This window comes from Aspergillus foveolatus, assembly GCF_047715535.1.
Source record: "Aspergillus foveolatus strain CBS 279.81 unplaced genomic scaffold BDW70scaffold_72, whole genome shotgun sequence".
Taxonomy (NCBI): domain Eukaryota; kingdom Fungi; phylum Ascomycota; class Eurotiomycetes; order Eurotiales; family Aspergillaceae; genus Aspergillus; species Aspergillus foveolatus.
This window is the reverse complement of record NW_027396136.1, coordinates 1-117,083: the sequence shown is the minus strand read 5'-3', so window position 1 is coordinate 117,083 and position 117,083 is coordinate 1. Positions and strand designations below refer to the sequence as shown.

Below are 117,083 nucleotides of genomic sequence, written 5' to 3'. Positions count from 1 at the left end.
GGCGTTGGTGGTGGTAAAGCTTCGAATAGTAATGATTGCGGTGAAAATCCGCCGCTCGATGGTATCCGCCGCTCGGTGGTTGATTACGTTATATTTCAAATCTAACACTAAGGAAGCGCTTTCCGTCTAACGAGCCCACAGTGCGCATTGGCATCATCGTTGTCTCGTCCACTAGAACTTTGAGGTCCATTGAAGAGATTGGTACTTTCTAGGGGATATATGATATGTGAGAACGCAGTATAAACATTTGGAGGACCCTTGACGGATACTCACAACTTCTGCCGGGAGACTGAACCCCCTTTGGACCGGGCTGGGAACTTCCCAATGTGCGGGCTTCTTTCCAAGGCTCATAGATATGAGAATAGATTCTCCGTTGTGGAGTGTGATGTGTCTAGACGCGCTTTTCCAAAAATCGGTGTCCGGGGGGGGGTCTGTTCAGAGTTAGGACCACGAAAGACAACGCGCGGGAAATATCTTACCTGAATCTTATTCTTGTTCTCGTAGTTCTGTTTCCATGAGAGTCCTCGAAAATATTAATGGAGCGAACGTTGCCCTCATTCTTGAACGCTCTCCAAAGATCCAGTGTCCTCACCTCTGCGGTGACGTTCGTGAGGTTGACAGCAACAGACTCCCAAGCTATTCATGGCGCTATTATCGTTTGCCGATGAGCCTGCTGGGGTACAGGAATCGAGCGGCTTTTTGATGAAGGCATCATTGGCAAATTTGACTTGCTGCGGTTTACCGAGGGGCCGGGGACATGTACAAGGAATTGGAGGCTTTCGCATCACCAATTACCAGAGGACTTGATTGGCACAGCAGGTGAGTGGCTGTCTGAAGGATGGAAGTGCAAAAACGAAGAAGTCAACCAGGAATTTGTTGGAGACTTGTCACTCACTCTCGTCGGTGATGATCGAAGGCGAGTTGAGGATAGAGGTCAAACAGATGGCTTTATGGTGGCAGGCTCAATGGAACAAGCTAGATTCTCAGAATACTATTCAGCTCCTGAATTGTGCTAGTTATTGTTGGTGTTATACCCTCCAAGGGGATGGTAAAAGAGTGAATAGGAGGAGGCTAAGAAAGTGAAAAGTGATTCGTCCTTCTTCGAGCCGTAGATACAGTCTCAGTGTCATGTGTTAGGTCAACGCCGAGACTTTTGCAGGCACCGGGTGGGCAAACACAATAACAGGCTTCAGAAACTAACAGGAGATTGGAGATAAATCTACTTCTAGTTGATAGCTGAAGTGCCACTGCATTCACGGAGGTGTCTACCGAAATATCCAACAAGCCCGGTGGAGTTACTGACCTTTTTCTAGAGCACGAATACAGTCAGACTCTTGGCCGTCATATGACCATGTTACTCCATATACTATTTGCAAGATGTCTAAAGCTGTTTGTCAAGATAAATAGCTCATCTCGAGAACAATAGCCGTCATGTGCGTGCAAGTCCGTCAAGCTCAGACGTAGACGTGCTGGTAAACACGAAATCTCTCGAGAACTCCATGTCCAGATCCAAGTCGATATTGCCAAGGTGATTCTGGTCCGGCGGGCAACTGAATTGACTGTCATTGAAGCTCTCTCGACGACTGCAAGTCATTATCTCGGTACCATGTGGATGCTGACTGTTCTGATCTACCTCTCCCAGAGGTTTTCGTTCTTGCAGCCTCTTACATGTGCTTTGAGATAAAGATTTCCTCTGTTTCTCACTACTCTCCTGTGAATGGGAAGGCGACGACAGGGCCGAAGGAAACGCGTGGTTGCGAGATCGTTTGGGGCTACAACTATTTGGCCGAGGCGTAGCAAATCCAATAGACGTGGCCAGAGGATCATCCTGGCGATTTTCAAAAGTTACAGCCCCCGAGTCCGTTTGCGTCTGCATCGTGTTGGGCTGGGTTTGCTCGGACGAAGGCTGAGAGCGCTGTTTGCTCGAAACTCGATTATCCAAAGGTCCAAGGGGTTTGAAGCCCATAACGCCCATTAGTCGGCTAATATGCTGCTGTGCTTCCGAGAATTCACGTGCTTTAGCTGCTCGTTCTTCTCGTAGAAGTTGCACCTATAGAAACATTAGCTCATGAAGGCAAAGCTTTCTTCTTTGCTCACCTTTCTTTCTAGATGCTGGACCCGCTTTTCTTTTGTTTGCAGCTCTTTCGCGGCATTTGACTTAGTTTCATGTATTATGTGTTGCAGAGACATGATCTCTGACTTTCGCTCCGCAGCCTAGAACTGTCAGTGACATGAGCTGGGTGGGACCCTGGATAATCTACCTCCTCAGCTATTTTTAAGCTTTGTGCCTCAGATTGCCGTTGCAACTCCTCCAATTCCGACTTGAATCTTTCAGTTGTCTCTTGGAGAGCAGCACCAAGGCTTTCGGCCTTGGATATCTCCTCGTGTAACTGTTTCCCTTTAGTTTATACACCCAAAACAAAGGAAAGCCACAGACCTTATCCTGCAGGTCTTTCGCCAACTCATCTGCTCTTCCCTTCTCTACCACCAGCTGTTTGATGCTTTCGCCCTTTTGCGTTAGAGAAACCTTGTTCTCTTCAAGTTTTGTTTGTAAGGATGAGATCTCAGCCTTAAATGCAGCTATCTCTCCGATAAGGGACTCTTTAACTTTGGAGGCCTCTGCCAAGTTCACCCTCAGTTCTCCGTTGGCTACCGTTTGACATTTGATCTCTTCTTGAAGTTCGTCCAGGCGCTCTTCTCTTTCCGTGAGGGACGCCACAAGGTCAAGTTCTCTAGTTTTAAACGATTCTCGCTGGATAGAGAGAGCATCCTGCGATGTACGCTGCAGCTCTTCGAGCTCATGCCGGGCTTGAGTCAGACTCGTGGACAGCTTGTTGACGCGATCAGTGGCCGAACCAGCGTGCTCTGCTAGACGAGACATCTCCTCTCGAAGCTTTGCGTTCGTGCTTGTCGCTTGTTGCAGCTGGGTCTGTAGTCTGCGGTTCTGCTCCTTTAGCTGTTCTGCTTCCAGGTAATACTTTGTACGTTCTTCCTCGGCGACTTTGAGCGGAGCTTCGATATTGCCACAGCGTTGCTCCAGATCGTAACAGATATCCTCGACTTTTTGCATAATGCTATCGTTCAACATCTTGGAGTTTGCCATAATCACATCTCTCATATCATTTCTCCAGTTATTCCTCGGAGTATCGGCTGTCTCGCGAATTTTGAGGATTGGGTTAGCAGACCGCGCTTCTAGAGGTTTAATTTGCGACGTGGCGCATTTTAACTCGGGTAGTAACAGCTTGCTTCTACTCAGGAAATCGATCAGCATGGAGGTTCCGGATGAAAATGATGGTTCTTCCGTGTTTCGTGGGAGCGCTGCTTCAGCCCAGAAGGCAAGTAAATCGCACAGCAAATCGTTCTCTAACCTCGAAGCTGAGGAGTAGCAAATGACAGCCCCATCACATTTTGATGCGAAAGGCTGCTGTCTTGGGAAATCTTTCATCAGGTCATTTATGGCATTGCAATGCTGCTCTGACACAATGCCGGCGGGTTGCAGATTCGGAAATCGCAGGCCCTGGAGCACTAATTTCGAGATCTGTAACTTGGCCAAGCTCGCCATTTCGGTCGTACTTGTGGACAACGAAGATATGACGTACTGTAGCGCGGTGTCTATTGCAGCTTGTCCTGTACAAACCTGAAGAGACTTAGCAGCGAATTCTCGTGAACTGAAAATCATACACTTACCGTATGCGCCTTCATTAATCGAGGTATAATCTGAGTAGGAAGAACCTGCAAAACAGTTGCAGCATCCTCCGACGTCAGCCACTTCATCGCGACTCTGGTCAAGTTAGGAGGTAATTGTGCAGGGGGAATGAGGGAGACGAGGAATGATACGCCCTAGGAAAGTTAGTGACTATGATACTAGTTCTGGGGGCTATCTTACCAACATTTGAACACCCTGATCGATACCATCCCTGGTAATTTTCTCGACAAGTTTGGCGAGCTTAACTGAATTTCCTTCAATCCAGCGCGTTCGCTGTTCCCCATCAACACTATCACATATGCTAATCGCCAGACGAACGCTCTCTGCTGACTCTTCTACGGTGAGGTTACCATAGCTAGAAGAGCAAGCAAGAATAACTCGCAGAACAACGAGGTCTAGCGTTTTTAGACCTCGCTTAGGGCCAAAGAAATGTCTGATGGTCTGCAACCATGTCGGCGTGTTAGCGCCATCCTCTGCGTCAACGCTGCCATCCTGGAATGATACCAGCCTAGCAAAAGTTGCTAGACACAGCAGATTGCCCATGTGGTCCTCCAGGTTGCGAAGCGTATTTGTGAGCTCTGTCTGGAAACATGACATGACTTCCAGCGGGAGTTCGGATATAATCCCGGTTGCTTGAAGACAGCTGGAGATTGAAAATAGTGGCCGAACAGTCTCTACACATGGATTTCTTCTCAGCCTCTCAATCAACTGCATTACAAAGACCGCAAGGTTGGCTGGTGGGACGATATTGCAAGGTAATGGTGAAGAGAGGAGCCGAATGCATAATGGAAGACACTGCGGGCAATGGTATCAGTAAGTAAAACCCTTTTAATATTGGCTGGTTACTTCTTCAGGGTTACTCACGCCAGGCCCATTGCCTTCAATAGTCTGCTGCAGAAACTGGTCGAGAAGATAGGGATATCGTTGGAGCAGGTTATCCCGAAATTCTTGTGCCAGTGCTATTTGATAGAACTTGTTACTAGAGCTGTATCTTGTGAAGTATATGCTCAAATAGACTTACCGAAGCTCGTAAGTAAGGGCAGGGCTGAGCGGGACCGTGACAGACCATCAACCAGGACGTCGACGAGAGCCGCAACCTGGCAAGGCTTTTGAGACGCCCAAGTAACCACAGCCAAAGGGGCTTGCTGTACCAGGCTATACAGATCCTGGAATCATTGATACCATCAGCTACTAGCACATTTGATTGACCCAGCTGATAATGGGGTTCACCTGGAGCGACGGCGCATAAGGCGCGTTCACCGATCGTTCCACCTCACGGCCCAGGAGAAAGAGTGTATCGGGCATGGCGGCGATATCTTGACTCTCCTAGAGAGTCCTCAAATTCGTGAGTTTGGCCGTTTACGCTACCGAAGCTGTCGTTGAGACCCTGTCTGAAGCTAAAGGTTTTGTTGATGTGAGCGAGATCTGCCGTCGGTTGCCCACCCAACGGGACTGGGACGGAACCCGGCACTAACGCCGTGGTCATTACTATCGCTACATTGTCTCCTTGTAATCCAGATATACTGTATATCCTCGCAAAGCTGGTCAGTAACTCTTGGAGTCTAGGTCGAGTATACTAAATATCTCCAGACTCGTCACTCGAGGCCTACAACTTCATGTAATTTACTCGAACGGTGTCGTTAAGAAAAACCATATTTTCAAGTAATTATATATGTTTGGAAAGTGATCAATTTCATTCAATCTCACTAACTGTTGTAATTGATGGAAAACTGGCATCTAAACCTAAAAATCATCTTTGGCTTGCCTGGAAGGGCACTGCACCCAACTCTCGCCTTCATACTAGAGGGTTAAATCTCCCATTCATATGGGTATCGTATATCGTGTGGGGAATTCAACCAATCATCGCAAGGCGGAGCTCAGGCCGACGATGAAACAACCGCAACCACAACCACCACCGCCCTTGTGGTTCCAGTCCGGGGAGAACAGCTTGGAGTTGATTAGCTTAGCGTGGGGGAACAACGGAATAAGGCCGGCAATGTTGCCATCCCACACTGTCATTCGTCATATCCTACTTCGGTGCTGTGCTTTCACCACTCGGCCGAATTCCGTGGTCGCTGTTGACGGCCGATGGAGTTTCTCCTCGCGCCGGCGCTTGACAATACTATTATTCCCCAGGATTGATTGAAAAGTGTCATCAGAGACGTTCGTAGCAGTCTCTCCCTTCTAAATCTACAATCCTTCATCCCTTCGTCTCTCCACGACCGGCGTCCTTCTATGACAGCAATGCGACCCTCGTCCCTGATATCTCGGGGATTCCCCGCAAATCCCCGCATGCTGTGTCGGGCAGGTTCTCGGCCCATCCCTTTTGCCAGCGCCGTTCGGTTGACAAGCTCAACAACCAGAGGTGGTGAGAATGATCAGAAGAGTAGTCACAACTCGAGCTCGAGCTCATCTGCCGGGAACTCGGCGAATTCCTGGTCCTTGGGCCGGACAGCTGTTGTCGCTTCGCTAGCTGCTGGAATCGGCTATGGAATTGGCAACTCAGACCAGTTGTTGCAGCCCAAGGACACTGGCCCCCCACGGTATGGAACCGCAAAAGATTTTGAAAAGGTACAAACAAGAACCCAGTACGGCTGTTTTAGTATGTCGCTAATGATCGCCTCTGTCGTTTAGGCCATCGCTGAGCTTCAGGCTAAATTGGGAGAAGATGCGATTAGCACGGATGAAGACGACCTACAACGACATGGCTTCTCGGAGTGGTCAAGTGTCAATGCGCAGCGCTTACCGGTCGCCATTGCCTACCCGTCCAGTACAGAAGACGTTTCGGAGATTGCAAAAATCTGCAACAAATACAAGATGCCAATGGTTCCGTACTCCGGTGGTTCTAGTCTGGAAGCAAACTTTTCAGCTGCCTACGGCGGTTTGACGATTGATTTCGCATACATGAACAAGATTCTGGACCTACATGAAGCAGACATGGACGTTGTGGTACAACCGTCTATCCAGTGGATGGATCTCAACGAGAAAATCAAAGACACTGGGCTCTTCTTTCCGGTCGATCCAGGTCCATCTGCTATGATTGGCGGTATGATTGGCACAAACTGCAGTGGTACAAATGCTGTGCGGTACGGTACTATGAAGGATTGGGTGATCAACCTCACGGTCGTTCTAGCGGATGGAACTGTTATGAAGACTCGAAGACGTCCTCGGAAAACGTCAGCTGGATACAACCTTACTGGTTTGTTTGTAGGGTCGGAAGGGACACTTGGTATTGTTACCGAAGCTACCCTTAAGCTGGCCCCGATTCCAGAGGAGACTCGAGTTGGAGTTGTTTCCTTCCCTACAATCCGCGATGCTGCATCCACCGCGATGCAGCTCGTAAGGAAAGGAATTCCTGTTCAGTGTATGGAAATTCTCGACGATGTCCAAATGGATGTTATTAACAAAGCGGGCGGGACGGGAAGAACTTGGAAGACGCTACCCACGCTCTTCTTCAAATTCTCTGGAACAAAGGCAGGCGTTGCTGACAGCATCAATTTGACGAAAAACCTAGCCAAAGCCAACAAGGCTGAAGCCTTTGAGTTTGCGAAGAACGACGCAGAAGCACATGACTTGTGGTCAGCGAGGAAACAGTCTCTTTGGAGTATGATGGCTCTGCGATCGGAGGGCTCAGAAGTGTGGTCTACTGATGTTGCCGTCCCCATCTCAAGGCTACCAGATATTATTGGTATGTTAGCTGCGGAAGCTTTGAACCTTGCTAACAGAATTAGAAATTTCCAAGAAGGAGCTTGACGATCTCGGCATCTTTGCTAGTATCCTAGGTCACATTGGCGATGGAAACTTCCATTCAAGCATTATGTACGATCCCAAAAATGCCGACGAAAGGCAACGCGTGGAGAAAGTGGTGTACGATATGGTCGACCGCGCACTGGAAATGGAGGGCTCTTGCACGGTAACAATCAGCGTATTTCCTACATTAGGGCACGAAAGGCTGACTCCGCTACAGGGCGAACATGGCGTCGGCTTAGGCAAAAAATCGTCCCTCAAGAAAGAGCTCGGCCCGAATACCATTGGGGCTATGCGCAACATCAAGAAGGCTTTCGACCCTCATTGGCTGTTGAACCCAGGGAAAATCTTCGATCCCCAAGACTAGGAGAGAGTGTCATATAGAGTAAATAGAAACAGACGTTCATTGATTCAATCTCACTGTATTCTCGGGGAAGTATGAAAACTCCGGAGAGGTGGAGCATCTGTCCAATTAAAGTGTCTGGGGCCCTGGCTGACTCACCGCGGGGCGGATGACTCCCCTCCAGAGCGATATCGCTCTGTCTTTATCCTGGATTGCCACACTCGTCCTCTTCAGAGCTTCAAGTCTCGAATTAGTGTGGTAAGTGTTGCGGTCACCTCTTTGCTGCATCTTATCCTCAGTCGCCTTATTGAGCCCAGTACGTGCGCGATTGGACCTTTCTTCCTGATTTTGCCTTTGCCAAAAGTTCTACGACTGCGGGGCTTGACCCTGAACGGGTTTACCGTTCAACCACTGTTCTAGTGTTGCCTCTGCCTTGCCTATCGGCAGGGCTCTGATTCAAAGTCTTCTTAAGGATTTGACTGACGTCTTGCAGCACAAGCTCCGCCTCAAATACTCAACCCAAGCAAAAATGGCGTCGTTTCCCAAAAAGAAGTGCGGTATGGACAATCTGCAGTGTATAGCAACATTGTAAGGTGCTTACACCCAATAGGTGTTCTTGGTGCCACCGGCTCGGTAGGCCAAAGATTCATTCTTTTGCTTGCGGAGCATCCTTTCCTGGAGCTACATGCCATCGGTGCCTCGGAGCGGTCTGCGGGCAAGAAATACAAGGACGCAGTACGATGGAAGCAGAGCACGCCAATGTCTGAGAAGCTCAGCAACCTAGTTCTACGGAACTGCAAGGCCGACAATTTCACTGATTGCGACCTCGTGTTCTCTGGCTTAAACAGTGATGTTGCCGGTGATCTTGGTAGGTTGGATTACGGACTTGTAGCTCGAACGAATGCTAACGAGGGCTGTTTGGTATCACAGAAATGGAATTCATCAAGGCTGATATCCCTGTCTTCTCGAACGCGAAGAACTACCGCAAACATCCCGTTGTCCCGCTCGTTGTTCCCACAGTTAACCCCAATCACCTCGACCTCATTCCTCACCAGCGCAAGCATTTCGGCCTGAAGAAGGGCTTTTTGGTCTGTAACTCTAACTGCGCTGTCATCGGAATCGTTATTCCATTTGCTGCCCTCCAGGCCAAGTTCGGCCCAGTTGAAGAGGTAGAGGTGTTCACAGAACAAGCCGTGTCTGGAGCTGGCTACCCGGGCGTTCCCAGTATGGATATCATGGACAACGTTATCCCCTTCATCAGCGGCGAGGAGGATAAACTTGAGAACGAAGCCCAGAAGATCCTTGGCTCATTGACAGCGGATGCCACCGCTTTCAACGAGCAGCAAGGACTCAGGATTGGAGCCACCTGCACAAGAGTCGGTGTCACCGACGGCCACATGGCGTTCGTTTCTCTGCGTTTCAAGAACCGCCCAGCTCCCAGCGCTGAACAAGTGGTGCAAGCCATGAGAGAATACCAGTCAGAAGCTCAGAAGCTTGGATGTCCATCTGCCCCGGCCGAGGCCATTAAAGTGTTCGATGAGCCCGACAGGCCGCAGCCAAGACTAGATCGAGACATCAACAGAGGTTACACAGTTAGCGTTGGACGAGTGCGCGAGGGTAACCAGGGTGGTTATTTCGATATCCGATTCGCAGCTCTCTCACACAACACTGTCATCGGGGCTGCTGGCTCTTCGATCCTCAACGCCGAAGTTGCAGTTATCAAGGGATACATCTAGATCTTAAATCATTATACAAAAGCGTTAGACATTATTTCAATCCAATTTCTACTATGTACTATCAAGTCCGGATTCGACTTAGTAATATTATCTGATTCATAAAATAAAGCTAAACTTAATATGGTATGGAGATGTGGGGTTGGTTTGGGTCTAGCGTTAGGGCAGGCTTACCCAATGATCCCACAAAAACCGACAAGCCCGCTAAGCGAAATTCGTGAGTGGACCGCATATCTAAGATTTGAGTCCCTGTTCTCACTACTTCTTTTCTTCGCGACACTTCCGACAACTTACCGTGTTCAAGTCGACAAAGCAGTCAAGATGCCTCGCGGACCGTACGTTTACCTCGCCACGACTGTTCTTTCCTGTCACCATGACACTGTCAGAAGATTGCTATTCGAGACAGGATGTCATTTGGGTGACTTGTTTGATCGTGAAGTTGGTTACTGACTGAATGTTTCTGTAGTAAGAAGCACCAAAAGCGCCTCAGTGCGCCTTCGCACTGGCTCCTGGACAAAATGTCCGGAACCTATGCTCCTAAGGCCTCCCCGGGTCCTCACAAGCTCCGTGACTGCTTGCCCCTGATCGTCTTCATCCGCAACCGGTACGAACATGAAAATTCCTCCGCGTGATATGCTCAATAAGAACTGAAGGCTGACTTTTCTGGTCGATTTTTAGTCTTAAGTACGCTCTTAACGGCCGCGAGACCAAGGCGATCATGATGCAGCGTCTCATCCAGGTCGACGGCAAGGTCCGCACTGACCCGACCTACCCTGCCGGTTTCATGGACGTCATCACCATCGAGAAGACTGGCGAGAACTTCCGTCTCATCTACGACACCAAGGGCCGCTTCACCGTCCACCGCATCCAGGCCGAGGAGGCCGAGTACAAGCTCTGCAAGGTCAAGAAGGTGCAGCTCGGCAAGGGCGGGATCCCATTCTTGGTTACGCACGATGCGCGAACGTGAGTGCATGCTCTCTACAAGTTCCGCGTCATTCAGTCGTTGGACCAAGCTTTGGTTGATCGGCGGAGGACACGAGAACTACCCCGAATGCGAAGCGTCCTTATGGGAGAATAGTAAGGGCTTCGACTATCAGGACATTATGTGCTAACTGGGTTATTGTAATATAGTATCCGCTACCCCGACCCTGCTATCAAGGTCAACGACACCGTGAAGGTTGAAATTGCTACTGGCAAGATCACCGACTTCTGCCGCTTTGACACCGGCGTTGTCTGCATGGTCACTGGTGGTCGTAACATGGGTCGTGTTGGTGTTGTCACCCACCGTGAGCGTCACGATGGTGGTTTCAACATTGTCCACGTTAAGGATGCCATTGACAATACCTTCGCCACCCGTGAGAGCAACGTCTTCGTCATTGGCCAGGACAAGCCCTGGATCTCTCTTCCCAAGGGCAAGGGTGTCAAGGTATGTTATGCAACAGCCATTTATATTGTTGGAACTAGTCGCTAACTCGCTATGTAGCTCTCCATTGCTGAGGAGCGTGACCGCCGCCGCGCCTACGCCCTTGCCCAGTAAATGTGGTCCGGTAAGTAATCGAGGCTACGGGCAAGTAAAAGGCTTTTATAATGTAAGAACAAGCCATCCCGCCGAGGGAGACAAACTCTTGTCTTGCTTTGTGGACTGTATGACGCGTGCTACTATGAATGAACAAAAGTTGTCCAAACATTCTTGCTTCCTCTGTAGGCATGCACCGTTACGGGCGAGCAACCCTGAGACCATGGGTGGTTGTCTGCATTTGATTTTATGATACCAATGAAGTCGACCTATTCATAATTATTTTCCCCATTCAAGTTTTGACTTGACTTCCGTAGATGACTTCTACTGAAAGCGCTTTCCAGCTCCACCATCTCTCTGGCAGTCGAAGAATTCTTGCATGCCCAGGTTTGTTTCACATATACAACTCCCAGTGCACTAGGAAATCATGTCGAGGCTAGACCGTGGGGATTCATCCTGTTAGCTGTGTGGAACTTGAGTCCGTCGCGCATCATTTGCGTGAAGATCGCAAGCGAGGCCATCCATTCGGGCCACCTCCCACCCTAGTTTCGAACTGCGGGCTCCTCCCGTCAGACTTTCCCGACAATTGGGATAAAGGAGCGAAACCTCGCAGATCGCCGGTGTCACTGCTACATCGCTAGTGAATGTACTCCGTATTATGGCAAGGGAAAGTCTTGGTTACTCCTGGTATACTCTGTACTTGCTTTTTAGTGCAAATAGCGTCGAGGAAACATTCTCCGGCACGAATTAGCTCGTGGAGCTTGGCGTGGACACACCCGATAGTGTGGATCGCAGGAACCGATATGCTTTGCTTTACAAATAAGAGTAAAACGCCCTGGGGGTCATGCCGGTGACCCGGCAGAGCTTTGGCCTCCCGCCCCGATATCATGGATGGGTGGGCTCCCGGAGTTTGCAGAGAACAAATGGCGTGGGACGAGGACAAATCATATTGCCAGTGTATGCTTCCCGTATAAGGGATCCGTTCTCACACGGGAGTTTGACTTGAGCGAGGACTGAGCGCCACGCAAGTTGCGAACAGAGTCTCATGAATCAATAGGCCAATGCACTGGTGACTATTTGGATGAGACACGAGCATGAGATAGATTGAGGAGAAACTGACGAGTCATCTTGCGCTCGGTTTCCCGCGGGTAAACGGGTTAAGTACGAGTGGCTAGAAAGCAGGACCGGGTCGTCGGAGGTTTCTCTCTGACAGGTATGGAATTTGCTGTTGCTGTCCCAGGAAGTGGTGCCTAACCGCCGCAGGCAAAATTTCTGATACCTAGGGCAACAAAAGCTGACTGCAAGAGTCGGCTTGGTCTCCGCTGACAGATAGTCTGAACTCCAGCAAAGTGAGCCGGGCGAGAGGACGAGGAGAGTCGGAGACAAGGGTCCTGGGCAACAGAATAGGTCAGTCGACACGTCGGATTCCACCTGGGATCAACCTGCCTATATGCGTTAAAAATCGGTTCGAGGCTAGGAGTGCAATGCTCTGTATTGGTGACGCGTGTTTTGAGGCTTTAAGCAAACTCAAATCACCAGACTTTTACATGCTCCAGGCTCATTTTGGATCCCGGCAGGAGGGGCGGGGGATCTTTTGTTTCATCAAGATCGGTATATTGGTTAACCTGCGGGAAACGCGCCCTGCTACTGACCTTATTGACGTTGCCGTTTCTCTAAGACCTTTTGTGTCCTTGAAGTATTCCTGCTTTCTTAGGTAGTCACGGTTATGACGTGCGATGTACCTAAGTATCTTTCTATGCAGTGGGCCCGGTAGCAGAAGCGCAATTGAGCAGCAGGCAAAAGAAGCAAGCACACCCACTTTTGTAAGTACTTCTGAGATTGGAGATCCGACCTCCGCAGATGACCCAAGCACTGTTCTGCAGTAAGCGGAGCTGCAAATACGTGCGTCCATGCATGCCCGGTGCCTGGCGCCCGGTGTCCAGATAGGTGTCAGTCAAAGAATGGCCGTCAACAGAGTGTCCGAGCCTCAGGCACCAAATACAGAGAGCGCCTTTCCTTCGGTAAGCAACACAGCAGCCACCTCTGCACTTGCACGGCCCCGTGACCATGCTCAGGTGCTGAGGGGACTCCATGAGCCTGCTCTTCTGGAATTGCTCTGGCTGTTGCACAATATGCAGCGAATTGAGCCTTCCTTGTCAACGTTTTGGGGGCTCTGGTTGCCCTCTCTCTCTTATACAAGCGATCGGCAAGGTGGGCCGGTAAATTGAAGCATGCTGCAAAGAGGCCCGAGCAGGACTCTGCGTCCAATCCTGGTCCTTTCTCTTTCTCTTACTATGTACAAATATATTTGCTATGCTACTGCGTACTCCCTGGTATGTTCTCGGCCTGCTTTCGGCCAACGCTGATGGTAAATGCTGGTGCAGTAGAATTTTTCCATGGTTTCATGCAGCAGCAATGTCTTCTGACCCCCCTTTTACCAAGACTGAGCCAAGGAGGCTGGACGGATCGCATAGACAATATTCTGCAGAAGCCTCGAGCTTTCAATTGACTCCCGCTTACACTCCGACGTGCTTAATCTCGATGGCCCAATGATCATGTACGATGGGATCGGTCGCCACCCTTCTCGCTGGGGAGTAAATACTAGAAACTCATTGAATGAGATGCGGGGACGGCCACCCCGTTGCAGCTTCAGTCTGGGCAATACCGCCTGCCCTCCGCCACTTCAAACACTCAGGAGGCGACTCAGGGACGCACCAAGGGTGGCTCCAATCAAGGCTCTGCTCCAGAGATCAGCTACGGCGCTTCCCTGGTGTAATCTGAATGGGGTCGAGGGTGCTCATTACAGCGATCGGCGTCAAACGTATCTACTCCGTAGAACGAGCATAGTATTTCCGATCATGCGAGGACAACGTTTGTTCGGTAGATCGTCCAGAGATTCTACTCAGTTCAGGTTGCTTGCCCTCCCAGTTTGCTTTCACTCCCGACGGCCGCCAACAGACATGAGCTCAAGTTCGTTTTCATATGATACCTACAGGGTCCTGGGTGCCCAACAGGTCGTTTGTCAGTGGGAAACCCTGGCGCCCAAATCAAAGACTGGCCATGAACTAAACTTCCAACTTGGGGAGTCGGACACATGTGGATCGACCGATATAGAGGCGGAGGGGAACGACACGAGATACAGTCCATTTGCGGGAAAGCCGCGCTGAACCCGTGCTGAATCCATGGTTGCATGCCAACGGATACCAGAGTCAAGGTAACTCGCCGAGATTCCACTGGATCGACGGGTTCAAGCCAATAACTACAGCATGGACCGCACCCTATACATACTTTCCGGATCGTCAACACGGACGTGTCTATCTATTGCGTATTAGGTAGAAGGATGAAAGGCCACTAATGTTTAGTCGCAGCTTGGGCTATCACTAGCGGTTTTCAGTCCTCGCTCCCGGCTACCAGGCCCCCGGATACTTTTTTTTTTTTCTTTTTTTCCTTTAGCATGACTGGTGTGAAGCAGGATTATTACTGCGCTCCTTCTGAGTCCGAGGGCCTTCTTGTGACTCAGCTTGGATGGGTCATCCTTTGGAAGTCACATCAACCCCTCGTCACTATTACTAATAATTTCACAATCTTTGGTCCTCATCCCGGGCAATAATACTTGCCGTATTGGAACGACATTGCGCTGATGCCGGCCTCATATGATAGGGGCTTTTTTTTCTCCTGAAAGATTCGTACTGTCCAGGAACCGAGTCCTGGCCGTCGAATTCGCCATGTACGACGTAGGACTCCGGGTGCTGCTATTCAGTTCGTATTTGATCGATTTCATACACAAAAGCTGGCACACCGCTAGAGCGAATAGCCAACATCATTTACATCATACCTCCTTTAAAGCGCAGTTTCCACATTTCGATGAGGCGCTGATCAGAAACCCAGTGGAATATTCTGGGTCCCTTGGCTATTATCGATTCCTTGTGGTTGCTGCTCAGCCATTCATCTCTGTCAGGATCGTTAGAGGCTTCCCAGCGGTACTGACCGCTTCTCCTTTTCATGCCCACCAAGTGAGGACAACTGATACAGTTGCGCAGACCTGTAGCTGCTCTCGACAAGCGGTCTCATTGTCAAATGGACTGGATGACGGTGATGTCAACTCATTCCAGAGGTCTACTCAACTAGCCTCTACGGAGTAGTTCCGGACGGCGTATCAAGAAAATGAAGACGCATCCTCCGCGACTAATGGCTGGTAGGAAATGAGGAGCGGGCTGCTTCACTTTGCTTTTTATCCATGTGGGTAATAATTACCATCATCAGTGGATTTCTTCGGCTGGCGTCTGCATTCCTGCGAGTCTGCGGACAGCACCGGGCAGTGGAGCCTGTGGTGCTGCCATCCATAATCCCAACACCAGAGGCCTCCCTCAGGCCCTCAGGCCCTCAACGGCTGGCCCCTCAGGGGCATTGATCTCGAGAGAACCGCGCTATGCGTTAACTGACGCAAGATTGATTGGTCTTGGGCAACTTCTAACTAGTAGTTGTCTGACTCTGGCTCGTTCATATTGCTGGTCTAGGGAGAGAGCATGGGTATTGGTTAGCCATCTGACTTGCTTTATTCCAAATTCACTATCGGCCTGGATCCTTTCAGCTCCGGGCGCTCAGCACATGGCTTCAGGGTTAACTCAGACACGGCAATGTCCGGACTCCGGTGGCTGTCCGGAAGACTCCAGAGGCCGATTAAACCTGGCTTCCGGGACCCAGAAGCTTGGAACTGGATCTTCTGCCAATCTACTAAGAGTGCGCCACTGAGCATACAAAGGAACCTACTTTCCGTCCGCAATCAGCGTCGAGGAAAGGAGGGCATCTCCATTGCGAGCCGTGGTCTCAGCTGCGACCCATGTTTAGCGTGGCGAGAGCTGGATTGAAAGGATTCGACGAGCATTAGATAGACTTGAGAGGCAAGTAAAAGCAGCATAATTGGAGACTATTGACAGTAAATCATGGCAATTCAATGCATCTTAGCACCGAGGCTGCCTGCCGGCTCCCCTTTCTCTCACTTTCTGCGGACACTTGCCGAGTACCTATAGAAAAGCCGCTTCGTGCCCATTTCCATTCTCCCAGCCCGCAACTCTGCCTGTATCAGATATCGTGGACTGACGTTTTCCCCTCCCTAGTGGCCGCCTGTGGCTCACTTCGTCTTGTTTTATTATTGGCACCCGCGTTGCTTTTTCATCCTTCGTCGCCGGCAGTCGAGGATTCGATACTTCGGTGCTGCCCAAGCAGGTCTCCTTCAGCATCCTTGTGTCCAGCGGTATAGCGATGCACCGTTCCTAGGTGCATGGTTCCGGGATCCTCGATCTCGTTCGCCTTTGGTTGCACAGAGCCGGACCACGAAGATTAAAAAGGTATCAGCTCGCGCTCTTCTTTTCATCAGTGGCTTTCTTATCTCTCCCTCTTTTGTTCTCTGTACTTTGTCTCCTCCCCATCATGATGATATCACTGTTGCTGAGATACTGAATTGCTTGGCTGCTAGCGGAGCAGGAGGACTTTGATCCATCATACCCTGACGTACTCGCTGGTTGCATCTGAAGACAGGATGACTCAGTACCTGGCATATCAGTTTGCCGGGGACTCGCCCGGTGTGGCATCGTACATGTTTGGTCAGTTACGCTATCGGTCTGTTTTCCGGCCGGGGGAAGAGCGCCCTCAGTTTAACATTGCGTACCGATGGTGGGAGGACGAGGCAACAACTATCCTTTGGACTTTTGACGTCGAGGTGATCAAGAGAGTTATACGCTTCAAGCTTTTCTCTGACGAACAGTTTCCACGGATGGCGCTTCATCGTCGACCAACTTCCACAGTGGATGATCTCCTCAAGGGACTTTTTGACTCTCAGGAAAGAGTATTCTATGCTAACCTACCGCACGCTCAAAAGGTGGACGCCATTCTACAGCGATGCAAGCCTACTGCTCCGCCCATGATTTCGTGGGGCTGGCTCCCAGCCCGGATGGAGATAGCCAGGACGGGCGATAACATGGAATCTCTAGCCGTCGCCAAGGCCATTGATGCCGAAAGTCATCTCCATTTCACCCGTATAACGTTTGAGGAGCTGGTCCGGTATTCGCTGGGCTACCCGTCTGGCCAGGTGGAATGGTTCTTGCGGCAGCATACATGTTTCTATGCCCACCTGTTGGATCACCTGTATGCATTTCCCGAGCAGGTAGAGAGATACGCGGAGGTTGAGAAGGTCTGTGGCTTTATGAGGTTATTGAGACATTCTTGTGCATACTGACTGAGCTTCCCACAGCACCTTCGGACTCGAAGCCCCTTTGCCCATCGCGCTGTGATTAGTGCTCTACAAGATGCAGGTTACGCGCTCGAACTGCCACGCACGACACCCGGGTTCGGATTCTTTGCTGGAGCAATTCAACGTCTTTTCAACGAACTTCTAAACTTGAAGTTGATTTTGAAGGTGCTCAGTGTCTTAGGAGTTCGATTTGCGCGGTGGTACTTGCACGCTCAGGAAATGGACTGGTCGCGGCCGTTCAGCATCGTCTTCTCTTTCCTTGAGGATATGGACAGCTCAGATTCGCCCATGAGTTTTGCTCGTAATCTGACCAGATCTGTCGAAAGGGATTTTGCCTTACTGATTGAAGGGGGTGCCTTGGACAAAAGCGTGGCTAATCGTCTATCGGAACGATGGCATCTTCTCTCTGTAGAGGTTTGGGAATGTTGCAAGGCGCTTCCAGAAACGATCTGGTTTATCCATGAATGTTTAGAGGTAAGTCATCGCCACCCAGGATGATTGTCTGGTTGGCTAACACCCTGCAGCCCCTATTGACTTTGCGGAACTACCATTCCCTGACGGCCATTCTCAGTGGGCTTCACAAGTACCGCGTTTCGGAATCTTCGCTCGTCCGCCTTGAAAACGGAACAACCGCCTTGAATCTGAACCAACTGCTTCCTCCTGAGATGCTATACCTTCTCAATCCGTCCCAGAACTACGCGCTATATCGGCAGCAATATCAACAGGCGCCCGGGATTCCCTTCCTCGTTCCTCACTTGTACGAGTATCATCAGCTTGGTGAGCCTATTCTTCAAAACCTTTATGAGCAATTGAGCGCTGTCATTCCTCAACTCTGATGCGATGCACTCGGATGTATGTTGGGACATATAATTGCGACGATATACGATAAAAATGTACGGCGCCGACGTAGATGGCTCTAACAGCAAAACGATCTGTCCCGGCCCGTCAATAGCGCAATACGGAATCCGTCGGTTTTTTTTGTTTTTCCCCTTTGCCGCTTTCCCCCGAAGGGCTTAATCACTTGGCTTTCGCGGGACTGTTTTGATTGATCGAATTGGCGTGTACTGTCGCTTATGGTGTCATGATGCTACTGATATGTACTCTTAGCGAATTAGACTACATCAGGTGCAGGTTGAGATTAAGGTGTATTCTCCGACCAAACGGTTGAAGGAATGGGCATTCCGGGCCGTCAGACCCGCTTCTTCAGCTCCTTCACGGAGCCACCTTCAGCATACCCAAAAACACCCAGGCAGTACAAAAGCCGATTCACAAACAGAAAAGCCGTAACCCCAACATTGCCCCAGGTGAGCGCATTCCACCCACCGACATCATAGAAAAGCTCTGGGCCCATGGCAAGGTAGGTCACGTAGATATGCCCTACATCACCAATGGCCAGGGCGACCAAGTAGTTGCGCAGCACCTTCGGCTCCGAGGTGGCGTAGAGCACGCCCGCGCCAAGGAGCGCCATAAGCCCGTAGACATTCGCCAGCTGATAGGCGAGGGCGAAGGAAGTTGCGTGGACTTCCAGCTCCTCCGGCGCAGGGGATAATGGTATCTGGCCGACGATGAATCCCTGCAGGTCGAGTATTGGAGCTAACCAGCCGCCGATCCTGGGTTTTGGTAAGCTGCGGAGCGTCGTGTGTCTATTTTTGTCCTGCGATGGAGCGGGATTTCATGATTACGCAGACGCAGTTGAATAGGGGTTGGGCACGTACAGGGTTATGGGCTCAAATATCGCAAAAACGATATGGGGCCAGGTTGGGAGGATTGTGGTTGGCATTGTTTTATTGTGCTTGTCGATCAGTGGCAAAGAGTGGTTTGAAATTGATTATCGTGTCCAATGTTGAATGATACGCCCAGCAGAGAATATTCCTCAGACCTGCAACTAGAGGATGTAGTGTGGTGCTCTGAAGCTGAAGCTGACTGAAAGACGGATGGCCCATTATGCGTGCTTTATACTGTTGCTGATTCAGCATTCTGAGCTCACATGATAAGGTTCGATCTCCGATTGTCTCGCTGAGCTTCTCTTCCCCAAGCACACAGCACATTATTATTATTATTATTCTCAAGCAATGAGATTCCCCACGCAAGATGACTGGGTCTGAGTCTCTCCAAAGCTTTTACAGTGCTAGCCATCTCTCCTGATTTGTGCCCTTCCGTGCCCAGGAGACGAATCCGACTATCGGCGATGGATCCCAACGGCATTTTCGCCCGCAACCACGACGAATCCCTGATCCGCGAACTTCCTCACCTCCGGATTGCTCCTCTCCGCGAGCCGGTCTCATCCCGCAACCTCAGGATCCCTCTGACCCTTGAGCCGAACGCCAGTGGAAGTCGGGAATCAAGCACTATATCGAAAGCTGGCGGATCCGCGGTGGGGATTCTGCCTGCCCGCAACAATGAACCCAACGGCATAGCAACGGAGGCTAGCATCGCGAATACAGCTCGTCTATTAGCGAAGAATGAGCTTTCCACCTCGGAATTGCTCGTAGAGCCTCAACCCCCTCCGCGGCCGATACTACCGGCATTCGTTAACCTCCGTGCTCTCGAGCGGTTCCCTTATTCTTCGTTTGACGATGACAGCCATCAGACGCGTAAACGGCGACGTCTAGGAGTTGGTGCTGACATTGATGTCCAACCTGATTCTTTCGGAGAGCTCCTGCAGTTGCCGATGCCACAGGCGCAGAAAGAACAAAGGCCTCCGCCATTTGGACCGTTTGCTATCCTTAACGGATTGAACGAGCCTCCACCCAATGCTGCCTTGCTTCCGCCTATTGAGGCGGGCTCGATTACGCAGCTACTCACCAAACCATCGCGAGACCATATCGACGTAGAGCCAGAGCCAGAACAAGTGGTACCAACTACGAGCTTAACTCCCGATGTTCAGAATGGTGAAAGGATTGAGGGAAGGATTGCGGATATCTTGGATTCTCCTATTGCTGAGAAGCCGGATCTTCGTGATGCTGTCATTAACAATGACGAGACTGATAAGACACAGCCCGAAAAGGAGCCAAGTCATGCGAAAGAACTACAACCCCCTCAGGGGACGGACTTGCCGCCTTCGCCCAAGACAAGAGGGCGTTCACGCAAAAACCTCCGGAAATGGACAGATGAAGAAACCGCTGCCTTACTACGTGGCGTCATGAAGTGCGGTATCGGGAATTGGAAAGAAGTCCTGGCGCAAGATGAGTCGAGCTTCAACAGGCGCACCGCGTCGAACTTGAAAGATAGGTATGAGTACCTTAACCATCGTAAGTGCTGAAACTAATTAGCCGTGTCTAGATTCCGCGTCTGCTGCCCCTCCGCCTATCGGTGAGATTACCAGTGGTCAATCACATCTACGTATTAGCTAACTCCAAGCCAGTGCCTCGGATCCCAATGAAGCCATACAGCACCTTCGCGATGCTCTCGCCAAAACGCTGGCACGGATCGAAGGTGACGCCCCGGCAACTTCAAGTCTCACTCACAGCGGATCGTCATCCAGCTTTTCTTCGCTGGACACAAGCCAAAATACCCCGGAACACCACTCTCAAAGCGATTCGATGCCGGAAACTAACCAAACACTACCCAATAAGTCCGAGCCTGCAACAGGGAATCTCTCTGTTATATCAGAGCCTTACACCCCGGCCAAAGCCAGGCGTCGCTCTCGGCGTCCCTTCACGGCGACAGAGGATGAGGCCTTACTAAAAGGATACGCCGTCCACGGGTTCCAGTGGACACTCATCCAGCAAGACAAGAAGCTCAATCTCGGCCATCGGAGAGCGACTGACCTGCGGGATCGATTCAGGACCAAGTTTCCCCATGCTTACCGTGACGGGAGCGCGATTCGGGATAGCACGCTGCAGGCTCAAATGGCGAAGGACACAATTGTGAAGGACGGGACCATCCCGGCAGTGAGAAGCAGACAGGGCCCTCAGGATAGCAAACCCGCCTCCACCAGCGATCGTTCCGGCAAGCCTATTAGTCTTAGTGGCGTGGGGTCAGTAGATCCTGTTCTTCCTTCGCTGGCACTTCCTCCAGTGGCTCGAGAAAGTTCGACAGGTGTTCCACTCTCAGGGCTCTCCTTTCTGCTGGAAGAGGGTTCCACAAACGAGGACAGCGTAGACCTTCCACCGCTGATTTGGGATGACCTTCCTTAATGAGAACTGGCCAGCCGATGCGGCTATGGTACATACAACTTGTCTACATCATGAACTGCAAAATACCGTCACCATGACAAATAGAATCAAGGTAATTTAATATCTTAGTACGATGAGGTAAGGTAGACAGGATTCGTGGTCTGGGCTTCCAGAACAGCAACTCTTCTGACAAGCTCTGCTATCACGGCGGCCTTTCCGATCTCCATTTCGCGGTTGATGATGACCAGCTGACGCGAGATCCAGAGTCTCTGCGCAGCATCCACACCTTCCCCGATCCCCGCCACATAAAGCGCCCAACTGATATGCAACGCTGATAGACGACGCGCGTATTTTTCGTCAGGGAAGGAGTCATTCGGGTAGCGCCGCCCAAATCCTGGTCCGGTCCTATAGCCTAGATGGTACGGCATTGACGCGCAAATGTCATTCGCCAGCGCACGAATCCCACTACGGGCCGTCGCTACACCCCGGGCGATCTCAGTTAGTTGCGTGTCTTCTAGTCCGAGACCATGAGCGTATAAGGGATTGACGAGGAGGCCATACGCTCGCAGACGCAGACTGTGAGCTAGGATTCGAAGCATGCGGTACCGTGACCAGTCATCCCCCGCTGAAAGTGTCGGATAAATATATGCACTCCTGCTCCAAAGATCTACGCTATCATCTGGCGATAGCTGTACAGTGATGTATCTAGATTCTGGGAGGAGTGTGCTTGGCCACTCCGCCATTTGACAATCAAGGGAGATTATAGCTTCGAGGAGGTCTTGGGCTTTTGTGGCAGCGTCGATGGCGACGGCGCCACTAGCAGGGAATGTTAACCAGGCATCTCTCTCAAGATGCCGGAGTTGCAAGTGGATAATGAGGAGGGTGGAGTTGTAGAGATTTAGAAAGTCGGTTTTCTTTTCCGCTATTAGGCCTGCGTGGAGGAGCTGGAGGTCGTTAAAGGTGAATATGAAGGGTGCGTCGCTTTTGATGTCGTCAAAACAGGTAAAGAGCTTTACCAAAATTGGTCAGTTCATGGTCTTTCATTATCCGTTTTATGGCGGATTCCTGACACTGGAAAGTGTGTCGGACGTACAGCTCTAGTCAGCAGTGCGCTGTATATCTTTCTAGTTGTGTCCTCGCCAAAGCTCCTACACTTCTGAGACCTAACAAAAGCCATTGCTCCTTCAAGATGAGAGTTGGAAGTGGGTCTGGTATGATCCTCGCTGTTCATGTCCTGCCAATAACCATCAGCATCCAACTCCAGCATAGAGTCGAACAAGGAACATTCTACCTCGTACATTGCGAGAACAAAAATAGTCATGATAAGCTCGCTTCTCCTCTCCTCATTCAGATGCTCCATCAATCGACGAGTGAGCTGAAGTGCTCTGCCGTAGCTTGCCATCGCCTCGGTGATGGCGCCCCGGTCCTTTTCATTGTGCCTGTCTGAGACGAGGGTCAAGAACAACGCCGACAATGCAGATGGGAGTGGCGACGATGCGATTATGGGCTGCCCCAAGCTAGCAAGAACGGGCGGAATGGCTGTTAGCAAGCCACCGTGCAGACCCTGTCCCTGCGGAAGACGGGCGATTTGCTCTATAAGTGAACACAGTTTGTCGCGTTCCTGGATGAGGGTATGGCCAGAGATTCTAGCAGGGGGTACTAAGGAATCCGCGAGCAACTTGGTCATTGAGAAGTCTCGAGACGTCTCCTGAATCTGCCCAGAACACTTGCTGGTCTTTTTTCTGTCATCAAGATTGCGATAACCACCACACACGCGATTTCCCTTGATGCATCGCTTGCAGATCGGTCTCGCCTCGTCGCACTGTTCTCGCCAATCAGTCATGCCTCCATTCATTAAAAGGAATCCGAACCTTGACTTTGCGGGCACGGCATGTGTAGCAGCCTTTGCTTGGTCCACCTGGGTAAACCATCCTTAGAACCAGACCTCGCAAGATTCTAACCCTAACTTGAGGGGCATTGACTTCTATCAGACGGTATAGATATTGAGTAATCCTCGAAGGCTGAGTCTTTTAAATCGACTGCTAGCCCCAGTTGCACTTGGACTTCTTTTCGATACCATGCGCTGATGAGTAAATGGAAACTGCAAGGCGATAAATAAGTACAGCCTAGAGACACTGAGCGAAGCGGTCTGATAACACTGAAAACTAAAACCAGTTCCTGAGACTGTAAGGCTGTCTGTGCACCGCACAGCTGGCCTGATTCTTGTGACTGAGAAACAAGACCAGCAACGATCGATTATCATCGGCCGATCTCCTCAGCGGGCTGGCCACTCTCCTCCGCAGGAACTTTCGGCATGGACGCCTAGTCAGAGTGGCTGAGTCGTTCAATCGACCTTACATTGACTTATAGGCACAGTTGCTCAATGGCGGTGTTTTGGGCCATTGGACGCCCCTGGGACCTGGTTTGGGGGCCGTTCAGTTCTAGCGGAACCTGAGGGGTTCGTCATGAATGTGCACGAGTACTAGATCAGAAAAGGCAAGGCTCAAGGCTTCCGACCTCTGAGCACAGGGCTAAGTCGCTGCGAGGAGGGATAGAGTCCGCCCAATATTGCTTGTTCTCTGTGGACTGTTCCCTCCGCATTTCGGAGAGTGGAGCCGGCTCCGGCCTAACGACCCTACCACTATACACCACTATTTTCACAGTGGTCTCTCTACCTCTCGTGTTCCCAGGTATGCCAACCTGGGCCGAAGCATGGACTTGAGCGAACGAGAAATGTCAATTTCTTGGGTCAGCCAATTGTTTATCTGCAGTCAAAATTCTCAGTCTCAACGTTCAATTAGCTTATCATGAACTAAATGTTGGTGACTAGAAATTGAGACAATCTTACGCCGAGGCCACATGTACAGCGACCAAAAAAGGTCGATATCTCGGTTCAGCCCTACAGGGACGGGCCCAGTGGCGCAAATGCTGGTCTTGCTAGTGCGTGAGTAAGAGGCTTTGTTAGTGAGAGCTGACGCAATGTGTCTGAGCTTAATTCAGAAGGTAAATGTGGGACTAAATGGTATTCGGACAACTCAAACGCACGATCCACAGACCGAACGCGTCTGACTCGAGTCATCAACATGGTATAAGGTGATCGACATAGAAAGAAGATGCGAAAATCAGAACGCAGTATACACAATCATGAACATAGCAGGAACCATTTGCCGGCATAATCAATTGAGGATATGAGGTATGGACACGCAGACAAACGCAACGCTCTTTGGACCTAAACAGTGAAGCAAATAATCAAGAATAACGGAACCAAGCTACCTGGCTCTACCAAGCATTGCGGTCCCAGTTCGGATCTATGCCAACGTCAGTCAACCTGCTCTTCTACCTGATGGCCCCGGAACGGAGTGGGATGCAACTAACCTTGTATAAAACTAGCAAGCACCTTGCTCCCTGTCTGCAGAAGCGGGTGTCCAGCGACAATCTGCAGAAACCGCTGCAGACCTTCTCGGCGGTGCTCAATCACGTCATCGCTGAACCGGTTTGTGAACACCTTTCCCGGGAGCGGGGGAATCGTGACTCTTGTGCTCTCGCGCTCGAGAATGTCGCGGAAGTATTCAAAGTCCGAGTAGCGGCGGCGCACGACCGAGTGTTTCAGCTTGAAGGCTGGGATGTTGGTGCGGCAGACGATTTCATACGAGGTGTACATGTTGCGCGATGTGCCATGGGTTTGGGGGTTCCGGACCTGTGGGTTTCCAGAGTGTTAGCTGAGTCTCTGTATAAAGTTCCCAAATCAATTGCGATATGGTGTCGTGATAGGTGTCGGTTTGAGGAGTAGAAGAGAGCATGAAGGGAGGGCACAAGGGGTAGAGTATGCAAGAATAAAGCTTTACCTCTATCTCAAGGAAATTCTCGGGAGGTCCATAGATCTCCTCGAAGGTTTGCTGTCGCGACTCAGGAACGGCCTGCATTTTGTGGAATGCCGTTTGCGAGGGCGGTCGTTGCAGAGCCGGGGAAGCCTGGGAGGTGAGGGGTATCGCGGGGAAGCCGGGCTTGTCTGTGCTCAGAAATGCAGTAGCGGAGGTGATATATAGTTGATGGAGCGCTGAAACGACTGTATGTGGACTAAACACGAATCACCGTAATACAGAGCTGGGACAGTTGAGAAAGCCGGATTGCTCGTAGGGACAAAGTCGCGGGCTTATGCGGGTAGGAGTTGCAGTGGGAAAGTGACGACTATCGACAGAAAGACACGTGATTGGTTACCATCTATACAGCGCATCCTTAGACTTCATCTTATCATTCAAGCTGCAACTTCTACAGCGCATCACATTTAATTCAGAGAACTCGTCCTCGACACTGTTTGTATTGCAGTTGCACTGGCTTCTTTCTTCCTTGAGAAGTGACGACCCCCAAAGCTGCAATTAAGCTGCTTCCTGCTATCGGAGACGTTTGAGTCGTTCGTTCAACATTCGCAACACCTAGGAATCTCATTTCTCCGCAGCAGTCCAGACTACATATGTGCAATGCTCCAGTGTACGGAGATAAGTCATCCACATATGCTCAAACATAAAGAAGACTCCTTCGCCGTCCGCGAGTTAGAATCCACTCCAGATGGTGCTCTTTCCCTAGCAAAAGATTATCCCTGAGTTATATGAATCGATCTCCCTAGAGTTGTTCTTGTAAGAGCCCACTAGTGAGGCACGAGTGCTACCTCTGAATCGGAAGCACAGGTTTGCTGCTATAGTTTCAATGTCAAGCCTGAGCCCGGGCCCGCTATTGCAGCCGCTCCAAGCCTTAGCAGAACGTCAAGCTCAAGGCACCATCTCAGGCCTCTCCAGGCACAGCATTCCGTCTGTGCGATACGCTAGCAGACTTCGTGTCCACTGGATCCGGCTTTGTAATGCTCGCATTCTCAATCTCTCCTTTCGTCCCACTCATTTTGCTGCTTACCCCCTCTTCAGGTCTCCCTCTAGCTTCTCCAGATGCTCAGGGACCGACAACACGCCGCAACGAAGCGCTTTCAACAGACACACCCCGCTGTCTCCTTGCTGTCCCTTGGACGCAACCCGTAATGCAGCAATTGCGCCGTATATCTGGGCGTAGGCTTATTCTTCAGAGCCTGAAATGGAGGTGGAGGTCTCATAGATCTGAGTGCATCATCGGTGGCAATGTAAAGGTGGAATCAGGATGTAGAGTGCGTTTTTGTGGTTTTCGAGGCCGTTTCGGAAAACTGGCTGTCTCGAATCCTTATTTGCCGACTGTGTCTGTGGACACCTGAGAGTGGCAAGATAGAAACGTTGGACATGTTAAAAAGGAGGGGGAACAGGGCTAAATCAGAGCGGAAGCAACGGTTCTAGATTCTGCCAGGCTGGGGACTCTGTTAACTCCTACTTAGTGGGATTCCAGAACATTCATGTCAAAAGGCGGATTTTGTACAGGAGGAAGCAAGACAGATCGATTTGTTTAATACACCCTGAGCAATGCCCGAAGTAAGAGAAAAGAAACAGATGAACAACCCATGCATATGAAGACGAGCCAACTTCTCTGAGACATCGTTTAACAAGTAAAAGAAAAGAAAAGAGAACACCGACGGACCCAAGTTAAATAAAAAAAAAAAAAAAAAAAAAGTACAGTTCAGAGATAAAGAGAAAGGATGAGATACATAACCCTGCCAGGAGCTGCACGAGCACACCCGTAACTTTAACAAAAAAGTGCAAGTAGTCGAAGCGGAACTGGAAGCGATCATTCCTGTCGACTGCGCTTAGTGCCGTGTGGATTCCACGAGCCGTCACCTACGCCTTGGTTCTGGGGAAAGAAGCCGGTGTTAAAACCCTGGTTGGGACCTTGGAAGCCACCTATAACTGGGAAAAATGAATGGTTAGATATCTAGGACAAACATATACCGGTGGTAGGTGTATGGGATGTACCTTGCATGCCCATGTTCCCTCCTATCCCGCCCATCATTGGATTCATACCTCCAGCCATCGGATTCATGCCCATGCCACCCATTGGACCCATGTTAGGCATACCCATCATGTTGGGTCCGCCAGCCATGCCGCCGCCACGGCCACGCATTCCGCCCGGTCCGCCGCGCATGTTTCCGCCCATCATACCGCCACGGCCACCGAATCCGTAGTTGCCCATTGCCATTTGATTACCCTGGAATCCGGCGCCGACCATAGGGTTGTTGAAACCGCCCATGGGGTTATTGAAATTGCGGTTGACGTAGCCGGGCATGTTCGACATCCCTCCGCGGTTGTTGAACCCTCCTCTACCTCCACGGAATCCTCCGGCCATGTTGCCCATGCCAAAGTTCGCGTTGTTTTGGTTTGGAGAATTGAATCCGCCGGTTCGCGTATTCTCCTTGCGCATGGGGTTGTCTTTAGGGAGTGTACGAAATGGATTCGGAATGGGGCTAGTATAGTTGACCAGGAACTTGCGTCCACTCTGTCCTGTAGTGGAAAGGGAGTCGATGTGGTGTTTAGTGGCCGTTGCGGCGGGGAGAGATGTGAACTCTAGGAATGCTTGACTGTAGAGAGCACACACACATGAGTACCAAATGTGACACACTAAAGCTCGACAACTTACCCTTTACTCTTTCCATTAACCTTGTGTTCGCTGAAAGTTACATCTTTCAGCTCGTCCTCGCATCCGGCTTCGCGTGCCCAGCCTCGGATATCATCATCTGTAGTCCACCAGTGTAACTCTGAGATGAGCAGCGCAGGCGTCGCGTCAGGATCAACCGGGCGTTCGTCGAGTTCTTTGCGTTTCACACCCTGTTGGGGAGTTGTGTCTTTCTGCATTTGTTGATTATTTGTGTCTGATTGTGTTACAGCCGCGCCATTTGTTGTGACGTTGGGTTGCTGCTGAATAGTGCCGGAGTCTGTGGAGTTGCCACTGTTTTGGGCGTTATCGGACGCATCGAGAATGAGATCTGTGTCTTCCTGCTTCATGTCATGGTCCTGTTTGAAGTCGCCTTGATCATTGGCGTTGTAGCCACTACCATCTCCATAGATGTCAATATCGAAGTTATCATCCTCAGTAGCCATCTTGACTAGGTAGAGCTCGGGGTTCCAAAAGCAAGAATTGAGTGCTTGATTTTCTTGTCAATATACAGTTCTTGTCTTCTTTCTTCTTTGTCCTCAAGTTCTCGGGAATCAGTGCAAGTACATGTCTGCAGGCGTAAGCCATAAATTAGCAAGACGATTGTCATTATCTTCGACCAGCAAAAAGTCGAGTAGTCGGGTAGTAACACCAGGTACCCTCGAACTGTGCTGAAACTGCTAAGACTCTCGGGAGCACAAAGACACAAAGGAAGAAAGAACTCGAATATACGTACAATCCGAAGCGAACAGGGCTTCAAAGAAAACAAAGTCTTCACCAATCCAATCCGGGGGTAAGATCACTCTGAAGGCAGAGCGCAGGATTCCTCTTTGTCTGCGGAGTTCAAATACAGGTAGAGAATGGGATGGACAGTGCGAAGAATATGAAACTTGGGAGGCAATTCCAGCGGAGTGGCTGGCCCAAGAACAGGTTCGATCAAAGCTCTTCACTGAGAGCACATGCGATAAAGGGGGAAGATAAAAACAGGACACAAGCCGTCTGCAGTATCAGTAGAATACCCGGATACCTGTTCCCAGGAGTTCCGTCTAACCGGTATTTCCTGAACGATGCGCGCCGTTGTTGAGCAAAGGGTAGTTACGAGGACCTGAAGGACTATTCACGGAGGATAGACCCTTGCAAGACGTGTCTGAAGGAGAAAGGTTGCGGTGGAGCGCGGCGCGAGGCGAGAAGGGACGATGATGAGCTTCAAGCGTGAAGGAGCTTCGGCGCCTTAGCCTCGACCAGCCACAGCTGACACCGGCATGCAAAAACAATAATCCGTTACCGCCCAATAGTTCAGTGTCCAATCAGGCGATCTACTGGAGGTCTGCATAACCTTCAGGTCTGCAAAAACAATCATTCCTAAATATTTTTCGGGATGATAAACGCAGCAATGACCCAAGATCTGGGTTATATTCCGTCTACATCGGTGCCCAGTATATATAGATTGGTACACTTTGACAATCACAGGGACGTCTCGTTGAGTGCATGCTCATACTCTCAAGCGCGCATGTCTAGTGCTTTCTCGCTCAGATTAGTGGCGTTTAGTTGAGCGTCGTAACTATCCCCATGCGAAAACTTCGGGCCGCACTCATCCTGATCAGCGCCATTGTTCCAAGAGTGTATCGTGCAAGTGCCCGTCGAGCTGCCCCAACCATTCCAAGACGTTGCTTTGTAAAGTCAGATCACGCCGTCGCATTATAGGAAGGGAAAAGGTGCTGATGGCTTACCGGCCACAACTGGAGCATTTGGATGCCAGCTGGCATCGCGCACGCATGTCTTCCATTGATTCCCGTCAGCTCTACTCATGTACATATGACCTTGAAGACGACGACTGCGAGGACGGGAAAAGTGTGTCGCTTTCTGAACATCAACTGTTCCCGCCAAGGTAGCGTCTAAATTCCACACGTATACCTTCCCGTCCTCGCTGCCACTATACACGTATCGAGAGTCAGAGCTCCCTGGTGGTGAAAAATGGCATCTGATCAAGGTTCGAAGGACCCTGTGCCCTCGGAATGTGACGACAGAGCAGTCGTGCGGGTGTGGATAATAGAAGTCAGACGGGAAAGGGTCAAACCGATAATCAAACCCCGTGCCGTAGCTGGTAGGTTCAAGTGTGTCGAACTTGGCTGTGGACATCATCTTTCGCAAGTCCCAGAGTTTCATGGTCTGATCCTTGCTGTTCGACAGAACATATCTACCGTCACCCTTGCTGTCCACATAGGTCAAGCCTTCAGTATGCCCTACAAATACCCCAGCTTCTCGTCCATCGGCCATAGATCTCCTATCCCAGACACGAACAGTGCTATCGTCGGACCCAGAATAGAGAATGTGAGGTGAAGACTTGTCCCCAAAGCAAACCGCATTCACATCGTCTTCATGATTCCGTATGCGAAGAACAGATTGACGTGTTTCAATGTCATAAACAATCACCGAGTGGTCACCAGTGCCAGCGACAATCTCGCGGCCATCTCCCGAGAATCGCACGGACCAGACCTGATGAAAAGTCAGACACCAACAACCAGTTGTCTGATCAGTATACTTACGGCAAAACCATCCCTCCCAAATATATCTCGTGCGACTCTTCGTTGGGTTGACGAAGCAAGGTCCAATACTATTGGGTCAGACGAGTCTGCCGGGTCTGTCGGTGCGAGGCAGACGAGCTGGCGAAGAGAGCTATATGCTAAGAATCGGTTGTCGGGACTAAGAGTGGCATCTGTGATTGTCCACGAAGCAAGAGGATAGTCCACCGTCTTATAGTACTTCCATTCGTAGGGGTTGGATGTGTCATACATCCTGACTTTAAAATCTTGGGCGCAGGAGAAGAAAAAATTACCATCATCAGAGAACTGACCCGAGTAACATTTTGCGTCGTAATGGATAATTTTATCCGCGGTAGTTCCAGGAATTAGCCCCTGTGCGTGCCCTGGGTAAGCTGACTATCTCGTGAACGGAATATTTGCACTTACTTGTGCTATCGACGAGACCCTGTTCCTTTGCAGTCCCTGTCCATCCACTCCCAATTCTCGCCACATTACCTTCTCCGCCAGTGATTTTTTGCGTTTCATGCGCTCATCAACGTAGCTGGGTTCCGTGCCGAATTTCCCGGATCTCATCAGCTTAATACCTTCGTCACTTGGTATCTTGGGATATTGAGGAGGGCCTCGCCGTCTTGGAACTCTCCTGCCTAGCCCCAGTATCCCGTATTCGTCTTCTTCGCCGTCGTCATTACCGTCGAAGCCAGCATGGCCCGGGGCGAAACCATGATACCGGAAAATTTGTTGCAGGCCACCAGATGCGAGCATATTTAGTAAGCGAGCAGGCGAGACTATTCATAGTCAGCACCTATAATATATAACCAACCAATCTTCTCCTGATGGAGAGTCTACCTTGAGTCGTCCGGTCCGTTTGATTACCTTCCCCAGTCTGATCATGTTCATCCATGGTGAACTCGATATGTATGTTGCCTAGATGCAACTCGGAATCTGAAATGATAATAATCAGCATCAAGCTTGCTGAAAAATAAATGGGTTTGATTCACAATACCGAACTGATCGACGTTAGGTTCGTCGTCGGAATACTCTTCTTCGTCGGCTCTACCATTGTGGTCGTCGGAATCAGGTTCATAATCCATATCATCCTCATCATCCCCTGTTTCATCTTCCTCGAGCCACACTCTCGCAGGGTGCCATGTACCGCCTGGGCCTACTTGTGGCGAACCGTCCCGTCGGTCACCGCCAGCGATCGGGGGAGAACTCATGGTCGTTCAAAGTAAGTCGAACAGAAAATAATCACGCAGAATACATGTCAGACAACTAAACAAGCCAAGATGAAGATGCAGTGACGACTGCACTTATCTCTCAATTGGTGGACTAGGGAAGGGCCATGAATTGAGTCTCACTTGAGTATCAGAACGCTTATCGATACCAGGAGTGGGTTATGTCATCTAGCCTCGGCCTTGGGAATTCTTAACTCCTAACCCCGCAACTTAAATGTCAGGAACCCCTCACCCCAAAACAGCGCAGACTATCATGATTCTAAAGTACTCCGTACGCCACGAACAATATTTAGCACAGTTGACATGGTGAGAGAAATAACGGGATCTATTGCATAAGCCGAAACCCAGACCAAAAGAACCTGAAACCAAGTGCCTGGATAGTTCAGTGCGGTCTAGGCGCTTCAAGAGTGCCGCATGCTAACATCACGTATACTCTGGGGTTCGGCGGCATATTCAGGAAGAACACTAGAACTTGCACTAACCAAGCCAGGACCTTGAACACGTCGTCCTGGGCTGGGTAAGGAATTCCTAACTCCCAGCCATCCCCCACCTCTGCATTATCCGTTGCAAGTGGTGCCTTAGTGACTGCTGCGCGCAAAGCAAGCACCCCTGCAATTGCTTTAACGCGGACTCTCAGATGTGCCCGTTTTTTAGGCGAAGCTCGTCTTGTTGCTTCAAGGTTTGCTTCAGATGAGCTGTGGTCCTTTTCCCTAGCCAGATAAAATAGACAATCGGCGGGGATTTTTGGCTGTCCCGCTACCCCGAACTCGACCGTCTCATGTAAGATCCCTGGATTCGACGCCAAGTCAGCAAATGTGTCAATGGATGGCCGGCCTTGTGTCTTCCTGGCATATACGTACTCTGCATTGAGGACTCAATGACCTGCTCGAAGTACCCATGTTGCGATACAACGAACGTTTCGTGGACATAGGTCAGGAGAGACCCTTGTTTCTGATTCTCAAGGACGCAGGTCTCAAAATACCTCAGCCTCTGAAGCTCCCGGGAGACTTCGTTGCTCACTGAAATTGACACTGCTTGCTTTCCGAAGCCGGCCTTCTCCTGCGGTTCTTTCATGCCTAGGTCGCTGCGGGTTTTACAAGTAGAGCTGCCAAGGCGGAGAGAGTCATCTACTCTGAAGGTCTCGCGACATAGGTTGTCGTTGCCGAACAACAATGCGGACGGCTTTTTGGTGTGTGGTTGCGAATCCTTGAGGCCTGTGAAGGTTGACTCTGATTGTGATATTCCAGCTCGACCTGGTCCTGTCGGGACGTCCTTCAAATCCAGCACCTGAGAGCCCCCCTGTTTGGAAGATACGCCGTTGGCTACGCCACGATACTGATGTGGATTGGTACCACTTTGTCCGCTCAAGTCACCAAATTGGTCGTAATTATAGTGACCATATGGGCCCCTGTTTGACGTGTTCCCATAATTCCCGTTTCCGGGCTGAGAGAAATAGCGGTTACCGCCACCGTTTCCGCCATCCCCATTGTTATCATCATCATCGCCATCATCTCCATCTGATCCATTGTCCTGGTCCCAATCGTCGGGTATCGCACAGTGTCGGCAAAGACAATTGATAAAGTCTTCCCAGGTACGAATAGGTTGTTTGCACTCGGCGATTGCACAGGTTTGAGGTGGGGGGAGGTGCTCAGTCACTTCTTCCATTGCCTCTCTGCTCATTCTTGGCTGGCCATGCTGCCTCATATGCAGTAGATGCTTATCTTTCCTGAGAAACGATGCCGGGTTCGAATTTTGGTTGCAAATGTGGCAGAAATAACGTTTGCTGGGGTAATGCGTCGTCGTTATATGACGCGTGAATGTTCCTTTGTTCTTGCACAACAACCGTTGTGGGCAGAGAATGCATCGGAACCTCTTGTCATCGTCATTTCCGTTTTGCTCGCGGCCTTGGTGTGGCGAAATTAATTCATTGACTAGGGACAATGCGCGTTGGAGCCGTTCTTGTACATCACGCAACTGCGAGATGTTTGGTGTTGAGTTACCATTTAATGTGACAAGAACAACGTGAACGTTCTGTGTCAGCCTACTCAGCAGGTCACGGAATGATACAGCATTCGTTGCCAGTGGTATATTCGGAGGCAGGGCGGGTCGATGCGTCCTGATGTTAACGTCCTGGCTGTTGAGAAGAGATGGATCCGGAGGGCTATATGGGGAGTTTGTGAGCTGTTGTTCGCCAGCCAACGCATGAGAAGGACTTCTTGGAGTCAAAGGTGTCTCGTGTCGGTGTCAGTATCAGGAAACTTCTGCAAATAACTTTATGAAGTAACCCACCTCGGAGCTATGGGTCATTGAGACATTGTTGGCATGTGCATGAACTCCACTAGGCCAAAATTGACCCGGGCTGGGGTCCACATATGTCTGTAATGTTTCATTCGGACGGTACAAGTTCGATTGAGGTTCGAGATATCCATTCGCCAATCCAACGCTGGATGTAAAGTCTGTGCCTGGGCCAATAATTGGAGGAATAACCCAAGCTTCTACCTCACCATGATCAGCGCCGTTATATCCAAATACTTGGACATTAAAATTGAAGTTCTCATCAGTCTGCGGGGTTTCCTGATCCATGGCTGCGGCGTTCAGGACCGGACAAGGTTGAATAGTATGATGGGAAGAAGAGAAAGGGAGGAAGAAAAAGTGGGTGGCACGGCTGTAGAAAAGAAAGGCTATAAGGTTGACGGTGTGAGCAACAACAATGAAGGCGCACCGCCGAGTGTCAAGGGTATTGTAGACAAGGCTGACTCTGTCCACGTAGGTCGCCCACTCTGCGGACAGAGAATTATACAGAGGATTATATATACAGGCTGGCCACTTTCTTCCACCCGGGCGATCTGAATGGTGGTAAATGAGTAAAACAATAATTTCTGGATAAGGGGAAGCAAAGAAATGAAAGCAAAGGAATGGAAGGTAAATGCTGACGAAAATTGATGGCCTACAGGAGTGCCCGGGTGAGATGCGCAGCAGCTGGCCACTTCTCCGTGAAAATAACAACAATCTTTAAGCTAGAGGAGACAGTCGACAAGATCCAGAGGGACAAATATATAGTCTCCTCAGGCAAGGCGAATGCTTTCATACATTGTACAGAAGCACCGGCCAAGGCGGATGGCAGTGTATGCAGCGTCCGCGACCAGTAATATTGCTTTAGAATAGTCAGTTAAATTTCAACAAATGCTCATACTTTGAGCTGGTTAAAAGAAGATTTCTTCCTGCGGCAAGTCGGAGGGTACCAAAGTACATGGTGAGGTTCAGGGCAAGCGAACCAGGTTGAAGCTCTCAACGTCCTGAACTTGGATTGCTCCCTTCCGCCTATAACCGGCATCACTTTACTGGCTTCGCCCCTTTCCAATCCTTTACGTATGTTCTAGCACCTTGATTGCACTGCTTTCATTGGCCTCGGCAAGTCTTTCCGACCCAGATAGCGCGGGTTTCTAAGGGTTCAACAGCAGAACCCATCACCACCGTGTTTTCCATCATTGGGCAGCCAGAGATAATCGGTCAGCATTCTTTCAATCTTATTCGATACGAAATGAAGATGATGGGCAGAGAACTATAACATGAGGCAAAGCTGCGAACTCAGCCACGCCGGAGAGAGGGCGCAACTAGTGGGAGCAGTCCATCTCAAGAGGTTAGGCTGCCAGGCTGCAACCTAGACAGATTCTATGAAATGTTAGCTTAGAGATTTTAGCTTCCATACAAGCTACAGAGTATTGGCCCAGACCACTAGTCACGGGTCAGCATCGCTAAGATCAGTGGTTGCTGCAGAGTAGGCATATTACCACGCATTAACCCAGTCGCTGCTATCAAACGTGTTAGAGATTCAAATTAAATTCCATTAAATATTTGCCACCGAGCTCTTGTTGTTTCTTTAATCAAGTCCATACAGGACTTTCGATCTTTGCTCCTGGGCTGCTTTTCCCATCAGACCGTTAGCCGCCGTCCCCAGATCTACACGGACGGCTAGGTAGGTACGTCATACTAACGCTCTCCGAGTCTGGGAATCAATCCGAACCGAGAGAAAATTCCGCCAGTCCCTGATGAGTATCGAGCAGAGTGCACAAGATGTTGAAATCGTAAACAAACCACTATACCGTATCGTTTGCGGTTGAGACCGCCGAGCGTCCCAAGGTTGATAGTGCGGCTGTTCCTGCGGACTGACATAATGTCATTTGCCACCCTTTATATACTTCAAAGACCCTGCAATACTAAGCCGATTCTTGAACATGATGATAATTTCTGCAACGCGATCAGAGTATATTACCCTAGTCACTACCCGGGATGCGCCAAGAACCATTTTTTGGTCGAGAAGCACCTAGACCTGTTGATGGGATTGGCGAGCAGACTTCATTCTGTGATGCCGCCATCATCCTCTTATTTTCAATATCGACCTCAGGATTCAAGACCCTGGGTCAGATACACCACCTGCCTCCACAATCCGTAGTTTCTGTTTATTGGCGTTTTAGCTGTGTTTGAGCAACGGCCCCGAGCACATCAAATTTGTTACATCCATCCTTTTCACCCTCGTGTATCGGTGATGAGACCAGCGTAATCTGAGATGCTCCTTTATGACAACTGGTCCAGCAAGGATGTTCGCTGCCTCACTGCTGTCAGGCGTTTTTGGGCGCGCCCATCAGCACCCCGTGCCTTGGGTGCACGGTTTTCTAAAAGTTAGAGTTATGCTCAAGAGCAATAGTATGGTCGCTTAACTCCGGTCTCTGTGGTAACAATCAAGGTAGGTGAACAATACGTATGAACGGAGGAATCAGTATGGCCGCTTAACACCGGTCTCTGAGCCAACAATCCAGTTAGGTGAGCAATATGTATGAACGGAGGAATCTTCCTGGTGATCGCAGGCAGCAAGGATTGATGCGGCTCAAGTGAAGACCAGCCGAGGTAGTTATATCAAGAGCCTGAAAATGGTGGCTCGGGCGCGCGAATCCCGCAGTTCTGCATTGCCGGCAATGGCGCAGCATAGTTCTTACGTTCCGAATGAATCCTGACTGTGAGAAGCCACCATTGGAGAGCTTTTTACTTGAACGTGAATATTCGGTCGAACTCGATCTTCTTGGAAGACTTTGACGTCTCACGTGGCCTAGCTACTTTTCTCCCGTTGGCTGCCTCGACTTAGAGTAAGTGGCTCCCTCATGGAGCTTAATTGTCTCTGTAAAAGGTACGAGGAACGCGTAACGTGCCCGTGCAGCGCCGCGGACTGAAACTGGCTGTGCTAAGCTGCTCAACCCCTCGTGTTGCTGAGGCAGTGAGCGACTCAGGCATGAATTAATTATGCCCGAACGATAGACGGTCGGTCGACCACATAGCCTCCTAATCTTGGCCGGGCTGTTGCTCTCTCTTACTTCATCGGCCGCAACGATACGTGATACGACTGCGCCCCGTTCAGGCTGTTTTTGACGTCTTGCAGCAATGGATGGGATTGGGTCATCCCAATGATGGTCTCAGAGCATCTCAGGATCTTACGGGTCTCGCGTTGAAGTAGATACTGCTACACTCTGTGGTACAAAAAGGACCCGTGGGGCGGTACGGAAATCACGAACGGGCACTGAGGTCAATGTCACATGAAGCGAACACTCAGCAGACACGACCAACAAGTGAATTTCATTCGTCCAAGTTTTGAGCGGTCCTTCGCCTCGCTTTATACGACCAAGGGAGGTGAAGAGCAAATCTCTTCCGGCTCTGATTGTACCTAAGTACACCAGTAGAAACCTCCATATCCAATGAAGTCACACATAACCACATGACAACAGTCTGCTAATCAGGAAACAGAGTGCTTTTTGAAGATCTTTTTCATTCAGGGGAATCTATGCACAGTATGGAAACGTGCCGGCTTCGAGAACCCTCAATTTTTCTCGTCACAAATGCAAACTCCACACTTGGAGACGTAAAACCCAGAAAACACCAAACAACCCACGCTCGCCATTGATCCGTTTAGATTTGGGTGTCGTAAGGCAGAGGAGTGATGGTTTCGGGAGTGGAGCCCTCGACGGTGTGAGCCTCACGAGGCTGGGCAGGCTGGCGCTTGAGGTGAAGGTGGATGCCCTGCTCCTTGGCCTGCTTCTTCTTCTCGGCGTTCTCCTTGACACGCTTGATGAAATCCTCACGGGAGCGAGAGTGCTTGACATGCTCGATGCGGACGTTGATACGCTTCTCGAGGTAGCGGTTGCCGACGACCTTGTAGAGGAGGACACCGACGGAGGACTTGGTGACGTTGTAGACGACACCGGTCTTACCGTTGTAGACCTTGTAGGGCATACTATTTTTATAATCTCAGCATTTTATCCAAAAGAAAAACCACAAGTTAGGTCGAAAACCGGTCATGCAGAACTCGTCGCGGTTGCGGTTTTTCGCCTTGGAAACGGAGATTTCACTAACCCCTTCTGAACGGCACCGTTGACCTTGATGTCCACAATGTCGCCAACCCTGTTGTCACAATCAGTCTCTGTTCCCTCGACTCTCCGTCTGGTATATATGAGAGATTTCGTCGTACCGGTAGGTCTTCAGGTAGGTCGAGACGCGGATCTGACCCTTCTCACGGAAGTTGCGAGAGAAGGCATACTGGTCTCTTCATTAGCGACCGTACAGGATGCGACTAAAAGCATGCTTGCGGTAACATACCCGGGTGCCGGAACGGAGACCGTGGGAGTGACCCATTTTGACGGTTTTTTGGCGTTGAGAGTTGAAACTTGTCGAAAACGAAGAAGTCCCTCGATCTGCCGCCCTCTACGATGGTGTCGCTTTTCGGGGTTCTTAGTGCGCCGTCCTCCGGCCACAAGGGCTAGCCCTACAGTCTATCCCCCATTTGGACCTGACCCACTTTTTTCGCTCCACGGGCTCGGCTATCTTCAAAAAGACTTCCTTCAATCTGTTGGACTTGGAGAAGTCGTTCAGCTGAGTTATTCGACAACCGTTGCGACAGCGCGAAATCTGCAGTCATGGCCCCCGTCCCGTGAGTATATTCGACACCACGAGATCATGATAATTTGAGCATGATTCTAATTACCGTCTCTTCAATGCAGGCGCGTCTACTCCAAGACCTACAAGGTCCCTCGTCGTCGTAAGTGAACCTCAGTTGAAGCGGAAACGCCTCATCGAAATTTACAAGAACGAGGCTAACAATGCGCAGCTTTCGAGTCGGCTCGTCTGTTAGTACTCTCCGGCCACTGATCAGAAGCGTGCTTCTGTTTATGTCGTGTGTTCTTGTTCCCTAACCTGGTTATGCTAGTGACTCGGAACTGAAGATTGTCGGCGAGTACGGCCTGCGCAACAAGCGTGAGGTGTGGCGTGTCCAGTTTACCCTGTCCAAGATTCGTCGTGCTGCTCGGTATGTCAATTGCATAGGGATGACAAGGGCGTGGAATCTAGGCTAACCAACGACCGAATCAGTGAGCTCCTCACCCTCGACGAGAAGGACCCCAAGCGTCTGTTCGAAGGTAACGCTTTGATCCGTCGTCTGGTCCGCATTGGTGTGCTCGATGAGTCCCGCATGAAGCTCGATTACGTCCTGGCCCTCCGTGTCGAGGACTTCCTTGAGCGCCGTCTTCAGACCTGCGTCTACAAGCTTGGCCTCGCCAAGTCCATCCACCACGCCCGTGTCCTGATCAAGCAGCGTCACATCCGTGTCGGCAAGCAGATTGTCAACGTTCCCTCCTACATGGTCCGTCTTGACTCTCAGAAGCACATCGACTTCGCTCTCACCTCTCCCTTCGGTGGTGGTCGCCCTGGTCGTGTCCAGCGCAAGAAGGCTGCTGCTGCTGCCGGTGGCGGTGATGACGAGGGCGAGGAGGACGAGGAGTAAATTATCTAAAATAGGAGTATTGGCGGGTTTCGTTACGGACAATATATCTACGGGGCTTCGATGTCACTGCAGCATCGCGTATAATGTTGTACGACCTTGCATTTCCACGAATCTAAAAAATATTATACAAGGTATAGCCTACGACCCAATTTCGAATCCGATTTTCTAGATATATTTTTTGTCGATTAGTAGTAAAGCCTGTTACTTCGTAGTTGAAACCCCAATATCGCCAGAAACGCCGCCCCGTACTTCGTACATCATAAAGAACCGCCCGTCATTGCTAACCTTCTACTCCCACCAGTTTCTTGAGTGCTTCTTCCGCGCTCCTATACCACCTTCCTGCTTCCTCAAGGCCGTCGCTTTCGCCCTCCTGCTTTTTTCTCTGGGCCTCTCGGGCTTGCATTATTGCTTCTGACTTGCGCCGCTCCAGTATACCTAACTCTCGCTCCATAGTTTCAGCCTCCCGGGTCTTGCGTGGTAGAGTATTTTGCGCAGCAGCGATTTGTCGGTTGAGCGCAGCGAGTTCAGCTTCACGTTTCGCGAGGAGAGACAATGTCGCAGGGAGCGGGAGGTTTTGTGATGACGAGGTTTCTGAATTGGCGATTTGTTTCGCCCGTAGCGCGGCGATGGTTGATTCAAGGTTTTCGATAGACTCAGGGAGTGTAGCGAGTTGAGTCATCTGCAGCTGGACATTGTTGTACCCTGAAAGTCGAGAATCGTTAGAGAACCTTTTTGTCCGGACCCTGGCCAATTTTGAGGATGATGGGTAGCTCTTCGGGTACTTACGAGTTGCTAGATCCCTAGCCATCTTCTCCATCTCCTCCACCATCAATCGGACCTCCTCTTTACGCGCCTTCAGCTCCGCTTTTACCTCTGCCAACTGCGCTTCCAGTTCCACATTCTCGTTATGACCAACAACCAGGGGTGGATCACCCACAATCGCGCGCAGAAATTTCTCTTTTGTCACTTGTTCGACGTACGAGAAGCGCAGCTTGGAGAATAATTCCTATACGGAGACGTTAGACCGCTGCGGCTAACGAGTTGTTCCACCATACCTTGTAGTGCGACAAGTCCGCCTCGAGTGATGCTGGTGATGGACTGTCTACCGTGGAGACATCTGAATTGCGCTTCGAAGGGGTCCTATCCGTGTCTGGGGAGAAGATCGGCTCGCTGATTCGGACGATGGCCAGTTGCGTCTTTAGCTCGCCATGTTCTTGCTCTAGCTGCTTAATCTGCTGACGTATCTGTGCGGCATTTGGTTCAGCCATCTCAGAAACGGATGATTTTTCACGGAGAACAATGTATTATGCAGTGGTTGTGGAAACTGCGCTTAAATGCTGAACTCCACCCCGCGGCAGAATGTGGAGGTAAACAAAACGCTATCTTCAGACTTGGCATTACATTAGTTCGGGCGGTGAACGTGCCCGTCAGTCACATCCGCCTCCATGCAAAACCACTCGTCCTTTCCAAACTCAAATTCCTGCTTCATTTGCATGTGGAGTTGCAGGGTTTTTGTCATGCTGAAGCCGAGGTGATGTAGCCAGAATTCAAACGCGGCATTGCCTTTTCCTTCATACGCCACTTCCAGGTGTTTCCATCATGCCTCTAAAACTAGGGAAGACAATAGGCGATCCAGATGACGATGACTACGTCGCGCAAGTACTCGCAATGGAGGCTCGCGATAGCTCCATGAAGTACTCTGCTCTTGGGATGGAAGCTTACATGCCTGCAAGGTACGTTTCTGCTGTAAGAAAAATCTCCTCAATTACTAATGGATAGTTGCCACAGACCTACAAGTTCCGCCCGCAGGCCCAACACGCGGTTTCTTCGCCATATCATCAAGGAAACGGACAACCACAATGCGGCTCTTAAGAGAAAGGAAGAGAGAGAGACCCGGGAAAGAATGCGACGGTTACGAGACCAGAGCTCGTCTTCGGCGCAAGCGAGCAGCGGGGATCATCGTCATCGTCGTTCACACAGATCCGATGATCGAGATTCGCGACGAGACAGGACGGATCAGGAGGAGAGACATCGCTCTCATCGGAGTTCGCGGAAGAGTCGTTCCGATTCTTTGGATAGAGACCGGCCGCGTGCGTCCCGTCGGGAGCGGGACCGGAATGATGACCGGCACAGGCGTTCTCGGAAGAGTCACCGGCACCATTCATATTCAAGATCGCGAAGTCGCTCCCCGCGTGGGAAGGACTCCGATTCTCACGTCCGTCGTCGACGCCGCCGAACTCGCTCTAGCTCGCGCTCACGGTCGCCAGAGGCTAAAAAGAATCTCAAGGATATAAATTCGACACGCGATCAGAGATCCGCGGCGGGGCTTCAGGATAGGAGATCTGACGATGAATCAGATCCTTTGGAGGAGCTTGTCGGTCCACTGCCCAAGGAAGAGGCGCCAGTTCGATCTCGCGGACGGGGCGCATACAGACCCAATAACAGCAGCATCGACGCTCATTTTGCCCCTGATTACGATCCGTCTCTTGATATACAGCCTGGAGAAGATGAGGTACAAACAAGCCGGCCTAGTCGCCGACCTGTGGCAGGACTTATGACTGGGGATGATGATTGGGAACTTGCCCTGGAAGCTCTACGTGACCGGGCGCGCTGGAAACAGAAGGGCGAGGACAGACTGCGGGAGGCGGGGTTTAATAGTGATATTGTCGAACGCTGGAAGAGCGGCACTCCTGTCGCAACAAGGAGCGATGAGGGCTTGGTGGAGAACGTCAAGTGGTCTACGAAAAGCGAAGGGAGGGAGTGGGATCGAGGGAAGTTTGTAGATGATGACGGGCAAATCAACGTCAAGGCTTCTTGGTAGTCAATGCTACCAATCTGGATTGTGGCAGGCTTCTCGCCTGTTTCTATTATAGAATGACTTGCATGACTTCATGGCTCTGGATTCCCTGCAAATCACCATAATATATATCCCGTAGCTCGTGTAAACCAGAATCGCGTGTTGCGGAAACTAACAACTGCATTAGACTAACCTGTATTCGAAGCAGGATTATGAACGCCTACACCAGAAGTTTCCGGCAGAATTACCTTATCTTTATTAATTCTTATGAAAATGGCACCAACTAATTCCGCACGTTTGTCAGACTGCGGAACAGTTTACTCGGCCCACTTCCCGTACCTATACAAAATATTCTAATCTGATCCATGCCCTAGAAAGTTACCACTTTCCAATCTCCTAGCAAATAATCCTGTATTCCCTTTATATCCCTTCAAAATGACAGACCAGTTCGCTTATACATATCCCTCTCCTCTGGTGGGCTACCAGAACCTTGAGCCACTTCCCGAGTAAGTATCCAGATGGTGTGATCGGACCGATGGATGGTTGAAGAATTACCCCTCACAAGTCACGATCAAGATCATGGTCATGGTATCTAACCCATCGATAAATGCAGGGAAAGGAACGACGACGGGAAGTCCTTGAAGAACCCGCAGCATGGAATTCTCAGTAAAGCCTACGAGGAGTTTCCTGATCCTCTGAACAAGGGTCGACGGGGAGGATTCGATATCCATATCTATCATTTCCAGGTCCGTTTTCCTCTTCGTTCTTCTCTCTACATTGGCAAGACGTTCTATTGACGTATACTGCACAGAATAACCCAGACCAGGTAGCCTATGCGAGGGCACTGTGGGAACGAATTAGACGGGAGTGTAAGGCCCTTGAGCTTTCCTCTTATCAAATATTTACCTCAGACCAACCTCGGTGCTGATCGAATAAAAGTCCCCGAACTCCGGATCTACACCTTCTGGGATAAACCTGTCGGCCCGCACCCAGTCGCCATGTTCGAGGTGAACCTCTTCACGCCCGCCCAGTTCGGCGCCTTCATACCCTGGCTTGTTATATACCGGGGCCCGCTGAGTGTCTTGGTCCATCCGAACACCGAGGCCCATGAGGATGAAAGGAATCACACGCAGAGGGCGATGTGGTTGGGAGATCGAATTCCGCTGGACTTAAGGGTATTCAAGATTATGAAGGAGAAGGAGAGGATAGAGAGGGAGAAGGATGAGAAGAAAGAGAAGTTATGAATCGAGTTTAGTGAGTTGGTATGTAGGGGTGATGTAGTAAATAGTGTGCTGGGGTCTGGTTAAAGATTGGCTTCAGGAGTCACTGGTGAGGACCCATATATATATCTGATTGAAGTTAGATAATGTCATGCGATGAACTAGGATGCGCTCAACAATATAGTAGTATTATGTGATCTGAGAAAGTTATGGTGGCAGCTCTTAAATTCCAGGGGATTGCAACTATGAAATGAATGATCCATTCATCTGACCAGCAGCCAGCCCGTCAGCCGGCCATGGCAAACTTAAGCAATCGCTCCTAATGACCTCGGGATCTCATTAATCTGCAGTATGCATACCCCTCGACCCCAGCACACAAGGGCACCAATCAGGCTCTGCTCACGAACATCCTAAGACTATGCCCCGTGCGTATTATGACCATTCCCCGCCCACGAGCCATCCCCCGGCGCAATAGTTGGCTGTCATTCAGCAGAATGCCTTTTTCTTCCCACCGCGCACGAGTGGATAGACAGGGGCTAACATTGACCGACTGCAATCCGCAGGTCAGTGATCACGGCAGCTGAGGTTCTAGTGTTGTGCAGGGCTGCGTTGTATGTAACAAACCCTGTTCGTGGTCGGGGTATATAGGGTATCGCAGCGCATACGAGGGGTCCTGCATTGAGACCGTGCCAAATTAGAGATTCGCATTTGGTGCTGAGAAGAGAAGACTTTGATCAATCGCGTCGCTAAGATGTCCATGTCCCTTCCTCGTTCTGTAGATGCCGCCCTGGCCGCGACGGCTATACCGGACTACGTGCTGGATTATGGCAAGTTGCTTTCTACATTTGGGTCTAGCGCTACAGAAGAACTGACGAGGCTAGCTCCCCTGGTATGGCTTCACAGTGAAGACCGATACAAGCCTTCCGGCATCGCTGAGCACCTGGATCATGTTTTGCCGAAGGTGAACTATGAACCAATCGAGGGCGCCCCGTCGCCGCTTACGCTAGATAACCTGGATCAGCTCAATGCGCTGGGTAATGAGAGCGTGTATCTGACGTCGCAAGAAGGCATTGACGCGAACCCGCAGCCTGGGTGGTTTTACGGCGCAGAGTTCGATGAGAACGGTCAAGCCAGCGATGTTTCGTCAATTATCGTCGTAAACGATCATGGCGATGGCGAGGTCGATGCGTTTTACTTCTATTTTTACTCGTGAGTTCTTCGTCCGGAACAGGGCGCTCTATCTGCCGGAAGTGCCGTTCTGATCGCGGATAGCTATAATCAAGGAAACACGGTCTTGGGAATGGAGTTTGGCAACCACGTTGGAGACTGGTGAGTAAAGTCGCTTGTGGCAGGGCTTCGAACTGACGGTCGCTGATGCAGGGAGCATAACATGATCCGATTCCAGGACGGGGCGCCGCAGGCCATCTGGTACAGCCAGCACTCTGGAGGGCAGGCATTCACATATGATGCGACAGAGAAGCAGGGAAAGCGGCCCGTAGCATACTCTGGGAACGGGACCCATGCCGTATACTCAACTCCAGGGTGAGATCCCGACGCGGCCGTCCCTTATAAACCCGCATTAACCAGTTCCCAGTGGCCATGATCACACAATCCCCGGCCTTAACCTTCCAGCTGGCTTTCTCGTTGATCAGACGAACCAGGGCGTTTTGTGGGACCCCGCCTTGGGCGCCTATGCGTATGCCTATGTGCCAGCCACGCAGACCTTCGAGCCCTATGACCCCAGCTTCCCAGTGAACTGGTTGGACTTCAACGGGAGATGGGGTGATGATGCGCTCCAGGGAGGCCCTGAATTGTTCGGACAAGCCAAGTACGTGGGAGGGCCCAATGGCCCGAAGTTTAAGAACATTCAGCGGGAGCAGGTGTGTCCAAGCAGCCCATGTATAGTTCTGCCATTCCGAATCTGGAGCGTCGCGTCGCTAGACGCTGCGTCTGCGTCGCCGACTGTTTCTGCGTGATAATATGGCCGACCAGAGTCCCCCCCCACCTTCCCGTTGCTACGAGCCTGGTGAGGCAGAAACCCTCTTCGCAGTTTGCAGGTGTTTTTAGACCTTAGAGAACATCGATCGATTTCTGCTATGTCGTGTATCATATTGTGACGATTTTTGGAATCGAAGATGCCACCGGATGATGATATATCTGTGTAAACATTTCCTAACACTTCCTGCGTACGGACTAGTTGTTCGAGAGGCGAAATCCGACTCGAGTCAGAGTCAGGGGTCGGGAATACCATTGAAAAACGACAGAACCATGAATCGGGGCAACAGTTTCCCTTGGTTAGCGGAGCAAAGGGAACTCGCCCTGGGACATAGTTCGATCGAACGGATGCTGCCTGGGTGGTTGTAGCAGCCAATCAAACACCACATTTCGTGTTTCGTCGGACGGTGTGGATAGCTGAAGGTCGTACGGTAATTTCACGCTTCAAGTCATGCCGGCGCGCAATTTTCTGCCACTAATTACACCGCTCCAATAGAGATCAGGAGAGTCGAGACGGCATTTTCAGAGCGAAGTACAAAGTACTTACAGACGAGGTCTATAAATGCCGGCAGACGGAGAATTTATGCACAGCGGGACAGCAATTGGGCTGTAGAATTGCAAAGTGACAGGCGGAGGACTGCAACCCCCACGTGCCCACTCCACGGCGAACTGCGAGTTTGCGAGTCTGTGGGCTCGTGGAGTGTTTGGGCCACGGCCGGATGAAGCCGCGATGGTCCCAACACCCAAGTCTTGAGACTCGAGAACTCCAAATGTTCGACAGTTATTCTCTTCAAGCCAAATTTCCATGTTCGATGACCGTTGAAATATGAGCCGGCTGGATCCGATTCGATGACCGTCTAGCGAGTCGACTGCATGAACGTTTAAATATGGATGGAGTTTGGCGATCGTCGGGCCCAATTTTGAAGGCTTATGCCGGTCGCACTGGGTCATAGACCTCCCCAGCTCGGCCTCGGTCACACCCAATCCAGCCCAAGTCTATCGTTATGTTCAGCGGTCATGGAGCACCGCAAAGGTGGACTTCGCTACCAGCGACATTAGTATCAGTCCATCAGAGGATCAGTTCATCCGTATATCAGTGCAGCAGTGCATCGGTCCAGCAAACCAGCGAAGGGCTGCCGCTGAGACGGGAAGTTCTCGAATGGCGGCCGTCCAGCACTCGCAGACCAAACCTAAACCCAGCCAAGCCAGTCGGAGTGGGGGAGTCTAGACTTAGTCCCTTGACGTTTTTTTGCCCCTGAATCGCTTCAGCCAGAGCTCAAGCTGCCTGTGTTTTGGAGAACTTGCGGCCAAGAGACTGTAGAATGGTAGAACAAAGTAGCAGAGACGAGCGTCTGCAGCTGGTGCAAGATCCTGCCGCGCTTCAAATCTCGACCTCGCCCGCGCCATCCCCTGTACGCCGCCAGTTGGGCTGCAGCAAGCACCTCGTGCGCTGCTGTACAAGAGTTCGTCAGTCTAGAAAGCAGTTCTCAGTGCTCACTGGCCGATCTTCATTCAGTCTGCCCGCCGTCCAGGCCTCTCGTTTCATTTCTCTCTTCCGTTCTCTCTCCCCTCTCCTTTCCTTCACTCCATTCCTTCCCATTTCCTTTCTTCTGTTGATCGTTCTCACTTATATGCGCCGCATCAGTCGGACGCTGTGAGCAGGCTATTTCGATTCTCTGCCCCTGCAATTCGAGCCTGGGAAAAGCGTGAAAAACTACCGCAATTTCGTCGTCCGGATCTGCCGTTCTTCGACGTCTCTTGCTCGCCAATTCTCCTTCGAAGGCACAGTCTCAATCACTCGGCATTCGCTTGCTGGACTCGTGAAGTGTCGATATAGTTAGCCTCTGCTTCTTTGAATTGACGTTCAGGGCATATTTCCCGTCGTGGTCTCGGGTCGACGGTTGCGTGGATCCGATCGATTTCATCGCTGGTGATAGAACCAACGGCGCAAGGATCGGGTTTAATTAGGGACCATTACGGACCATTCCAAAAAATCTGGTGAGTGCCTGATGGGACGTGCAATCGTCGCAATTAGATACCATATATGTACCTCTCATTTGCGAAGAATCTAAATCTGAGACAGCAGCCACTCGCAGGTCCCCACTCTGACTGACAGGCCCCTCGTGTTACAGAATCGAGTCCTACAGGTATCTTACCGATGGCGGCTACTGCAACAAGACCCCGGACCCCCGGCCGGAGCCAAGCTCCCATCGACCCTCCTCCTGTCCCTTCAGAAAATGGTCACTCCCAGACCAAGGATTCTTCGCGCAGAACTTCTTCGTCCCTAGGCTTCCTGCGCCGTTCCAAGTCGACTGAACCAATCGGGACCAAGCCCCGTGGCAAAAAGATGTCCAAGGCCCAGATGGAAGAGGAGCTTCGGCGTCAGCGTGAGGCACGGCCGAAACAACCTCCACGTCTGCCTGACTTCTCGCCTCCTCCAGTCATCGAAACCTTTGGGGGCGACGAAACCCGCAATGGTGTTGCTGACGTTACCAGCCCTCTTTCACCCAGTCAATCTCGACCGTCCCGTAGCGCGATGAGTACTCCGGTGCCGCCTGACTACAGCGACCCCTACGCTCGAACTGAGAGCATGACCCATCGCGGCCGTTACAGCTATGCAAGCAGCTATGTCAGCACCGTTAACAACCCGCGCAGACTGCGCCGCCGCAAGGACCCTACTCCGTACAAGTGAGTAGAGCGTGCACCATGGAAGCCGACGAGACCGTGCTAACACTAGATACAGTATTCTTGTCATCGGTGCGCGAAATTCAGGCAAGACTTCGTTTCTTAGCTTTCTCCGCAAGTCGCTGGCTCTGCCCCCGCATAAACATCCCTCGCGTGCGCCTGACGAAGTGGAATATGATAACCACAACCCCGCCAGCGAAGGATACACTTCCCACTACCTTGAAACCGAAATCGATGGGGAGCGTATTGGTCTGACCCTCTGGGACTCCCAGGGGCTCGAGAAGAACGTCGTCGACATCCAGCTGCGTGGTGTTACTGGCTTCCTGGAGAGTAAATTCGAAGAGACGTTGAACGAGGAAATGAAAGTCGTCCGTTCTCCTGGAGCCCGCGACACCCACATCCACTGTACTTTCTTGATTCTCGACCCGTCGCGACTGGATGAAAATATCGCGGCTGCGGAGCGCGCTGCTCAAGGAACGCCTCGGGCGTCTGATTCTAAAGTTCTGGGAGTCCTCGACGAAAATCTCGATCTCCAGGTTCTTCGGACCGTTATCGGCAAGACCACGGTCGTTCCTGTGATTAGCAAGGCCGATACTATCACCGCGGCGCACATGACATACCTCAGGAAAGCAGTGTGGGACAGCCTGAAGAAGGCCAACATCGACCCTCTTGAAATCCTTACCCTTGAAGACCAGGAGGAGTACACGTCTTCAGAGGGCGAAGACGAAGAGGACGGCGAGACTCCAGAAGCTGAAGACGCCCCCGGCGAAACTGAAGACGACCAGACTAAACAGGAGACCGAGCCGAAAGCGCCAGAATCCCCTACACAACGCAGTGAGGGCTCTCAGAAAGACGTCGCTTCCCAGGCTGTTCCCCTACTTCCTTTCTCGATTCTGTCGCCCGACAAATACTCGCTCCAGGGCGATGGTCCCATTGGTCGCAAATTTCCTTGGGGTTTTGCTGACCCGTACAATCCAGAGCACTGCGACTTCCTGAAACTCAAAGACTCCGTGTTCAGCGAATGGCGTTCTGAACTGCGTGAGGCTAGCCGTGTTATCTGGTATGAACGCTGGAGAACCAGCCGCCTGAACCGTCACGATGCTATTGCTTCGCCAAAGCCAAGATCATTCGGCGGCAGAACCGGCCCTGACTTTGCACGTCGGCCAAGGTAACTGGTACCACAGCTTTTCGGCTCTGTCTTTTCGAAACCTCGACTTTTCCTTGATTCAATTCCCCTCCTTCTCTTCTCCAATTTCCTTACTTCTTGTGCGGTCGTGCGCTGCTGGCTCTGCCTTGGCACCTCTGATCGCCCCTTGAGCCGAAACAGGTGACCTTGTTATCCCGCGGTCCCTGTCTCGACTCGGCCGTTACGACTTCTGATAACGTCTGACTACAACGATACGCAGCGGCCTCAGGCATGCTCAAAATGGTAAGCCGGAATCGACCTTCGACGCGCGGCTCTTGCACGTTTTGAGGCTCTGCATGCATAGCAGAGGTAGATGCAAGCCTCTTCACTGAGGCCTTGGATCTACCAAGCTGACCCATCTGCGCCACGGCCGAAATCTATCATCCTTGGATGCGCAGTCGGAAGATATGCCTTATTTACGTTCGAACTTCGACTTTGTTTTATGTTCATTATACCACCTTTTGTTCTACTACTAGGATGTCACTGCCATATTCCGGTGTCTTTGACCCGACCCGTCCCATTTTGTGTACCCCGGTGTCAATCAAATTGGAAACTCCCAGAGCTGACCGTTGGTTAACTCCAATTTTTCTCTTATTTCGCCTCGCTTCCACCCCATGTATTCTTGATTATTTGCAGTCTTACTGTGGAAGAATACCACATCCGCTTCTTTTCTCAATCTTGTGAGAATCGTGTACTCTGTAGGACCTAGGTCAACCGGCCTCGTTAAGCGCCCGGTTCTTCAAGGCTATGAATCCTGCGACTGCAACCACCCGCTGATTCCAGTGAGAAGCAGCCAATGGCGCGAGTCTTTTATACGGCCCTGGGCTGGGGCAGAGCGGTTGGATGGCCCGCCAGCCTTGCTTGCAGGGGCCGGCTGATGCAATACGAGCACTAGCCTAGTCTCCGAGGCATTTCTGTGCGTGACTCGTCATTCCTCCATTCAGCTGAGCTTGCTGCTTCTTGTTACACACCAGACGCTAGAGAGTCGCCAGTCAAGCGATCGAAGCAGTGGAGCTAGTCTGCACACCCGCAGTAGTAGAGCCTTGGACGATGCATTGTAAGCTCCGTATGCGGCTCCAAATGGCTGAAGAGAGTGGCGACGATTGGAAATCGCACTGCGGAATCGACAGAATCGCTGCCAGACTGCCAATTATGCATAGCTTGTGCATGGGACACAGAATCTGTAACATGGCTGGGAAAAGTTGTGTGTCTCGCCCCCAACCTCTTCAGCTGGGGGCATATTTTCGGTTCAGCCGCAGGGCGAATGAAGAACAGATTAAACAAAAAGTCGGGAGATCCTGCCCCTCCTTGGGGTTGGAGTTTCGAGCTTAGATTAGACGCTCTTCTTGCCTTCTGGATTCTTCCTCTTTTTTGGTTTCTGCTTCGTCCCCTCTCCCTCTCGCTTGACTGCGGTGTTTGTGCGCATCCCCTCCTACCTTTCTGACCCCGCAATACTTTGTAGTAGGACAAACACACCGCATTGCATCCGCCACTGCTGTCCGCCCTGGGCACTCGAACAGTTTGTGGGGAAGCTTCAGTGCTCGAAAATCGTCGGCTTCTTCTTGCGTGCCTCTAGGTCCAGTCGATGTCTCTCCAGGTCAACGACCCACGGTCGCGAGGCCGGTCCAGGTCCCCCAGCGGCCGGACCCGTGATCGTTCCACGTCCCGCGACCCTCGCCTGCCTTCTCCTGGCCCTGGCCCCGATCCCGCGAGGAAGAGCAGTTATCTACTCGCTGAAACTGTCGACGAGAAAGCGCGCACGAGTCGGGGCGCCAGCCCCCTCCGTGGTTACCGTAAGACGTCTCGCTACGACTCTGACTCGGAGCATGAGCGTGAGCGCGAGCGCGAGCGCGAGGCTAGAGATTCATATACGCGCTTACGGAACGATCGCGACTACTACTATCATTCCGATTCTGGAGAGAGTCGAGGCGCGACGAAGCGGAGCAGCCAGCGGTATTCTCAGCCGCCGCAGCGGAGCTCCGCGCAGCTTGATGCGTATTCGGATGAAGACATTTATTCGGATTCAGACGATGATTTGGCCTACGGTGATATTCCTGAAGGTTTGGAGCGTGGATATTATGGGTACAAGGGCAATTCCGCTGCGACCCGGCCTCCTTCAGAGAAGCCGCTCATGACGGGAGCGCTCAATGCGGGAACCAGCCCCAGGCATAGTGCAGATGTAGTCAGTGGCTATTCCAGATATGGCCCTGGTCAGCCTGCGCGCACGGGACCGCCTACTTCAGAGCCACAGTCTGCTTGGGCACCTGTACCAGATTGTGAGAAACCGGGCTTTGTGCCGCCGACATCAGCCGGGGATTCAATGCCCGGGGCGTTTCCGACCACGACCTCGGGCCCGCACACAACGCAGTATGTTAGCTCGGACCCTGTGCAGAATCCGCATGTCCAGTGGAATACGCAGCCTCCGACATCTGGCGCGCCATATGCCGCACCCGTGAGCGCAGCGAGTCATCAACGCAACCCTTCGGGAGATCCCAATCTCTACGCCAACCCACCAGCTTTTAAGTATGCGCAGATCGACCCCAATGTCCGGTACTCGGCTAAGCCCGCGACGGCAACTACGTACGCGCCGCCTTCCAAGGCCAGTGGCCAGACAAGCGACGGCCAATACGCCGGGGTTAGGTACACTACAGCCCCTCAGTACTCGACCACGGCTACGAGTGGACCACAGTATATTGAGATTGCGCCGGGAAGTCGACAAACTCGTCCGGCCAGTCTCAGCGTTTCAACCAACAACCTGAGTGTTTCCGGCCCTGATCCTAATAACCCACCGGCTAGCCCATTGCTGGAGGCATACAAAGGGACATATCAAAGCATATCCCCCATGCCGTCACCGATCCTGATCGCGCCGAGAGACGACGACATCTCTGACCTCGAACCGCTGGATCACAGCACAGATAGCGAACGGCGAAGAAGACGCAAGTCCAAGAAATCCAAAGACGAAGAAGGAGGCCTCAAGGAGCCCAAAAGCGATCGCTCTAAACGAGGAAACAGCCGCGTACGGCATGGACGCCACGAATCCAGAGACTCTAGAGGAGGCGGCCCCGACTCTGTTGCCCTGGTATCCCCTGGCACAGACCGACGAAAAGAGGTATCCTTCTACGATGCCACAGACGACGCCCTCGCGCTACGTGACGCCCTCTCGCACTCGCGAAACATTGACACCAAAACTCTAATCCAGGTGCTCCCTCACCTAACCAATCACGAGATGCTCGACCTCCGAAAGGAATACAAAAAGCACGTTAAGATCCACGGCAAGGGTGTCAACCTGGCCAAACACATCCGCGTCAAATTGGGCAACAGCGCCTTCGGCAAAGTGTGCTACGCAACCGCCCTCGGCCGCTGGGAATCCGAAGCCTTCTGGGCAAACTGCTATTACCAGTCTGGCTCGTCCAGACGCGAGCTCCTCATCGAGTCCCTCTTTGGCCGCAGTAACGGCGAGATGCGCGAGATCAAGGAATCCTTCAAAGACTCGCGGTACCTTGACAGCCTAGAGAAGTGCATGAAGGCCGAGCTGAAGGCAGACAAGTTCCGCACGGCGGTCCTACTCGCGCTCGAAGAGGGCAGGCAGAGCGAGCGCGATCCCATTGATGCCGAGCTTGTCCATCGTGACGTCCAGGCTCTCCATGCAGCTCTTGTTTCGCGAAACGGTGGCGAGACGGCCATGATATATATCATTGTGCGCCGGAGCGACTCGCATTTGCGCGAGGTCTTGCGCGCCTACGACAAGATTTACCAGCGGAACTTTGCGCGGGATATGATCCAGAAATCTCAAAATCTTGTGGTGAGTTTTCTTCTCCTTTTTCCTTCAGGTCTCTTTATACTTACTCATCTGTGAATAGGGCGAAACTCTAGCACATATTTTGAATGGAGCAATCAACCGACCTATGCGCGATGCACTTCTTCTCCACCAGGCTCTTCGGGAGTCCCGATCTGGTAGAGAGAGATCGGAGTTGTTGATTTCCAGACTTGTTCGCCTCCACTGGGAACCAAGACATCTTGAGAATGTAAAGGTCGAGTTCCGGCGGCGATATGGCGAACGACTGGAGGAGGCTATTGCGGAGGAAATCTTGCCCAGTAGTGGTGGCAGTGAGTGGGGAGAGTTCTGTATACAGTTGGCGCGCAGCTCGAAGACGCATGCGTCAAAGAGTTGAGAGCGTCTATGTGCCTATTTTATATGTCTCTGCTTTCTATTTTATCTCTTCTTTTGGCGGAATCTCTCTCGGCCTGAGCTATGATTCTCGAAGGCGGCTTGTATGATGATTTATGAAAATTTGGACAGCTTGTCCCTAAATATGTGACCTTTTAAATCGCGTAACGGTTGGCAATAGAAACATGGGCGGGTACACAAGTTCGTTGTTTGCTGTTTGCTGTTTCTACCAATTTACCATACTTAAGGAGGATGAAACGATGCGAGGACTGGTGCTGGTGTCACGATTCTACTCTCGTCAAGCCAACGGCACGGATACCCAATGTCTAGGATGTACGGCATTCTGAAATGATCCGTGTACTGTACAAGTACTCCATACTACGTACCACAAGATTGATCACCATATAATCAAACCTCGAGAGGCTGCTGGGCGTATAACTGCTGGTGTCGAACCGCGAAATTGTTATACCTTGGAGGCTCCGGTCCCAACATGTAGGCACTAACGAACCCTGGTCCGCTATGCTGTGCGAGTATCAGCACCTCAGCTTGCAGTGTTCGCCTACTTGATCCGTAACCCAGACCGGCAAGGCCTGATTGTCCCATGTCCTCTGTACCTGCGTGGATGGGCAACTCCCAACATCTGCTGTGCCAAACGAAGCGGATTGCTCCAAGCTTGTTCGTCAACATTCGCCTTCACGGCGAGGCCGAAACGGACCTCTGTGTGTCCATACCCCTTTCAGCTTTCTGTTTATGCGTCATCTGTGCTGAGGATATACGCCGAGCCGCAGGAGGGGCAAGTAGCGGGTTAATGACGGGGCCTCCGCATTTCTCTTTGATTCTGGCTGTTGGAGTGTCGCTTGGCTCGGGTTGGGCTGGGTCATGCACGGATCTGCATCAAGTCAGTCTCTTGTGATGTACGCTGATCCGGTGATGTACATATGAGGGGTAGAAGATACTCGGGGCACACACTGGCTTTGTATGGTGGGGACGGTGTCACACAATGCAGGCACAGACATCCAGCCAACAACTCTGTCCAGAGTATGCAAACAATGAGTAGCCAGTCGGTTGCCAGGATTTTCGTTGCAGCGCAGGACAGCCAAGAGAAGAACCAGGGAAATGAGGCAATATCTAGTCCAGTCTCTTGCATGATCCTCTCCAGCGTCATTCCGTACAGGAATGTGAGGGGCCTTATATGGAAATATTGCTTGGGATGACAAAGGGTGTGAAGAGTGAAGGGTTCCTTCAAGTGCTGGACGGAAGAGTAGAGGACTCTGAGGCATGGCACCTTCCTCTTTAGGTACTCTCCAGTCCCATGTTTTCGCCTCGCTCCTCGCTCTCCAGCTCCTCTGTTTTCCCGCACAACACTTCTCTCCTCGGTATGCTCCTGCTCTGGATCAGCTTGGAACCCTCTCATAACCCTCCGAGAGGCCCCCACGTTCTTGAATAACCCATGCTACCACGGCAAATGACCTTATTGACGGCGTAACAGATCTACTTTCGCTTGGTCGAACTCCATGCTTACTTCTAAGCTTGGCTACTATAGGCTCCCGCGCCGTTCTGAGTAGATCCTCCCTGGTCAGTCGTATTTCAAACCGTTCTGCAGAGTAGCGGTGGAGCATATAAGAGATACTCATGATTGATTCTTATAGGGACGGATCTTCTCTGTGGAATATACACCCAATTTGAAACCCCTGCTTCCTTCGCTCGATTGGCTATTTTCTTTCGTTTTCACTGTGTATAATGTCGACTGCAAGCGCTGGTGCAGATAGAATGGTCGGTCAGACGACATTATTCGAGAAAGTTATGCCTATGCATGTGCAGATGCTTTTGCCTCGATTCGAAAGAGTCTAGACAGGGCTTTCCACATGCTGGCACCAAGCGTCGACTCCTAGAATACTATAAAGAATCCTTCATCCGCCTGGAATGCAAGATCTATCCACTGTACAGCCGTGCCTAGCATTCCGCTGCCCATTCCCAAGGGCCACATTGCTGCTTGATTATTTGTCACTCCTTGAGCTTGCTTCATAAATCTTCTGTGTTGAGTTTAAACTGGCCCTGATAAAAGGGGGTTGCACGGCTGAGGATCACCTACCCAGATCAACATGCGTATTTTTCTATTAGGCATCCTGTGCGCATCCCTGGCTATCCTTACAGAAGCCGCATCGACTTTTTCTCCAGCTCGCCCTCCGGCTCTTCCTCTAGCGGTCAAATCCCCGTACTTGAGTACTTGGCTGCCGGCAGGAAAAGATGGCGGCAATGGAGGCTACCTTGCAGGGGAATGGCCAACGTTCTGGGAGTGAGTGCTATGAACCTGGCATAATCATCACAGAGAGCTGAGAACGAATCATTGGTATAGAGGCCAAATAACAGGATGGGCTGGCCTAATTCGTGTGGATGGCCAGGTCTATACATGGATGGGCCTTCCAGGCTCAACAACTGTGAACCAGACTGCGTATGAGTACACTTCAACGAAGAGCATTTTCACCATGCATATTGGTGATATGGTAGAGATGAAGATAACCTTCCTTTCACCCATTACACCGAATGATCTTCGACGGCAGTCCCTAGTGTTTTCGTATCTTGACGTGAGTGTCACCTCGCTCGACGGACAGTCCCACAGTGTACAGGTGTACGCCGACATATCAGCTGGTGAGTTTACCTGGACATACTTCAGCCAAGTGAAAACTATTTATTGATTGTTCTCTAGAATTTGTGTCTGGCGACCGTTCCGCCATAGCACAATGGGACTATGGTGTAACCAGTGACGGCGTAGCCTATCATAAGATCTATCGCCAGACACCGCTTCTCTTCTCTGAGCATAGAGACCAAGCTGAATGGGGTGACTGGTACTGGGCAACCGACAATGTAGCGGGACTCACTTACCAAGCTGGTCCAGATATTGATGTGCGGGGAGCTTTTGCGCGCAATGGAAAGCTAACTAATAACAACGACGCTAACCACAGAGCTATCTCCAACAACTGGCCGGTGTTTGGTTTTGCCCATGACCTTGGGTCTATCAGCTCTTCTACTAGGGTGCTTTTCTCAATAGGACTAACCCAGCGAGAGGCGATCCAGTATAGCGGGAGCTCTTCCACCCTTTCTCCTTTGCCTGCTCTGTGGACGAGCTATTTTAGCACTGCCTTGGATGCCGTGAGTGCTCCCCCTGTAGAAGCTAGACACCCTGGGACTTACTCAGAGACCCTATTTTAGCTTGACTTCTTCCACCATGATTATCAGAAGTCAAACTCTCTTTCTTCAGATCTTGATCGGCGAATTGCACAAGATTCCGTTGCCGCTGCCGGTCACGACTACCTTACCATTACATCCCTCAGCATTCGTCAAGCTTTCGCTGCAACCCAGCTGTGTGGGCCAGCCAATGATCCTTATCTCTTTATGAAAGAAATCTCCTCCAACGGCAACATGAACACGGTAGATGTGATCTTCCCTGCTCATCCCGTCTTCTTATACACCAACCCAGCACTGCTTAAATATCTCCTGCGTCCACATTTTGAGATCCAGGAGTCTGGCAATTACCCCAACTCCTATGCCATGCATGATATCGGTGCTCATTACCCTAACGCTACAGGCCACCTGGATGGCAATGACGAGCCAATGCCATTAGAGGAGTGTGGTAATATGGTGATCATGGCTCTAGCATATGCACAGAAGGCCAGGGACACAGGGTACCTGGAAAGCCACTATACAATACTGAGACGTTGGACGGAGTACTTGATTGAAGATTCTCTCTATCCGGCGAACCAAATATCGACAGATGATTTCGCGGGTCCATTGGCGTACGTCCCTACTGACGTATAGTTGCCTCTCGAACCAAACTAATGGCGTCTCTAGGAACCAAACCAACCTTGCCCTGAAGGGAATAATCGGTATCGAGGCCATGTCTGTCATCGCTAGCCTGGCAGGCGACTCTGATGATAAGAAGAATCTCACCAATTACGCCCACGATTATATCGAAAAATGGCAGATTTTGGGAATTACACGTAACACAACGTATCCGCATACAACATTGTCATACGGATCAAACGAGTCTCATGGTTTGTGTACTCCACAATGTGGTGCTTGGCTAGTACTGATTTTTTTAAGGACTCCTGTACAACCTTTACGCTGATCGCGAGCTACGTCTGAACCTGGTCCCGCAATCTGTGTATGACATGCAGAGCAACTTCTACCCGACGATCCAGGGTCAATACGGAGTGCCACTGGATACCCGCCATCAATACACAAAAGGTACGTTGCCATCTACTCGTCGCAGAGGTATAATTGACTGTCTCAGGTGATTGGGAGCTCTTCACGGCAGCAGTTGCATCGGTAAGCACACGAGACATGTTCATCAAACTACTTGCCCAGTGGATAAACGAAACGCCAACGAACCGTCCACTTACGGATCTCTATGACACCGTAACCGGAGAGTAAGTGTAGTTACCTAGAATTTAGGAGACACTTTACTGATTTACTCAGCTACCCACCGGTAGTTTTCATCGCTCGACCTGTCATGGGCGGAGCTTTCGCTTTGTTGCTTCTCGACTGAAATTCTTCTCAGGTACATACATGCTTTATCAGGTCGAAGAACGGCTAAGCGGTCCATTGCCAGTATTTGTGTTAGATGTGATATATATGGTCGTGCTTAAGATGTGTAACATTGTGTGGTAGTATATAGCATCAGTTATAGCCCTTTTCAACGCCCTCTGGGTAGCTGAAAGTGATGTACTATGAATGCAGATCTGTAAAGCTTGCATTGATACTAGTCAACATACTCATAGTGTTATATTGGCAAGACGATGAGAACCAATGCAGTCTTTTGCTTTTGCATTCCTTCTATTGAATTGTATTTATAGCGTCATCGGATTATCGCGTCAGTTGCTTAGTACTAACCTTGTTCCTCAAAGGTCTGAGGTTTGTTGTTCCGCAGCGTCCCATGCATCAAAGGCTCGGATCAGATCTGTAATACTTAGCTACCCAGCTCGTGCAACGATGAAGAAGACCTACCATAATACAGCATCATCGCCTCGAGGTGAGCATCAATGCCAACTCTTTCATCCACAGTGTGGATATTCAACGCACGGCCCTCGCGCGCGGGACTCCAGCGGTAAATGTTTGGCGACAGGTTCCAGTAAAGCCTGGTATCCGTGTTGCCGGTGGTGATGTCCCCACCGACAACGACAGTTTTGCCTTTCAGACTCGGGACGGACTCGAAGACCGAGCGGGCAACACCGGCAAACCGTGCCCAAATGGGACTTGTCTTGATATCAGTAGGGCTAAGGGGAGCTGGCTCGAGAGGAGAATTTAGGGTCGAGAGCGTGAGATGACCGCTGCTTGCCACTTCACTGCTGATCTCGTCCTTGTTGATATCCAAGAATCTGGACCAGGTCAAATTGAACTTCTCTACAACGGGCTCTATGATCTTCTCCGCTCGGTCTTGCAGCATCTTCGGAGTTTGATGCAACGCGATGCGATAATTCACGACAGCGGTGATCTTTTCCGGAAGCGCGTTGCTCTTTATGCCTCCATTGAATATATCCGCTGCCTGGGACGACTGGAGAGTGTACCGAACGCTTTCTCCACGAGATCTGGCAATTGTTTCGGCTGTTGCTGCCTGATCATCCAAGTCAAGCGCAGAAGCAAGCCAGTCCTCCACGTACTCAGGAGAATGGCGGACCTGGCACTCAAACACTCGGCGAGAAGGGTGATTAGCCCCTAGAATGGGCGTGAAAATGTCCAGCTCAGTATTCTCTAGCTTGTAAATTATTTCCGACATTATGCCGACCCCAGTGTGTCTGGGCGGAACGGAACTATGGCCGCCAGGGACAGTGAGGGTAAGGACGATCGTGACGGCGCCTTTCTCGCCAACATCCGGGAGCGCGTAAATCACATTCTCGTCCTCGAACTCCTCCCCAGTGGAAGGTGACGATGAGCGAAGGGTAGTTATACCGCCGCCTCCTTCGTCAAGGATGAATTCCACTCCATCTTTCCCATACCTCTCCTCCAGAACAGGAGCGATTCGTGCAGCACCAATATACCCTTGTGCCTCCTCGTCGAATCCAAACGCCAGGACAATCGGTCGAGATGGCGTCCAATTCTGAGATAGGAGATCCTCGGCTACAGAGAGAAGACCGATAAGGCCGTTTTTGCAGTCGCTGCTTCCTCGTCCCCAAAGAAACTCGCCATCAAAATACCCTGAGAAGGGAGGATGCGTCCAGTCTGAGGCATCGTCAATAGGAACCACATCTTGATGAGCCGTAAAGAGAAGGGGTTTTCTCTTTTCCAGAGTTGCCGAGGGAGGTTCAAGTGTTATTATAAGATTGAAGCGGTTGACGTGCTCGATCTTTGCTTTAGAGTAGCTGTCTCAGGTTAGTTTTTGGAAGCAAGAGCCCGAGCTGGGAAGGATACGCAGGTGACGCAAGGGTCATTGAAGCAAGGAGGAAAAAAGCAGGTGAGCTCACACAAGAGGAAAGAGCTCAGCAAGAAGCTTGTGAAAGTCAACAAAGGGCGCAAACGCGTCGTCATTGGGATCAGTCATGTAATCGGTGATCTGAGTCGGGATTTGGACAGCTCTGGAAAGACGATCAACTTGACGTTGGAGAATGGTTTCATTCTGGACGTATTGAACAGATGGGAAGAGATTGCTATCGTCAAAGGTGACTTTTGCAGGAAGAGGGCAAATCTCATCTGCGGCCGAAGCTCCAAGGAGCTGCTGCGGAAAAGAAGGGATTGTCAAGGCCCCAGCGTGGGATAGGAAGCCCAAGCCAATTACTAGAGGAGTGAATGGGGACCGCATACTGTCGGTCTGAACAGCTCAGTATTGCTGTGAGTAGTTGAAGGGAGGAAGAGGAAGTGAGAGAGTTGGAGAGGAAGATCCATTAGTAAAGTGACAGGTGAAGTGGGGGGTAGGCAGAAATTGGGGTAAATCCATCTCATAGATAACGAGATAGGGCCGTATGATGGCGAATTAGTGAATCAAACATACAAGGCGGTGCATTCTGAGAGCATTTTAATGAATAGTTGTCGGTTAGAATATTTCTGACTTGCTCAATCTAACTGACTACAATGACAAGATCGCTGTCTGAGCCGCGGCTTGTCGGCTCCTGCTAGGCTTAAATACCCGGCCAGCCTGCAGCTAGCACGCATAATCTCTGGCTATTTTCGATATCAGCGAAGCTTGTCACAATGCCGTTCAAGACGTGGTTAACAGAGACCTTGGGGATCAAGGCCCCCATCGTCCAAGGAGGTAAGCCCCTTACCGTAATCGTTAGAAAGACTATACTGATCCCCCAGGGATGATGTGGGTTGGTCGCGCCGGTGAGTGCCACTCAGTGTTCTAATCTTTGGTCCCTGACGCCCAAAAGAAATGACATCAGCCGTTGCAAATGCTGGAGGTCTCGGGTTCCTAGTATGCTGGGTAGCCAGTTCCTTGACGACGAACGTCCTCTGACGAGACGGACAGACAGCCCTCACTCAACCTTCGCCAGACGCCCTCCGGGCGGAAATCCGTCGTTGTAGAAGCATGACTGATAAACCGGTATCATTAACCACTCGAGGGGATTTACCCATCGCGGGCTGACCTAGGGTCTCTAGTTCGGCGTCAACATCACCATGCTTCCCGCCATTAACGCCCCCGACTACCTGGCCTATGCTAAGGCTGCCGTCCAAGAGGGCATCAAGATCATCGAGACCGCCGGAAACCCTGAGCCTATTCTCAAGTACCTCAAGAGCAACGGTTGTATTGTCATCCACAAATGCGTATCGCTTGGGCATGCCATGAAGGCGCAGGCAAAGGGGGTAGACTGCATCTCCATTGACGGGTGAGTTTCTCAATCGCAGCCTGGATAGGTGATTCGAAGCTAACAGTGCGTATAGTATTGAATGGTACAGTTCTCTCCCAACTGGAGTGTTCGGAACAGCGACTAATATCAGGGGATTATCGCAGCGCTGGTCACGGAGGCGAATGTAGGTACATTCCAGCTCGGTCGTAAATTTCGTAAATTGAGCCCAACTGACCGAGTAGATGATATTACATCTATGATCCTCCTTGGAAGGTGCGCTCAAGAGCTGAAGATCCCATTCATCGCATCCGGTGGTTTCTGCGACGGCAAGGGACTGGCTACGGCACTTGTCCTTGGAGCGCAAGGGTAAGATCGTACTCGCTAAGGATAATCTGTGCTAACATGAACAGGATCAACATGGGCACTCGCTGGATGTGCACGGTTGAGGCCCCAATTCATCAGAATGTCAAAGAGGCAATTGTCAAGATGGACGAGAACGGCACAATCCTCGTTCTTCGAAAGTTCCGCAACACCACGCGTTTGGCCCGGGTGAGACTTAACCAGCAATTCGAAATCAAGTTCATATGCTAACCAGTCGATAGAACGAGGTCACGCTGGAAGTACATAGAATCGAGAACAGCAAGCTAGACCCTCAATTCCAAGAAGTGGCGCACTTTATGTCTGGTGCTCGGGGAAGAGGAGTATACGAGACGGGGGACATTAACGCGGGTGTCTGGTCCGTCGGTCTTGCGGCCGGGCTGATCAAGTCTATTCCGACATGCGAAGAGCTCGCCCGTACCATCGAGCGGGAGGCGGTCGAGGCTCTGTCAAAGGCATCCAGTCTGTATAGCAACCGCGCCAGCCTTTGAGGGGTTCAGGTCCGGTGGACGTAGAGATGTGCATGCGAGATACGGAGTAGAACTGCTTTGTCTGCGACCATTTGCAGTCTTCAGGATGTTGCCACGCTACGGTGCTCCATCCAAGTAACCTTGCAACATATGATAGCCGTTGTTTGCATAGAGCAATAGCTAAGCCAATCAAACACCGTATAAGCCAAACTTCATTAACGCCACAATGTTGATACTGCGCACGCAAGCTGCACCTTATTCCGCCTCCTAGTTAATGCTCGACGGAGCGTGCAGTCCGACATGCCTAGTCTGAGTCTGGGCTTTATCGCGGCATATACAGTAGATGTCTGCGGAGTTTCTATACTCCAAATACGACCACTCAAGGGCCATAAACGAAGACGCATACTTCGCTAAGCCAAATTTCATCATCAGGCCTTCATGTTATTCTTCCGTCACTCAGCTGGGTTGACGTCTGGCGTAGTAACCAAGAATCGCTGTATCAGAGTCCCAATCCAGGAGTTGCTCGGTTCAGGCCCATATTCTGAGAAAGATCGGCACTCTCGTGGAAGATGATCACGGTCCTTGAGAGTAAAGCGGCATGTTTCCCGATCCACGCGTCGATTGCCCGTGCCGACATCCATGATACGTGATGCTATGTCATCAAAAAAAAGGGGAAGGCCATATCCTGTAGGAATGACGGCACGGCCGTCTCAACAAGGTGAATACAGTAATGTGCTGCTCGATCTTTTCCTTGGGAAGCTGCTTTGGGAAGCTGCTTCGCTAAGAGGCCACAGAGCTGGGGGGGAGCACGGGTTGTGCAAGACTGCAGGGTGTACCAGTCATCGAGTGATTTTGCTGCTACCCCTAATTGTGGATCAGATGCTCTTCAACGGTGTCGTTTTCAGTTGAAACGGGTTGGTTTTGGATACCTTGATAGTTAAGCGAGCTGTTTTATTGTGCGCAAAGTCGTTGAGTGGAAAAAAGGAAAGGTCTCGTGACTGGGTGTCCTTTGTTGACTGCTCTTCCCGCTTTCTTTCCAGCACAAACAAGGCTTTTCTGCTATTTGGAATTATCCACGTTTGACAGCTTATGCAAGGCTCGTTTTGCATCCGATCTGATTTTCAGTCCTTCATCCTCGGCTCTCCTTGTTTGACAGATAAACATGAATCAATAGTGTGTCGATCCCTGACATCATCAGGGCTGAAACCACCACTCGCTGAAGCAGCTGCTGAGCCCAATTTCCAACCGACCCATCACCGACCGACCCATCACCGTTCCTGAAGCGAGAACCCACAGTCCCCCCGCCGAACGGCTTCGAGAAACAGTGGAGCTTGTGGAGTGCGCGAATCCAGTTCGAGTTTGGCGCTGGGGGATTCTGGAGAATCCCAGGGCCTGATCGACATATCGCTTGTGTTTCAGACTGTGATGGATGATGCCAGGCGGGGATCCTGATTCCCTAAAGGACCCAAGGGGGCGGATGGGGATGGAGATCGAAATGGAGATCGGGAAGTGCAGGCGAACGCTCTGGCGAACGCATGCCACGGCATGCCCTGCCTGACCCTGGCCTGAAAATTGGTAAACGGTCCACTATTAAACATGTCAGTTTGTCCTCAAATGTGAGGATTGTTTGTTCGAGTTTTTGTGCGTTCGCTCCTAGTTTTTACTCCTTCCTGCCTTTTCATTCTTTGCTTGCTGAGATCTCTCGCGTCCACTCCTTCAGCTCGCCTCATCGTACTATACTATACTATACAGAATGCATCTCTCCAAGACCCTCATTCCACTCGCCCTCCTCGCCCCCTTGGCAGCTGCGATTCCCGACGATGCGAACCCGCTCCTAGACATCCTCACAGCCGACAACTCAACTCCTGAGTCCGCCTACAGCGTCAACCCAGCCGTCGCTGAAACCGCCGTCGGTGCTCCTGTTGGCGTTAGCGGCCCTGTCGCGACTAGCAGCCCTTCGGCTGATGGCTCGGATTCCGAGTCCGAGACCGAGTCCTCCAACGCCAGCACGGGCTCTGGCAGCGTCAGCACCAGCAGCGCTGAGCCGGAAACAACTGCGGACGCCCCAAGCACCACCACGACGTCAATTCCTACAAACATCCTCACGGCCATTGAATCCGACCCGACGGGCTCCGCGGCTGGATCTATGACGACTGTTGTTGCTACTACAACCCACCAATCGGGCTCCGGTGCTGCCGAGACCTCGTCCACTGCCACTGCGACTCCCTCTGACGGTAGCGAGGGCAGTGCTGCATCGCCGACGCCTACGGATGATGGCGCTGCTGCCGTGCTTGGAAGTCCCGCTTCGATGTTAGGGGCCGTTTTGCTTTCATTCGCTGTCCGTCTGTTCTAGAAAGGGTCTTACCACGCACCCATAGTGTGTTTGATGCGGAGAATACGCGCTGCTGCGCTGTACTTAAACCCGGCACGAGGGGAATGGTTATGATATCGCTGGACGATTCGACGTCAGGGCTCAATTCTTCGTCAGACCAGGCCAATCATCCTTGGCATATGTGCCGTTACTTAACTTCATCTACTCTACTCGTCTGCCTCACCAACTGGGTAGCACGGTAATTTGTTACTTAGATACCACGATCGTTTACTCCTATCAAGATTAATCTTCAAGACCGAACACTTTGACAGTTAATGAGTATAACAACTGTGCTAACAACTGTATGACGAAAATGGGTATCTAATGCCAAAAGAGTAGCGGAAGAACAAAACAATCGAAATAGCCCTAGTCCAATGTCCCTCAACGAGCTCGAGCTCTGTTATAGGCTTCCATGTCATGCGGCAGGATATTTGTTATCCCTCGCTCCAAAAGCTTCTCAACATCCTTTTCTTTCATGGTCACATGCTCGAGGTAATCGGGAATGCGAAGTCCCTCACTACAACGTGTTAATCAACGAGTGCGCGTTATAGCATAAGGCGATACACACCGATAATAAGAAATCTTCATATTCCGAGCTCGATCCTTAAAGGCCACCTGGCCCCGGCCCTCAATTCGCACTTCGCCCTCTTCAGCCGGTTGTGCAATGTTCTGCCTTTCTATCAGTGACCACTTGTGTCCGTGATCCTTCATCAAGCGTATAAGCCTGTTATCTTCAGCTTCCGTCCAGCTACTCCTGGGTTTTGATGTGTATTGCCCGATGGAGCGTTGGGAGCTGATCGGGGCAGGCTGTACTGTTCTCCGGCGCACTGGGCGAGGGGGTTCCTCTACGACATTTTCTTGGTGGGTATCAGTGCTGGTGTCCAGCCTTCGTGACTCCGCCTCTTCCAGTCGTGGTCGCTTGCTTCTTTGTGGCTGCGGCTTTTTCGCTCGTTGGCTCTCGATATCCAGTGAGCGATCATCATAATCAAAGATGGATTCGTTGACGTCAGAATCCGTCTCAGTACTCGCCCGCGCACGTTTCCGAGATACACGCGACTCAACACGTCTAACAGCGCTTTGTTGTGAGTCGTCGTCTCGGATCGGCGATACCCGCGCGGCATCTGCTTGGCGGTCGATGAATCGTGAAGTAATGCTGCGGCGTGGACTCGAAACCGGCCGCGTAGATATACCATCCTTGACAGCCTCCCATACCATCTGACTCTGAGTTAGCATCAAGCTGTCCGTCGTCTGAGCGGTGGAAGTAGGCTCCAGTCGCCAAGGCGCTGTCCTTCTAGGGGCAACAGAAGGGCTGCGAGATCTCTCTATTTGGGTGCTCTCGTCTGCGTTGGCAAATTCCGAATCTTCGTCAAAATTTAGCTCGGGTTCTTCAGTAACCAAAGTGGGACCATCATCAAAAGACGGAACGCGCTCATGGAACAGAGTATGCTGAGAGGAGCGGTTTGAGGGTAACGCCGAGGTAATCTGACGATCAACGGCAAGCAGTTCGTTCCCTGTCGGGGGTCCTGGCTGGACAGTATCAGGTTGTTGACGACGCTCAGATGTTTCGGTTCCAGATCGGAGGCGCTCTTGTCTTTGTGCAATGCGTTGGATTGAAGTAGAGTTCAAGAATGAACTGCAAAATTGTTAGAAAAATGGACTGAGCTCAGGAGGGTAACGTACGGTCTCGAAGAGCGCCTCCGCTCTGTATCCCTATGGACATCTCGTGACTCAGGCTGCTGTGGTTGCGGTTGCAGCTCTAGTACCGCAGGGTTACCCTCTGCAACACTATCCTGTCGCGTGGTATCCCCTCCAGCTTCCTGAAGCTCACCACTAGGTTCCGTCTCTGAAGCCCCCAATGTGCTGCCAAAGCTGGAGACCTTGGCATTAGATAACGTGTGGCGAACAGCCTGTGTGCTTACGCGCTTCTTCACCTCCGCATGTATTTCATCTGTCCTTTTGCGGACCCAATGCGCTGCGTGCAGAACGAATCGCTGCCAGTTATAAGAGCTTCTCAACTCATTTACGTCGAACACTCCGTCCATCTCGCCCAGGAGGATTTCCTCGTAGCGGTTCTGAACGTCCTCAGTATATTGTGCGGGAAGGGTGCCATCAGCATTGCTGAAACTTGGCAGATTGAAACCGCGCAATGGCGATTTCCGCGACGAATCCGTGAAGAAGCACAGTCTGACGACATTCTTGGAATCGAAACCGGGGCTATCCTGGTTATCCTCCAGTTGCAGGATCAAAGACTGGGTGCGAATCTCTAAAGCAAGATTCAAAGTCTCTTTTTCTAGAGCACTCTCGCCCGGCTTTTTCTCCTTTCCAGCGCCAGCCAAGCCCGTCATAAACGGCCGAGGAAAAAGTTTTTGGATGTTCCGGATTGCTTGCCTCTGTGAGTTTGGGTTGGTACCTGCCAGAAGTATCTCGCATGCAAACCGTGCACAGTTTGCCATTTGCATAATGGGGGCAGGACTCCAGTCCTCCAAGTCCCCACGCCTATCCGCAAGTGCAGAAGAGAATTTACGAGCGACGCCGTCAACGTCGATATAGGTATGGCTACCAAAGATCTTGATATCCTCATCGAGAATCTTGAGTAACCGGAGCAGGCGCTTGCTTTGCGTATTCTTGGGGTCACTGAGCTGGTTGGCTTTTCTCACAGCGTCCACCAATCTGCCCTTGCTAGGAATAAGGAGCTCCAGCACATCGTTTCCGTTTTGCTCAATGTCACGAAGCGCGTCAAGCAGAATTCCCGCTTCAAAATCCGTCTCCGGCTCCTGTACAAAAGTTGTTCCCGTAATGTCCGCGACATCGGGGTCTGGAGTAGCTGCTCTGGCATGGCGATCGCCCGTTCGGTGGGGATCTTTAAGGGGAGATTCTTCGACAACAGGGTCGAGGGCTTTTGGACGTCGAAATAAGTAAATGCATAATTAATAAGAAAGAGAGCATGGGAAATTATGCAAATGCGAAAGAGATAAGGGAACAGGGAGCGAGGCCAAGAAGTGGCCCCAATCGGGAAGCAGATCAGGTAAACAAAACAAGCCAAAGCTTCGACCAACATACCCTTGCTTTGCACCCGCTTACTTCGTCTGTCATGTCCAATTATTCTGTTGGAATTGACTTGAAGCTCTTCGATTTCGCGGCTCTGGCTTCTAGTCATACGTCTACTACTTGGCGACCCTTGGAACTTCGAGAGATCCTGTCGCTGACGCGACTGCGACCGTGACTGTGGGCGTGCTGCCATGATATGATTGATGGGAGCGGCCGACGAGGTGGAGGGCCGTAAACATAGAGTAGATGGTAAAAATCGGATATCGCAGATTTCAGATGGATTGGCGATAAAACCTCTTCGAACTCCGTCAACGTTGATGGAAGATGAGGAGTGGGAGAAGAATAAACTCTACGTGCGGCTGGGCTGGCAGGTGAAAGGGGCGGTGATTTAACTCTTGTCTTGGCAGAACCAACCATAATGTGGTGGAACAATGGCTGGGATTCAAAGGGTTTGGGGTTGCTTACGGTTAGGGTAGTGTTTTGATTATATAATCAAACAAACCCTAACCCTACGTATCTTCGTATTCAACAGAACCTGTACGGTTTGTAACACGCTTGTAACAGGACCGAAAGATGATAACTAAAGGCAACAACACCCTGGTTGAATGCAGGCAAAAAACCTAGAGAAGAGATAATTTACCCGCAACACGCTGGTCAGCGGTCCATTCTTTTCTAAATGTATGTTTGTACCGACCAACAACTATAATAGCAGTTCGGTTGGACTTTATGCCAATACAGGAAGTACAGTTCAGGTGACTATCGACACCATACATGGCATGAAGTGAACAGAGATATTCCTGCCACGAGGTTTATTCCCCTACTCTACATCGATAGATCTACTCGACAAGGTACAGTTGACCAAGATGACCAATTCTAGAACAACGCCTCCAGCAGATAGATGCAACCGAATACCAAAAAGGCCGCAGCGCCGCCAAGTGTCACTTTCGATAGAGTTAGCCATACCTTCTTCTCGTATGAACAAGGGTTCTAACGGAGATACATACCGACACGCATGCTGACTTTACCAGCAATAGCACTGCCCCCAATGACTGCTGCTGCAGTACAAAGACCATGTCCAGTGATCGCGCCAATGGTTACGAACCAATAGTCTTGTCCGGCAGCCATGGCGATGGTCGCGATTTGGCTACGGTCACCCCATTCGCCAAGGAATGTCATGACAAACGTCTGCACCCAGGCGGGGCTGAGTAGGAGGGAGAACAAATTGTTCAGGCCAACAAGGAGATCATTCCACCTCTGGCTGGGTTGAGGTGACGATCCACGAGAGGAGGAGGAAGATAAGCTCTCAGGAGGCGAGGGAAGTCGATTCGCGGATGACCGGGGTTTACGTCCCAGCCGCCCAGCTTCCAAGGCATGCGGTGTAACCGAGGACCGACGGCGGCTCATCCGCAGTTGCTCGTGCTCTTTCTCCTCTAGCTCCTGCTCAACTTCTCTCATCTCCTCGCCAACACCCTCATCGGGAGACATTTCCCGACCCTCTTTCAACATCTTGGCGCCAAAGACAAAGAATAATACAGCGGCTAGGAACTTGGTGAACGTCTTAGGAATCAACGAGGGAACAGCATGGCCTAAGACAGCGGAGAGTACGGTCATGCCAATCAGCGCTGAGAACGCCGCAGAGAAAACAAGCAGTCGTGGATGTCTCATCGCCATGAGAGCGGCCACCAGAAATGTCTTGTCACCAATCTCGGAAACAACGATCATGGTAAAGGAGAATAGGAGCGAATGGAATGCATCCCTTTCTTCCTCAGGAAGTACTTTATTGACAGCCGTCGAAGAACCTTCTTTATCAAAACCGACGAGACCATCTTTATCGGTGGTGGGGGACTTGGGAAGCGGAATATCGTGCGGTTTGCCTGGCATATCTGCGGGTCTCTTTGAAAACAAAATCAGCCGAGCTCAGTGTCAATGGGATGTGAGATGGGGTAATACCTCAAGTACGCCGAGGGTTGAATCAGAGCTGTAACCTTTGGTGTCCTTCCCGATGCTGTCTACTGTACTTGGGAGCTTCTGTTCTTCGCTGTGTGGTAGCGGAGGTGCTTCTTTCGGACTTCCCGGTGTTTTATCCCCACTATAGGTACTGTCCTTTAACTTTCCAGAAACACCCCCGTCTGTCCCACGAGTGCCTTCTTTTGGCGCGGCCCTGTTACGGTCGTCCATGACACCATCGTTCGAGTATGGAATCGGCCGCCGATTAGAGTCCAGCTGTTCGGTAGACTTAGTGTTTTGTTGAACTTGCTCATTCAGTGTTCCAGAACTCTTGCGATCTCGCTCCGCATTCGTCTCTACCCAGGGGCCAGCGTGGGGTCTGCCATCTCTGCCGTCGACTGGGGCGTCCTGCGTCCCTCTCGGAGACGGCTTAGGTGCGAGCTCATCGAGACCTGGGACAACCGCGTTGACCGTAGATGTATCGCGTTCGGCAACGGAAATCTCATTGCCGTTGTCATATTCCGAAACTTTGTCTGAAAGTACAGTAGTGATCGCTGGCAATAGGAGGAGAACACGCGTCGTGATACGGAGCTTCATTTCCGCAATATAGGTAATGCTAAACGTATAGGCGAAGGCTGTGAAAGGAAGTGAATTTGACAGAAACCGACAGATCGGAGCTGAATTAAAAGTTCGTATACGGTCTTAAGGAAGTAGGAGTTGGTGGTTTCGACAAATTCAAGGTTCGTCAACGAATGGGCCACGGTGGCGCGGGACAAAGATAAGGGCAAAAGAGTATTAATGTGAATAAAGAAATCCGTATATTATTACAAGCCCATTCATGAACCCAAAGACTTGAAAAGGAAAAAGAAGGAAAATTGAGGCGAAAAGGAGGTAAGAAAGAAAGTGGACAGAGTGACGACGACCCTGGGGCTGGAAATCTGAACGCCTGTCCGCGCAGGCAATTTGGCGCCGCAAAGGGGTCGATGTCACGTGATATACTGCCGCTTGCGGTTCCAGATCTCAGCCTGTAGCTTCTTTGTTGAGGCTCGTGATGATTACAGATCTCGATCCGGCTCAATGCCATCTGTCATCTTCAAAGAATGAAAGAGTGGTGTCGCCCTAGACTATATCCAAGAAGCAGGGTAGAGATGGCGCATAATCTCTAAGTATAGAGTCATGTATCGAGATCCTAGTGATCGTGGACAGGGGGAACCACAATCAATATGCTGGATCGTCAGGTGCCTCTGGAGCGCTGATAGGTGTCAGTGCACTTGAAAACTTTGACATGGACCGTACCATTTCTCTGGGAGACATTGGGATGCGTCCATATGCGGACGGGGCGTGAGCTACTCCGGTAAATCATAGGCGTTTGGAAGAGCCGCAGTTGCAGTCGCGGTCTCTTCTGCTCAATTGGAGTTAAGGCTGATGTAGTCCCCTCAATCTGTCGCGGTTAGTAAACATAATAGCTACAAACAATAGAACCTTCACGCCGGTATCGGAGAGGTATTTGAGAGTGAGAAGAAGCCGGTCGTGCAATAGCCAGTTCCTGAAGGGAAGACCCGCGCACATGACAGCTTGGTTGAGCCGAACAGAGAGCCTCATTGCTGACAACTGCTTTGGCTATTACAACCGTCTTCCAAGTTTGCCAACTTGGTGATCACCACTGCTGAGCAGGAACCCAAGGTCCACAGGCTGAAGTCTGTAGCCAGTTGGGCTCCTTTGCTAGGATATTCAACGGAAACTGGATGGTATGCGCCATCCTTCCTGAGGAAAGATGACGTCGAGTAACTGACGTATCGAATCTTATAGGAGATCAACACCAGCAAGGTCAAACTGGAAGACGACGACCTGCATCTTGTTCAGACTTTGATTGGCTTCGACTACGCAACCACGACCACGGCGCTATGTCGACGACGTTGTTCACGCTGGCGCATACTGCGCTGCGGTCAAATCCGATATTCTCAGCCTGAAGGACCATATTAGAGAGAGTTCGGGAATGCCGTGAAGCTCAACTGGGCTATGATGACTTCCACATACGATTACGGAAAGTCTATCACGACGCCGATATGCGAGAGCGGTCCTGCGCGACCTTCTTGTCCGCGCCACTGCAACTCAATGTCGTGCCCTAACGCTGAAGGAAAGTTTCTTCTGGGTAGTCGAGGAGACGTCTGGTTCTGGGGCAGATTTGGCAGGTACTTCTGCGCGGCGCGCGTTCAGCTGCAGATGGTGGCTGTGTAGGTGAATACGCGTGCCGTTCCTCCTACTCTATACTTTTCAATTCAGACGACTAAGTATGTGGTGGCGGAATCCTGCCGGTTGTTTCTAACTTTAGTCGCAACGCTTCGGTTGACACAACGAACATGACAAACCACCAGGATTCAGTGGGCAACTGGGGTGACCAATATCAAGACGTTGTTTCAGACTGTTTCAGACTGTTTGGAAGAAGACGGTGGACTTGACAAATGGGATGCCCAGGAGCTTGGGGTCTCTAGAGACATGCTTGCCGATTAGGAATTGGATCTGGCTATTGATATCAGCCAAAAGTGAGGCTATCGACTCACCATGTAGTAAAACCCCAGCGCGCTAGTAAGTCTGTGTTGATTAGCGCCATGAATGGCTTTTACGATAGATGATGCAGGTCAGATCGAAATAACCCGGAGTAAGAACGGTCAGAGAAGACGACGTCCAGTAGATCTTGCTCTGTTTGTGGATCACCGGAGTGAGACTTCTTGATGCTTATGCCGGCTTCGTGAAGCTCCCAAGATAACAGCATCGTCTGCGCGTCCTTGTTTGTGGTAGTATATAAGTATCGCATGGTGTCTCTTAGTATTCATCCAACTCTGTTGTCGATGAATGACGCACAAAGAATTCGCATCACCGACAATGACCCCCAATACTAACGACCGGCCTTCCTTCTCTTCTGCAGTTTCACCCTCTCAGGTCGAGACTAAACCTGCTTTTTCCTCTCCAGTTTCTTAACTTTCCCTCGGCTTTTGGTATTCCCAGGTTCACGTCTAACACCCCCCTTGCCACTGGCCCTAGCTTCTCCTCTCCCACACCTATCTTCAATTTCTTTAAATTGTTGCCTGCTTTCGTAAGTTCTTGTTTGATTCCCAGAGTGCTTATTCTGAACGACATCCAAATAAATTAAAAGAAAAGTGGAAGGCTGGAGCTATTGGAGTCTCCCAATGTTGGAGGACTGTTAGTAAATCCGACTCACCCTTATGGCTTCTTTATCTGATCTATAATACCAGTTGCATCACTCAAGATATGCCGAGGCTGCGGTGCTGGAACAATGAAATCCTTCAGGAGGCGAGTGAGGAGCTCGACAAAGCCTGGAGCTCCCTACTTGTATGGCTGGCTGATGAAAAAATTGCTCTTCATGAACTGATGGACGAGATAATTAATTCGGTGAGCTCGTGTATCGAAGGTGATTGTATCGTCCTGGCAAAAGCATAGAAAAATACTAATTGGAAACCAGAGCACGCGAATGCTGCACCTGAGGTCCTTGATAATCTCCTTGAAAATTTGGAGATACGGAAACATTGCATAGCCGATATCGTTGAGAGGTTATTCGAAGACGTTCTTGCACATTCAACATATGTTCAAAGCCAAAGCGAATGGCGTGACCGATCATTATAGACGAATCCACCGAGATGCTCTCGACGGTCATAGTAGCATATCGTACATCACGGATATCATGCGGCAGGTTTACAATGTCTACAACACAGAATCAGGTATAATTACTGTTATTGAATCTTACGTTGTGGTCAGATCTGATGATGTGGCTGGTGCAGGTGGAGGCAGCGACGCTCGACGAAAAAACCACATGGACTAGCACATGCGGCATTCGCGTATATTCCCGAGACTTTCTCAGAGTATACAGACAGAATATACAGCTATGACGGATTCTGTATTTACTGAACTCAGGCGCAAAATTGCGGGATGATGTACAGAATATCTCCAGGGATTTGGCAGGTATCGTCGCGGTGGATAGCGTGGTAGCAGGGGCCGGACACGAACCCGAATTAGCCCAAAGAGTGAGATCTGCAGTCATGGAGCTGGATGACTGTCTCAATGAGGCGCACATATTTCTCGACCAAGTGCGAAGTGTTTCCTGATTTTGTGACTGTGGTGTTTGGATTACGGCTAGGGCATCATGGTGAGCGTGAATGAGTACTGACTGCAACCTTTTTTGAGCATGCTACCAAGGAAATCGCCCTGAAGCTTTATTTAGATGATATTTCAGGGCTACTCAAACCGGGTTGAGGTTCTTTGTTGCGGCCTCGACTGAACCAACACCTACATCCGGCCGAACATTCCAAGCCTCGTCTTTGCTTTCAACGCCCCGTCTGTAATAGAATCCCAGTTATGAACGCTTTGTTAGGCTGAGGCGGTTGTCTGCATTTGATCATGGACACCTTATATTTGTTTTCTTTTTTATCTACCGCCATAATTACTATTTCAAATGTCCATTGCAACGCTCCCGGCCTTATCCCTATAGCCGGTTTCTCTCGACCAGGCATCAAACATGTCCTACAGCAGCTCTTCAGCAACATCATCATCTGCAAAGGCAACGTACACAGTCCGGGTCGGTCCCAAAGAGGACCCGCATGGCTACGTGCCTCGGTCACTCAACGCCAGTGTCGGCGACTTAATAGTCTTTGAGTTCTATCCTCGTAACCATTCTGTCGTGCAGGCAGACTGGAAGGCACCGTGCATGCCTGCCGATGGGAGCTATTTTTTCTCCGGGATCAAGAACGATTTCGATGAGGTGAACGGGCAGGTTGTTGGCAGGTTGCCGACGTGGAATTGGACCGTGGATCGAGAAGAGGTATTTTTTCTATTTTTTTTATTTTTTTTTATTTAGCTCTTTCAGGAATTTACGGAGCTTATCTGACCCGAGATGTTCATGATCAGCCAACCTTCTTCTACTGTACTGGCGCAGACTCCTGCATCGGAAACGGCATGGTAGGCGTTATCAACCCGGTACGTACGCTCATCCAAACACACCACCTTTCGCAGCCCAAACTGAGCAACATCCACCCAGAACATAACACAGACATGGGAATCCCAACGAAACGCTGCCCTCGAAGCCCCCTACATGCTCCTCCCGGGCCAATCTATGCCAGCCGAAGGCTCGAACCCCAGTACCGGGACAAGAGCCACTCATATGTCACCATCACCCTCTGCAGGAACCTCTTCAGCCTCCTCCCCCCACGCCCTCAGCGCTGGTGCGATCGCCGGGCTTGTAGTGGGATCCGTAGCCTTTCTGGCTATCCTATGCTCTCTCCTGTTTCTCCTCGGCTGGAACCGCGTGTATAAGCAATGGCTTTCGCAGGGGCACGAAGGAAGTGGTGAGTGCGCGAGCTCGTCGAAGAATACACGCACCGTGCAGTGGGTGGATTCTTCCGCTTCCGCTGCTGTTGGAGTTGGAGTTGATTCTGTAAGGAGTGAAGGGGATAAAGGGAGTACGGGGTTTCCTGGAAGCTTGAGAGCGCATGGGTCATCGCCCGTTCATGAGCCTGCTGCTGATGGGGCTAGGGTTGGGCTTGAGTTTGGACCCGGATCTCGGCCGGGTACTGTTCCTGGGACTGGAACGAGGACAGGATTCGTCTCAGTGGACCATAGCTTGCCCTTGGTCCCGGCACAGATTGGCACTTCTTCGATTTTTGATGGTGGGTATGGGATTTCGTCTCCTTTGGGAGTGCAGGTTCCGTTTCCGGGTCGCAGTATTCAAGCGTTTCATTTGAGTGGCTGCAGAGGCGAGCCATCGGAGTTGGAGGCGGATAACCACAAATAAGATTAATAGGGTTTTCTTTGAACATTATGGCTTTCAATCTTACGGCCTGCTAGGGCTGATTACCGTAACTCTGTTTGATTTGGAATATATCGTTGAAGTTGCGCGACTACTTCTGGCTTAATTATGGCACAAAGGAAAGGAAACTCATTGATTAATAGATAGTGAAAGTCGCAGAGTACGATGTGATGATGTGGTATATGCCCTAATTAAAATCCTCCTTGGAAGACAGCTGTGCGAGCCCCGGTAATTCATGTTCCAGATCTTCCTCGTGGAGCATCTTCGGATTCAAAGACAATGATCCACGAGGTACAAAGGTGGCCACTAGAACCAGGACTGCGACCACGCTGAATTGCACGCTACCCACGTTCCGGATCGCTTCGTAGATATTGCCGTTCCCATCAGGTCCGCCTGTCTTTTCATAGATATGATCGATATAACTGCCGAGTATAGGGGAGGTAATTGCATAAAGGACGATATATGTAGAGTAGAGGAAAGCCATAACGGCGCCAAGAGAAGAGACGTTTTTTGTTTTTGACTCGACCCTGGCAAGCGCAGCTTGGATATACGCGGCCAAAGATACATCACCGGCAGCCCAGCCAAAAGAAATTGGTAAGAATGTGGCTGCAGCAATCCAGGCCATGGAAACTTGGTGCATTTCAGGTCGCCAATATGGAAGATACCACGTTACGAGCAGCAAAAGAGCGTCTAACCGAAGCCAAGGGATTGGGGTTGCGACCGTGTTTGTGAATAGGATCACAAACAGCGCGCCCAAGAGTTCGCCTAGATTCGAGCCACCGACAATGATCTGCGACCAAGCTGCGTTTCCAAGATAGCGACGGGAAATGGCGGGGGCCACACTATTCTCTAGGTACCGATGAGCGTATAGTGCAACCGAGTATCCTGGCAGCAGCCAGATAAATTTGCGGGAGGAGAAGAGGAGACGGCCCCCTGTCCAAATAGATTCCAGAAAAAGCCAGAATCCGACGACGACTGCTTGGATATACGGCGGTTGATCTTCGAGTACTTGAGTCCGCTGACTCTGAAAACCGTGATCGCCGAGGAAGAACCAGCTGGCAGCCGATAAAAAGAAGCAAATTGGGGTGATCAGGAAAGAGTAATTGTTTCCGAGATAGGGGATCAGAGCCAATGCGGTGCAAAAAGCCCCAGCAGTTCCTGATACTTCGTAGAATATATGCACCAAAGCATCTACCTGGCGTAGTTTCTGCACATTGCCACCAACAAGATCCCGGGGGATCACACGCCGGATCAACTCAACCATGCCGTAGGCGATACCGGCCACGCAATACACGGGGATAATGCCATCAGTGTTGTAGCTGCCGTAGTAGTGGAAGTCATGTTCAGGGTGGTGATCCCGAAAGGCCAACGGGAGGAATCGACCGCCTGTGCTGGCATCAATTATGAGAAGTAGGGCGCTGAGAAGGCCAAAGACCAGAACGGCGCCGGCCAGAACTAGCCGCGAAGGGAACCTCCGGATAAGCGGGGCGATTAGGATGGACCCAACACATTGACAGGCCTGGTTCAGGCCCACCATAAGTCCAACCCGTTGAAACGTTTTGGGGGTGGTGTTGGTCAGGTAGGCGTCATAATCGTAGCGATTAGTTGCGAGAGTCACGATCGATCCGTTGAATGCTTCAAGCCCGAACTTGTACATCATAATACCCAAAATGTAGATGGTTATGTTGCGTCTCTCCGCAGGAGTAAACAAGCGCCAATTCTGCTTGACTGCATCGTAAAAGGGTGCCATAGCCCTGGGCGCCCCATAGTCATCATTCACAGGCGGGAGTAATATCGCAAGAGCCTGAAGCGCTGCTGTCAGAGGCTTTTAAATGATAACCAGTGACGAACGCCCCCGCCGCCAGAGATGTAGTGCTCAGCCTGACATTCCGATAGCTGACCTGGCATTGCTTCGTCCCTGTGGTCATCCCACGGGCCCTGCCTGACTGGCATCTCGGCGAGAACAGTCGAGAACGGTGAGAACAAATCGAACCCCAGAATTCAGGCACGTTGAGTGGGTAATAACAGGGATCAGGAATTGAGTGATATCTAAACTTTGCTTAGTGAAAAGTACTAGGGAGTTCTCTTGGAAGTCGTGTGGAAGCTCTTGGATGGCTGGTATGCATCTTGGCCCTTGTGGTTGATGGAGGAATCGAAGCCCGCGAGGAAGGCACGTGGTGGGGACCTCCAAACAGGGCTAGCGCTTAATCACGTGAAATCACGTGATAGGACTGGGTATGCCGGCCAGTGCCAAGACCAAACATATGGGGCTTGAGCATGGTTATGTATCCAGCAAGGAGCAGAATACAAGACAGCGCACACGGATTTCAGTCCTATGATGCCAGGGTTTATGCACCAACTACTAGGTAGGAAAGTTTATCAAAGAGCACGGTTGTCTCGCGCGGGATGCTGCATGCTGCGGACTTGGCTCAGCTGGTCCTCCGCATCCTCCGCCAAGGCTCAGAGCCGTATGAAGGAGTATGGAGTACATATTCTCTCCCAGCGTCATCAGACTATGATCACAATAATACCTCTATGACAATGACCTTGACACTATACTGGAAATCAACAAAAGGTAAATTCATGCATCTCATGCATCCGTCCATAGCAACCCTTGTCGCGTCCGAATATCAATGTCCAAATATCAACTGGATGGTTTTACCCCTGAAGGCACCGGCCGATTTTGGGATGACGGGGAGAGAACACATAGGCAGGAAGGGACAGGTAATGAAAATAAATTGGAATTGAGAAACCTCAGTGAAGACTATTACCATTTGGGCTAAGTCTCGGCTTGGTCTTACGATATCTTATCATGGTTCTGCCGTTCTGGGCAGAACATACTAGAGATCAAGACTTTGTTGCCTCAGGCGCGATCGCGTAACGCCGCAAACAACCGCTCTTTCCGCTCTCGAGTTTCGAGTGCTTCGTTTATCGAGTTCTTGAATCCCGAAGTCACTGTGTGGGCTCTGCTCCGCCCCATCCTTTGAGCTTTTGCCCGAGAATCTCAGACGTCAGCGTGCAGATTTATTGAGGTCGATGACCCATGTCACACTGTGGTCCAAGTGTATGGCATTTGTCGATCGGAGCTAAGTGATTGGACCGTTAGAGAGACGACGAGGAGCTACCCCAAGCCTCTTTTTTCGGCACCTCGCTCGACTGGTCCCTCGAGTCAGCCTTTGTTCACCGTTCAAAGAGCAACGTTCGCGTGACTCGCTTCTCATCTGGCTTTGACCGCTGCGGGGCCGCCGCATGACTGCTGAAACGCCGTGTTGCTATCTCCCGCCACTGTCTGGGTCATCGTCCACCGCCAGAACATAAATATGCAAGCTGGCCGTCGGCAGCTGTGTTCTTTAGCCCCCTTTACTACAGGCTCTGATCCAGAGCGCTGTCGTAGTTCAATGTCATATGTGAGTAATTTTCTGCCGTCGCGGAAGCTTCGTTAGAGCCCGCTAACCAAGTGCCGCACCGACTTAATAGAGAACGCGTGTTTCGTAGCATAGATTTCGGAGTTCGTTTTATATTCTCGAATTTCTTTTCAAACTTACATTCCTACCCTTGCTTCCAGCCTTTGCTCCGGCGTGCGTTGATCCCTTCATATAGCACTGGCGGCATCTGAAGGCCACATGGCTGCAGCAGCGGGGCAGCCGCACGAAGATATGGGCTCACAACAGACAGAGAAGGGTTGGTGGAAAAGGGTATTTCGCTCGGCTTCGTCTGGGAACTCCAGGTCGAGTCAGGGTCCGGAGGACATAGACTATCGCCCTAGAGCGACCTTGGGTATTCTTAGTGATCGGGAGACCGACGAAGTGCCAGGTAAGAACACCCCTAGGTCTCGGTGAAGATCCGCTAACTTAGGCTACTAGGGACTGTACTCCTCCTATCTTCCAACCGTAACGAACCGCTGGGCTTGAGGCATCAGCCTCAGCGTACATCAGCCTCATCGCTTCCTGTCTCACATCCCCCATCGAGGTCGTCTTCTCGTGCATCTGCGCCCCCAACGAAGAAGACCGCGGACGGAAAGATTGTCCTGAACCCACAGCCAGACGATTCACGAAATGACCCTTTGAACTGGCCGGTCTGGCGACGTGATGCCGCACTGATCTCATTGGGTTTTTACTGCCTGATGGGCGGTGGCATGACGCCAATCCTCGCCGCCGGCTTCAACCAGGTCGCGGAGGCTTACGATGTTGACACTCAGAAGGTCGCATACACTACAGGGTTGTATATGCTGGGGCTGGGTATTGGGTCAGTTGTCATGTCACCTACCGCAATTCTGTGGGGAAAGCGCCCGGTCTATTTACTAGGCGCAACCCTGTTCATTATCTCTGCAGTCTGGTGTGCAGTGTCACCAAACTACCCTAGCCTAGTTGTGGCTCGTATCTTTCAGGGCATTGCGGTCAGCCCAGTCGAGTGCCTACCCTCAGCAACAATCGCGGAGATCTACTTCTTGCATGAGAGAGCATATCGAGTTGGAATCTATACACTTCTCCTGCTCGGGGGTAAAAACCTCATCCCACTTGTTAGCGCAGCCATCATCGGCAGCCTAGGCTGGCGCTGGGTATTCTGGATCGTCGCCATCATTGTCGGGGCTTGCCTCGTTTTGATATTTTTCTTCCTGCCGGAGACCTTCTGGGATCGTACCCCACGTCCACGTCGACACCGCAAGCGCCCAGATTTCTACCGGAGTGTGTCGGACATGGTTTCGCATGGACTCCACAGAGGCCGCACCACCAACGCTCATCCTCGTGGCATCTCGGAGGATGCTCCAGATGCCGCTTCTCAAAAGCGGTCCAAGAAGGGTCATGTTGGCTTTATCGAAAACGATCCCGGAGATGAGGAGTTGGAGCAGGAGAAGCAGGAGAAGCAGGAGAAGCAGGAGAAGCAGGATTCGCCCTACGGATCGGACCCGGTGTCCCTGGTACAGAGCCAAAGCCAAGTGGCAGACCCGTCTGTGGAGCCTTCTGATCTGGAATCAACGGAGAAGCCGAGTCTTCCGCCGCTAGCCAACGGCGATACGACTCGCTCTTCTGAACTTGAAGCTGGACGATTTGCATCGCCGTCACCTGCGCGAAGCGAGTCGGCGGATCCGGCTGCAGGGTTAAGCTTGCCCGTTCAGTATACTAATCGACTTCGTGACAAGTCAAAAATCCCGTACACCTACTACCTGCGACCTTGGAACGGAAGGATTTCGCAAGATCGTTGGCTACGGGTCGCTATCCGTCCGTTCATATTGTTCGCGTATCCGGCAGTATTGTGGTCGACTGCCGTGTACGCGCTGTCAGTCGGATGGCTCATCGTCTTGTCAGAGGTCGTTTCCCACATCTACCAAGATAGGGAGACCTACAACTTCACCGCTCTTCAGACTGGCCTGGTCTATATCTCTCCATTCGTGGGGGGTTTACTAGGCACGGCGGTGGCAGGTAAGATTTCAGATATCATTGTCCGGTATATGACACGGCGCAATGGTGGAGTTTATGAGCCGGAATTTCGCCTTATAATGGCTATCCCCATCGCCCTATCGACCACCATAGGGCTTATGGGATTCGGCTGGAGCGCCCAAGAAAAGGACGCTTGGATTGTCCCGACCATCTTTTTCGGCCTGGTGTCGTTTGGATGCTGCTTAGGAAGTACGACGTCCATAACTTTTTGTGTCGACAGCTACCGGCAGTATGCTGGAGAAGCCTTGGTAACCCTGAACTGGAGCAAGAGTGAGTATCCTTCCCAGCCATTAATCATTCTCGATCATTAGCTTAACTCAACTTTGGCGCAGATGTTTTCCACGGCCTGGTCTTCTCCCTGTTCGTTGTCGACTGGATGGAGGATGACGGGGCACGAACGGTCTTTATAGCTCTTGGCGTCATTCAGTTCGGACTGCTGCTCTTCTCTATTCCGATGTATATTTTCGGCAAGCGGGCTCGCATGTGGACTGTGCGCAAGAAATTGATGGAGAGGTTCTAATGGTTGCCTTGGATAAGGCGTAACGGTTGTTCTTGGATGCATAAGATTTGTTCGGGTGTACATAATTCCACGTTTCAGCCTCTAGAGTAGATTCACGATAAATGCTATGGGACATGACGTTCACTAGGGAAAACAGCTAAGCTCTTAAGACATAAATCTGGGGTTGCCTGGTCATTTAGATAAAGCTGATTGGAGCCAACTAATGCGCAATGACGCATGAACTCACTGAGTTTTCTACTCTCCATAGTAAATCCTTAACTTATATGTATGCACCTTATGATCGGAGGCGATCCGCCATACCAGAGATAGGTTGGTTACAGAGGGGCGCAAGTGGCGGGTCACGGAAGTATTGCCGCCAATCACAACGAGCCACTGACAGGGGCCGTCCTCTTCCCGTGGCCAGAAACCGGTTGTGGTGTCCAGATCAGGTCTTGATGGTCGCGATCAGATCACGTCTTCAGGTTTGAGGCCATCAAGGCTCCCACAGATTAAACACGGCTCCATGTCCCCCTCATCTTATTCTGTTTCCAGATCGCACTGTTGCCGAGTGGTGCCGATACGATCTCAACCGCGGGTCTCTGCTCACCTTGAAAGGTCGTAATTCAACCCATTTTCAGTGTCGCCACAGCCGTGCTTCGCCGAGAGCACATTCCCACCCCAGGTTTGTTTCAAGGCTTTGGAAATGAAAGGCCGCGCATTCATGCATTTCCCGCCACAGCTCCCTGCATGAATTCGCTGTGGTTTGGCTCGACATTCGCATTCGGTTTCAGATTTTGTGCTTTCCACCATATTTTTTGTCCAAACTCTTATCGTTATCCTTACTACCATACCGCCCCTCGTCGAATCTCCGCATCTCCCATCAGGATTCCGAATTCGACGATGTGGTGGTAAAAGAAAAGCCTCTTATTCTGTGCAGCAACTTTACCCTCTCGTGAAACCACGATTATGGCGTCGTCACGCTCGAGAGAGCAGGACCACATCGATGGCCGTCGAGCCCGCGAGCTCTACCGTTATTTCCAACCGCAGCGTTCTCTCTCTGCAGACCGACTACCGACACATTCGACAAGCGATTCGGAGTCCACACAACTGGGGGATTCTCCTGCTGGAGAGGCTACATTCTCTACGACTCCTCCATCACCAGCACTGTCTGGGCAAGTCGCCTCTACTACCACGGGCCTTCTTCCCGAAGCTCTCATTCTCGGAGAGTACAATGCGACTCTGAATTCTTTTGCGCAACTGGCGGCGCTCCGTCTCGATGTAGAACGTGTTGTGATAAGGTGTGTAACTTCCCGTTTGGCCAGTCACTGCTAATAGATTGGAAATTCCAGTGTGTCAGACCGATCGTCGATGTTTATTATAGCCCAAAGCTCGAGATCTCCCCGCAACGGAAAGAAACCGTCTGAGATGGACGATAGCGGGACGTGGGATTGCTGTTACCCTCTTCCCTCAGCTACGTGGGCGATGTGCAAGGTGGGCTCTCCGACTACCTCTTTGACTATCCAAAAAACTGGGCTTTATTCTGAGAACATGAATCTGCTGACACTTTTTCCTAACCAGAAAACCGTGGATCTTCCGCCGTCAAACAAAGAACGTGGAGAGTTTCACTTTCTTGAAATCAATGATATAAGCCGCGATGAACGCTACAAGAATATCGCTTTTGTCGAAGGCGACCAACGTTTCAGATTCTACGCTGGAATGCCTCTAACAACGGAAAGTCATAAGATCAATATCGGCTGCTTCTTTTTGTTGGATACAAAACCCCATAATGGACTCACTGTGGAGGAAAAGGAAATCATGGGATCGATATCAGTCTTGATCATGAATTTTCTGAAAGTGAGCCGACAGGCTTCGGAGGGCCGACGGGCCGCTCGGCTATCTCGAGGACTAAGTTGTTTTGTTGAGGGCAGCTCGAGTTTCGTCGATACTGCCGACCCTTCATACACAGGCAGCGTTTCCGCTTTACCCGGCTCGCCCCCGTTTTCTGCTCCAAAAGGCAACCACTTATCAGTACGGTCATCGAACAGTGTTGAAGGGCTTCTGAAAAGGTCACACAGTAGCGATGCGCGCTCTTTCAGCTCAATATCCGATTACAAAATCGATCCAGGACGCTCCTCCAATCCACCTACTCCTCTTCCTGAATGGTGGTCCGGGACTCAGCGCAGGGAGCTCGAGGGTCTAGATCAATCCCATGGCAATTCGTGGGCGTTCAAGAGAGCTGCAAATTTGTTACGTGAAAGTCTAGAGCTTGGCGGCGACGGCGGTGTTGTCTTTCTCGAGACTGGTACCACTCCAGCGCTCGATATCGACTCAGGAAGTGACTATACCGCTGAAAACGTAACCCCGGCCTCTGTTCTGGCAATGTCCACTAACGAGGAGCCCTTTGCGCCGTCCCCCGGGTCGACAGTGACTTCTCCCGCTGCCAATCTCGACACTGGGTTTCTTCAACAGCTTATACGCCGATACAGCAAAGGGAAGCTATGGTCCTTTCATCGAGATGGCAGTGTTTCGAGCTCGGACAATGAAAATGCCAAGCCCTCAAGAAATAGTGCCCGGACTGCAAGGGCCCAGGAGCTGACAAAGAGCGCACCGAAAAGGTGGAGAAGCGTTGAAAATAGGTTACTTAATACCTATTTTCCCAATGCGACTCAAGTGCTTTTCGTCCCTTTGTGGAATGCCGCAAGCTCCCAGTGGTTCGCAGGATGCTTCTGCTGGAACACAGTGGAGAGTCGTGTCTTTAGCTCCTCTGTTGAGCTGAGCTCTGTGCTGGGTTTTGGTTCTTCCATTATGGTGGAACATAGCCGTCTTGAATCACTCATTTCAGATCGCCAGAAAGGCGATTTCATTGGCAGCATTTCGTAAGTACTCTGCAATAACTCTGATATCCAGGCTAATAGCTCGATAGGCACGAACTCCGCAGTCCCTTGCATGGGATATTGGCAGCGGCAGAGTTTTTGAGCGGCACAAATCTGGACGAGTTCCAGGGCCAGTTGTTAGATACCATCAATGCGTGCAGCCTAACGTTGTTGGACACAATGAACCAAGTTCTTGATTTCAGCAAGATCGTTTCGTTGGAGAGGAAAGGTCGCCAAATGAGACAAAGCAAGAAACACCAGTTTGCGGATTTTAGTGGTAAAGCATCAGTTGGCTTGGACAACTCTGTGCGAACTGATATCGCGCTCATGGCAGAGGAGGTGGTGGAAGGCGTATGTCTTGGACACGCATACAGTCTGAAATCGTCCTCCAATCCAATGAGTCCCGCCGCGGAATTGCCCAAAGGGAAACGGGTCAGTCATCCTCGCGCTGAGATGGGCGTGGAAGTAATTGTCGACATTGCGCAAAATAACTGGACCTACAATGCCCAACCGGGTGCTTTGAGGCGGATCATCATGAACGTCTTTGGTAACGCCATGAAATACACAGAGGCAGGCCACGTTTGTGTTCGTCTTGAAGCCGCTGAATCTCATGACGATCGCCATAGTCAACCAGCGGAGGATTTGATAACGTTGACGGTGTCCGATACTGGAAAAGGCATCTCGGAGGAGTTTCTGCGCGGCCGACTATATACTCCATTCGCGCAGGAAGACACGCTCGCTGTAGGAACGGGGCTTGGGTTGTCAATCGTTCGCAGTCTGGTTAAATCCTTGGGTGGCAGCATCGACATACACAGTCGCCCAGGTGAAGGGACGACCGTGAGAGTCACCGTGCCCCTCACACGCCCTGGAGATGATGTAGAGGTGATATCGCCCACCACAACCGAGCCGGACATCGTTCGCTCAGCATTCGAGAAGGATCCTCCAAATAACTGTGACATCCTTCGCCACAATTATACCAACAAACGAGCGGCCATATTTGGAAAGGGACCTACTGATGCGCGCGCACATCTTCTGTGGACTACAATCTCGGATTATCTGACTAGATGGTACGAGTTCGAACTGGTCTCGTGGCCGTCTGAGCAACCCGTCGACATCGTGCTAGCAGACGAGCATATGTTAACCGATCTTCCGCGTACTTTTTCAACTCACACGTCCCTACCTCCGCTTATTATTCTTTGCAGCAGGTCTATTGATTACGAAGTCGCACGCATGCAATGGTCCACCCTTGCCGACGTAGTGAGCATTATCACTCGCCCGTGCGGCCCGTACAAGCTCGCCCGTACGATTCAGAAATGTTTTGATTCGGCGAAGGGCACTGTATCGGAACAGTCCCCGGCTGAATGGACGCTTCCATTTCGACCAAAGACAACGCTATTGACCGCGGCGAATGCGATACCAGAGGAGGAGCAGAAAACTTTCGGAGTATTGAATACTACCCCAGATTTGATCGATGCAGCGAGCTCAAATACCCCAAATTCCAAGGGGTCAGACAGGTCAACGCCTTCACAAGAGAGCTCAGAGATGTCGGATCCAATGTCGACCCTGGTTTCGTCCTGCCAACTTCGACCGCAGCCCGTGACGGAACCCACCGCTAAACTGGAACGTACCCCGAAAATTCTAGTGGTGGATGACAACTTCATCAACCTCAATCTAATGCTCACCTTCTTGAGAAAGCGTCAATTACAATATCTAGACTCAGCTGAAAATGGGCAGCTTGCAGTCGACGCTGTAGAACGAACGCCTGGAGGGTACGACATGATTTTCATGGGTAAGCTCTCTCTTTTCTCAGACCCAGACATGACGTCGACTGACACATTTACTTAAACAGACATCTCCATGCCAGTTATGAACGGTTTCGAAGCTACGCGGGCCATCCGTGCCATTGAAAGGGAGCGCGGGACGGAGCTTCCTACCCCGGCGACCATCATCGCCCTCACAGGGCTGAGCAGTGTGCGCGACGAATCCGAAGCGCTCTCTTCCGGGTTTGACCTCTTCCTCACGAAGCCCGTGTCGTTCAAGGAAGTTTCTAAGCTACTCGACGAATGGAGTGCAAAGACAGTCTAAAAGACGTAAACGACATTAATTTGTTCCACTTCCGGCAACGTCCGCCCCGTACTACGACGCGATGGCAGTGCTTATGAACATGTGCATTATGGGACATGACTTTCATTTCCACCCGTCGTTATCGATTTTGCATTTCATGCATTTCATGCATTCCCATTTGATGGCTGTTATGGTTGTTGCATATATCATGGGTGGCATTCTGATTTGTTCGGTTTGTTTTCGTTTTGCGGGGTTGCTTTGTACACGGATATGGAAGCGCGATGATACCCCATATTTGAATAGATATAACGTGATCAATTGATTCATGAATAGAAAGCATTTGTTTTTCTTTTTGGGCATGTACACGTACATACTCCGTAATAAGTAGATTATACGGTGACCTGTGCACGCGCTAGGATCTGCTCGGGTAGTGACTCCGTGGCCCACGCTCGTAGATTATACCTATTTGGGTGTCTCTAGCTCGTGGAGCTGTACAGCTGCAGACTGAGGCTGTAAAGCTGAGATAGGAACCCGGCCTTCCGTCGGCTGATCAATTGTTTCATCTCGATTTTCTCTTGCGATCGTCGCTGGTCCTACTTTGAGCTGCCTGATGGAGTAAGACGGTAAGCCACGAGGTCTCCCCATTTCATCTTTTCTCCTGCTCCTCACTTCTACTTCTTCTCCCTCCGCCCATCCCGATCTTCAGCATTCTTCTTTTCATTGCAATTCGTTAACACTTCGCTTCCTGGGGGGGTTTATCTGTTGTTGAGAATTGTCCTTTAGTTTGCTGGTTGATCGCCATGGCCTCTCTCTCTTCACTCCGTCATCTCATTCAAACACATCCGCTCATCGACAACCATGCTCACAACCTCCTCTCCCAGTCAGCAGCCTGCAATTATGCCAAATATCCCTTCGAGCAGATCATATCTGAGGCGCAAGGAGTTGCTCTAGCAAACGCCCCTTCAACGCTATCCTTTCACCGTGCGGCCAGGCAGCTCGCTACTCTATACCAAAGCTCGTCATCCGACTGGGACAGCCTCCGCGCTGCCCGAGACCAGTCAGTCCAGCGTGACTATGAGGGCCTGATTCGCAGATGCTTGGAGGGAACACAAGTTCTTCTCCTTGACGATCTTTTGACGGAAAATGACGTTGAACCTTTTGACTGGCATGATCGCTTCACCGCATCAGCCACTAAGCGCATTGTCCGTATCGAAGCTCTGGCTGCCCGCGTCCTGTCACAGATTGTCCACGGAGGGCCCGTTCCCCAGGATTCTTCCGACCTCTCAGCTTTCCAGACCCTTTGGGAGTCGTTCTCGCGGAATTTCAGCGCTCTGATCTCCGATGCCATTGCCGACCCCGCTGTGGTGGGGTTCAAGTCGGTGATATGTTACCGCACTGGGTTAGATGTCCAGCCAACCGATGACCGTGATACAGAACGATTAATCCGGTCTTTTGCTCGTACGATCTCGCAAGCGGCCGTCTCCACCCCCCGGGTAGAGGATAAGCCACTGAACGACTGGCTGGTGCGCCAAACACTCAATCTACTTAAGGCAGCCAAGGTTACTCAACCAAACAAACCCTTGCAGCTGCATACTGGTTTGGGAGATAACGACATCAATCTACTGAAATCCAACCCTGCTCATCTGCAATCTCTTATTGCGCAATACCCTGAAGTCGATTTTGTTTTGCTGCATTCGTCTTACCCCTATACGCGCGAGGCTGGATATCTGGCCTGCGTCTACCCTAATGTCTATTTAGATCTCGGAGAGGTCTTTCCCATGGTCAGCCGGGACGCGCAGGAATCGATCTTGAGAGAGAGTCTAGAGATTGTCCCCAGCACTCGGTTGTTATGGAGTACCGATGGACATTTTTTCCCAGAAACATTTTGGCTGGCCAATAAACAGTTCCGAGATGCGTTGGAAAAGGTCCGGCCCCTGCATTCTGCTCATGAAAGTACTCTGACTAATCTGAAACAGGTTTTCGTGGACTATGTCCAGAATGGTGATTATACCAATGAGCAAGCCATGCAGGCTGCGGCAGATATCCTTTTCCACAACTCAAACCGGCTTTATGAGCTAAACGAACAGCCGCCATCTGCCGCTTTATCGGCTGGGAATCAGTCGATCTCCCGTATCTCGTCAACTGATCTGCTTGAGAGGTTCATTCGAAGAAACCCAGGCATCAAATATGTCTGGACGCAGTTCGTTGACTACACTGCCACAGTTAGAGTCCGCATGTTCCCAGTAATGGAGTTCGCTAAGATTGTCCGCAAGCAACGCCGGCTCGGTATTAGCATGGCCACCTTCTGGATGTTGCAGGACGATGAAGTTGTTGGGGGCACGACTACAGGCCAATTCTACCTTATACCAGACCTATCCACACTCAGCCCAAATGTCGGAATCGACTCCAATAGTGCCACCGTAATGACCTGGTGGAAGAGCGAACAAGGCGAGTCCTTGGAGGAATGTCCGCGCACGAATTTGCTCAACATAAACAACAAACTCAAAGACGAGTTTGGTATCCAAGCCACCTGCGGCTTTGAGATTGAAGTCGTTTTCTTGAAACCAACCACAGACCCTTCAACAGGAGAAGAAGACTGGGCTCCTTCTGTGACCAACCATTCCTGGTCTCAAATGACTCGCGAGACGCGCCGCATGCTCCCTCTACTCGAAGAAATCGCCGAAACGCTCGCCTCCATCGGCATCCATCTCCAACAATTCCATGCCGAGTCGGCCCCTGGCCAATTCGAATTCATCCTCCCACCTGACAACCCCGTCGCTGCAGTCGACACCCTTATCAAATCCCGACAAGTCATAGCCAACATTGTCGAGAAACACGGTCTCCGCGCAACACTCTATCCACGCCCCTATCCCTCCGCCGCCGGCACGGCGTCCCACGCTCACGTTTCCATCTCCCCGTCAACAAAAGAAGAATCCTTCCTGGCCGGTGTCCTCCACCACTACCCCGCCGTACTGGCATTCACCCTTTCCGGCGACGCAAGCTACGACCGCGTTAAGTCGGGTATTTGGGCCGGAAGCGAATGGGTCGCCTGGGGCACCCAGAACCGTGAGGCGCCTATTCGCAAGATCTCACCAGGCCATTGGGAAATAAAGTCTCTTGACGGCTTGGCAAACATGTATTTGGCCATGGCTGCTTTCCTGGCTGCGGGATATACGGGAGTAAAAGAAGATCTCCCGCTCACTATCAAGGATTGTCCATGTGCGTTAATTGATCCCATTAACTCGTATAAATAACTAACGTTAGACTTACAGATGACGCGGCATCGCTCCCAGAAAGCGAACGCGCCGCACTCGGCATAACTACGAAACTCCCTAACACCCTCGATAAAAGTCTTGCCGCGTTAGAATCTGACAAGACCCTTAGGAGTCTTCTGGGCGAGAACCTGATTGAAGACTACATCATCGTGAAACGAGCTGAGAGCAAGAAACTCAGTGCTATGGATGAAAAGGCGCGCAGGAAGTGGCTCGTGGAGAGGTATTGACTTTAATCTTTCTCCTGAGCGTATTCACAATATTTCCACGGCCTTCATGAATAAGATAATATGATGAACACTATAAACTTGACTTTGCTAGCACTTCATGAGAGGATATCAATTTGATTGAAAGGAGCACTCTAACAAGCTCGAGTGTTGAAGCATATAAGCATTACCTGCTCATGTTTTATATTCTTCTCCCGGCAGCCTCTTCAAACCAGGCAGTAGGCTAGGTACCATGAGCGGTTCAAAGAGTGGAGATGGACAATCTAGTACTGCCCATCAATCGTTAGAGTACCTGTCTTGGTAATCAGGTACTCATTCACGGCAACTTCCTTTCCACTCTCCTTTCCATATCCCGATTCCTTAATTCCTCCAAACGGCGACTCAGCCGCTGACGAGTTTCCTGTGTTCATGCCAATCATCCCCGCTTCCAGGTTCTCCAGCAGTCGCCACATACGGTCAATGTTCTTCGAGAACGCATAACTAGCCAGGCCCATGCTGGTGTCGTTGGCCAGCTTGACGGCTTCTTCCTCAGTCTCAAATCGGTAGAGAGCAGCGATCGGGGCAAAGGACTCCTCGCGAGACACCAACATGTCCTTGGTCATGTTTTTTAAGATTGTCGGCTCGAAGAAGTAACCCTTCGTTCCTTGGACACGGCTTCCACCAAGAATCACTTCGGCGCCCAGCCGCCGCGCGTCTTCGATTTGGCTAAGGGCCTTGTCGATACTGCGCGGGGTCGTGAGCGGTCCCAGAGTCGTGCCTTCTTTAGCACCATGGCCGATCACCAGCTTGGCCGTGCGCTCCTTGAGCAGCTGCGCGAATTTGTCGTAGATTCCAGCCTGCACGTAAACCCGGTTTGCAGTAATACAAGCCTGACCAGCGTGGCGCCATTTGAGAGCCATCAGCTGGTCCAGTGCCTGGTCAAGGTCCGCGTCGTCAAACACTAGGAATGGACAATTTCCGCCCAGCTCCAATGTGACCTTCTTCAAGCCGTGTGCACAGTGAGAGGCAATCAGCTTGCCAACCCGAGTTGAGCCAGTGAACGTAACCTTCTTCACGAGTGGGTGCTTGCACAGCGCTTCGCTTAGCGGCGGCGTGTTTTCCAGATCTGTCGTAAGCACATTGAACACTCCGGCGGGGAAGCCTGCCTTCTCGGCTAGGTGCGCTAATACCAAGGCCGTGAGGGGAGTCTCGGGGCTGGGCTTGACAATCATCGTGCAACCAGCAGCGAGAGCTGCACCGGCCTTCCGTAACACCATAGCAATGGGGAAGTTCCAGGGCACAAGGGCAGCAGCGACACCGATCGGTTGCTTGACAGTGAAGACGCGCCGGTTAGGCGCGGCAGGCACGGCAATTGTCCCATGTATACGTTCTGCTTCACCCGCAAACCACCAGGTGAAACCGGTCGCGTAGTCGATCTCGCCATAAGACTCGGCGATGGGCTTGCCTGTTTCATGGGTGAGGATCTTCGCCAGGTCGGATCTGGCCTCCCGGATGAGCAAGTCCCATTTCAACAGCCACTGGGCACGTTGGCGAGGGTTGACCTTTTTAAACTTCTCAAAAGCGTCGTGCGCGATCTGGACGGCGGAATCGACGTCTTCAGCAGAGTTTGTAGGGCAGCTTGCCCAGGGGAGATCGGTACCGGGGTCTAAGCCGCGTTAATCATGAAAAACAGCATGAAACTGTGGTTCTTCAAGCTTACCGACGACCTCGAATCGCGCACCGCTTTTTGCTGTAACCCAAGCGTTCCCGACGTAGGAATCAAAGTGGAGCAAGTCAGGGTTGTCCAGCTAATACCAATCAGTACCGGTAGATGGCCGATTCGAAATGACGTACCTCGAAGGGAAGCTTATATTGCTGAGCCATATTTAGCCACTCTTACTGGATGGAATAATTCGAAGGGAGATGGTAGAGACAAAGGAGATGGAGACGAGAAGAAGTGACGCAGGCAGAGATAATTATTGGGATTGACCCCGCAACCCCTCATCTTATCGGCACCTCGGTCTCCACGGTGAGGTGATGAGCGATTGGAGACTCTCCAATTGATGGAGTACTGCGAAGATCAAAGTAGGAAGTACTCTGAGTCGGGCTAGTATGAAAGTGCTGGCTAATACATGTGCTAAAAGTAAACGGATGGTTCCGACTCTGCCAAAAGCTCTGCTCGTCCTTCTCTTGGGTGTCCTGCAGACGGGCCCCTATCAACATGCCTGCTGTTGAGACTATCCGGACTGGTTGGCGCAGGGATACCCTTCTCCCTCGTCGGTAGACCCCATTCAGAGAATGCATCGCGTTCGGCGGTCCCATACAACAGCGTCTTTTGTGCCCACCAGAGCTCCAAGTCGTCCGCATTGCGCAGCGGGAGCCGTGACCATTCGTTGACGGCAGCCGTTCGCGACGGGCCTGGTTGAGACGAGTCGGGTATGCTGAAGGACCGCGGCGAGAAGGTCCGCAAGTATGAATACGAACTATAAAGAGCGCGTTCTGTTGCTGCGAGCCGGCTTTCCAGGTGCGTTATATAACCTTGTGGGAGGCCGCGTTTCCCGCTTTCAGGATAAACGCATTTCGCAGATTCGGAGCACTGCGAGCAGACGGGCCTTGGCCGTTAGTATCTTGAGTATATAGCAGGTACGATGTTCGTACAATATTCGGTCGCACTAGAAGCGTCAATATCAAGTCAGAAAAGGAGAAGAAAAAAAAATAAAAAAAAAAAGGAAAAGAAGGGGGGAAAGGAGACGGGGAAAAAAAGAGAGAGAGAGAGAGAGATCTTGCAGATACCTTGCACTTTTTCTGGCGACAGGGCTCGCATGCGATCGGATTTTGCTTGTCCGTCATTGACTCAAGATCTGGTAAAGAACCAAAAAGCCAAGAAGATTGTTGCTGTCAAAGTCGAGATTGCGGAGAACTTGCAGGCAGCAGACGATCAACCGGCCGGTTGGAAAATCCTCCAGTGCCGAGACAGATAGGTAGGGAACACTGCCCTCTTTATCTTCATTCCTTCAACCGCTGCCCCATGTCATCGAATCTCGCGACCTCGCTTTTTTCTTTTCCATGGACTCCCTGGACTCTGGCAATTCTAGGCATGGCTCTCCCAGCAAACGCCAGAAGCTTACTCCCAGAGCCCATGAACTGGGGGTGATGCGGAAGTTTACTGACAACGGCTCTGAATCGGCGTCTTTCCTAGGCTCCTCGAGCGGAATCCACTTCATTCGTATCGTCTACAATGCGTTTGCCCGCCGGTCAGCGCATCTCAAGCAGCCGCAGCAGGCTTCCAAAGACGCGCAAGTGCCCGGTGAAGATGACCAGCTACACCATCAGTATCCCGACCTGTGGTATCCGCATGAGTTGGACCTCCAGACGAATACGTCTCTTTTCACATTCGAAGCTCTAGTCCAATGGACCAGACCGTATTTTGAGAACTGGCACCCGATTTTTCCGTTCCTTTCTGGGCCAGCCTTCCTCGTTATTCTAGAGCATCTCGGTCGCGATGGGTTCAGAACGCTCTCGGTTGCAGATGGGATCCTTGTCCGGTCAATCGTTTCGATATCACTCATGGATCGCCGGCAAACCAAGCTTCGTGGTGCTCAGACTCCTATCCCGGCAGCGCTGGTCTTCCGCTCAGTCCACCAGGCTATGGAAAGTCTGTATACTCTGCTCTGCGCGCCACCCACCATCCGTATCCTACAAGCAGCTTTTGGCGTCCAGCTGTTTCTGACGTCTCTTCTCCGGCTCAACGCAGCCTCTCGAGTCGGTGGCACTATTATACGCACGGCATTTCACCTCGGCTTGCACCGGTGTCCTGTACGGTTCTCATTTAGTGGTCCTGAGATCGCCACTCGCCGGAGGTTATTCTGGTCTATATACTGTCTTGAGAGATATCTCTCACAGGCCCTGGGAATACCACTTGGCATCAAGGACGACGATATTGACGTCTGCTATCCAAATGCTGAAATCCATAGTTCGGTAGATAAAGGTACCTCTACCCTTTCAGGTCAATGTATTACCAACGATAGGCGCTCAACTCCTCACTATCGCTCTCTTAGATCACAGACTTCGTCTGTTAAGTTACCTGGCAAAATTTGCGAGCCTCCGCGGACGCATTATTGAATTACGGAATAAGTCAATCATCCATAGAGAAGACTCCATGGACGCGACCCAGGCTCTTCATGGTGAGCTAACACACTGGTGGAACGATGTCTACGACGATGTCTATCCCCTTGGGGACGACGATGCCGACACTATTGTACCGAGTCCCATTGCGCCATTCCACCGTACCCTCCTCATCGCTCTCCGTCACGAAGCCATTATTTCACTGAACCGTCCGCTGCTGGCAGCCGAAGCGGCTTCTCCGGATTATCGCACCGCTCTACAAATCTGCATCGAGTCCTCACGATCCCTAATCACCACGCTACGACAGTTTCTCGCTGAGTCTTCTGGCTCTTCCACACCACTTATATGGCCTTCATTCACTTGGGCCGTGTGGATGAGCTGCCTGATCCTAATCTACGCCGCATGGGAAGGCGAGTTTCCCGCCTCCTCAGCATCTAGGTACCTACCCCAAGTATCCCTTTCGAGATTGTCTGAGAATCTAATAGTAGAGGAAAGATATGCCAGAAGTGGTCTCGCCATCCTCAAACATCTTTCGCAGCGTGGCAACACTTGGGCGCAAACTTGCATCGAAGCCATCCGTGACCTTGACTCCGCCCTTACGACTCCAGAAAAACAGACACCCACAAATCCGAGCTCTACCGAAATCAGCCAAGACGACAAAGGCAAGAATCCCAACGCCTCCGCTGATACCGTTGTTTCCGGCATCCATCTTGATCATCACCTCCAACAGGCGCCCTCCTCAACGCCCGGAGAAGGACACCTTCCGACGCCAACTCCAGATGCCGCAGCAGGCAACCAATGGAGCAACCCCTCCATGATATTTGGAAATCAAGCAATCAATAATCTTGCTGCGGCTTCAGGGCTCGTATTAGGGACGGGGTTACAAGACTTATCCAATGGTGGTGAAGGTGGTGGTGATGAGGGATTTGGAATAGGCGATTTGTGGAGTTTGGCAGACGGGCCATGGTTGATACACGAGAGTTATGACCTTGCAGGGAGTGTTCAAAACAATGCTGACTTCACGCTATAATCTAGCGCGCTAATTAGAAAACCCAATCATGGGTTTTGGGTTGTTGCGATCATGGAGTGTATCGGACAAAGACACGTCCGCTGGGGTTGAATCCGGAGATATCTTGTCCGGTGCGGGGGGGAGGCGAGTCGGATGAGGAACGATAAGGGTATTTAAACGCTCCATTTCCACTTCCTAGACCGAAATCAGATCTACCGCATATTTCATTGAAAAAGGGAAGAAAGACGAGATGGCCAAGACATACCGTATTGCTACTATTCCTGCCGACGGAATCGGTCCGGAGGTGATTGACGCTGGTGTTATTGTCCTCAAGGCCCTGGCAGACAAGCTCCAATCATTCTCCCTCGACTTCACACACCTTGACTGGAGCTCCGAGACCTTCAAGGCCACCGGCAAGTACATTCCCGACGGCGGACTGGAAGTGCTAAAAAAGAACGATGCTATTCTATTTGGAGCTGTTGGCGCGCCAGGTAAACAAACCCCGCAATACACGTTATTTGCTATAGGAAAGAAATGAAGTACAGTACTAACAAGTGGATGTAGACGTCCCCGATCATATCTCCCTCTGGGGTCTCCGTCTCGCCATCTGCCAGCCCTTCCAACAATACGCCAACGTTCGGCCCACCCGCGTCCTCCGCGGTACGCAGTCTCCGCTGCGCAAGTGCAACACTGGAGACCTTGACTGGGTGATTGTGCGTGAGAATAGTGAGGGCGAGTACGCTGGCCAAGGTGGTCGCTCACACCGCGGACACCCGTGGGAGGTTGCGACAGAGGTGGCCATCTTCTCGCGCCAGGGTGTGGAGCGCATCATGCGCTTCGCGTTTGAGACTGCGGCCAAGAGGCCAAGGAAGCTGTTGACCGTTGTGACGAAGAGCAATGCCCAGCGGAACGGCATGGTGCTGTGGGATGAAGTTGCGAACATTGTTGCCAAGGACTTCCCTGAAGTCACCATGGACAAGATGCTTGTTGATGCGATGACCACGCGGATGGTGCTTAAGCCTGAGAGCTTGGATACCATTGTTGCTAGTAATCTGGTACGTTGTTTTTCTTCCAATTCCTCAGTCGCGTCGACATAGTACTGATCTTGTGGTATAGCACGCCGACATCCTTTCTGATCTCGCCGCTGCCCTTGCGGGTTCCATTGGCATCGCACCCACGTCGAACCTCGACCCAACCCGTCAGAACCCTTCCATGTTCGAGCCCATCCACGGATCCGCCTTTGACATCACGGGCAAGGGAATTGCTAACCCTGTCGCTACATTCTGGACCGCAGCCGAGATGCTCGAGTGGCTCGGCGAGAAAGACGCCGCCGACAAGCTGATGCAGTGTGTTGAAAGTGTCTGCGAATCTGGTGTCCTGACCGCGGATCTAGGCGGCACGGCCACCACGAAAGAAGTGACCTCGGCTGTTGTCGAGGAGATCAAGCGTCTGAATTAGGTTCTTACTTTATATACAATACCTTCAAATCATGTAAGTTATGTTGAAAAATGGATAAAATAGAATGCACGACGTGATGAGCCGATTTTCAATGTGTCGATCATTTCCACCACGGCAGTGACCGGTCGCTTTTTATGTCCCGTTCCTTTGTCGAAACGCCCACTCTTCTTTTTCCTGAAGCGATTCGATCCCCTGCTTCTCTCGTCCGCGCTCGGGACATTCGTCCACTGAGATGCATCGGAAGAGGCGTCCGGCCAACTCGACGATCCCAAGAGCAAGGGGGACGAGAAGCAGGAGCCCGAGCGCAAAGAGTGCATCCGAGTACCGTGCTAGCAGGTTGTATGGTGCTTGCTCGGTCTGCAGCGCGTGGATGTAGCTAGGAGTTGAATTTGTGGCAGTTGCCCGGGTCCTTTCCTTGTTTGCGGGAATAATCGTGCCATGGTAGATTCTCAGGCCGGGACGTTTGTACTCTGCGACCGTCGTTTCAGTCTCGAACAGACGTTGTTGTTGTATAGATTCAACCGAGCTGGGGTCATCGTCATTATTGTTGGTGTTGGGGATGGCAAGAGCGAGAATGAGCGGAACAAAGGTCAACACGATGAAGCACTTCATGCTGTTGAAGCCAACGGCCGCAGACAACTGGACTGAGGTAGACTGGTAGACGACTTTAAGAAAGACCCTGAATTCCCTGCATGAGGCTAAGCTTCTCTTTATAGTGATCATGCGCGCTATCTCGGTAGCTTACCTTGGCTAGTCGCTGTTGACGGCTCAGAGAGACCCCAGCTGCCCCGTGGCGCTTAGAGCACGCGGATTGGCTGCCGCCAGAGCAACTATAAAAGTGAGGGACGAGGCCAAATTTATTTTGATACATGCGGCTGGGTTCTCAACTAGTAGACTGACAATGACTCATGAACGAGAATATTGATTGGGTCACCATAGGTACAGCAGTTCATCTTAATAGAAATCAACACCGAGTGCGCGCAGGGGTCGCAGTTCCACCGGCGCGCTGGGCAACACCCTCCTGCATCGCCTTCAAATGCTCAAAGTTATACGTATCTTCTCCCAAGCTCCAGGCCATGACGCCTCCCAGCTTCTCCACATCCACGATCTTTGTGAACTTGCGAGTCATCAGTGCCGGTGTGTCCCAGGTCCAGAACAAGTGGTTCTGCGTGTCCATGTAGTACTGTCCGCCTCCTTCCTCGTCAGTCTGGCCCTCAGCGCGAGCGCGTCGCCATGAGTCCTGGATCGGCACGCCTTTGCATTCGCCAAAGTTAGAGTCACAGGCTGCCAGGCAGAAATCATCTCCCGTTCCACTGCTATCGTTAGTTGACGTCTTTCTTGCTTGTCCATACCAGACTTACCAGTTGCCGTAGATACTGCAGCATGTACCAGCGGGACATCTGGTTCCCTTCGCCAGCCCGCAAGTCATGTCGGTCGACACCTTCAGATCGGAGGGCGGCGCGGCCATGTTCTGCGGTTCGAATGTCATAGCTCCCGACTTGCCATTGTCGCTTCCATCGGCCGCCTCCATAGCCACCGTCGGACATCCAATAGGGTAAGTACCGCAGTCTACGTCTGGCTGTGTGGAGAACCATTTCGCATAGTATGCAAAGCCCAGGTTGATCTTTTCTGGCGGTGCGCCGATCTCTAGATATGCCTTGATGGTGTCGTGCGAGTCCGCGATGCCAGTGTGGTGTTTGGTCTCGTTGTTGCGCCGGTTCATCAGGTCATAGGACATGACATTGATCATATCCACAGACGGCCAGATCTTAGGACCCTGCTCTGTCGTGTACGCAATCATGTCCTCGCGTTTGCCAGGTGTCGCAATAGAGATGATCTTCTTGTCACCGACAGCCGTCCTTAAAGCCTGAAGGAGCAGCGGGAACGTCTCGATCTCATCGACCTTCTGATCGTTTGGCACTTTCTTGTAGTCTTCCCCGTTTCCACCGGGGTACTCCCAGTCGATATCCACGCCGTCAAAGCCAGTACTCTCCAGCATGGCCGCCACGTTCTTCGCGTACTGTTCCCGAGATGTCTCGTCCTTTGCGCCCGCAGAGAATCCTGCGGAATCACCCCATCCGCCGATCGCAATCATGACCTTCGTGTCGGGTGAGAAACGGTTGCGGAAAGTTGAGACCGGCTCAAAAGGCTGGAATGCCGCGGGCGCGTCACCAGTGAAATCCGTGGATTTGGCGAATCCCATAATGGCATGCGTGATCCCCTGGGTCTGATCGCTGCCCGGTAGACCGTTGACGTGCCATCTGTCTTCATTAGCTCTTGCCACTCGCTCTTGCTAGGTCGAGGGTAGAAGCAAAACTAACTCGTCAATATACATTGCAAAGCGGAGACCCGCAACGCACTGGAGGGCCGCCAGGGCCAAAGCAGCGTGTTTTAGCATCATGATAATCAAGTTATATCGTAATTCGAAAAAAGGTAAGGAATAGAACGGACAGAAAATTGACAAGAACAAGGTATTTAAATCTCTCCCACTGCAGACTGGCGTAGCTGAAAGGCGCCTCCAAGGACTGAAAGATTGCTTCAGTTGCAGACAATGACGCAGGAGCATAAATAAGTAACACGGGCCCAAATACAAGTCACAAGATTTTTAACTTGCTTGCCTTGTCTTACTTTATTCATCTTCTTCAAAGAGAAGTGGTATGCTGATACATTCCTACGTTGTGGGAGGAAAAGAAAGCATGGATTCTGGATTCATGTCTGGCATGCTGGACACAAAGACACATTCCACCCACGGCATGCTCCTGAAGGCTACGGAGTACAGGCTAAACATTCTCTTGGGTCTGTGGTATAAGCCTAGAACAATAAGTTATGCCCTTGTCGAGCCTCCTTAGCAATGTAAGATGTAGGCCCAGAGTAGCGAAGCTCTATTTCGGGATACTGGACCTGCTTCAGCAGGCTTCAGTCATCAACTACAGAAGATAACGTAGAGTTAGGCGTTCATAATAATAATATTTATTGCAAGAGTAATAATGACAAAGTAAGGGGTATCTCTAATGCTGCACATTAATCCCAATGCCGTCTTATAATCGGCCGAGCAGGGTCCCATGGCCCTGAGACAACATTCTTATACTTTTGAAGGCTAATAAGCCACCAACTACACCCGCCCATTGCCAATGCTGTTAGAATGCTTCCCAAAAAAGACCCGATTATCGCACCCATCCACCCACCCCGCAATGTGATGCCCACTGCTCCACCGGCGAGCATAACCAGTGCCAGGGTAAGGAATATGTGTCCTGTCCACGAAATATGACGTAATTGCCGCCGAAAGATAGGGAAGAGCCCAAACACCTCGATGGAGAACAGCATCAAGCTGAAAACGTGGGTGGTGGACGGAAGGCGAGACGCGAGCACTGTGGACGCCATTACGGCCGCGTTTGTGGACAAGGATGCAGGAAACTTGGTGGCGCCAGCGCCCTCTCCGCTCCCGTAGTCAAAGGAAAATATGTTCATGATTAGCAACCAGCAGCTCAACGCCCAAATAGAGTCGCTGGCGGTCGATTTCGTGAGAGACTTTAGGATGGGACTCAGCCCGAGAAGCGAGAAGTATATGAGGAAAGCCGACTTCACTGTAGACAGCCTCTGCCGATTTCGAGAAAGGAAGGACTGGGGTTGCCAGCTTTGAGGCTGCGCGGCGCCGCCGCTCGTACAGCCAGTGGGGGGAGAGCCCGGTTCCTGCGCGGTGAGGGAGTCGACGCTGAACCCGGTACTCTGGCGTCTGAGGGGGCCCGGCTCGTTTTGCGCCATGCTCAAGCCAAGACCATGAACTTGATTTTCCTTCTGTCCATTCGCCCTCTGGTTCGTAGGATGAACAAAGCTTGCTGCTGAGCTTGAACTCGACCCGTCATCTCCCTCCATGACGTGCTCCGCAGGCCTTCCATTTTCGGCATGTTCGGTAAACGCCCACCAGTCCCAGAGTATCCAGCCGACAGCAGTCCCAACGCTTCCCCAGCACACGACCGAGACAGGGCTTACCCGGCCCTGAACGATACCCACGAAACAGCAGATGAAAATAGCCACCGAACAGACATGTTGTACGATAACAGTCGAGTCGGCCACCAACGGCCAAAAGTCATACGGACGCACACGAGGATTTCGCTGTAGGTGGTCAAGAAACGTCTCCGTATCTGTGTAGTTGTCCGGATCTGTCCTCTATTAGCATGAGCGGCGGCATGACAGACACCAAGTCATATTATGCGTACATGACTGTTTAACCCAAAGCAATTTCTTCCAGGCACCCTTTCGCTTCTTCCGGGCGCCTGTTCGCGGTTTTCGGTTCTCTTTTCGAGTGACAGCCCCGGGGACCGCTGGCGGCGGTCGCAAGGCCGCAACGGACGCGGCAGTAGCAGCGGCAGCAGTCCCGCTCAGGGAACGGATTGGATCTTCATAATTGGAGCTACCCGGTCGGTTTCGAAGAAGAGAAGGTGCGTAGTATGCGTCTTCAGGAGCGAGTCGAGTAGGATCAGGGAGAGCGCGTTGTTCCGCCGACGGAGGCTTCAGCCCCCCTGTGCGGTTGGGATGGGTTTCGACTGGGACTGGAGGAGGAACGGGTGGCGGATGCGAGTCAGGCAAAGAAGGCATCGGGTCAGCCTAGTCGTTATGCTATAAGCATGGCGGTTGTGGTTGAGTGGAATAATAAAAGCAGCTTGTAAACTCTGAGCATGGAGGTCAGGGCCGAAATAAACTAACTCGTCCATGCGCCAGAGCTGGTCTAGTGCCTTCCATTTTTGGAATGGTGCTAATTGCTGAACTCCTTACTACTATATATTATCCTATGAGACATCTGTACTAATTATAGAGAGATTTGTACAGAAAACAGAGTTCTATCTAGATAGGGGAACCTATTTACGACTAAAGACCTACCGTAACGACCAGAGGTTGCCCGTACGCGAGCAACGTCCCAAGCCTGCCGCACGTGCCTGTACTTACATACTTTCGCTCCCCGCAAAGACGTAGTTTTCTGATCGTGAAGCAAGCTGGCAGGAAAGAATTTCCACCTCGACATTCCAATCATCTTTCCTATAAAGAGCGGAGCCTTTTCAAAGAGCACTTTATTTTTGCGTTCAAAGAGAGAAGTCACGGTCATGCTGCGCCGTGAACTCTCGGAAGCTTTGCTTTAATTCAAACAACAGCAACAGCTCTGGGCATCGACCGAGAATAGTGAGAAGCCTTAACTGCGGTACTTGCGCCAGGTTTATGTTAAGGCCGATTGGAGAATGCCGGTTGTTGGCGCTATTCTTCTGAGGAATCAGTCGAGTAACTCCCGTACTGTAGTCGCTTTCATCACGCCCAATCGACCTTCTGAGCTCTCATCACTCTAGACTCCATCTAGTTATAGGATTCCTGGGAGCCAGAGGATGCTTTGTCTTTGCATCCGATTGGCGTCTCCTGTTGTGAGACATGCTTGTCGGCCCTGAAGGTGCTCCTAGCCAGGAGGAGGCTAGGCTCCTTGTTGCGCTCCTCGCTGCTTTCCTGCTGTGTTCCTGCTGTGTTCCTGCTGTGTTCCTGCTGTGTTTCTGCTGTGTTCTTGCTGGTCTTACTGGCGCTGCTCTTTTGGCTCGCCCAGACTCCGGTTGTATTCAATGTTTTCCCCTGGGTTGGCTCAGAGTCGGAACACATCCCCGGCTCCGACTGGAGGCCTCCATTCCACCTTAAACAGGCATAATATTTTCCATAATGACCTCAGGAGCTGCGGAGCTGCGGACGAATCCAAGGTTATTTTCGGGAAACGAGCAGCAACCACTGAGCGTGAAAACCGGGCCTTGATCGGGAGATGTATCAAGTTCAACTTTTGCCTTCACGATTAAACCCTTTTACGGCTGCATGCCATATTGGTAACTGGAGTTGTAATAATAAAATACGCAGGACAGTACCGCTTTCCCCATTCGTGACATGTTCCAAGTACCGTTTTGAGCTCAGGAATAAGCTCTACAGGCTCGGTTTGCTTGGGCTCTGCGTTTATCGATTGTGTGCGTTGAGGGCTGGTTGGATTCAGGCTGGAATATTGCTATTGGCCGTCGACTTGCCGACGATCGCTCTCGACCTAAGCTTCGCGTTCTTCTTTGCTTTCGGTGTCCACCGTGAGAGCCGTATCGGTCAGATTTCAATGCAATTGAGGAAATGTTAGCGGGACGGATATCCAAGGGGATCCAGTGGATGCACTACTTCGGTGTTTCCATGGTGCTTCCAAACTGTTTTCCCAGCTATACGCCATCAGTCCGCCCAAAATAAGTCCAGAAGAATAGTTGAAAACCGAGGGATCTCCGTTGTATTCCCCCGCGCTAGAGAATCTAGAGAATCTCGTGGAATATTCTATTTATTCCGAGGCTTGCGAGTTTCTCGCGTCGCCTCGGATGGTCCATCGACCTTGGCGGGCCCGCGCTGTGATCTACGTCAATACATCAGTCATGTTTGATGTTATACGCCCAACACCAAATGAGAGAGTCCTTTCTGCGGCAGTGTAGAAGAGTTTATTATCGAGCAAGAAAGGAAGAAAGAAAGAAAGAGGAATATGGACTCGGCGGAAAGCATCCGAGAATAAGAAGGCGGCCCCAGAAAAATTAAAGCCAAACTCGAGGGCACAGAGCCCTACAAGACAACAGTGTCAGTGTCCTCCTTTTCGAGCAATAGCCAACAGCTTCTATAAGCAATTGAATAGTTTTGTTGTCCTCTATTTCTAGGAGCGGGAGAAAAGAATACACAGGGTTTCTTGAAATAGCAAATGGCGGCGTCATGCAAAAAAGCCCGAAAGGTCAGCTCAGAAACCAAACAATACCATGTACCTATTTTATACAGACGCGTGCTCGAAAGAGAAATGTCTTTGTAGATTCTGGCCCGCAGAAAAACAAATCAAGTCTGGCAAGCGCATGCACAGTCGGATTCACACCAAGATGCATAGAATATCAACATGATCAACGGGTATCAAACGCTCGATATCGGTACGGAGACGGCCGGTGGTTGCCGCCTAAGCTCATCAGATCTATGTTTAGAGCCCTTGAGCAGGTACGTGCTCATCAATACTGTTCCGGCGGCCCCAGTTAACTGGCTTTCTTCGTAGGAACGCGCCGACTGCGCCGATGTAGCCCTCATGGCGGAGAAAGTATGCCTGCTTTTCCCCTTTGGACCAGAACCGGATAGCGTAGGATAGTGTGTTCATAGTTTGTCGGTGTCCTCGAATGAACGAGCCACCGAAGTAGATGTGCTTGACCTGGTGCTTTTCGGACTGCAAGTATGCAATTTGTCCAATATTATTACTGAGACGGTTAGTGAACGATCATACTGTAAGGATGGACGCTCTTACCTTATGGCGTATAGTAGGCTCCTACTCATATCTTCGTGCTTAAATATCGGCTCGTCGGCCTTTTGGCGAGACCCGTCCTGCGGTGCCTCCCCATCGCCCGCTTCCCGCTCGCGATTCTGTAGCCGGAAGACCTTCCCAAATGTGCTGGCAATGGCCGTGCTCTTGAGACCGATCTTTCCGTAGTCCATCCCGTAGATGTCGCCAACTAACATGTCCACGCCGCTGTTATCCCCTCGGTCCGCCATTGCTAGCATGTCGTCAAAAGTTCGGGCGCCAGTCAATAATGACATGATGCCCCAGAATGTTCCACCACCCAGGTGCGTTCCGCCAACACGCTGAAACTGTTTTGGCCCCGACACTTTGATCATGGACACTCCGGAGCCGATGTTCACTAAGAGGTACGGATACACATCCGGTCGGGCCTCGGCAAATTGCATCGGCTCGGTCTCGCTGTACGTGAAAATTTCGTTCGGTATCTCGGTGATGAAAAAGTCAAGTCCTGGACAAATCTCAAATTAGTTATCTGTCCTCATGACTCGTGGTGGTTAGCTCTGAGGCATACCCGTTATGAGGCATTCCATCTCATCTTCCCGCATAATGTCCACGTTCAATGTTTCCTTGAGTTTGTCATAATACTTGTAGGCGCCTCCACCTGTAGCAACAACACAAAGTTCCTCCTTAGTACCTCCATTGGAATCCCGGTGCTCTTCCTTGAGCCGTTTGATGAATTCCAGACAAAGGTTTATCCGATCAGTCTCGAAGTTGATAAAGTTCAACCGCCCGCCATTGTCCGGTGAGTCCAGCTCACGTGTGAAGTATACCAGCTTCGCTAGAGAACCGCCGATCTGCGGAGTATCATGGTCAATGGTCGGTCACACAGCGTGCTTTTTTGAGGGTATCGGCGAGGGCAATTGCGGGGAGCAGAGGTGCGGGGAACCACGGAGGAAAGGAAAAATTCAGGAAACTCACATCGACAGCAACATGGCTTACCACACCAGTATGATGAGGTAGGCGAATGTCCTGGCCCTCGTAGTGAACGCCCTCTTCCCTTACAGGACTCTTGGACCGAGGGTCATCGTCCACAATGAAAGCTCCCTTAACATTGATCTTGACGGTCCCCGGGTTGGTGATGGCCTGTTCAAGCCGAGGGGTTCGAGCGGGAGTAGGATCCGTGGCGGACATGGTGCAGTAGAGATGGACAGCTAATTAGCGCGAAGAATAGATTGTTCACATGTAGAGCAAGAAGGAAGTTATAAGAGAAGGAGCTGATGTTCTTTTACCATATCGATATCGGCGGGATGGAGATCCGTGATGGCTGGTACGGCGTAAATCCCGTCCTTCTGCCCGGAATTTGTTGAGCTTGAGTGGATCACATCGAGAGGCCGAGGATAAATTGTTGCTCCCTAGTCAGTGGACGACATTCAATGTACAATATTTGTAGAGGAGTAACCAATTGAGTTCTCCAAACACTCATGATCTACAGCTTTTAATGCCTTCTTTGTGAGGCAAAAATAAGATCACGGGCGGCTTAGAAGATGAAACATGACAGCCAGATTGCCGGTACCATTGCTATCGATTTCGTCCTCAGGCATAAACTCTTCATCCGCTGTATAGACCAGATGGTGTGAACATAATGTCAGGACTTCTGGCAGCACTCAAAACGATATCAAACTGCCACACCATTAATAAGCTCAAGTTATGGAATTTTAGACTGCCGGAGCGTCTCGTGTTCTCTGAGGCGTGGCCATGAGCTCTCCCAATACGCCACTGAGAGGCAAGACAACATACTAGTGGTCTGGCTCAAATAGACAAATAACCAAAACACGAGATGCAGCACCAAGATTCGCATGTACTTGATGTATTTGAGATCGCCTCTGTCAGGATCTATCCTAGACTTCCCTGGTCTATTGGACAAATGCATGGATGTAGGCATCCGGATCTGCTACACCCAGAAACAAGGGCGGCAAACGTCCTTTGCAACCGGTATTCTGCCGTCTGAATCAGATTGTATCCATCCCTAACGATAATTCTACTAAAGGCTGACCGCGGGCTATCATTACCTCACAAAATTAACTTGCCCAGGCCCAGAGCAACATGGGCACTTGACTTGTGTATAGATTCATAGCCTGTCCTAAAGTGTGCCAACATCAAGTGCATCCCATCGGCCTCTCCTTCAGGTGGTCACGCATCACAGTTGAGACCTCTGTTTCCTCACAGTGATCCTAAGGGCTGTGCTTGGAAGTTCACTTATCTATTTGTCGCAGCAGAAAAAACCAGCTCATGACCATCTAGCAAACTAAGACTTCGTACTGGGATCATGCCCGGCTTCTATTTTTCACTTGTGTTGCCTTTCCACCTCATACTGCTTCCTCTTTCTTTTCTTTGCTCTTGTCAGTCTTTCCTCTTCATTTCTCTCCATTTCTTCTGCTCATTAGATCTTCCAGGTGTTGAAACGAGTAAGCTAACTACGCCTCAATTTCCTTGAGTCTCTTCAGTGATTAGGTTTACTGACACTCTTTGATAAGGATTCTTCCTCTGGTCGTCATGGATGACACCAGCAACTTTGGGGTTTCCACGGTGAGAGATGCGCTCGCGGACGTTACAAATGTACAGAACACCAAGAATATTGAGGCGTCTGCCCTACCTCGTGAGAAGGGGTGGGTCGAGCCAGAGGACTATGACTACGAGAACTACGCCACTATCAATCCTTCGGAAAAACCCGCGGAGAATGGGAAGAACCCTCAAGACGAACAATCCATTCCTGAGTGGGCAGCAAACGCTGCAAAGTACGAGTGGAACGATGAATACGGTGACGTTGGGCCGGAAAACCCTCATCTTGAGGAACAGCTGTTCCGCGCTGAGTTCATCAACCGTACTGGCCTCAAAATAGGAAAGTGAGTACGCTTCCTCTGCTGCAATCTGTTGCATACCCGACTGGATATAGCCTCCAAAACATCGAGGTTGTGGCTGAGAGTCACCAAAGACCCTCGCCAGTTAGGAGCGTAAGTAATTCCCCTGATGGCCCGTCCCTATCTGCGCTTCAAGGGTAACACCCTACTAAGTTTGATGATGCTGGGCTTCATCCAATTATGCGCCAGAATATTCGTCTCTGCGGTTACGGATTTCCTACGCCTATTCAAGCATACGCAATCCCTGCCGTCCTGACTTCGCATGATTTGATCGCTATCGCTCAGACTGGTTTGTCAGACTGGTTTATCCTTTAAGACACCATACACTCATCATCATACTAACATGCCCAGCTCTGGTAAAACGGCCGCTTTCTTGATACCTGTCCTTTCTCACTTGATGGGAAAGGCGAAGAAACTAGCGGCGCCCCGGCCAAACCTGGCTGCAGGCTTTGATCCTATTACGGATGCGGTTCGTGCAGAGCCGCTTGTTTTGATAGTGGCGCCAACTCGCGAGCTGGCAACGCAAATCTTCGATGAGGCTCGTCGTCTATGCTATCGCTCAATGCTACGGCCTTGTGTTGTGTATGGTGGCGCGCCAGTAGCCGACCAACGCAACGAGCTTCAAAAGGGCTGTGACATTCTGATTGGAACCCCAGGAAGACTTCTAGATTTCATGGATAAACCTCATATTCTCTCCTTTCGGCGTGTCAAGTATGGTATCCAGAATCACGTAAAAACCTCAGTTAACATACCTTCTAGGTACACTATTATCGACGAGGCTGACGAACTGTTGCTCTCTGACTGGGAAGAAGACTTCAAGAAGATCATGTCAGGTGGAGGTGGTGTTCCTGTCTTCCCAGGTGTGGGGTTAATGCTGACAAGTACAGACATAAACGAAGACGCAGACCATCGTTATATGATGTTCACGGCCACATTCAACAAGGAATGTCGCGAGCTTGCTCGCAAATTCCTCGCTGAAGATCATGTCCGCGTTCGCATCGGCCGCCCGGGCAGCACTCACGTCAATGTCGATCAGAATGTAGGTACCCAGGATGTCCACAAACCATGCTTCACCACTAACAAGAAAATCGGATATCAGATTATTTATACCGAGCCGCAACTGAAGAAAAAGTGTCTTTACGATCTACTCCTGGCTATGCCGCCTTCACGTACTCTGATATTCGTCAACTCGAAAGCAACAGCTGACCAAATTGACGACTATCTATACAACTTGGGATTACCAAGTACCTCCTTTCACGCAGATCGTACTCAGCGTGAGCGTGAGGATGCATTGTAAGCTGGCATTGGCTCGGATTCTGATACATTTCTGCTCATGTGGTTTAGACGTGCGTTCCGCTCCGCGAAATGCCCAATCATGGTCGCCACAGGCGTTTCGGCTCGTGGTTTAGATATCAAGAATGTGATGCACGTCATCAATTACGATCTCCCGAGGGTGATGCACGGTGGTATCACTGATTATATCCACAGGATCGGTAAGTTGATTTACAAATGCAAAGTCCCGACACACGTCGTCCAACAAGCCCTAACATCTGCGAGGACGAACTGCTCGTATTGGTAATGAAGGTTTTGCGACTTCGTTCTACAGCGACAAAAACTCGGATCTTGCCCCTGATCTTGTTAAGATCTTAATCGAGGCCAATCAACCCGTGCCCGACTTCCTCTCTAAATTCAAGCCCGCCGAGGGTGAAGGCATCGACTTTCATGATGACACTGACGATGAGAATGGTGACGACGAGAATACCAGCTCTAGTGCTTGGGGTGGCTTACAGCCCGCCTCTTCCGACAATCCAGCAACTGCTGCATCTGAAGGCTGGGAGTAAATCATCCCGTGGATCCGTATGCGTGCTCAACAGCTCTAACAGCTGCTTCTTAGGGCAACTCGGCTAGTGTTGTACTGTACTCATTCCGTTCTTCCTACGTTTCAGGTGTCTGTCTTTAGACGCCCAAGACAACCGGTCTCTAGCTCCTTATCCGCGTATGAAGATAAACTAGACGAATCAGTCAGTCCTCAGCTTGAAAAGCTTGGTGTTGTAGCCTAGTGCTTGGGTGGTTAGGTAGCGCTGGGTATCTGCATCAGGTCGCTCTTTCCTCTTGTAGACAGGCGGTGTCTACCAGCTACTCGTAGACTCGCAACACATCTCTGATGCACGCTCGTCAACCTTTCTGACCGTCAGACATACTTATAAGATATTTCTAGTCCTCCATCTTCATAGCACTCAAGAGCGAATGGTGGATGTGACCATGAGGCCCATGGTATCCCTCAGCCAGGCATTCCTAGCCTTAAGCCCTTTCCTTTTCGCCTCCGCGGTCCAGCTTCTTCCTCCCCCTCCCATCCCTATCAATTCTACCGCTGCCTTTATCCGTACTCCTGCCTCTTCCGCTCCGCATTCCAAGAACAGACCTCCCGTTCTGGTCATCGATTCCTTCACACATCCAGAACGAAACGAACTTGGATTCTGGCATGGGCCCAGTACCAATCTAGCAAGCGAGCCCGGCGATGGCTATGTGCATCTCTTCCCTTCGGACCCAGACCAGAATTACCACACGGAGCTTGGGCCTGCGACGTGCTTCGATATGCGGCCTTATCAGAATATGTACCTACACATAGTTTTTTCAGGTTCAACAAAGTTCAGTATCTCGCTGAATCAACATAACGAGAAGTGCGATTCTCGTCTCAGCCCTTTCATCGAGACATGGGACAGTATTGAGACAGAGCGGTACGCGCGAGGAAACGATGTTTATGTGCCTCTGAATCATTTTGGCATCGACCAGTCTCGGACGGTGTCAGTCTCCTTCCATGGGTTTTTCTCTCCGGAAACTGTGACGCTGTACAGGGTGGAAATTGTCCCAGACCTTCCTTGGGGCTTTTATGTGCCCCCCAAACTGGAAACCGGGAAACTGTTCCTCAGATGCACGAGACCGAACTCCTTCGCCTTCGGTATTGACGATGGATTGCCGCACCTAGTACAAGACGTCATGGATATCCTGGAAGAGGAGGAAATCTTGGTTACCTTTTTCGTTGTTGGTGCTGGGCTCCGGGACAAGGAAGCCAACTTCTCGCAAGTGTACCAAGAAATGCTGCGGAGAGGCCATCAGATAGCCCTACATTCGGATACGCACCAGCAGTTAGTACATTCGCCAATCACAACAGTCCCAGTTCCCTAAGATTGATGCTAACTTCTTTTAAAGGATAGAAGCACTCGACACTATTCAAGCTATCGACGAGGAGATTGTCCACAACATTGAGACATTCCAGAGACTCCTTGGGATTCAATGTATGCTTGCTTCACCCCATCCGTTTGATTTTTTCTTAGAGGCCCAACGACTTACTAAAATAGCCCGTTACTTTCGCCCACCTTACGGCACTGTCGGCGCGAGGACCCGGCAGCGACTAGCGACATATGTCCAAGACCCCAACATTATAAATTGGAGCGTCGATGTTGAGGACTGGCTGTGGGCAGAGAGCAATACACCGGAGCGACAACGTGATGCATTTTTCCGAGACGTGGGCCGAGGAGGAAATTTGGTCGTTATGCATTATTTGAGCCCTACAACCGTCAAATACTTTCGAGAGTTCATCCGATTCGTCAAGAGTATCAACCTCGATATCATGAGGGTGGACCAATGTTTGGAGGATCCTGACAGTCCCTCCATTGATGCTCTTCGATTAAGCCAGCAGGGTCGCGCGCGGTACAGGGTTCAATCGAATAGAAAGCCTAGTAACAACCCAGGCAAAACGGGGTGATGCTTATTGGGTTCGAGGAGAAGATCTGAAAGAGGATTCTGGCTTTTGGAGGCCGGATATAAGTCAATCCAAAGGGATAAAACTAGGAATCACTGAGTCTGACCGACACCGAATTGTATACCATTACCCTTAACACCCACAATGCTAGATCTGATGTGTCTAAAAGTACAAAAATCGACGCTTCCAATGTCCAAATTATTTCGCCCGCGAAAAGAAGATAGAAAACCAGAACTAAAGCCCAAAGTCTGGTCTAACACATTGAGGTGCCTGATCCACCATGTTCTCTATCTTATTAATGATCCATCCGGACTGGGCGTTCGAGTTATGCGACCCCAACCGTGGCGTCTCGCCAGTGTAGCATGTGCCGTCTCGCATGACAAACTGCACACAGTTGGCGGTTTCTTTGCAGTAGGACTGGCATTCTTGGAAAGTAGAAAGTTTCGGTTGCTCCTTGTCAGAAAGGTTATCCCACCCATTTCGAACATTGCTAAGTTCGGGGAAAATGAGCTCTTTGAATATATCGCTGTGAAGAAGAGGCAGCCTTGAAGACTAAACAAAAAACAAACCGTCAGTCAATGAATCGCATTTCTATATTAGAGCGCTGGCATTCATTTACATACCTTGGCAAGCCTCCGCTGCTCAAAATCATGCAGAAACCGGATATCATCCGGTGACAGGTGGTGGAGCGCCACAGCCGGGAAACACCACGGCCGGCGGTAAAATGTCGTCGTGAACTCATCCAGCTCCCCAATATTCGAATTTTGCAGGATTGGCCACGAGAAAGATAGGTTGACGCCGACGTTTGAGAGAACTTTGCCTAGCACGCAGTCGCCAGCCCAATGGGCGTCTGTGTACTCGTGCAGTTCCTCGGCCCGCTCGGTATACTCGTCCGCCGCGAGTTTCATGGCTGGGTTGGAAAGCACGAAGCCCGATCCGCCGTGCGCAAAGATGACATCCGCAATCTGTGTCTCTGTGCCAATATAATGCGGTTCAGATGGGTCAAAGTGCGACAACCACGCGAGGAGCGTCGGCCATGAGTAGTAGGTGTCCGCTTCCATAAACACGAACCATTTGGCATCTGGCTTGTACTGGTACGCCTCCTTCACCATCGGCAGAAACTTCCACTTGTCCAGCTTCCAGCCCGGATTGTTCGGTTTTCCAATGGCCGAATTCGCCTCGTCGGCGAAGTCTTGAGTCTGCAAGCCCTCACGCCCGCGCTTGGAGAGGCGGTTGTAGATCTGAAAATCGTCGACATTTTGCTTGACGGCGGGATCGATGTTGCGGAAGGCGTCATGGATCTGGACACCATCGATTTTCTCCTCAAAGTCAGAGTAGATGACATAGTTGGGGATGCAGCGGAGGGTGGTCTTGAAGTGGACAGGCACTTTATCGAGGGCTTCTGTGACGCCAGTTTTCATGACCACGAGAACGTCCTCGATACCTGGCAGAGGCGGACATTGTGACTGTTTCTTGTTTGAACTTGTGCGTGCACTGTTCGTATATTGGCTTGAGGAGGGTTGGTACGGAACCGAGCCAAATGTGAAGTGGTAGATGAGGAAGAGTGTGAGGAGGGTTGCGACCACGGCGACCCGACGGCGAATGCCGCGGTGGGAACCCATTCTGCAGCGGAATTGTTGCGGAACAAGTCTATACGTAAACCGACCGAGCTTCACGGATGACATTCATCTTATCGGAAGTTCCTCCTGTTTGCCTTTTCTTGCGGTGCTCGGGTGGCTTTTGTGAGAGACAGCTAGGCAATCGGAGCGACGGAGGAATGAAGAAGAATGAGGGGCGTTTAAACGACGGCACAGAGTCGGTGTCTAGCGATGAAAGGGGAGGAGGATCGACGTTGGCAGTTCGTTTAAAAGGAGAGAGTATGGAGGATCATCGGCCCACGCCTCGTAGCGAGGGGAAGCTGTTGAAGATCGGGAAGTTCTGATGACGCGTTTAGTCCGTTTCACAAGTAACGAAACTGGGCGTAGGCAGACGTCAGCTTTTGGAACTAAGGCTCAAGGTGGAGCACTAGACCAAGAAGTCAATCAAGAATAGACTCACGATCGAGGCTAAGTCTGAGACGCGGGACTCTAGACTCGGCGGAGAAGTCAATGGGACATGTTCGCGACAGACAATTTTTGTGGGATGATGACAGCTGGACAGTTTAAATAAACCTTGGAGATTGCTACCCATTGTTCCCTAACGTTAGAATCCTGGAATCTGGTCAAACGGCTTGGAATGTCGATCATTAGGGACAGTGGGAACCCTGTTAATCTCAATCATTCCTGTCCACTACTGTCCAGTAGTGTCCAATTCCATATTTGATGCGGTGAGGCGGGATCGAACTCTCGACTCCCGGGTGCGTAAAGCCAAGTCTATTATGCACTTCAGTCGAGATCATAATGCGCAGTAGTATGACATGCTTTAGTAATAATTCCGAAAGCACGGGCCGTTATGATGAAGGCTTAAAACTGCATTTAGGGTGCATTTAGCTCAGAAGGCTGGTGGCCCAATAAGACAAGAAAATTCAAACAAGTCCTCGGTAATATATATTCTCACAGCCGAGCGAATAAACCGGCACCTTTTGGTTCCATCAAGAGAGAACTTATAGACTTAGAAGATAACTCAAACTAGCTATATAATAGCACTTGGGCTTGCATAAATGACCAAATTCGGTCCAGGCAAACCAAAAAACCGTTAACCCTAGGGAGCCAGCGCCACCATTTTGTTGCAAACTTCATAGCCTCACTTACCTCAAATCCACACTGTTGAAATCATGTCTGCAGTTGTTAAACTCGGCCGTGTGAAGGAGCGTCAAATATTGATATCTGCGCCCACGCCGGATGAGCAGTGACCCCGAGATTATCGACAGACCGTACGCCCGTGCCGTCGGAGACCAGAACATATTCTGCCCCAATACCGATGATATTCTGCAGCCGGACATTATCGTGGTTATTGCTAAGACGCCACAGCGCTTGCTGGCAAGAATGGCGGTCAATGCAGTCTTGAGTATATGCACTGAACCAGGAGTAGGTACCGGCGCTGCCGATATGGATATTTTGACTCTCTGAAATGATGACTGCCCAGGCCTCGTCGCAGCCGCTGAAACTTGCATCATTACAGTTATAGGCTGGATCTGAACTGTATATCCCGACTTGGTTGGTAAAAGGTGCAGGTGGCCTAGGATTAGGCTGGTAGTAGGGTGGCTCTGTCTGGATCACTGCGGTGAAAATATTCTGTGCATGGTGGAAATTGTACTGATAGAAGACACAATGTTCCGAGGATGTGCCGTATAGCCAAGTAGCAGAGGTACTTTCAATCAACATTCCTCGAGCAACGTAAACACTCAATTGTGGCTGCAGTTTCGTCAGTGAAAACAATACTAAATGATGGGTTCCTAGCGGAGAACGAACCATATCATTGTAAGCATCATTCAGATCGAGGTCACTGGGGCTGAGTTTTAGTACTTGATACACGACGACCAAAAAATAGATACCAGACGACCTGAAAGATACGGCAATGGAAAATGAACCTACTCTATCAAATGATCAGCTACCCAAAGCCACATATTCTCAAAATATCCCGAAGCCTCCGGTGTTAGATGTAGCATGAGGCTTGCTGCCTGACAGGAGACCGGGTTAGTGCCAGTAGTCAACGGTGGACATTCTGTTTGCGTCAAGGATGTCCCAATAGCGCCACCAATCCGGGCATGGACGTCTATGATAAGAGACATCTGTAAGTAACGCCTGTAGAATGCCAAAGATCTGACTCAACATACCCCAGAGAGCAGCTGCACCAGGGCTAGCTGCCTTGACGTTCCACTGCATCAGAACCGCCCCAGCTGTGCCTCCTTTCGTGGTCAGGATCAAGTCTTGTATTTCAACGGTTCCAACATCGCCCCTATTTCCGATCTGAAGCATGGCACGGGGGTTACTAAGAACGCGGCATTAGCAAAACCCATCGCGAGCGGGTAGCTACTGCGTACTTTGCATCGGAGAATGCGCTGCCAGAAGCAGCAAATTGTGACCATGCTTCCCCATGGATCTTGGCGTCCTTAGGGACCACAACCGTGTCAGTCAGAATGTACGTGCCAGAATCCACGAAGATAATCTTGTTTCCGTTCCCATAGTCGTTAAACGCCCGTTGGACGGCGGCAGTATCATCAGTAACCCCGTCACCTGAGCTGGGTTAGCCAGCCGATAAATGGTGCAACGAAATGTTCTCACCTCTGGCACCTAGTGACTTGAGCTGGACAAAATCTCCGACAGGCCTATCCGCATATTGATTTTTCTTGCGCTCGAAATACGGCGCATTGTTGAGGCCATCAACCCTATTTCCAAGCAGTGACTGCTCCCGCGGATACGATGAGAAGGGTGATGAAGACCAGGTTCGGGTGGTACCTCTGTATGTAGGGCCAAGTACCCAGTTATCATAGTAGCCTGCCCCTAAATAAACCTTCCCAGCAGTATCCACAATGGGGCCGTCAATTCTGGTATTATCTAGAACCAACCCAGTCGTACCAGTTCCTGGAGTCGAAGACGCAGGGGCTATGATGATAGCAGTGTTCACATTGGTGAGTTTGGAATCGATCAAGGCGACTGAACCCACATTACCACTGCCGTCGTTGCTGATCAGACGAAGCCCGACTTCGGCACCCTGAATATCAAGGGACTTCCAGACCCAGGACCAGTCCCATATAATCTGCACAGCGGTTGCGCAACCGATAAAGGTCATTCGATGGGCACTAAACTGCTGGTTCCCGCCGTCTGTCTCAGTTAGCCAAAGCATATTTAGATTGAATTAGCTTCGAAGTTAGTAACTCACAGAAGCCGAAGTTACCACCCCGAAACGTGACATCAGACATGATACCGCCACTGCCATTCTCAGAAACTTCGCCGACGTTAGTGATACTTCAGATATCCAAAGAAAAACCTACAGATTCCTTGCTGTGTGGTTCCCGTTGTGGCAATCAGTTCAACGTCCTGCAGACTGGTTGCTTGTGCTATTTGGTAGTGAATAGCACAGACGTAGGCGTCTCGAGCGGTGGCGGTAATATCGATGCGGAGGTTGCGGATCTGGCTGTAGAATCGCGCGGTGTTGACATAGTACTGCCCATCGCCGCCATCAGGTCCGGTACCACCGACATACTGGTTAGTAGAGAGAACACCAAGACCAACGAAACTGCTCGCTGCCTTAATGGTCGGCCAATTATTTGCCTTAGCCAAGTATGTTAGCCACATGCGGGAATAAATGCTGGGATGAGGTCAAAACTTGCATCGCCTATGATTTGTGTTGCAAATAGCACTTCGATGGTGCTGGAAACCAGGTATGTCCCTGGAGGAAAGTATACAATGGCGTTTTTTCGGGTCGAACCATTGCACCTCGCACCGCACCGATTGCCGTCGTTGATGGCGGCCTGGATGGCGGCAGTGGAATCGGATGCTCCAGTAGGATCGGCATGGTAGTCTGTCACAACGTTCCTGAAGACCTGAAGATCGTCAATCAGTTGCGGTTGTGCAAAGTGAAAGAGAACTAGCTAGGCTATGACCGAACCCGGGGGGGGGGGGGGCACGTGCCCCTCCAGCTAGACTGAGTCCCAAGTTTCGCTCTTTCCCACCTCGACTCTTTCTTCACCACAAGGAGTTTTCCTTACCTTGTACGAGGGGTCGTTGCCCCAGGGCACCGTTCCCTGACGCCTGATATCTTGCATCCAGAAAGTGCCGGCCGCCTGCTGGGCCAGTGTAGAGGTCCCGTTAGCCAAGTTGGCCGCCATATCTGCCTCCGCGACAAGAGCTGCGGCATGCGCAACTTCCTTGGTGATCTCGAGCAGGGGGGGATATTCACTGCCGCTACGAGTGATGTTTGTGCTTGGCCCCGACTTGTACGAACCTAGAATGGGATTGTCGAGGCGGGCTTTGTTGAGCTTGGCCATCCTGGCGATGGCATCTTTGACGACCACGCGGGCTTCGTCAATGCTTGCCTCAGTGGCATCGACCAACAGCGGCTGTCGAACATTGTCGACGTCGCTCTGAGCGACTTCTGGAGGCGATTCTGCCGCGCGCGGCGCGATCAACCCATCGACATCCAGGACCGGACCGGCAATGGCCTGTAGAGGAATGCACGCCCCGAGGAAGGCTACGAGTCGACAACGGACCATGTTAGCGTGATGTCAAAAATCTAGCGAAGAGAGTCGTCAATACTTGGAGCGGAATCTGAGACAGAAGAACGATAGAGGAGGAATGTACAAATGAAATAATCCTGGATACCATCAAGACCCTTTTATAAACCTCGCCAGGAACGATTCCAGTTACAGCAAACATGTTTCATGTGAGAAGGCTATGCATCCTGAGTCCTAGACTTCGCCAAAACCCGCAGAACCCATTACCCAACCCGACCCAACCCGCAATTGGGTCGGGTTTTGGGTCCAATTGTCTAACCCGCGCGCGGGTTATGGGTTTTGACATTGAACCCGCAAACCCAACGGGTACCCATGCGGGTCACAAACAATGCAAACACTAGGGTATGATGTACTAGCATAAGTTATGTAGCTTCTCTCTGTATTTTTCTGTATTCCATTGTCACAGGCTAAGTTGCAGATCTCATTAATACGTCATCCCGCTGTCAATGCTTGATATCACTATCAAATCATGAGTGTATCTATTGTACTAACGGATGGCCACTCCCATATTTCTACAGTTAGCCAAGACTGGTTCTTTGTGGTAT

At 51.0% G+C, this 117,083-nt stretch overlaps 45 protein-coding genes across 45 annotated transcripts; 25 read left to right on the top strand and 20 right to left on the bottom strand.

The window, feature by feature from the left end:
* Positions 1-1,093: 1,093 nt before the first annotated feature.
* On the bottom strand, positions 1,094-5,011 carry BDW70DRAFT_171406 (uncharacterized protein; the record flags this gene model as incomplete). Its single annotated transcript, XM_073743211.1, has 9 exons — positions 1,094-2,050; positions 2,098-2,214; positions 2,262-2,390; positions 2,438-3,637; positions 3,688-3,840; positions 3,887-4,501; positions 4,571-4,665; positions 4,728-4,872; positions 4,937-5,011. The coding sequence occupies 9 exons, from the start codon at positions 5,009-5,011 to the stop codon at positions 1,430-1,432; spliced, it is 3,150 nt and encodes a 1,049-aa protein (XP_073592262.1). The 3' UTR covers positions 1,094-1,429.
* Positions 5,012-5,950: 939 nt separating this feature from the next.
* Positions 5,951-7,820, top strand: BDW70DRAFT_153370 (FAD-binding oxidoreductase; the record flags this gene model as incomplete). The annotated part of the gene is made up of 4 exons (XM_073739624.1): positions 5,951-6,277; positions 6,341-7,394; positions 7,438-7,619; positions 7,674-7,820. The coding sequence occupies 4 exons, from the start codon at positions 5,951-5,953 to the stop codon at positions 7,818-7,820; spliced, it is 1,710 nt and encodes a 569-aa protein (XP_073592261.1).
* A 201-nt stretch (positions 7,821-8,021) lies between these two features.
* Positions 8,022-9,590, top strand: BDW70DRAFT_143379 (aspartate-semialdehyde dehydrogenase family protein). Its single transcript, XM_073738095.1, has 4 exons — positions 8,022-8,112; positions 8,290-8,353; positions 8,407-8,664; positions 8,727-9,590. The coding sequence occupies exons 2-4, from the start codon at positions 8,326-8,328 to the stop codon at positions 9,530-9,532; spliced, it is 1,092 nt and encodes a 363-aa protein (XP_073592260.1). The 5' UTR covers positions 8,022-8,112; positions 8,290-8,325; the 3' UTR covers positions 9,533-9,590.
* Positions 9,591-9,771: 181 nt separating this feature from the next.
* Positions 9,772-11,324, top strand: BDW70DRAFT_143376 (40S ribosomal protein eS4). The gene is made up of 5 exons (XM_073738094.1): positions 9,772-9,864; positions 9,996-10,133; positions 10,208-10,492; positions 10,661-10,955; positions 11,013-11,324. The coding sequence occupies exons 1-5, from the start codon at positions 9,851-9,853 to the stop codon at positions 11,064-11,066; spliced, it is 786 nt and encodes a 261-aa protein (XP_073592259.1). The 5' UTR covers positions 9,772-9,850; the 3' UTR covers positions 11,067-11,324.
* Positions 11,325-13,263: 1,939 nt separating this feature from the next.
* BDW70DRAFT_143372 (uncharacterized protein) lies at positions 13,264-14,441 on the top strand. Its single transcript, XM_073738093.1, has 3 exons — positions 13,264-13,378; positions 13,430-13,785; positions 13,852-14,441. The coding sequence occupies exons 2-3, from the start codon at positions 13,595-13,597 to the stop codon at positions 14,210-14,212; spliced, it is 552 nt and encodes a 183-aa protein (XP_073592258.1). The 5' UTR covers positions 13,264-13,378; positions 13,430-13,594; the 3' UTR covers positions 14,213-14,441.
* A 1,479-nt stretch (positions 14,442-15,920) lies between these two features.
* BDW70DRAFT_112022 (uncharacterized protein) lies at positions 15,921-18,308 on the top strand. Its single transcript, XM_073734563.1, has 4 exons — positions 15,921-16,393; positions 16,522-17,235; positions 17,296-17,769; positions 17,820-18,308. The coding sequence occupies exons 2-4, from the start codon at positions 16,585-16,587 to the stop codon at positions 18,129-18,131; spliced, it is 1,437 nt and encodes a 478-aa protein (XP_073592257.1). The 5' UTR covers positions 15,921-16,393; positions 16,522-16,584; the 3' UTR covers positions 18,132-18,308.
* BDW70DRAFT_111999 (uncharacterized protein) lies at positions 18,308-19,278 on the bottom strand. The gene is made up of 2 exons (XM_073734562.1): positions 19,011-19,278; positions 18,308-18,905 (listed from the first exon to the last, which is right to left on the bottom strand). Exons 1-2 carry the CDS (start codon positions 19,073-19,075, stop codon positions 18,485-18,487), a joined length of 486 nt encoding a protein of 161 aa, XP_073592256.1. The 5' UTR covers positions 19,076-19,278; the 3' UTR covers positions 18,308-18,484.
* A 78-nt stretch (positions 19,279-19,356) lies between these two features.
* Positions 19,357-21,486, top strand: BDW70DRAFT_111975 (telomere repeat binding factor family protein). Its single transcript, XM_073734561.1, has 3 exons — positions 19,357-20,526; positions 20,578-20,607; positions 20,660-21,486. The coding sequence occupies exons 1-3, from the start codon at positions 19,484-19,486 to the stop codon at positions 21,432-21,434; spliced, it is 1,848 nt and encodes a 615-aa protein (XP_073592255.1). The 5' UTR covers positions 19,357-19,483; the 3' UTR covers positions 21,435-21,486.
* A 52-nt stretch (positions 21,487-21,538) lies between these two features.
* Positions 21,539-23,729, bottom strand: BDW70DRAFT_153364 (uncharacterized protein; the record flags this gene model as incomplete). The annotated part of the gene is made up of 6 exons (XM_073739623.1): positions 21,539-22,423; positions 22,507-22,647; positions 22,705-23,316; positions 23,359-23,375; positions 23,580-23,642; positions 23,705-23,729. The coding sequence occupies 6 exons, from the start codon at positions 23,727-23,729 to the stop codon at positions 21,539-21,541; spliced, it is 1,743 nt and encodes a 580-aa protein (XP_073592254.1).
* Positions 23,730-23,948: 219 nt separating this feature from the next.
* Positions 23,949-25,554, bottom strand: BDW70DRAFT_143348 (sorting nexin-3). The gene is made up of 4 exons (XM_073738092.1): positions 25,259-25,554; positions 24,789-25,110; positions 24,262-24,721; positions 23,949-24,198 (listed from the first exon to the last, which is right to left on the bottom strand). The coding sequence occupies exons 1-3, from the start codon at positions 25,334-25,336 to the stop codon at positions 24,693-24,695; spliced, it is 429 nt and encodes a 142-aa protein (XP_073592253.1). The 5' UTR covers positions 25,337-25,554; the 3' UTR covers positions 23,949-24,198; positions 24,262-24,692.
* Positions 25,555-26,243: 689 nt separating this feature from the next.
* Positions 26,244-26,725, top strand: BDW70DRAFT_143346 (uncharacterized protein). Its single transcript, XM_073738091.1, has one exon. It carries the CDS (start codon positions 26,269-26,271, stop codon positions 26,644-26,646), a length of 378 nt encoding a protein of 125 aa, XP_073592252.1. The 5' UTR covers positions 26,244-26,268; the 3' UTR covers positions 26,647-26,725.
* Positions 26,726-27,110: 385 nt separating this feature from the next.
* On the bottom strand, positions 27,111-28,417 carry BDW70DRAFT_163556 (RNA-binding protein; the record flags this gene model as incomplete). Its single annotated transcript, XM_073741320.1, has 3 exons — positions 27,111-27,229; positions 27,296-27,897; positions 27,957-28,417. The coding sequence occupies 3 exons, from the start codon at positions 28,415-28,417 to the stop codon at positions 27,111-27,113; spliced, it is 1,182 nt and encodes a 393-aa protein (XP_073592251.1).
* A 940-nt stretch (positions 28,418-29,357) lies between these two features.
* On the bottom strand, positions 29,358-31,965 carry BDW70DRAFT_143343 (WD40 repeat domain-containing protein). Its single transcript, XM_073738090.1, has 6 exons — positions 31,518-31,965; positions 31,361-31,456; positions 30,941-31,299; positions 30,518-30,886; positions 29,702-30,467; positions 29,358-29,641 (listed from the first exon to the last, which is right to left on the bottom strand). Exons 1-6 carry the CDS (start codon positions 31,729-31,731, stop codon positions 29,472-29,474), a joined length of 1,974 nt encoding a protein of 657 aa, XP_073592250.1. The 5' UTR covers positions 31,732-31,965; the 3' UTR covers positions 29,358-29,471.
* A 166-nt stretch (positions 31,966-32,131) lies between these two features.
* Positions 32,132-34,332, bottom strand: BDW70DRAFT_153360 (putative C2H2 zinc finger domain protein; the record flags this gene model as incomplete). Its single annotated transcript, XM_073739622.1, has 3 exons — positions 32,132-32,421; positions 32,610-33,723; positions 34,039-34,332. 3 exons carry the CDS (start codon positions 34,330-34,332, stop codon positions 32,132-32,134), a joined length of 1,698 nt encoding a protein of 565 aa, XP_073592249.1.
* Positions 34,333-37,704: 3,372 nt separating this feature from the next.
* Positions 37,705-38,427, bottom strand: BDW70DRAFT_153359 (60S ribosomal protein eL21; the record flags this gene model as incomplete). Its single annotated transcript, XM_073739621.1, has 4 exons — positions 37,705-38,029; positions 38,149-38,196; positions 38,264-38,331; positions 38,392-38,427. 4 exons carry the CDS (start codon positions 38,425-38,427, stop codon positions 37,705-37,707), a joined length of 477 nt encoding a protein of 158 aa, XP_073592248.1.
* A 182-nt stretch (positions 38,428-38,609) lies between these two features.
* BDW70DRAFT_143333 (40S ribosomal uS4 domain-containing protein) lies at positions 38,610-39,743 on the top strand. The gene is made up of 5 exons (XM_073738089.1): positions 38,610-38,722; positions 38,793-38,830; positions 38,900-38,918; positions 38,999-39,097; positions 39,160-39,743. The coding sequence occupies exons 1-5, from the start codon at positions 38,709-38,711 to the stop codon at positions 39,569-39,571; spliced, it is 582 nt and encodes a 193-aa protein (XP_073592247.1). The 5' UTR covers positions 38,610-38,708; the 3' UTR covers positions 39,572-39,743.
* Positions 39,744-39,746: 3 nt separating this feature from the next.
* Positions 39,747-40,889, bottom strand: BDW70DRAFT_143332 (uncharacterized protein). The gene is made up of 3 exons (XM_073738088.1): positions 40,627-40,889; positions 40,358-40,577; positions 39,747-40,273 (listed from the first exon to the last, which is right to left on the bottom strand). The coding sequence occupies exons 1-3, from the start codon at positions 40,837-40,839 to the stop codon at positions 39,852-39,854; spliced, it is 855 nt and encodes a 284-aa protein (XP_073592246.1). The 5' UTR covers positions 40,840-40,889; the 3' UTR covers positions 39,747-39,851.
* A 148-nt stretch (positions 40,890-41,037) lies between these two features.
* On the top strand, positions 41,038-42,508 carry BDW70DRAFT_111888 (uncharacterized protein). Its single transcript, XM_073734560.1, has 2 exons — positions 41,038-41,304; positions 41,360-42,508. The coding sequence occupies exons 1-2, from the start codon at positions 41,171-41,173 to the stop codon at positions 42,390-42,392; spliced, it is 1,167 nt and encodes a 388-aa protein (XP_073592245.1). The 5' UTR covers positions 41,038-41,170; the 3' UTR covers positions 42,393-42,508.
* Positions 42,509-42,605: 97 nt separating this feature from the next.
* BDW70DRAFT_143328 (uncharacterized protein) lies at positions 42,606-43,755 on the top strand. Its single transcript, XM_073738087.1, has 4 exons — positions 42,606-42,874; positions 42,982-43,114; positions 43,180-43,237; positions 43,308-43,755. Exons 1-4 carry the CDS (start codon positions 42,804-42,806, stop codon positions 43,610-43,612), a joined length of 567 nt encoding a protein of 188 aa, XP_073592244.1. The 5' UTR covers positions 42,606-42,803; the 3' UTR covers positions 43,613-43,755.
* Positions 43,756-44,339: 584 nt separating this feature from the next.
* On the top strand, positions 44,340-45,655 carry BDW70DRAFT_153354 (uncharacterized protein; the record flags this gene model as incomplete). The annotated part of the gene is made up of 5 exons (XM_073739620.1): positions 44,340-44,797; positions 44,861-44,917; positions 44,969-45,130; positions 45,183-45,468; positions 45,530-45,655. The coding sequence occupies 5 exons, from the start codon at positions 44,340-44,342 to the stop codon at positions 45,653-45,655; spliced, it is 1,089 nt and encodes a 362-aa protein (XP_073592243.1).
* Positions 45,656-46,826: 1,171 nt separating this feature from the next.
* Positions 46,827-47,449, top strand: BDW70DRAFT_111842 (uncharacterized protein). The gene has a single exon (XM_073734558.1). The coding sequence runs from the start codon at positions 46,906-46,908 to the stop codon at positions 47,239-47,241; it is 336 nt and encodes a 111-aa protein (XP_073592242.1). The 5' UTR covers positions 46,827-46,905; the 3' UTR covers positions 47,242-47,449.
* aspE (septin) lies at positions 47,450-49,642 on the top strand. The gene is made up of 3 exons (XM_073734559.1): positions 47,450-47,581; positions 47,667-48,271; positions 48,327-49,642. The coding sequence occupies exons 2-3, from the start codon at positions 47,742-47,744 to the stop codon at positions 49,438-49,440; spliced, it is 1,644 nt and encodes a 547-aa protein (XP_073592241.1). The 5' UTR covers positions 47,450-47,581; positions 47,667-47,741; the 3' UTR covers positions 49,441-49,642.
* A 1,103-nt stretch (positions 49,643-50,745) lies between these two features.
* anxc4 (annexin ANXC4) lies at positions 50,746-53,793 on the top strand. The gene is made up of 2 exons (XM_073738086.1): positions 50,746-53,256; positions 53,315-53,793. Exons 1-2 carry the CDS (start codon positions 51,040-51,042, stop codon positions 53,624-53,626), a joined length of 2,529 nt encoding a protein of 842 aa, XP_073592240.1. The 5' UTR covers positions 50,746-51,039; the 3' UTR covers positions 53,627-53,793.
* Positions 53,794-55,724: 1,931 nt separating this feature from the next.
* Positions 55,725-58,320, top strand: gta1 (glutaminase GtaA; the record flags this gene model as incomplete). Its single annotated transcript, XM_073743210.1, has 8 exons — positions 55,725-55,918; positions 55,979-56,271; positions 56,330-56,772; positions 56,833-57,416; positions 57,472-57,674; positions 57,724-57,867; positions 57,914-58,049; positions 58,099-58,320. The coding sequence occupies 8 exons, from the start codon at positions 55,725-55,727 to the stop codon at positions 58,166-58,168; spliced, it is 2,067 nt and encodes a 688-aa protein (XP_073592239.1). The 3' UTR covers positions 58,169-58,320.
* A 14-nt stretch (positions 58,321-58,334) lies between these two features.
* On the bottom strand, positions 58,335-60,469 carry cps1 (Gly-Xaa carboxypeptidase). Its single transcript, XM_073734557.1, has 3 exons — positions 60,081-60,469; positions 58,627-59,978; positions 58,335-58,579 (listed from the first exon to the last, which is right to left on the bottom strand). Exons 1-3 carry the CDS (start codon positions 60,413-60,415, stop codon positions 58,521-58,523), a joined length of 1,746 nt encoding a protein of 581 aa, XP_073592238.1. The 5' UTR covers positions 60,416-60,469; the 3' UTR covers positions 58,335-58,520.
* A 335-nt stretch (positions 60,470-60,804) lies between these two features.
* Positions 60,805-62,269, top strand: BDW70DRAFT_163543 (NAD(P)H-dependent flavin oxidoreductase; the record flags this gene model as incomplete). The annotated part of the gene is made up of 10 exons (XM_073741319.1): positions 60,805-60,865; positions 60,913-60,936; positions 60,984-61,027; positions 61,082-61,156; positions 61,213-61,439; positions 61,495-61,503; positions 61,565-61,584; positions 61,643-61,766; positions 61,811-61,949; positions 62,003-62,269. The coding sequence occupies 10 exons, from the start codon at positions 60,805-60,807 to the stop codon at positions 62,267-62,269; spliced, it is 990 nt and encodes a 329-aa protein (XP_073592237.1).
* Positions 62,270-63,765: 1,496 nt separating this feature from the next.
* On the top strand, positions 63,766-64,933 carry BDW70DRAFT_111758 (uncharacterized protein). Its single transcript, XM_073734556.1, has one exon. The coding sequence runs from the start codon at positions 64,002-64,004 to the stop codon at positions 64,599-64,601; it is 600 nt and encodes a 199-aa protein (XP_073592236.1). The 5' UTR covers positions 63,766-64,001; the 3' UTR covers positions 64,602-64,933.
* Positions 64,934-65,000: 67 nt separating this feature from the next.
* On the bottom strand, positions 65,001-68,025 carry BDW70DRAFT_171401 (SANT/Myb-like DNA-binding domain-containing protein; the record flags this gene model as incomplete). The annotated part of the gene is made up of 4 exons (XM_073743209.1): positions 67,680-68,025; positions 66,300-67,515; positions 65,188-66,252; positions 65,001-65,136 (listed from the first exon to the last, which is right to left on the bottom strand). Exons 1-4 carry the CDS (start codon positions 67,858-67,860, stop codon positions 65,001-65,003), a joined length of 2,598 nt encoding a protein of 865 aa, XP_073592235.1. The 5' UTR covers positions 67,861-68,025.
* A 515-nt stretch (positions 68,026-68,540) lies between these two features.
* BDW70DRAFT_153347 (TMEM165/GDT1 family protein) lies at positions 68,541-70,211 on the bottom strand (the record flags this gene model as incomplete). The annotated part of the gene is made up of 3 exons (XM_073739619.1): positions 68,541-68,608; positions 68,672-69,560; positions 69,618-70,211. 3 exons carry the CDS (start codon positions 70,209-70,211, stop codon positions 68,541-68,543), a joined length of 1,551 nt encoding a protein of 516 aa, XP_073592234.1.
* A 3,934-nt stretch (positions 70,212-74,145) lies between these two features.
* BDW70DRAFT_163540 (cupredoxin domain-containing protein) lies at positions 74,146-75,417 on the top strand (the record flags this gene model as incomplete). The annotated part of the gene is made up of 3 exons (XM_073741318.1): positions 74,146-74,448; positions 74,535-74,603; positions 74,665-75,417. The coding sequence occupies 3 exons, from the start codon at positions 74,146-74,148 to the stop codon at positions 75,415-75,417; spliced, it is 1,125 nt and encodes a 374-aa protein (XP_073592233.1).
* A 54-nt stretch (positions 75,418-75,471) lies between these two features.
* Positions 75,472-77,558, bottom strand: BDW70DRAFT_143301 (uncharacterized protein; the record flags this gene model as incomplete). Its single annotated transcript, XM_073738085.1, has 1 exon — positions 75,472-77,558. A coding segment is annotated over exon 1 (1,349 nt), but the record flags the coding sequence as incomplete, so codon positions are not given.
* A 1,276-nt stretch (positions 77,559-78,834) lies between these two features.
* Positions 78,835-81,442, top strand: BDW70DRAFT_111649 (putative MFS transporter). Its single transcript, XM_073734555.1, has 4 exons — positions 78,835-78,839; positions 78,910-79,245; positions 79,296-81,140; positions 81,203-81,442. Exons 2-4 carry the CDS (start codon positions 79,056-79,058, stop codon positions 81,388-81,390), a joined length of 2,223 nt encoding a protein of 740 aa, XP_073592231.1. The 5' UTR covers positions 78,835-78,839; positions 78,910-79,055; the 3' UTR covers positions 81,391-81,442.
* Positions 81,443-82,206: 764 nt separating this feature from the next.
* On the top strand, positions 82,207-86,378 carry BDW70DRAFT_111603 (putative sensor histidine kinase/response regulator). Its single transcript, XM_073734553.1, has 5 exons — positions 82,207-82,667; positions 82,719-82,860; positions 82,948-84,245; positions 84,293-86,031; positions 86,092-86,378. Exons 1-5 carry the CDS (start codon positions 82,336-82,338, stop codon positions 86,325-86,327), a joined length of 3,747 nt encoding a protein of 1,248 aa, XP_073592230.1. The 5' UTR covers positions 82,207-82,335; the 3' UTR covers positions 86,328-86,378.
* Positions 86,379-87,106: 728 nt separating this feature from the next.
* Positions 87,107-89,808, top strand: fluG (extracellular developmental signal biosynthesis protein FluG; the record flags this gene model as incomplete). Its single annotated transcript, XM_073739618.1, has 3 exons — positions 87,107-88,231; positions 88,283-89,525; positions 89,579-89,808. 3 exons carry the CDS (start codon positions 87,107-87,109, stop codon positions 89,806-89,808), a joined length of 2,598 nt encoding a protein of 865 aa, XP_073592229.1.
* A 130-nt stretch (positions 89,809-89,938) lies between these two features.
* BDW70DRAFT_111608 (NAD-dependent succinate-semialdehyde dehydrogenase) lies at positions 89,939-91,794 on the bottom strand. The gene is made up of 3 exons (XM_073734554.1): positions 91,639-91,794; positions 91,505-91,592; positions 89,939-91,450 (listed from the first exon to the last, which is right to left on the bottom strand). The coding sequence occupies exons 1-3, from the start codon at positions 91,666-91,668 to the stop codon at positions 90,069-90,071; spliced, it is 1,500 nt and encodes a 499-aa protein (XP_073592228.1). The 5' UTR covers positions 91,669-91,794; the 3' UTR covers positions 89,939-90,068.
* Positions 91,795-91,921: 127 nt separating this feature from the next.
* Positions 91,922-92,634, bottom strand: BDW70DRAFT_153340 (uncharacterized protein; the record flags this gene model as incomplete). The annotated part of the gene is made up of 2 exons (XM_073739617.1): positions 91,922-92,396; positions 92,585-92,634. The coding sequence occupies 2 exons, from the start codon at positions 92,632-92,634 to the stop codon at positions 91,922-91,924; spliced, it is 525 nt and encodes a 174-aa protein (XP_073592227.1).
* Positions 92,635-92,850: 216 nt separating this feature from the next.
* On the top strand, positions 92,851-94,939 carry BDW70DRAFT_163535 (CeGAL family transcription factor; the record flags this gene model as incomplete). Its single annotated transcript, XM_073741317.1, has 2 exons — positions 92,851-93,772; positions 93,843-94,939. The coding sequence occupies 2 exons, from the start codon at positions 92,851-92,853 to the stop codon at positions 94,937-94,939; spliced, it is 2,019 nt and encodes a 672-aa protein (XP_073592226.1).
* A 229-nt stretch (positions 94,940-95,168) lies between these two features.
* Positions 95,169-96,376, top strand: BDW70DRAFT_153338 (putative tartrate dehydrogenase; the record flags this gene model as incomplete). The annotated part of the gene is made up of 3 exons (XM_073739616.1): positions 95,169-95,409; positions 95,483-95,973; positions 96,035-96,376. The coding sequence occupies 3 exons, from the start codon at positions 95,169-95,171 to the stop codon at positions 96,374-96,376; spliced, it is 1,074 nt and encodes a 357-aa protein (XP_073592225.1).
* Positions 96,377-96,442: 66 nt separating this feature from the next.
* Positions 96,443-98,777, bottom strand: BDW70DRAFT_171395 (glycoside hydrolase superfamily; the record flags this gene model as incomplete). The annotated part of the gene is made up of 5 exons (XM_073743208.1): positions 96,443-97,030; positions 97,122-97,206; positions 97,348-97,689; positions 97,738-98,637; positions 98,698-98,777. The coding sequence occupies 5 exons, from the start codon at positions 98,775-98,777 to the stop codon at positions 96,509-96,511; spliced, it is 1,929 nt and encodes a 642-aa protein (XP_073592224.1). The 3' UTR covers positions 96,443-96,508.
* A 603-nt stretch (positions 98,778-99,380) lies between these two features.
* On the bottom strand, positions 99,381-101,023 carry pigc (phosphatidylinositol N-acetylglucosaminyltransferase). The gene is made up of 2 exons (XM_073734552.1): positions 100,594-101,023; positions 99,381-100,536 (listed from the first exon to the last, which is right to left on the bottom strand). Exons 1-2 carry the CDS (start codon positions 100,970-100,972, stop codon positions 99,398-99,400), a joined length of 1,518 nt encoding a protein of 505 aa, XP_073592223.1. The 5' UTR covers positions 100,973-101,023; the 3' UTR covers positions 99,381-99,397.
* A 2,227-nt stretch (positions 101,024-103,250) lies between these two features.
* Positions 103,251-104,873, bottom strand: BDW70DRAFT_171392 (pantothenate kinase; the record flags this gene model as incomplete). Its single annotated transcript, XM_073743207.1, has 4 exons — positions 103,251-103,644; positions 103,692-104,190; positions 104,254-104,536; positions 104,661-104,873. 4 exons carry the CDS (start codon positions 104,871-104,873, stop codon positions 103,377-103,379), a joined length of 1,263 nt encoding a protein of 420 aa, XP_073592222.1. The 3' UTR covers positions 103,251-103,376.
* Positions 104,874-106,235: 1,362 nt separating this feature from the next.
* BDW70DRAFT_171390 (DEAD/DEAH box helicase) lies at positions 106,236-108,505 on the top strand (the record flags this gene model as incomplete). Its single annotated transcript, XM_073743206.1, has 9 exons — positions 106,236-106,585; positions 106,636-106,693; positions 106,754-106,893; positions 106,952-107,311; positions 107,360-107,439; positions 107,488-107,639; positions 107,700-107,893; positions 107,945-108,093; positions 108,158-108,505. 9 exons carry the CDS (start codon positions 106,236-106,238, stop codon positions 108,439-108,441), a joined length of 1,767 nt encoding a protein of 588 aa, XP_073592221.1. The 3' UTR covers positions 108,442-108,505.
* Positions 108,506-108,826: 321 nt separating this feature from the next.
* BDW70DRAFT_171388 (polysaccharide deacetylase family protein) lies at positions 108,827-110,366 on the top strand (the record flags this gene model as incomplete). Its single annotated transcript, XM_073743205.1, has 3 exons — positions 108,827-109,746; positions 109,811-109,896; positions 109,960-110,366. The coding sequence occupies exons 1-3, from the start codon at positions 108,848-108,850 to the stop codon at positions 110,364-110,366; spliced, it is 1,392 nt and encodes a 463-aa protein (XP_073592220.1). The 5' UTR covers positions 108,827-108,847.
* A 6-nt stretch (positions 110,367-110,372) lies between these two features.
* BDW70DRAFT_143281 (glycosyltransferase family 31 protein) lies at positions 110,373-112,492 on the bottom strand. The gene is made up of 3 exons (XM_073738084.1): positions 112,422-112,492; positions 110,987-112,338; positions 110,373-110,915 (listed from the first exon to the last, which is right to left on the bottom strand). The coding sequence occupies exons 2-3, from the start codon at positions 112,046-112,048 to the stop codon at positions 110,598-110,600; spliced, it is 1,380 nt and encodes a 459-aa protein (XP_073592219.1). The 5' UTR covers positions 112,049-112,338; positions 112,422-112,492; the 3' UTR covers positions 110,373-110,597.
* Positions 112,493-112,935: 443 nt separating this feature from the next.
* BDW70DRAFT_171385 (glycoside hydrolase family 55 protein) lies at positions 112,936-116,517 on the bottom strand (the record flags this gene model as incomplete). The annotated part of the gene is made up of 10 exons (XM_073743204.1): positions 112,936-113,716; positions 113,774-113,807; positions 113,897-114,077; positions 114,139-114,293; positions 114,346-114,538; positions 114,587-115,126; positions 115,185-115,250; positions 115,297-115,576; positions 115,666-115,848; positions 116,014-116,517. The coding sequence occupies 10 exons, from the start codon at positions 116,515-116,517 to the stop codon at positions 113,150-113,152; spliced, it is 2,703 nt and encodes a 900-aa protein (XP_073592218.1). The 3' UTR covers positions 112,936-113,149.
* Positions 116,518-117,083: the final 566 nt, after the last annotated feature.

Excerpts from the sequence above, each read along its gene's own strand:
- BDW70DRAFT_143379 (XM_073738095.1), top strand. The coding sequence starts at position 8,326 with ATGGCGTCGTTTCCCAAAAAGAAGTGCG. Across the intron at positions 8,354-8,406 it reads GTTTCCCAAAAAGAAGTGCG|GTGTTCTTGGTGCCACCGGC; the intron begins GTATGGACAATC and ends TACACCCAATAG. Across the intron at positions 8,665-8,726 it reads TGATGTTGCCGGTGATCTTG|AAATGGAATTCATCAAGGCT; the intron begins GTAGGTTGGATT and ends TTGGTATCACAG.
- BDW70DRAFT_111649 (XM_073734555.1), top strand. The coding sequence starts at position 79,056 with ATGGCTGCAGCAGCGGGGCAGCCGCACGAAGATATGGGCTCACAACAG. Across the intron at positions 79,246-79,295 it reads GGAGACCGACGAAGTGCCAG|GGACTGTACTCCTCCTATCT; the intron begins GTAAGAACACCC and ends TTAGGCTACTAG. Across the intron at positions 81,141-81,202 it reads AACCCTGAACTGGAGCAAGA|ATGTTTTCCACGGCCTGGTC; the intron begins GTGAGTATCCTT and ends ACTTTGGCGCAG.
- BDW70DRAFT_143281 (XM_073738084.1), bottom strand. The coding sequence starts at position 112,048 with ATGTCATCCGTGAAGCTCGGTCGGTTTACGTATAGACTTGTTCCGCAA. Across the intron at positions 110,916-110,986 it reads AGCAGCGGAGGCTTGCCAAG|TCTTCAAGGCTGCCTCTTCT; the intron begins GTATGTAAATGA and ends TTTTTTGTTTAG.
- BDW70DRAFT_143328 (XM_073738087.1), top strand. The coding sequence starts at position 42,804 with ATGACAGACCAGTTCGCTTATACATATCCCTCTCCTCTGGTGGGCTAC. Across the intron at positions 42,875-42,981 it reads AACCTTGAGCCACTTCCCGA|GGAAAGGAACGACGACGGGA; the intron begins GTAAGTATCCAG and ends CGATAAATGCAG. Across the intron at positions 43,238-43,307 it reads GGAACGAATTAGACGGGAGT|TCCCCGAACTCCGGATCTAC; the intron begins GTAAGGCCCTTG and ends ATCGAATAAAAG.
- BDW70DRAFT_111999 (XM_073734562.1), bottom strand. The coding sequence starts at position 19,075 with ATGCCAACCACAATCCTCCCAACCTGGCCCCATATCGTTTTTGCGATA. Across the intron at positions 18,906-19,010 it reads ATATTTGAGCCCATAACCCT|GATCGGCGGCTGGTTAGCTC; the intron begins GTACGTGCCCAA and ends ACCAAAACCCAG.
- BDW70DRAFT_111975 (XM_073734561.1), top strand. The coding sequence starts at position 19,484 with ATGGATCCCAACGGCATTTTCGCCCGCAACCACGACGAATCCCTGATC. Across the intron at positions 20,527-20,577 it reads GCGTCGAACTTGAAAGATAG|ATTCCGCGTCTGCTGCCCCT; the intron begins GTATGAGTACCT and ends AGCCGTGTCTAG. Across the intron at positions 20,608-20,659 it reads TGCTGCCCCTCCGCCTATCG|TGCCTCGGATCCCAATGAAG; the intron begins GTGAGATTACCA and ends ACTCCAAGCCAG.
- pigc (XM_073734552.1), bottom strand. The coding sequence starts at position 100,972 with ATGCCTTCTTTGCCTGACTCGCATCCGCCACCCGTTCCTCCTCCAGTC. Across the intron at positions 100,537-100,593 it reads GCTTTGGGTTAAACAGTCAT|ATCCGGACAACTACACAGAT; the intron begins GTACGCATAATA and ends AATAGAGGACAG.
- BDW70DRAFT_111842 (XM_073734558.1), top strand. The coding sequence starts at position 46,906 with ATGGTAGAACAAAGTAGCAGAGACGAGCGTCTGCAGCTGGTGCAAGAT.
- BDW70DRAFT_143348 (XM_073738092.1), bottom strand. The coding sequence starts at position 25,336 with ATGCAGGCCGTTCCTGAGTCGCGACAGCAAACCTTCGAGGAGATCTAT. Across the intron at positions 25,111-25,258 it reads AGAATTTCCTTGAGATAGAG|GTCCGGAACCCCCAAACCCA; the intron begins GTAAAGCTTTAT and ends GGAAACCCACAG. Across the intron at positions 24,722-24,788 it reads GCTTGCTAGTTTTATACAAG|ATCCGAACTGGGACCGCAAT; the intron begins GTTAGTTGCATC and ends ACGTTGGCATAG.
- BDW70DRAFT_143376 (XM_073738094.1), top strand. Across the intron at positions 10,134-10,207 it reads ATCGTCTTCATCCGCAACCG|TCTTAAGTACGCTCTTAACG; the intron begins GTACGAACATGA and ends GTCGATTTTTAG. Across the intron at positions 10,956-11,012 it reads CCAAGGGCAAGGGTGTCAAG|CTCTCCATTGCTGAGGAGCG; the intron begins GTATGTTATGCA and ends CTCGCTATGTAG.
- anxc4 (XM_073738086.1), top strand. The coding sequence starts at position 51,040 with ATGTCTCTCCAGGTCAACGACCCACGGTCGCGAGGCCGGTCCAGGTCC. Across the intron at positions 53,257-53,314 it reads AGAAATCTCAAAATCTTGTG|GGCGAAACTCTAGCACATAT; the intron begins GTGAGTTTTCTT and ends ATCTGTGAATAG.
- cps1 (XM_073734557.1), bottom strand. The coding sequence starts at position 60,415 with ATGCGGTCCCCATTCACTCCTCTAGTAATTGGCTTGGGCTTCCTATCC. Across the intron at positions 59,979-60,080 it reads GCTGAGCTCTTTCCTCTTGT|CTACTCTAAAGCAAAGATCG; the intron begins GTGAGCTCACCT and ends AACCTGAGACAG. Across the intron at positions 58,580-58,626 it reads GGCGATGATGCTGTATTATG|ATCTGATCCGAGCCTTTGAT; the intron begins GTAGGTCTTCTT and ends TAAGTATTACAG.
- BDW70DRAFT_143332 (XM_073738088.1), bottom strand. The coding sequence starts at position 40,839 with ATGGCTGAACCAAATGCCGCACAGATACGTCAGCAGATTAAGCAGCTA. Across the intron at positions 40,578-40,626 it reads CGGACTTGTCGCACTACAAG|GAATTATTCTCCAAGCTGCG; the intron begins GTATGGTGGAAC and ends GTCTCCGTATAG. Across the intron at positions 40,274-40,357 it reads GGCTAGGGATCTAGCAACTC|GGTACAACAATGTCCAGCTG; the intron begins GTAAGTACCCGA and ends CTCGACTTTCAG.
- BDW70DRAFT_111608 (XM_073734554.1), bottom strand. The coding sequence starts at position 91,668 with ATGGCTCAGCAATATAAGCTTCCCTTCGAG. Across the intron at positions 91,593-91,638 it reads AATATAAGCTTCCCTTCGAG|CTGGACAACCCTGACTTGCT; the intron begins GTACGTCATTTC and ends GATTGGTATTAG. Across the intron at positions 91,451-91,504 it reads TGCGCGATTCGAGGTCGTCG|ACCCCGGTACCGATCTCCCC; the intron begins GTAAGCTTGAAG and ends AACGCGGCTTAG.
- BDW70DRAFT_111603 (XM_073734553.1), top strand. The coding sequence starts at position 82,336 with ATGGCGTCGTCACGCTCGAGAGAGCAGGACCACATCGATGGCCGTCGA. Across the intron at positions 82,861-82,947 it reads CTACGTGGGCGATGTGCAAG|AAAACCGTGGATCTTCCGCC; the intron begins GTGGGCTCTCCG and ends TTTCCTAACCAG. Across the intron at positions 86,032-86,091 it reads GTACGACATGATTTTCATGG|ACATCTCCATGCCAGTTATG; the intron begins GTAAGCTCTCTC and ends TTACTTAAACAG.
- BDW70DRAFT_143346 (XM_073738091.1), top strand. The coding sequence starts at position 26,269 with ATGCTCGCATTCTCAATCTCTCCTTTCGTCCCACTCATTTTGCTGCTT.
- BDW70DRAFT_111888 (XM_073734560.1), top strand. The coding sequence starts at position 41,171 with ATGCCTCTAAAACTAGGGAAGACAATAGGCGATCCAGATGACGATGAC. Across the intron at positions 41,305-41,359 it reads GAAGCTTACATGCCTGCAAG|ACCTACAAGTTCCGCCCGCA; the intron begins GTACGTTTCTGC and ends TAGTTGCCACAG.
- aspE (XM_073734559.1), top strand. The coding sequence starts at position 47,742 with ATGGCGGCTACTGCAACAAGACCCCGGACCCCCGGCCGGAGCCAAGCT. Across the intron at positions 48,272-48,326 it reads AAGGACCCTACTCCGTACAA|TATTCTTGTCATCGGTGCGC; the intron begins GTGAGTAGAGCG and ends CACTAGATACAG.
- BDW70DRAFT_143343 (XM_073738090.1), bottom strand. The coding sequence starts at position 31,731 with ATGAGTTCTCCCCCGATCGCTGGCGGTGACCGACGGGACGGTTCGCCA. Across the intron at positions 31,457-31,517 it reads ACCTAACGTCGATCAGTTCG|ATTCCGAGTTGCATCTAGGC; the intron begins GTATTGTGAATC and ends TTATCATTTCAG. Across the intron at positions 29,642-29,701 it reads AAATGCTCCAGTTGTGGCCG|CAACGTCTTGGAATGGTTGG; the intron begins GTAAGCCATCAG and ends GACTTTACAAAG.
- BDW70DRAFT_111758 (XM_073734556.1), top strand. The coding sequence starts at position 64,002 with ATGCATCTCTCCAAGACCCTCATTCCACTCGCCCTCCTCGCCCCCTTG.
- BDW70DRAFT_112022 (XM_073734563.1), top strand. The coding sequence starts at position 16,585 with ATGACTCAGTACCTGGCATATCAGTTTGCCGGGGACTCGCCCGGTGTG. Across the intron at positions 17,236-17,295 it reads GATACGCGGAGGTTGAGAAG|CACCTTCGGACTCGAAGCCC; the intron begins GTCTGTGGCTTT and ends AGCTTCCCACAG. Across the intron at positions 17,770-17,819 it reads TTATCCATGAATGTTTAGAG|CCCCTATTGACTTTGCGGAA; the intron begins GTAAGTCATCGC and ends AACACCCTGCAG.
- BDW70DRAFT_143333 (XM_073738089.1), top strand. Across the intron at positions 39,098-39,159 it reads AAGATTCGTCGTGCTGCTCG|TGAGCTCCTCACCCTCGACG; the intron begins GTATGTCAATTG and ends CGACCGAATCAG.
- BDW70DRAFT_143372 (XM_073738093.1), top strand. The coding sequence starts at position 13,595 with ATGATCATGTACGATGGGATCGGTCGCCACCCTTCTCGCTGGGGAGTA. Across the intron at positions 13,786-13,851 it reads GTGGCTCCAATCAAGGCTCT|CGATCGGCGTCAAACGTATC; the intron begins GCTCCAGAGATC and ends TGCTCATTACAG.